At 44.3% G+C, this 141605-nt stretch overlaps 1 protein-coding gene across 1 annotated transcript; it reads left to right on the top strand.

The window, feature by feature from the left end:
- The first annotated feature begins 61965 nt into the window (after window positions 1-61965).
- Window positions 61966-139784, top strand: RTN4 (reticulon 4). Its single transcript, XM_084829255.1, has 9 exons — window positions 61966-63147; window positions 85276-85332; window positions 86378-88774; window positions 122038-122245; window positions 125494-125632; window positions 136905-136974; window positions 137565-137611; window positions 138318-138376; window positions 139514-139784. The coding sequence occupies exons 1-9, from the start codon at window positions 62604-62606 to the stop codon at window positions 139554-139556; spliced, it is 3564 nt and encodes a 1187-aa protein (XP_084685381.1). The 5' UTR covers window positions 61966-62603; the 3' UTR covers window positions 139557-139784.
- The last annotated feature ends 1821 nt before the right edge of the window (window positions 139785-141605 follow it).

Raw genomic sequence — 141605 nt, 5'->3', positions numbered from 1 at the left:
TGACATGTGGATTGGCCGTCATCACCTATAATCTGGCTCCAAGTGTGGAATTAATTTAATCACAACGTTCATTTCTGTTCTGCTTCACCCATGGAACCATTTCCATTCAAGTCTTTTGAGCAATTTGGGCCTGATCTTAGCATAACACTGTCCCTGGGCTGAGCTGAAATGTTTTAAATGTACGCAGTGCTGTTTTGTTGGAATAAGAAAAAGAGCTCACAAACAGGGTGCCTTCAGTACTTTCCAATTAAAACATTGTTGTTTTCCAATCCTCTCCTGTCACTCAGTTATTAAAAAGGTGGCAGTGGCGGGGAAGCTGTTTCTATCCGCCAAAAAAAGAGAGAAAAAAGCTGTTAATTAAGGAGTTATGAATGAACTGATTGTGTTACACTTTGCATAGGTCCCCCCCCCCCCCGTTTCATTTGCATCAGTACCAGGCACGGATCCCAAGAATAATTTTTCATTGTCCTTTATTCTGCCCCCTTAACTGAACTGTGCTGGCAGATTAATAGCTGGCTTCTAGTATAAAAAGGCCAACATTTTGTGTTCTCTCCTTGTCATGCAGAATAATACATTTGTGAAGATATCAGTCAATGTCCCTTGACAGCAATGGACAGTTCTGAACTTGAGAGACCTGGGTTCAAATCACTTTCAGCCATTAATACACTAGCTAGTCTTCAACAAATCAGTCTGTGAAATGGTGTTTTTTAATAGTTGAAAAATCCAATTCTACGGATTTGTGTGTGCATAAAATTAATTTTTGCATAATACGTTATGATTTATGATATTAGATAATCTGGAATTTCGTAGCAAGGAAAGGTATTGGACAGGATCATTGATGGTGGGAAGATGAAGGACATAGAGGTACTTTATGCAGCCACAAGGGCTAATAACTTCATTGACATTTTAAGTGAAATGGAGAATCTCCTACCAGATAGAATTGTAGCACTGAATTTAAGTTGGCCCATTCATGGTAGAAAATTTTGTATTTGTTGTGAGTTGCAGTGGGCTTGGGAACTGCTGGTTCTTCCTTTCCCCCCAGAATCCTTTGATTTTCTTTAAACCAGCTCCTAAATAAACATTTGTTATCATCAGTAACAACTTTAAAAGACTATGTCCTTTGTATCATTCTCTCCATTCAGGAAACAAACCTCTCTTCTTTGAAAGCCAGGCAGAGGCGAATGCACAAACCCATTACGCTTGCTTGCATCCTTTTCTAACTTAAGTCGTGGCTCACAGACAGCCATTGAAAACTGTCAACATTGGCCTCAGCTATGCCAGCCGGTGACTTCATCTGTGTGACTCTGCATGTGGACACCAAGTCTTTCTTCCTGTCTTATTAAGAGGAGGCTGTTTCAAGACTTTTCCAGTTCTGTAGTGAAGGGACAACAGCGGCAGGAATGTTTGAACTTTGCACAGAAATGTTGCAAGCTGTAACTCTTGCACTTATTTAATGGCCATTTGGTCTTACTGTTTACTGAATCCAACCCATTCTTTCTAAATTTGCATATACAAATTTTATGCAAACCTGTGTCCTCTTTAGTCCCATTTTTTGGTGATGCATTTTGTCTTTTTTGGCATTGTTTATGTGGCCACCCTAATCTATACCCAAGTATGTAAGTGTGTGTGTGTGTGTGTGTGTAAAGACTTAGAACTGCAAGTTGATGAAATAAATTGTAATCAATAAGCATAGTAAGTTTTAGTAAGTTAATTGATTATATTTCTATATGAGTAAAAGCATTTCTGAAGCAGGAAGCACATCATATATACCAATAGCAATTTCACTTCTCTGAGTGTAGCCAAAACAGCAGTACCCATACAGAAGAGGGAGGTATCAGCAGACTTGAGGCAACCCTAAGGTTTGCAGAAGTACAAAAACAAAACTTCAGAAAAACAAAAAACCCAAAGGGGAGGACCGCCCCCCACAAAAAACCTGTCTCAATGAGGACCACGATGCCATGGAATGTTGACTGACTGCTGGAAGAATGAACAGAAAACCCTTGTGGGAGGGGGAATGGAATTTAAGAGGAAGTTGGGGCTGGCGTCAAGGTTAGGCATGGTTGGGCACCTACCAAGGGCCCACACCTCAGTAGGGTCCCACTGACAAGATGGGGAATATTTGGCTCAACAATACTACAAACGAGAAGGATCTTGGAATTGTGGTAGATCACAAGCTGAATATGAGCCAACGATGTGGCTGCAAAAATGGCAAATGCTATTTGGGGCTGCATTAACAGAAGTATAACTTCCAAATCACATGAAGTACTAGTGCCCCTCCACTCAGCACCAGTTAGGCCTCATCTGGAGTACTGTGTCCAGTTCTGGGCACCACACTTTAAGAAGGACGTAGAGAAACTGGAGAGGGTTCAGAGGAGGGCAACGAAGATGATCAGGGGACTGGAAACAAAGCCCTATGAGGAGAGACTGAAAGAACTGGGCATGTTTAGGCTTGAGAAGAGGAGACTGAGGGGGATATAATAGTGCTTTTCAAGTACTTGAAAGGCTGTCACAGAGAGGAAGGCCAGGATCTCTTCTTGATCATCCCAGAATGCAGGACACAAAATAATGGGCTGAAGTTACAGGAAGCCAGATTCCGGCTGAACATCAGGAAAAAATTCCTGACTGTTAGAGCAGTATGACAATGGAACCAATTACTTAGGGAGGTGGTGGGCTCTCCCACACTGGAGGTATTCAAGATGAAGCTGGACAGCCACTTGTCAGGGATGCTTGACCTGGATTCCTGCACGGAGCAGGGGGTTGGACTCAATGGTCTGATAGGCCCCCTTCCAACCCTACTATTCTATGATACTATGATTCACCGTTGCAACATGCTTGTTCACCTGCCTCTCACTCTGGCCTAGCCAATGATGGTGGTGAGAAGGAGGAGCAGCAGATGCCATGCCCCATGTGCTTCCTGGCTCTCCGCCTGTCAAGCAAGCAAGTGGTACCAAAGAGAAAGAGGATGAGGAGCGATAGCAGCTGGTGGCAATGGTGGTGAGAAGGTAGACTCACTGAGGGAGGAGGCCCATGGAGGGTGTCTTGCCCAAGGGCCCTCCAAAACCAACAGTGAGCAGGAGTGGAAAGATGGAGGCATTGCTATCCCAAAACTGCCAGGGATGAGTCTGTATCTTGCCTTGTGACAGAGGCTTGCCTAACATACAGAGAGCTTCGGCCATTGGGCAGTATAGAAATGAAATGAATGAATGAATGAATGAATAAATAACATACTGAGAAACCTTGTGTAGTACTAAGCAAACTGCTATTGCGTTAAGCATTTCTTGCCTGTGCTCTCTGTGAGCATTAGAAAAGATTGCTCAGTGCTTCTTGCCCTCATGAGACAGACCTGCTAGGTTCTTTCACCTCCACAGCATGGGCTGTGCAGTCTCCGAGGCATCTTTTCAGTTAACCAAAAATATATATTGGTGAATGGAGGGTGGGACACAAGCAACTGCATGTAATGTAATGTACAGTTTGGAACATAGTTGGCAGCACTGAGTTCAAGCCACAATGCTACTGGTCAGATAGAACAGAGCTGACAGAAATGTTCAGAGATGCCGACAGACACCTGTTACCTCGCCATCTCCTCTTGCAGTGTCGAATCATCTGCATGGAGCCTGAACAAAACCTCTTGTGTTGCAAAATCAAAGTGATGGTAACTGCTACTCCCTGTGCTGGTATGTATGAGAAACTGCCTCCCATGCCAAGCACGTGCCTTGCCCTTCAGCTTCTTTGAGGAACTGTTGCTGTACCTTTTTCTGGAGAGGGAACGGGGTACATTTGTTTCTACAACCACAACCACCCCTTTGTGTTTCAGACTGCATGCATCTGTTTTCAGGAGCACATATATCTCTGGTTATCATTAGGCATATTAAAAAAGCAGGGGGGGGAGCACAATGAATGCTCTAAAAACACATGGCTTTCTTTGCAATTTAATCCAATGTATTTAAACTTTGCCCCATCCCCCATGAAACCTCTATGAGCATCTCTACACCAAACTAAAATCCCGCATGTAAAATGGGGCTTTCTGCTTTTGTTTTAAATGCAGGAACACGACGGACTCCATTTACATGCGCTTCCTTCCCCCACTTTTCCCTCTCCTTTCACCCTTCTCTGAGTCATATGTTTAATTATACAGCCACTAGATGGTGGTGTGGTCTAGCGCCTCTAGATGGTGGTGTGGTCTAGCGCCTCTTCTTTTCAGGAGGGAACTCAAGTGGAACTCAAGTGCTGTAATTTGATAGCTCATTATCTCCAATCTTTAAAAAAAACGGAATAAAGGTCATTTAGTGCGGGAGATGCCCTGGAGGTTCATGACATTATCTAAAGGACCCGCAAACGTCTGTGAGTAACCAATCTCAATAGCAGGATAAAAGCTCCATGTGCAGAAGCCCTGTATTTCCCACCAGCCTCAGTGGTGGGAGGTCTCTCTCGCCACCTGAGGTGGGAGAGAATATGTGCTACTGCTGTATCATGCCCCTTCCCCCTGCTGCAGCATTGTGCCCCCTGCTGCTGCCCCCATCACACCTGCCTTTCCCCTTCCCCTTCCAAATACAAATTTTATACAAATAAAACAGGAAACATTTTTTTAAAAAATCAATTAATACATTAAAATACATTAAGGGCACAATCCTATCGAGATAGGCAGCTGCCTCTGAACTCAGAGGCAACCACCTATCCAAAGCAGGGCAGGAGAAGCACAGATGGGATTGTTCCCTCCATGCTTCTCCTGCCCTGCTTTTTTGGCTAGACAGCTGATTGTGGCTGTCTAGCCACAGAAGCGGGGAAGGAAGCTGCATGTACGATGCATAGGGTGTGTCATACATGCAACTACGCCCTCCCTGCCCCAGAACACCCCCAGCCATGCCCTTTCCGGCCACTCCGCACTCTTCTTGTGAGCGCGGAGGACTGGGCTATTCTGCACTGCCTTGCAGCGCGGAATTGTGGGGAGGTCATTTATCCAGGAACCAACCTCAGAGCATGGGCTCCGAGGTCAGTTCCTGGAAATCAGTACATCCTATGGCCATCTAGCTGCTGTCTAGCGGCCATAGGATTGCTCCCTGATAGGGCAATCCTGTCTTTAGAACTGGAATGCTCCAAGTTGGTATGTCTGATATCTCTAAAGCCTGCAGGCTCTGGGTTTACTCCCACAGCTATTTCTCACGCACATCCATTTCTCTCCCAGTGGAAGCAATGGAAGATAAATTATTTATTTCCACTGAGCTGGAGTAAAATTTCCCCAGTGTTGGGGGTGTGTTCAGGGACTGGGAGGGCTTTAGATCCTGTGGATCCAAGGCCTCCCTTAATCCACTCACACCACCCCCAATCACCTCCCTTTTCAGAGCTCTGATGACGGGGAGATGAATGATACCGAACCTTACACAGGGGCTGGGAGGGGGGAACTAGAGGATAGATGTCTTCCAAGGTCAAAGATCTCTCTCTGACCTCGGAAGGGGAGACCTGATATTTTCTACAGACATTCCCAGTCAACAGCCTAGCAGCTGTATTTTTAACTAACTGAAGTCTCTGAACAGTCTTCAAAGGCATCCCCACATACAATGCAAAGTAGTCAGTCCTAGATGTTAACACATCATGGATAACTGTGGCCAGACTATGCAAGGCTGACGCCATTTTGTGGTCATCTGTGGCTGATAATGTGAGAAATCTTGGGCAGGATTGAGAGGAGCAGGGGGAAATACAAGAGCTAGTAAACATAATCCCATATATGTCCTTTTAACAAGTAGATCCCACTGGTTTGAATGGGCCTTATTCCCAACCAAGTAAACTTACATAGGATTGTAGCCTCAAAGTGGTAGGAAGAAGGATGCTGGCCATAGGCAATGGTCTATAAGCTGTCTCATCTGGATGTGGGTGGCACCAGTTGAGGGTGGAGATAGCAAGCACCCCCCAAGAGAAGCAGCTCGCCACTACCTGACCCCCATTGCTGGACTCCTGTGGTTATTTGGAGGAAAGACACTTTTTACATGCTAGGGGGATGGGGGGAGAAAAGCACTTTGTTCCTTCTGTTCACCACTGGTACTGGTCAGTGTGACCACCACCACCCTGGCATTCTTTTTCCTGGTACTGCTACAAGAATCCAGACATGGACACCCTGATAATTGGAAGAGGTAGAGATAGGGATGTACGAAAGTTCCGCCACGGATCTCGGGGAGGCCAAATGCCAGCGCATTCGGCCCCCCGAAATCGGTGGCGGAACGGCCTGCCACCCCCCTGTCACCCCCCCGGGATGGGACTTACCTGGGGCGGATCTTCCTGGCGGTGGCGGCGGCTCCGGCGGCAGTTCGGCTGCGGCGGCTGGTCTTCCGATCGGCTGCCGCCACCGCCATTTCCAGGTTTAAAAACAAAACAAAACAAAAAAATGTGATAGGCTACGTAAAGATTTACGTAGCCTATCACGGCTAGATTTTAAAAAAACACCGTGATAGGCTACGTAAATCTTTATGTAGCCTATCACGGCTGACTTAAAAAACAAACAAACACACGCATACGCAAATGGCGGCGGCCATGGCCGCCGCCATTTGCATTCCTTATTTTGGCGCGTCTTAGTCTATGTAAACATTTACGTAGATTAAGACGGCAAAAATAAGGGGAACGCAAATAGTGTAGCGTCTACGCTATTTGCGTTCCCCTTATTTTCGCCGTCTTAGTCTATGTAAATGTTTACGTAGACTAAGACGCGCCAAAATAAGGGACGCAAATGACGGCGGCCATGGCTGCCACTATTTGCATACGCGCGTTTGTTTTTAATCAGCCGAGATAGGCTACGTAAAGATTTATGTAGCCTATCATGGCTGACTGCAGAGACGCAAACGGCGGCGGCTATGGCCGCCGCCATTTGCGTCCCTGCTATCCAGCAGCCGGATGTCCGGCTGCTGGCGGAGCTGGCTGGCGGCTCCGTAGAATTGCTGCGGAGCACAGCCGGCCGGCCAGGATTCCGGGGGGGGGAGGAACGGAGTGCCTCCCCCCCCCCGGCAAGGATTCCAGAGGGAGGGACAGAATGCCTCCCCCCACACCATCAGCATAATCCCCGAAAGGTAAGTACCTTTTGTACATCCCTAGGTAGAGAAGAAGAAGAAGGTTTGATATGTTGGAGCTGAATGAGTGCGCAGTCCTGATGAACGAGACATTTGAAGCGATTTCATCTCCTAGTGGAATGAAGCTCTCTGTTTGCTGGAATTCAATCGCATTGATTGCTTGAGTGTTCTCTAAATATCAGTCCCAGGCCTCCTTGGAGAAGACTATGGGCTTCTTCACACGGAGCTTTTATCCTGCTATTGAGATTGCTCACTCACAGAAGTTTGCGGGCCCTTTTAGATGACGTTGTCAACCTCCAGGGCGTCTCCTGCACTAAATGACCTTTATTCCATTTTTAAATAGATCGGAGATAATGAGCTATCAAATTACTCCACTTGTGTTCCGCTTCAGTTCCCTCCGTGAAAAGAGGCAAACCCACAATAAGAGGAGCTAGACCAATGAAACGTATGGACGACTCAGATAAGGGGGAGAAAGAGGGGGAAAGGAAGCACATGTAAAGGGAGTCTGTTGTGATCTTGCATTTAAAATGGAAGCAGAAAGCCCCGTTTTAAATACGGGATTTTAGGCTGGTGTAGAGATGCTCTACATCAGGCTCTGAAACCTGAAGAATGTAGAATCTCTTTCCTTTCAGATGGATGCTGTGATTAAAAAAGGCATACTACCCTTTGCTGATGGTCCCAAAGCAAATCAGAGACATTGCACAAGCCCATGAATTTCTTTTAGGATTGTGATGTGTGAAAGTCACTAGGGCAGAGGTGGTGAACTCAGGCCTGCAGACCTAATTTAGCCCTCTGGGGTTCCCCAGATGGCCATGCCCCCTTCCCTGACCCCACCCCTTTCATCCAACTGACAATAGTGCAGTAGTTTCCTGGCTTTGTGCCATTTTCTCCCCATTCTAAAAGGTTTGAATGCCTCTCCTAAGGCCTAGTTGCTGGCAGTAAAAGCTTTACACTAAAATATGCTTGTATTTGGAATATTTTTGGTTTCTTGGTCCCACCCCCTTTTGCCTTCGGCTCCACCTCCCACTGGAATGTAGCCCCTGAGAGTTTCTTCTAAATTGAATTAGTCCCTGAGATTGAAAAAGGTTTGATCTCCCAGCACTAGGGGGTGAGGTGGGTGGGGGGAGAGTATTGGCTGTGTCTTGGATCCGAACTTGATATTTGCATGCGAGTTGGCAGGTAGAGGTAGCAGGTATTTGTACTATCAAATACCTGTTAGCCAGTATTTGCAGAAGAAAAATAGGGGTTAAAAAAAAGGGAGTCTAAAGGAGAGAGAACTTGAGAGTTAAAACCGCACAGCATGTTTTTCATGGTAATCATGCTGATTCATTCCAGCCCTTCCCAGTGGCATTTGGGGAGCTGTTGTCAAAACTTGGCATCATCCGTGTCCCATGGGTTCTTCAACGGGGCAGGAATGCCAGTGGCAACACTGGTCTATAAATAGCTCAAAGGGAGGGAGACATTCCAGTGAGTTTTTAATGCTGCTCAACTCACATACCGTGATATTGTTCACGTTCACAACCACGTAATGCTATGTGGTAATTAACAACAGGCCATACAGCACCTTGGGCACTCTGATCCTGGATCGGAAGAATGAAAGAACTTCATCTTAATAGTAGGTCTGTCACTTGAATGAAGAACTCTTATTGAGTCATCACTGTTGTTTCGTTTGTTTGTTTACTTAGGGTGGAAATCTTACAGCCAGCATTTGGCCAGCTCAGAGGACGGAAGTGGCATAAGTGCCACTCTGCTGGTGAAGAGGGAGACCCACTAGTGAGGCAGCACTTACGGCACCAGAGAGCCCCTCGGTATGACAATGGAAAACTCTGAGGGTGTAGATGTTCTGCCGGTCGTGGGGTCAGCCAAGGATCCGCAGGATCCAAGTCCCTTCATTCCCCTCGAGATGCCATCAATAACAGCTCCAAACTGTATCAGCCCTGAAGCTGGTGTAGTAATTTCCCTCTCTTTAGAGTCAAGAGGAGAGAAACAATTGCTCCTCCACTGAATCTCTCTCTCAGCATCTCCACACCAGCCTAAAATCCCACATTTAAAATGGGGCTTTCTGCTTCCGTTTTAAATGCAAGATCACAACGGACTCCCTTTATACACGCTTCCTTTCTCCCCTCCCCTTTCCCCCTCCCCCTCCCCCTTATCTGAGTCTTTCCATATGTTTCATTATACAGCCGCTAGATGGAGCTGTGGTCTAGCTCTTCTTATTGTGGCTTTTCCTTTCTCACGGAGGAAACTCAAGTGGAACTCAAGTGCAGTAATTTGATACCTCATTACCTCTGATCTATTTAAAAACAGAATAAAGGTCATTTAGTGCAGGAGACACCCTGGAGGCTGACAACGTCATCTAAAAGGCCTTCAAACTTCCTTGAGTGAGCAATCTCAATAGCAGGATAAAAGCTCCATGTGAAGAAGCCCCCCTGCCGCCCCGCATGGACACACAGATTGCGTTGCCTTTTTTTTTTACCTTTGTGGTAAAAAAAACCTACCTTACACTCAATTAAAATACAAAACTACAGTATAAAAACCATGCCAAACAACAACAAATTGGAGAGAAATAGTTTTAGTCGATTAGTCAACTCATCAATCAATGAAAAGTGCATGAATTTGGGTAGTAACAAAATTAACATCTATTAAATAATAATAAGGGCTGCCGCAGTGGCTTAGTTGTTAAGATGCTGAATTGCAGACCGGAAGGTCAGCAGGACAGCAGTTCGTGACCTGAGTGCCGCGTGACAGAGTGAGCTCCCGTCTTCAGTCCCAGCTCCTGCCAACCTAGTAGTTCGAAAGCAAGAAATTGCAAGTAGATAAATAGGTACCGCTTCGGTGGGAAAGGTAACAGCGTTCTGTGCACCTCGGTGTTCAGTCATGCCAGCCACATGACCACGGAAGTGTCTTCGGACAGCGCTGGCTCTTCGGCTTAGAAATGGAGATGAGCACCACCTAGAGTCAGAAACGACTGGTTGGGGACACCTTTACCTTTTTAAATAATAATAACAATATGATAATAAACAGTGTAGTGATAGTTGATATACATTTTAAATAAGTTTTGAATAAAGTTTAAAGCACTTCTCTCTGTTTCCAGAGGCCACCTGTTTTTTATTATGTGCCAACAAGATTCAGGCACTCCTGGGCACTGTTTGTGGACAACCCCATTGTCTCAGAATGACCTGATGTGACATTTCAAATGAAGATGCCGAGACAGGGAGTTGCTGGTGACAAGAGATAATCAGCACATGGTTAACAAAAATAAAGGGAGCCAGCATCATGCCAGATTAATTAAAGTTAATTGCAATGTGACAAATGCAGTTTCTACCCACAAAATATATGTGGATGCATTTAGGGCAGGGATGGACAGACTTCAGGCTTGCCCCACTGAAAATGGAGCTGCCAGCCTCCACTGAGTATGCCTATGTACATCAGTTGCTGGGGAACATCGGCGGGAGGGTGCTGTTGCACTTGTGTCCTGCTTGTGGGTTTCCCGTCAACAGCTGGTTGGCCACTGTGTGAACAGAATGCTGGGCTAGATGGACCCTTGGTCTCATCCAGCATGGCTCTGCTTATGTTCTTAGGGTAGGCCGATGCAAAGAAAGAAAAGGTTCCTGTATGTTTTAATAGCTGTGTAGAAGAGGGAATTTGGGCAGGTACAGCTTGTCATGCAGGGGTGAGAACTGCATCACAACATTTGAACAAATGTAAAATCCAACGAATAGCTACATTCCAATCCACACAGTAGTCCAGAGGTGCGGTTCAGTTTGTACTGGAATTTGCAATGATCAAATTCTCCAAGCATCCCTGTCCCAGGGTCAGAAAAGCAGCGGTAGGGAAAATACTGTATGTTTAAAATGGCTGCCACAGTTACTATGGCTTGAGTTGCAATAGTTCTCTAATCTTTATCAGGTCATGCCCAAAGCTGCTGCAGATTTCATGCATTAATATAAAAGAAACTGGATTTCTTCTGGTTCCATTTATCAGCTCAAGTGAAAGCAAAATAATATATGTTGAACGGAAATAGGGAAGACAGAAGATTAATGGGAACATAAGATTTTACAAATAAATGAAAGAATGTCAGGAGGAAGGAAGGAAAGCATTTGCTTTCTTTGGTTTCTGAAACGAGGATCAAGAGCCGTAGATCTGGGGTGGTTCTGGACAAGACTCTTATTGTGCAACTGCCCTACCACATTCATGGAAATTTACAGAGGATACTGATGGTGTCATCTTTTCATTTGTAACCATTCTGTAATTTTTCACCACTTCTCCCTCAGGTTTACTTGGTTTTTTAAAACGCATTTAGGGCACGATCCTATACATGTTTAGATGGAAAAAAGTTCCACCACTTGCAGCATTCCCCAGCCAGCCATGCTGCCTGGGGAATGCTGGGAATTGTAGGACTTTTTCTGTCTAAACATGCATAGGATTGCACCCTAATTCATTTAAATGTGTCCCTATGGTTGAAGCCTGCAGTACATCTTCAGCCACTAGGGGCAGACTTCCTTAACCAGCACATACCTTTGCAGTCCATACAGTTTGGAGCCTCAGGCTGCCTTTACACTAAAGAAAACCACTGCAGTCTTCCCGTTCTGGAGCCTTTCCACATTTATTGTGGGCTCCCAAAACAGCGACCATGTGACTGCTGAGAAGGGAAGCTTTTAATTTTCAAGGTTCTATAGAACTCAATGAAACAGTGCCATCTAGTGGCTGTTTTAATCACGTACCATTCCGAGTTAAAGAGATGGTTCATTAGTTCTGGATCTTTTTGAGACAAAATAATCAGGAAATACCTCTGGATGTGCCCTGGAGGTTAACAATGTCATAAAAAGGACCCACTAACTTCCATGAGTAAACAATCTCAATAGTAGGATAAAAGCTCCATGTGAAGGAGCCCAGGGAGATTAGTAGGGTGAGAGAAAAGTTATGGACCTGCTCCCTGCTGTGGGGGAGACCCCCTATTGGGAGAATGGAATGGACAGCCTTCCTAAGGGGTGCTATAGGGTGCATGATCACAAGGGCATGGCCTAGGGGTGCCAGCAGGCATTGCTTTACTCAGATGGGGTGGGCACAATGTGTCCAACCCTGATTTGCCTGAAGGCTTTGCTGTATCAAGATAAGAGCTATTCCAACTATGCGAAGCCAGGCTCATTCACTAGTAAAAAGGAAAGCAGTGTTTTGTATTTAAGAATGTCTGTTTTGTGTGTGTGCGTGTGCGCGCGCACGTTTATACCTTGTAATAACCAATAGACTGAAAGTCAGAGCAACCCGGCACCTTTTGCCTTCCGTAAATGGAATCTGTGTGACATTATTTACAAAAATGTCCAAAACAACAAAGAGCTTAGTGGGACCTTAAAGACTGACAAATATGACAGAGAGCTTATGCCATAATAAATGCGTCCTTCTTTAAGGTGCCACAAGACTCTTTGTTGTTTTTGCTGCAACAGACCCACATGTTTAGCCCTCCAGAAATAGTTACAAAATGTATCATGTTTATTTTCCACATCAATTGAGAAAACGGCCACTGGTGGGCCTAGCCAGCTCTGATAGTGGAACCCAGCTCCAGACAAAGCGTTACTATCTTATATTTAGAAACCTTCTCCTGGCCTGTAGACTAAATGTATTAGTATTGTTTTTCTGAAGCTGGTGCACTTTAAAATGATACACTATCTCGAAGCTGTTGCTAAATAGCTTGTAAGCAACGCGGCTTTTTTAAATGGAAGTTCTGGCTCTAGTGCACCGCAGTTGCGCACTGCAGGCATTTAATAGATTTGGCCAGTGAAGGGCGCCTGCTGCAGTTCTTTTTATCTGTGCTGAGACCGACTGACAATCTTTGAACACTTTTTGTATCTTACCAGCTTGAATGCATGACCTCGTTCCAGAAATACTAGTGCTTAAACAGGACCCAGTCCTAAAAATAAATATCCTGCAGAGTTCTTCTCTTGCAAAAATTACTCCAGAACCTCTGTGCAAGTGCAAAATCAATCGCATCCCACTGGGCATTTTCAGAACCCTGAAAGTGATTGCTGGCATTTTGCAGCTACACGGTGCTATGCAGCAGCAATTCCACAGAGGTCTCATCGCTTGTGTTCCTTCTGACATTCATTTCCTATTAATGTCACCGCGTTGTGCTGATGGAAAACTCTTCTGCAATGAAAAGGCAGTAGTAGAAACAGAGGCCCTGCCAGAAATGTTAAAGAACGGGAACAATTTCATTTTGTTATCAGGGGCTAATTGGAATATTTCAGTGAGCTGACTTGGTTGCTGATTAGGTACAGCTAAATATAAGGGGAGCTGAAACAGAGCCAAACATTTGAAAAAGATAGTGAGCACAGAGAGAATACCTGTCTCTCTCACCACATGCTAACTTTTTTTCAAGTACCAGCATCCATTTACTTAGAAAAAACAAACTTCCTTTAAAAAATGCAGGTGGATTTGGTCATTTGTCATGATGAGACAAGTTTTTGAAGTGTATATATCCAAGCCTTTCACCAATTTAGGGAAGGGAAGGACCTGTGTCCTTACTAATAACTGCATATTATGTAGAAATTAAACTATCAGTGTTTTCCCCATCATTGCAACACCATACTAGGAAAAGCTACACCTGTTGGATTTTTGGGTATCTGTATGTTTTTCCTCTGAAGGCCAAACAGCATCTCCTGGGGGGAGGATTCCATCAGGAAAATGGTACAGAGGAAAAGGGTTAATCTCTGAGCGCACCCCCAATCAGGTTCAAGGATGCTCCCATAACTGCTATTAAACTTTGAAAAGACAGCAGGAGAATTGATCATGGATCTCACGATATCATATCTAGTTGCACCGTGAGAGTTGGCAAGAACCACTTCAGGGCCTTAAGGAAGCCAAATGACTGCCATGGGTCAGTGTCATATGATTGTGGCAGGGGGTGGGGCTGCAATAATTGTTTCGTCTGTTGCACCTTGCCTACTGAATTCAGAATCCAACACTAGTGTGGATAACTTTAACTGATTTATTAACAGGGCATATACAGCTTCCTGGCAGGGATCTTCACACAGGCCCGCAGCAGGGCTTCTCCTAGGGAGATGGGGAGTCTGTAGACTGAGTTGTATTTAAGGGGACAGTGCACAATTCATTCACTGTGCCTGAATATAATCCAGAAATTACTCACCTTAAAACCCAAAATGCCTGTGTCTGAGCCTGTTTGGCTTTTTAAAGCTCTGAATACTAATTCAGCTGTAGATAGATGGTTCCATGTAACAAAAAACATGCAACAACTTCAAACCATTTGTCATCTGCCCTATTCAGGAGTTATTACCGGAATCCTTGGATTGAGGACCGGGCAGGACCGCTCATGCTAACCACGTCCCCAGCATACCTGCACATGCGGGCTCCACCCCCAATTTTCCCACATTGAGCAGGAAGGTCTGAAGGGGATTTCTTCATGTGTTTGGATGAATGCACTTAGAATCTCCCCAGTGTTTGGGAATGCAGAATCCCCTTCAGAACTTTCTACTCATCGCAAAAAAGTCAGAGGAAGAGCTGGCCAGGTGGGAATGTTGGGGGCGGAGCCAGAGTGTATGGCCTTGCTCCTCCCCTCCACAGGTGCAGGCAATGATCCCTGAACAGGACTCAGGCTTCAGTGTAAATGGGGTCCAACAAACAGCAGTGACTGTAAACACTTAGCATACAAGTGAAAGTAGAGTACATATCAAGGTCTGGATTGATGAGGCTTAATATTGCCTCTTGCATTTAGCCAAGTCCTTGTTTACAACTCAGTAATAACAAAGTGCAATTTTTAGATTGTTACTGTAATCAGCGTGTCTTGGGCCACATGGTGCCAAATTCTATCTTTCTAAGAGTACCTGAACCACTTAGGCACTTGTTACTTCTAACATGGAGTGAATTTGGATTCTGTTGAGGAATGGCAGAGTTAATAGAGGCATAATGCCATGGTTTAGTGACTGGTAGTTTCCACATGGGTTTATGAGTTTCTCCCTCCCTCTTCTGTGTAAGCTCTCTTTTCTACTTCTTGTTTTTTGCCATAGTTTGCTCTGACATCCAAAATGGAAAACTGTGCCTAGTGACTTGCCTCAAAACCATAATTTGTAACAATGGTTTCAAGTGTGTTTGTTTGCAAACCATGGTTTGGAGGTTAATGCTAACCATAGTTTGCCAATCCAAGCTGTGCAGCAAACTCTGCTTACTGAAAACCAAGAAGCGAAGCAGGAAATCCATTCACGAGGCAGGAGAGGGAAGAATCACACAAGCCCTCAGGAGAACGCCTCATCACCAAACCCTAGTTTTGGTGTTAAGTCTGAATTGAGCAAATGGAGGCAAGAGGGGCCATAGCTCAGTGGTAGAGCACCAGCTTTGCATGCAGAAAGTCCCAGGTTCAAGCCCAGGCTTCTCCAGGTAGGGCTAGAAAAGAATCCTGCCTGAAACCCTGGAGAGCTGCTGCCAGTCGGTGTCGACAATACTGGGCTAGATGGACTAATGGAATTACTCAGTATTCGGCAGCTTCCTACGTTTCTATATTTAACATTTATCTTTGGTTATGGAAAAATCTGAGAGTGACACTGTCTTCCTTGTCTACACTGAGGCACCTTGGAACACTTTACAACATGAATCAAAATGTAATCTGTAATGTCATGCTGGTAACCAGATAACAAAGGGCAAAGGACAAAAGGACAGCTTTCAGCTGCCTAGCAATAAAGGCTCTGTCTAGACATCAAGAGGTCATGCCAAGTTGTTTGATGATCCGGCCATCCAAGCTTTAGTCATTTAGTGTGGTGTGTTCATAGGATAGCACATCACAAGGAGGGAATGTGTGCAGTGCTTGGGACTGCAGTATTCTGACAGTAAGTCTCTTTCAAGATTCCACGTGGCTTAATGGGTCGTGAGGAAGCACCTTGAAGCTATATGGAAATGGCCTGGCAATTCAGGCTAACTGAGCCAGGAAGGGATTTATGTGCTCATTGCAAATGGTGCCAGCAGCAATCCTGGCAGCATCCCTTTTCTGTAGCAACAACAGATGAAGCTTCTCTTGCACACAGCAGGAGAGTTCTGGAGAGAGAGGGAGAGAGAGAGAGAGGGTGGAACAAAGCATGGGCATGAAGAAAAAGCATGATCAAGATGCAGTAAAGGGTGAACGGAGGAGCCTCTAATATTAAAAGGAGGAAGAATTCATTTTGGAGCAAATATGAGCAACTCACTAATTAAACCAAATATTAAACACTGGCAAAGGCTAATACATAGTACTAGTAAACACGGTATGCAATTCCTGCAGGTATGGATAGATTGTGCTTAGCTCCAAGACATGTGAAAAACAAAGGAAATGGTCTACGAGGGGAAAAAAATCCAAATTTCACAGTTAGTTAATACCTTTATTAGGGCCAAGTGTTGGCCTCTTGTTATTTTGTGAGGCAGACCACATTTTGAGTTCTAGACATTAGATTTAAGTTTTGACATTTTCAGGTTTTCATTTGGAATTCAGTGTGTCTTGGACTACGTATGTAGAAAATGTAAGCTTTCTAGCTAGCATGGAAGTAACTCAGGCATATTATATTTGTGTGTTTGTGCCTGTTGCGTGTGTCCAGATATCTAACTATTTGTGCTCATTTTCACACCTACACACCCCCAATCCCCATCAGAATAAATAATTCATATGTGGCCAGTCACACCAATACAGCATCATTTATCCTTACTGCAACTTGGGGAGAATTATTGAGCAAAACAGGACTGTTGTATAGGTACTAGGAATGACTGCAAGAATCAGCAGGCCTCAAACACAACTGTTCTTTATTCAGCACATGCAGAAGTGAGGGCTTAGCAGAAATGCCACCCACTGTTGCTACCCCCAATTCTACGGGAGCTGCCAAGTTCCAGAAACAATAACTAACCCACAGTATCCCCTAGAATACATAACATTCTTTCCCCCTTAGCTATTATAGTCTTTCAACCAACAAGGAGGAACCCTTTCACGGCACAGTCTCTACAGTTGACTAGTAGGTGTAGATCGCTCAGGTGCTTTTTTTTCAGTAACTGCTGTAGGTAAGGAAGGAGTATTGCTCCCACTGCTTAGTGGTTCTGGCACTTCAACAGGCAATGAAGCTCATTCATTCCAGATAGATCTTGAGCAGCTACCTCTGCTGATGGCAACCCACTATGGCCAGAACGCCTTCTCAGCCAGTCAACATGGCGATGCCACACTGACCCACCTGCACACTGGACCTTGTATGACACAGGTCCAGTGACCTCAGTGATCGAGGAAGGAACCCACCTCAGTCCAGCACCATAGTTCCTAGCAAACACCTGAACTTGTGGGGCAAATGAATGGAGAGTAGGAGCTGAGAAAGCAGCATCCAGAGCTTGCTCCCGTTTGCTTTGTAAGTCTTCAGCTAAGTCTGGGTGGAGACGGTCAAGACAAGGTTTTAGACGCCGCCCCATAAGTAACTCTGCAGAACTCCTGTTGTTGCACAAGGAGTAACATGCTGAGCAATGAGAAATCTGGCAAGGCGTGTTGGCCAGTCTCCTCTTGCAATGCACTTCAGAGCATCTTTTGTTGCCTGCACCATCCATTCAGCTTGGCCATTTGCTCGGGGATGGCAAGGTGCAATGGTGGCAGCCCGAATAAGGTTCTTGTCTGCAAACGTTTTAAATTCAGCAGGTGTAAATGCAGTCCCATTGTCTGAGACTATAGTATCAGGCAAACCATGGGTTGCAAATAAGTGGGGCAGTGCTGTGATTGCTGCAGCAGCTGTTTGTGATGGTACTAAGACTATTCAAGACACTTTGAGTAAGAATCTACCACAACCAAAAAGTTTTTTCCTTGAAATGGTCCTGCAAAATCCATATGAATTCCTGACCAAGGCTTCTTGGGCACTTTCCATGGAAAGAAAGGTGCCCTTAGTGGATTGTGCCTAGTGGCTTAACAAGTACTGCACTCATTTACAGTTTTTCCAGTATCTGAGTCAATACTGGGCCACCAGACATAGCTCTTGGCCAATGCTTTCATGCAAACGATCCCTGGATGAGCTGCATGTAGTGTGATCAAGATGGTTTGGTGACCCTTATCTGGAATGGTTTCCCCATAGCAGACATCCCTTATGGGCAGACATCTCATGCAGATGGCATTTGAATAGCTTAAATTCCTCTAGCAGTTCCTCATCTGACCATCCCCTCCACACCCAGTTTAAAACACGAGCCAGTACAGGATCTCGAGCAATCAGCCTAGCAATTTGATCAGCCTGAAGATGTGGGTCAGGAAGGGCTTATAGCATCAAGACTTCCAGTGGAGGAGGTACAACAAAATCTGAAATTTGAAGTGGTACTCGACTCAATCCGTCAGCATTAGCTATTGCCTTTCCTGGTTTGTGGGCAAGTGTATAATCATAAGCATGGAGCAGAATGCTCAAATGCTGCATGCAGGGTGGTAGTATGCAGGGAGTAGGCTTACCAGGGGAGAAGATTCCTAGAAGAGGCTTGTGGTCCATGTGTATTTCAAAAGCATGGCCATAGATATAGTTGTGGAACTTTTTGATTCCTACATTAACAGCCAAGGCTTCTCTGTCAATTTGTGCAAAGTTCCTTTCAGCGGATGACATAGTCCTTGAATAATAAGCAATTGTTGCCTCTGTACCATCTGGAAATTTGTGGCTTAGCACAGCACAGCGCTATAAGGAGCAATCCAAAATCTGTTCTAGATATGGAGCTGTATATAAATATTATAAATAAATTAAGAACTAGTATGTGGGGAGTTCATCATAATATACAAGCACAGAATTTGAACTCAACAAGTGTTTGACATTCTGGAAAGCATTCTCATGCTGGCTGGTCCATTTCCATGGAATTCCTTTTCCCAGCAAGCAATGCAGTGGCTCAGCAATCGTAGCCTTTTGTGGGAGAAACACATGGTACAAATTGAGAAATCCCAAGAAGGCTTGAAGTTCCTACTTTGTTTTGGAGCAGGTGCATCGTGAATTGCACATACTTTTTCATCAGTGGGATGAATGCCAGAAGCATCGATAACATAGCCCAAAAATGTTACACTGGAGGTTACAATTTCACATTTCTCCTTTTTTACATGAATGTCGGATGTGTCAAAACGATGTAGGACTTCTTGAACTCGTTCAGCAAGTTTTTCCTCTGTTGATCCCATGAGCAGGACATTGTCAAAATATGGTACAACACCTGGAATTCCAGAAAATAGGGTTTCCATGAATTGTTGGAACATTCCAGAGGCCACAGAAATTCCGAACTGCAGACGCTTTACTTGGAACGTCCCTCAATGAGTGATTATTGTTTGGGCATCTGCTGTAGAATAATTGACGACCAATTGTTGATATGCTTGGGCCAGATCAAGTTTTGCAAAGACCTTCCCTCCACCAAGAACAGCAAGGAGTTGACTGACAGCAGGCATTGGATATGGATGCTGCTTAAGTGCCTTATTCACAGTGCACTTGTAATCTCCACACAGTCTCACCTTCCCATTAGGTGTAGCCCACTGGGTCTGTGTAACTGGTTCTAGCACACCTTGCTTGATGAGATTCTCAAGCTCTTTTTGCAAAAGGCACATTCCTGGCTTTCATGCAAATGGGTGCAATAGATGGATCCAGATGGAGTGACACTGGCTTCCCTTTGTATTCTCCCAATTCTTCAGAAAATACCCTTGGAAATCTATTAACAATTGATGCAAGCTGACCTGTAGTAAGGGCGTGAATTCCTTGAATGCTAATCCCTATTGATGAGAACCAGTTTCTCCCCAAGAGGTTTTTCCTCTGCCCCTCCACAATTATAAGTGGAAGCTTCCCTTGCAAGAAGCCATACCATACATCTACAGTGCAGCATCCAATGATATTGGCCTTCTTTGCATTGTAATCACACAGAATGCATGATGGACTTGACAATTTTGGAGCAAGGGTCCCAGAAAATATGTGCTTAAAGGTGTCTCTGTTAATTATGGATACCCCAGACCCCAAATCCACTTCCATTTTGCACTTCCGGCCATTGATTAATAGTGTTGCATGCAACACAGAATCACGAGGTTCCTTGCCACAGACCTTCTGAATGTGATATAGCTGTTAAGTTTCATCACCCTGTGGATAATCAACCCCATGTGGTTCTAGGTGGAGCGACTCTTTGTTATAGTTCCTTGGCCTGAGATTTTGAACAGCAGACTTGCTCAAGGTGACCCTTCTTGCAAAACCTGCACTCAGCATCCTTAATCTGCACAGAGAGTGCTGATGTGGTCCTCCACAGCCTGAGCAGGAATAGGTAAGCCAGGGCCTATCTTCAGATTTGATGGAGGGTGCATTTCTTGTGTTCTGTTGACCTTGCTGCCCAGAACTCTCAGCCTGCTTGCTCCAGATGGCATTTACGTCATCTGCATCTCTCTTGAGTTCTGTGATATATAGTGATGCAGTCTCACTGGCTAATGCCTTTTCTTGAGCCATTGCAAATGTCAAATTCGGCTCGGACAGGAGGCATCAGTGTAGTGCTTCATCATAAACCTCACACACAAGGCAATCCCTCAACATACTCTCTAGAAAATCCCCAGAGTTGCAGTGTTAAGAAAGATGACGCAGTTGTTCAATATATTTTATTTGTATTTATTTTATTTATTAAATTTCTTAATCACCCATCTGGCCGGTCACCTGGCCACTCTGGGCGATGTACAATATTACAACAGTTTAAAACAATAAAATTCCACATTAAAACATCGTATTTCTAAAAATACCCTAACCCACCCCAAATGCCTGCCTGAACAACCACGTTTTCAATGTGCGGCGGAAGCTCATTAAAGAAGCTCATAAGTGGCAATGCCTGCTCCAGGTTGCTGCATTTGTTTGTAAAATTTAAATCTCTGCACAATAACTGAAAGATGTGGCGAGAAATGCATCTTCAGTAATCCTAAAAGTTCATCGAATGTGTTAGTTTTGGGTGAGGTGAGGAGCAGTGAGGGTTCTTATTATGGCAAATGTCTGTGGCCCACAAACTGTTAAGAGCACAGCTCACTTTTGCTCAGCATTAGTTATCTTACTTGCTTCAAGATAGAATGAAAGCTGTTTTGCATAAGAATCCTAGGAAGCAGGTTGACTAACATCAAACTCTTCAATATGTCCAAGAGCAGCCTTTTTGATTTTAATTCTCTTTTTTGCAAACACAGGAGTTGCTCACGTTCTTAAGTGGATCGAGCTGACTGCTTACCAGTTAGCTGTGTAAACTGATTCCCAGTCCTTGCTGCTTGGATAGCACTCCGAATCCCACCTTCGTTGCCATGAAATGTCATATAGGTACCAGGAATGACTGCAAGAATCAGCAGGCCTCCAACACAACTGTTCTTCATGCAGCACACAGCAGTGAGGGCTTAGCAGAAACTCCACCCACTGTTGCTGTTCCCAATTCTACAGCAGCTGCCAAGGTTCAAAAACAATAATTGACCCACAGTACCGCCTAGAATACATAATCAGGACAATCATAGAATGAAAAATCATCGTCAGCGGCCCTTCTCCGTGAGCCCCTGCCAAAGGAAGTGAGGCGGGTGGCTACTAGGAGGAGGGCTTTTTCTGCTGCGGCACCCTGGCTCTGGAATGAGCTCCCTAGTGAGGTTCGCCTGGCGCCTACATTGTATTCCTTTCGGCGCCAGGTGAAGACCTTTTTATTTTCCCAGGCATTTTAGCATTTTCGCTTTCTAAATTTTTATCTTTGCTGTTTTAAATCTGTATTTTAAACTCTTGCACTGCTGCTAGGTTTTATTGTGGTTGTATTGTTATATTGTGGTTTTAATGTTCTATATATTTTAAATTGTTTTATTGTGTGTTGTTTGGTTTTAATTTTTGTGAACCGCCCAGAGAGCTTCGGCTATTGGGCGGTATAGAAATAAATAAATAAAGAAAGAAACCTGAGAGCCATCAATTGCAGCTCCTCAATACCAATCACCCCTGCTTCCACTAATCAATTCTGCAAACTGTGCTATGTAAGGTAGGCAGTGCATCAACTATCTCTACTACCATCACATGCACTGCTCCACCTCTTCCTCTGCTCTAGGCCAATTGGAAGGAGAAGAAGAGATCAGAGCTGCATGGTGGCAGCAAACAGGGAAAAGAAGAGGTAAAGTGGCGCAGTGCCATTTTGCCTTCCTTCCTCTTCCTGGTATGGTGGGTGATTGGGTAGTGTGGCTAGAGGAGTAAAAATGAGGAACCAAAGCCCTGAAATGTGTTCAGCACCTGGAAATCTGGGACCTCTGTTGCAGGGTCTGGCAGCGCCATAAAGATGAACACACTATGGCATCAAGTAGTTAGATATATACAGTATATATATGCCATGAGTGCAGAGAGAAGAAAAGCAAGGCATTATTATGATTTGTTTACAAAGTGAGGCCCAAAGACCAAGCAATGTAAGAGTTACCAGAGGTATGTATGTTGCAGCTGTTTGCAGAGCAAAAATTAGAACAGATTCCAATCAAATGATTACAAGTGCCAATCAGTGTGGGTGTGACCCACTCCTGACTGGTAATGAATAGGCAGAGCAAGATTAGGAAGCAAACGCTTGTAGAGGGACAATTGCCTTCTGTAATGGGCTAGTCACTCCCAGTGTTTATTGAGACCAAACTTCACATTGTCACATTTCTTATAAAAATCCAACTCAGTGGCTTTCTCCTGGAGCCTCCCTCCCTCAGAACTTTGACTGCTGTTTGAAATACGATGGCTTTAAGGTCTGCTCAGATAGAGAAGCCACATATGAAAGAGGACAGGCCTTCTGCACCTTTATAGTTGTGTAGAAAAGGGAATTTCTGCAGGGGAGGCTCGTCCTGTAAGCTACCCCTACTGAAATTCCTTCTTCTGCACTAAAGATGCAGGAACCCTGTCCTCTTTTACGTGCATCCGCCCTCCCCACCCCCCTGCTTTTTGTACATCAGGGGTGGGGGAACCCGTGGCCCACCAGATATTTATTTGTTCATTCGTTCTTCTATACTTCTTAATATTTTAAAAAATGCTAAGCCGTTTACATTAAAATATATACATAATACAATATAAAACAATATAAAATCATAAATAATTTAAAACTTTACAGCAAGAATCACAATAAAACAATATAGTGACGTAATCCATGACAGGTCATGGAAAGCTTGTGTGAAAAAGTATGTTTTTAAGAGGCACTTGAAACGTAGCACAATTTCTGCTGCTTGAACTACACGTGGGAGAGTGTTCCAGAACATGGGTGCCACTACCTAAGAAGACCTGCTTAAGTGCTGTTACCTAGCAACATTCTGTTGGCCACAGAACAACCAGTAAGGTCTCCTTAGAAGATTTCAGGGGTCAGCTGGGTGTATATAGGGAAAGGCGGTCTGCTATTGCTGGACTACAAGTCCCAGCATGTCAGGGTTTTATGGGGGCATTGTCCAACAACATCTGTGTTAAAGTGGCTGTATGTTATTATTTTATTGAAATGTTGTTTGTAAGCTGCCCACATAACTATGGAGATAAGGCAATCTATAAACTGTATATCTGTATTAATAGTAGAGGAGGAACCATAGTTCAGTGGTAGACCGTGTACTTTGCATGCGGAAGGTCCCAGTTTCAATCCCCAGCATCTCTAGTTAAAAGAATCAGGTAGTAGGTGATGTGAAAGACCTCCGGATGAAACCTTGGAGAGCTGTTGCCAATCAGAGCAAACCAGGGGTGGACAACTCGTGGTCCTCCAGATGTTTTTGGATTGCAACTCCCATCATTCTTTACCGTTGCTATGCTGGCTAGGGCTGATGGGAGTCCAACGAGCACCTGAAGGGCCACAAGTTGCCCACCTCCATACATTAGACAGTACGAGATAGACAAATCGTCTGATCAATTCTAGTAATCAGTTTAAAACAACAACAACCCTTTCCCCTCTTTCTGTAGCCATCCAGCTGGGTGACTGCTTAATGCATCAGGCCCCCTGCTCCACCACAAAGCTTATGCCATAACATATTTGCTAGTCTAGTGTCACGTATTGTGATTGTTGCTACAGAGCAATAGTCCAGAGTTCACTGTGCCACTGCCCAGAGGATTAATAAGGTGAAGTTCTTCAAGAGCCTTGCAGACCCAAGCTGTCCAGATGACTCAGGCAAGTGAACCAAGCTGGACATTGAAATGGAAATAAAGAAAATGGGCTCGCGAGTTGGCAGTACTATTGTTTGCAAGCCTTGTCTTTGCTACTTTCAGGTCTACAGAGGCCACAACTCAGTCATTTAATCAGCCCAGGGAGCAAGGTCTTCTGTGGCTCATGGGCAATATATATTAAGGATGGGAAAATCTGTAAATTTTGATTTCTCTCAGTTTCTCATTTTTTTCAGCTTGTCCCATTTCCACTTCACTTTGATATTTATTTTTAAAGTTCACATGAAACTTTGTATGCATTTTTGTGCCCATTTATCCTAATACATACAGTTTTGCGAGTACTGGCAAGAGCCAGCGTGGTGTAGTGGTGAGAGCGTTGGACTGGGAGCCGGGAGATCCAGGTTCTAATCCCCACTTGGCCACGGAAGCTCACTGGGTGACTTTGGGCCAGTCACACACTCTCAGCCCAACCTACCTCACAGGGTTGATGTTGTGAGGCTAAAATGGAGAGGAGGAGGATAATGTTAGCCGCCTTGGGTTCCTTGCAAGAGCAAAAAAGGTGGGATATAAATACAATAAATAAATAAAGTAATTTTCTTTAATGCATTTCAGAACATTGTTTTCATTAATATACACATTTTTGTGCACTTTCCCCTGATATATGCATTTTTATCACATCTTTTGATTGGATATTGCAAAATTTGAAGAAGTGCAAATTTCACAGGATAACTGAATTTCAGTTCATATATAGGTTCAAAATTGCAAAATTAGGTGAATAATAAGCTGGGCAAATAAGTGAGTATTATTCTTATTTTATGGATAGCAAACTGAGGCAGAGAAAGAGTGATTTGCCATGCTGCTCGGAGATGATGGGATTTGTAGTCCAACACATCTAGAGGGCATCACGATGGGGAAGGCATACAATCATAGAATTGTAGGGTTGGAAGGGGCCTATAAGACCATCAAGTCCATCCCCCTGCTCAGTGCAGGAATCCAAGTCAGAGCATCCCTGACAGGTGGCTGTCCAGCCTCGTCTTGAATGCCTCCAGTGTGGGAGAGCCCACTACCTCCCTAGGTCATTGGTTCCATTGTCGTATTGCTCTAACAGTCATGAGGTTTTTCCTGATGTTCAGCCGGAATGTGGCTTCCTGTAACTTGAGCCCATTCTTCCGTGTCCTGCACTCTGGGATGATTGAGAAGAGATCCTGGCCTTCCTCTCTGTGACAACCTTTCAAATACTTGAAGAGCGCTATCATATCTCCCCTCAGTCTTCTCTTCTCAAGGCTAAACATGCCCAGTTCTTTCAGTCTCTCTTCATCTTGATAGGCTGGAGCACTGGGCAGAAAACAACAGAATGAAATTTAATAGGGATAAATGCCAAGTTCTGCACCTAGGAGAAGAAACCAAATGCACAGTTACAAGATGGGGAATACTTGGCTCAACAACAGTACGCGCGAGAAGAATCTTGGAATTGTTGTAGATCACAAGCTGAATATGAGCCAACAATGTGATGTGGCTGCAAAAAAGGCAAATGCTATTTTGGGCTGCATTAATAGAAATATAGCTTCCAAATCACGTGAAGTTCTAGTTCCCCTCTACTCAGCACTGGTTAGGCCTCATCTGGAGTACTGTGTCCAGTTCTGGGCACCACACTTTAAGACGGAGGCAGACAAACTGGAGAAGGTTCAGATGATCAGGTGTCAGGGTGGAAACTGAGCTGATAGAACCCCAGAGCAGTTCTGATTCTGAGGAGGATCAGCAATTCGTGGGAGAGGAGCCAGCTCATCCCTCACAGGCACAGCAGCTGGCAGAGATTCCTCCTGCCGGCATTCCTGAGATAGATAGTGACCCTGGCAGTGAGAAAGTGCAGGAGGGGGACTTGCTAGATGCTCAATGCAGACGCAGGGAGCGACGAGCGATGGAGGGCGCAGAAAGGAGGCGTAGCACCCATGTGGCGCGCAAGCAACGGCCGCGTCCCATGGACCCAAGGGAAAGAGGGAGGATCTCTCCCTAGCCCATACGTTCAGGGTCTTCAAGTGATTCTCCTTCAAACGGGGACCAACTGCCTAACCCGGATCATAGGCTACTTTGCTGTTCATTGCTTAGTTGCTGGTGATTAGCATCTGAAAGAGTCATTAAGCTGTAAAAGGATTAAAGCCTTGAAAAGAATCCTTTCGTCTGTGTCTTGAGTTGGCTATTGGAGTGTACTGAAAGAGGCCGCTAGGGCGCTCCTGACATCAGGGGGCTGGAAACAAAGCCCTATGAAGAGAGACTGAAAGAACTGGGCATGTTTAGCCTTGCGAAGAGAACACTGAGGGGAGATCTGATAGCGCTCTTCAAGTACTTGAAAGGTTGTCACAGAGAGGAAGGCCAGGATCTCTTCTCGATCATCCTGGAGTGCAGGACACGGAAGAATGGGCTCAAGTGACAGGAAGCCATATTCTGGCTGAACATCAAGAAAAACTTCCTGACTGTTAGAGCAATATGACAGTGGAACCAATTCCCTAGGGAGGTGGTGGGCTCTCCCATACTGGAGGCATTCAAGACAAGGCTGGACAGCCACCTGTCAGGGATGCTCTGACTTGGATTCTTGCATTGAGCAGGGGGTTGGACTTGATGGTCTTATAGGCTCCTTCCAACCCTACTTCTCTATGATTCTATGAGGAAGAGGAACAGCAGCAGCTGGTGACATAGGCAGTGAGGGAGTAGTCTGACTGAGGGGGACCTACTGAGGGTGACTTGCCCAAGGGCCCCCCCAATTCCTGGAGCCAGCACTGGTCCAGTGGTCTGAGTCTGACTCAATATGAGGCAATTGCCTTATAACAGCTTTACTGTATGATCTTTTGTTTGTGTATATACTAGGGATGTCATGGGCGCCTGATATGAGGGTGGAGTCTGATGGACTCCCGCCCGCTCAGCGTCCTGGCCCTGGTCTGCAGATCACATGACAGTCACCGGACCCATTCGTGAATGTCACGCGGTTTGCGAGTGTCTGGCAGCCCACCCACTCCTTCCTTCGAGTCAACATTGTGCACAATGGTGGTGGCTCGGGCATTTCTGGGAAGGAAATGTTGCATAGACAGTGGCCGTAAAGGGCGATCTACACAACAAGACAGGCGTGAATGGCCCATTCATGCTGGGAATGTTGCATAGATTGCCCTTTATGGCCGCAATCTGTGCAGCATTCCCTTTCTGAAAATGCCCAAGCCATGATTGTTATGCAAAATGGTGGCTCGGGCAAGGAGCATGTGGGCCCATGGCACTTGCCAGTTGCTTCCCGAGCTGTCGAGGGGCTTGCATGGTGTGGCATGTGGGTGAGGGCAGTGGCAGCTTGACAAGCAACCGACGGCCCCGGACAGAGGTGAATCCGTCCATCCCTAGTATATAATATATGCAAATAGTTTCTGTATTTTCACATTTATATGCTGCCTTTTCTCCTCTTGCAAGGACCCCAAGCCAGTTTACATAATCTGCCTACTCTGCATTTCATCCTCGCAACAACCTTGTGAGGTCGGTTAGGCTGAGAGTCAGTGAGTGGCCCAAAGTTACCCAGTGAACTTCATGGCCAAGTGGGGACTAGAAACTGGATCTCCGAAGTCCCAGTCCAACACTATTAACTACTACATCACACCGGCTCTGAATAATCTGTATAATATTTTGTATAATTTTCCACTGATTCAAGTTTGTATCCGTCTTTCTCAAAATGTGTTACTCAGATGTTGCATTCCATCTGACGTTTCAATTCTGCCCATAGCAATGTTCTTCTACAGTTTCTTGGATATAATACTTCTGCTGACGCATCCCAAAACTACCCTTTTGCCGTGTTTTGGTATGAGAGATACTGCTGACTCATGCCTACTTTGTGAACTACTGTAATATCCTCACCCCATTCTTCTTGGCTTTGCTACTGCTGAGCCAGAAATTACAGGCAGGATGCAGGCACGTAATCCCTCACTACCACCACCACTGCATTATATAACTAGCATGTATAGATTTCATCCTTCACACCAGCAAAACCCATCTGAGCTACTATCTAGTGCACCTACTACTGAGATGCTATTGCACACATCTGATAAAGTGGGCTCTAGTCCACGAAAGCTTTTATCACAATACATCTGCTAGTTTTGTAAGAGGCCATGAGCTTCGTTGTTACTTAAATCAATAATTCCCAAACTGTGTCGCATCAGAGAACAGCTAGAGAGCTGTGAGAAATGAGTAAACCAAATAAATACAGGTAGGGCTGGCCCTAGACCAGCAGTGGGCGACATCCCGTCTGCATGTAGTTCACCGTGGTGTTTAGTGCCCACTGAAATCTGGCAGTGCGGCAGCAGCAAAGCAACCTGCTGTGTGCTGTCAAATTGTGGCAGTATAACACAACGGAGGCTGAGAAAGGCCAAATGTAGCTTTAGAACAATCTGAATTTGGCCCTTGTCAGCCTCCGTCAATGCGCACCATTTAATTTGGATGGCAAACCAGAAACTGGTTTGTTGCTCCACACTGCCAAATTTCAGTGGCATTGCAACTGTAGGTGTGCAGCCCTCAGGCAGGTCCAAGGGTGGAAATTGGCTGAGATGAGTAGTTGAGTAAGATAGTCCATGACAGGCACCCTCTGAGCGCAGCCCCCTCCTGAAGCCCAGCACCCCAGGCAATTGCCTGGATTGCCTGCCCCTAAATCTGGTCCTGTCTGCCTGAGTCATTGCTCTGAGCATATCTCCTTCCAGTCAGTTGTTGGCTAATTCTGCTATGTCTTTGCAGTGGTAGTGACTGAGTGAGACAATCATACACAATGTAGATATGCAGTAGAATTAGCTGCCCTCTGCCTGTTGAATCTCTCCATGGTCATTGCTCTAGGCTTGCATTCCAGATCAGTGATTCATGCAGAAAACATAGAGATGGTGGTGGACTTCTTTAAGGTCAGGAGAATTTACTCTAAAATTATTTTAGTTGTGTCTCAAATTTTAATTGAGATAAAAAGAAGTGTGTATCAGCAACAAGAAATTAAGAAATACTGATTCTAAACACTGGATTTCAAAAATATAAAGCACACTTTATTTATTACTATTAAATAAGAACAGATTTATACTGATTCTTCTCTGCTACAGTATTGAGATCACAGCATGTCCCCAGTAAATCCATCCTTTGAATTCTCCTGGGTTGCTTTTGCAATTTGCATGCCATCTTCAATGAAAGTTGGATTAATATGGCTGTCCCACAGTGATGGCATTAAACGTGTTCTCGTCTTTCTCTTTCTCTCTCTTTTTGCACCTCAGCAGAGGAAACTATTGGAAAGTATGTGAGAACTCACAAAACACCAGTGGGTGGCAGTGGGGGGGAGAAATGTATTAGTTGGGTAGGAGAGGGTCCATTGTGTCCCATTGCTGCCTCTGCAGGTTCCTGTTACATCAGTCTCTCAGCCTTCCCCAACCTGGAGCCCTCCTGATGTTTTGGACTACATCTCCCAGCATTCCTGACCATTGGCCATGCTGGCCAGGGAGCTGAAGTCCAAAACATCTGTAGGGAACCAGGTCGACAGTACTAGATAAACTTGTACTTTGGAGGGAAGAGGAATTTAAAAATCTCAAACCTTTCAATAAACAATACATTTTTTAAAATGGAGGCTCGCTCCCAGACTCAGCCACCTGGCACTCATCAGAGCACCAGAAAAGAAGTTTGTTTAAAGGGGGATCAAGGGCAGCAGGTACTGATACAGGGCCTGAACTTTCTCCACTGATGAATATTGCATTGAATGATATTAACACTTTTATCTCCGCTGTTAAGAGCCAGGGTGTCAGGAGCGCCCTAGCTGCCTCTTGCAGTCCCCACCAATAGCCAACTCAGGACACAGACAATGAGGAATTATTTTTGAGACTTTATTCCTTTATTACTTTATGACTCTTTCAGAATACTAGTCACTAGCGCCAAAGCAAGGAACAGCACTGGGGAAAGATAGCAGAGTAGCCTAAGCTCCAGGTTAGGCAGTTGGTCCCTGTCTGAAGGAGAATCACAGGAAGACCCTGAACTTATGGGCTATGGAGAGGTCCTCCCTCTTTCCCTTGGGTCCTCAGGACGCGACCGTTGTTTGCGCGCCAAACGAGCGCTACGCCTCCTTTCCGCACCCTCCATCTGTCGTCGCTCCCTGCGTCTGCGCTGAGCATCCAGCAAGCCCCCCTCCAGTGCTCTCTCACTGCCAGGGTCACTATCTCTCCCTGTAATGCTGGCAGGAGGAATCTCTGCCAGCTGCTGTGCCTGTGAGGGATGAGCTCGCTCCTCTCCCACGGATTGCTGTTCCTCCTCAGAATCAGAACTGCTCTGGGGCTCTATTGGCTCAGTTTCCACCCTGACACAGGGTGGCTCATTCACTCACTGCAGCAGGACTGTTGCTACTGGCAATTAAAATATTTGGTGCCTGGGCCCACAGGACACAAATCTCTATAAAATTTGCATATGATAATTAATATCTATTTATGCAAATTACTGGATTTACATTTTACAGAAGGCAAAGCCAGTCAATTGATTTCTCATCCAAATTACCCTAAAACAAAATAAATTCTTCAATTGATTTACACCCTGCCTCAGATCATCCCAAATCAGTAGTTCCTCTTCAGTTACAATTAATTTGCAATCTCTCTTCCTGCCCCACACGTCTTTCTCTTTCCCTCTTGGAGGAAAATTGTGCTCACCTCATGCAATTAAGTTTAGAAAAAAAGCTTCCATTGGCATCAATGGAGCTTTCCCCGCTAAGTTTAATTGTCATGCAGGAAGAGGGCTTGTGTGTGTGGGTGTTCCACCCCAGCTGTAATCCACCTTGAAAATCACCTCCTGCATGGCAACTAAGGTAAGAAAGAAATCTTCCGTTGGCATCGGTGGACACTCAGGGCTCTGGGGAACAGATTCAGGACTAGGAGCCTAACAACACCCGTGCATTGCAGATCATCACTTGATGTGGTGGTCATCAGCTTTGTTGTTTATTCGGTCAGTCTCTTCCAACTCTTCGTGACTTCATGGACCAGCCCATGCCAGAGCTTCCTGTCGGCCGTCGCCACCCCCAGCTCCCCCAAGACTTCTGGAGTCCGTCACCTCCAGAATATCATCCATCCATCTTGCCCTTGGTCGGCCCCTCTTCCTTTTGCCTTCCACTTTCCCTAGCATCAGCATCTTCTTCAGGGTGTCCTGTCTTCTCATTATGTGGCTAAAGTACTTCAGTTTTGCCTAATTGGCTGAAAATCCTGGCCAAATCGTAAGCCCTCAACAGCTTAGTCCAGAATCTGTTATTGCTAAGCTGTTGTGTCAGCCTACTTGTGTGTGTATGTGACCACTGGTTTGGAAACTGACTGAGCCACAGGCACGAATAACTTGATCAGAGAGTGTCTGATGATGGGCCGTCCAAAATGCTACAGCTGTTGCACCCCCATCTTCTCTGTTTGTCACACGGGGAAGCCTGCAGTGCCAACCTTCATACTCAAAAGAATGCCCATGCAGTCCCATTGAGAATGACATCATAATGTGCATCGCTAATTATGTTTTCCACAGTCATAAATAATATACACCGGGATAGGAAAACAAAAACCTGTGTAACCCCACCACTTATAGCCGGTGTGAGCAAACTGGTTTTTTTAGTCTGCTGTTAAGAAGGACAATTTGTTGCCAGACAGCTATTAAACTGCAGCTCCATAGAGAGCGGTGAAGGAGACATAAACTCCAATTCTATGCACATTTACCTGGGAATGCAGAGGATTGGGCTGCATGGGTGGTAGTTTTCAGACACAATCCACCAGGAAGCTTTTTGTTTCCTAACTGAGATGAATGGGGTGGGGGAGGAAAAACTTCCTCTCCTGGTTGTAAGCATTCCCCAAATGCAAAACCCAATAGGCTGCTCCCACAGGCTAATCTTAGCCTGAACACTTTAGGCCAGGGGATTGGCAGTGTGGTGGCCAGGCACCCGCAGGCACGAGGGCACACTGGCACCCCCCGGCACCTCCCTTGCCCCCACCATGGTACCCTACCTCTTTGGGAAAAAATCACATTTTTTTTAGGCCATATTGACACCTTGTGTCATATCGTTACGATCCCATCACGGTAATGCTATATCCCTCTTGCGCATTTATACCTCATAGGACACACAGTGACATTTGTTGTGGTAGTTTGGATAATGTGGAATAAAAAGCAGGAAATAGCACTACAAAAGTGGAATATCAAATGCGTAATGTGCCCCAACAGTTAGCGGTGGATTTCAATACCGCCATAAAGCTGTAGCGTAGATCTAGCCTTACATTCTTCCTTTACGGCTGAGATGGCTTCAAAGCAAAGCAAGGGCCTCCAGCTGCCATCCTTAATTGTCATGAATGTCTCTGAGCCCCACATGGACCCAGAGACATTCTTAAGCAGTAAAGGGGGCAGAAATCTGGAAGTCAGCACCTCACCTTGAAGTGCTCCTGGCCTCCCAAAAAGGGCGAGGGGGAAGAAAAGAAAAAAGGACATCCACCGCTGCTTCCTGTTAAGCGGACGGGGGGGTGGGGCAGGGGGTGCTAGAGAGGCCAGTGGGAACCAGTGTGGTGGGTCTGCAGAGGGTGCTGAGGGAAGGTTGGGGGAGCAGCAGGAAGTGAGGGAGTGCTGTGTGTGTTTCCTGTGTGGGATGGAGTATTTCTGTGTATATTCAGGTCACTCGTCTTTTAGCCTCGCCTCACCCCACACCCTACCATTAGGCACTCTCTGATCAAGATTTTATTTCTGTGAATCATGTTTTGTTGGAGGAGAAAACTGTGAGTTCAAAGGAGTGGTTTGGTGTTCTGGGGCTCAGAGCCCTTGTACTCTGTTTCTTGGGCTGGTTGCTTGCTTTTTCACCTCACCAGTTTGGATTCTATGTAATTAGTGTAATTAGTAAATGAATAAGTATGTTCACCACGGCACCCATTTTGTCATGGTGCCCACAACACTTTCTCAATATTCCATATGGGCCCACTGGCCCAGAAAGGTTGGGGACCTCTGAACTAAGTTGTCCAGCTGCTAAGGGCCCCTCCCTTCAGCCCAACTCTAGAAATATGAAATGCTAAGAAGCTTAGGATTTACTTTCCCAAAGCCCAGAGGACACAGCACCTAACAAGCCTTATTAAATATCCTAAGTACACAAGGGATAGAGTAACACCTGTACAGTCTTAGCACATGGGGAATATTTTCTTGAGAAATTCCTTTTAAAAACAAGGACACCAATTGCTAAATGTCCAATTGCTATTGGGGGTGGGCAACTTCAGGTGGTCCTTGGGCCACTTTCCATCTCCCAGACCCAACTGCGGGCCACACTCCTGCTACTGCTCCGTGGAATTTGGTGGTGGTGGCTGCTGACACCTGGCTGATGGTTCCAAGAGACAACATAATGAGGTGATGCTTGACCTATTTATGGGAATTTAAGACCACTAAAACTGGCCTCCTAACAGAGATGGACAGTTGTTTTGTCCGATGGTGAAAGGGGCTACATTTCTGATGGAAGTGGGCCAGATAGACAATCAGACATTTATGTATAGGTTGCTTCCATCTCCCTAATGATTCCAGAGTTAGCTAGTTCTAACATGTTGAGGTACTAGGGGAAACCTGGATTAATATGAGAATGTGCAGTAGAAAAGAAAACACAAAATATCTCTCTATTCTAGACTCATCACAGGGGTGCAAAATTGGAGATCCTCAAGGCGGCATGGTTGGTCTGTTCAGAATACAAGAGCTTGTCATACAAAGCTTCCCACTACCATACTGTTGTATAGGAAAGGTTCCCCCTGTGCAAGCACTGGGTCATTGCTGACCCCTAGAGGGACGCCTGCTTACGCTGGCATTTTCATGGCAGACTATAGCGGGGTGGTTTGCCATTGCCTTCCCCAGTCATGACTACCTTTCCCCCAGCAAGCTGGGTACTCATTTTACTGACCTCGGAAGGATGGAGGGCTGAGTCGACCTGAGCCGGCTATCCGAGACCCAGCTTCTGCTGGGATTGAACTCAGGTCATGGGGAGAGTTTCGGTTGCAATACTGCCACCTACCACTCTGCGCCACACAAGGCTCCTATACTGCTTTCACTAATTTTAATCAGGACTAGGGTAGAATGGCAAATTTCAAGGTAAACAGAAGGACCCCAATCCTGTTGTTGTTGTTCAGTCGTTCAGTCGTGTCCGACTCTTCGTGACCCCATGGACCATAGCACGCCAGGCCTTCCTGTCCTGCGCTCTCTCCCGGAGCGTGCTCAAGTTCATATTCATTGCATCCGTGATGCTATCTAGCCATCTCATCCTCTGCCGTCCCCTTCTCCTTTTGCTTTCCGTCTTTCCCAGCATCAGGTCTTTTCCAGGGAGTTTTCTCTTCGCATTAGGCGGCCAAAATATTGGAGCTTCAGCTTCAGTATCTGTCCTTCCAATGAGCACTCAGGGTTCATTTCCTTTAGGATGGACTGATTTGACCTCCTTGCAGTCCAGGGGACTCGTAAGAGTCTTCTCCAGCACCACAGTTCGAAAGCATCAATTCTTCGGCGCTCAGCCTTCCTTATAGTCCAGCTCTCACAGCCATACATTACTACTGGGAAAACCATAGCTTTGATTAGACGGACCTTTGTTGGCAAGGTGATGTCTCTGCTTCTTACTATGCTGTCTAGGTTGGCCATAGCTTTCCTCCCCAGGAGCAAGCGTCTTTTAATTTCATGGCTACAGTCACCGTCTGCGGTGATCTTGGAGCCCAAGAAAGTAAAATCTGTCACTGCTTCCATTTCTTCCCCTTCTATATGCCAGGAAGTGATGGGGCCAGATGCCATGATCTTAGTTTTTTTAATGTTGAGTTTCAACCCAGCTTTTGCACTCTCCTCTTTCAACCTCAACAAGAGGCTCTTGAGATCCTCTTCGCTTTCTGCCATTAGGGTGGTATCGTCTGCATATCGGAGGTTGTTGATAATTCTCCCAGCAATCTTAATTCCGACCTCTGATTCATCCAACCCGGCATTTCTCATGATGTACTCTGCATATAAGTTAAATAAGCAGGGTGACAATATGCAGCCTTGTCGTACTCCTTTCCCAATTTTGAACCAATCGGTTGTTCCATGTCTGGTTCTTACTGTTGCTTCTTGACCCTCGTACAGGTTTCTCAGGAGACAGGTAAGGTGGTCTGGTACTCCCATCACTTTAAGAATTTGCCACAGTTTGTTGTGATCCACACAATCAAAGGCTTTAGCGTAGTCAATGAAGCAGAAATAGACGTTTTTCTGGAATTCTCTTGCTTTCTCCATGATGCAGCGAATGTTGGCGATTTGATCTCTAGTTCCTCTGCCTCTTCTAAACCCAGCTTGTACTTCCGGTAGTTCTCGGTTCGCATACTGCTGAAGCCTAGCTTGTAGGATTTTGAGCATCACCTTGCTGGCATGTGAAATGAGCGCAATGGTGCGGTAGTTTGAACACTCTTTGGCGTTGCCCTTCTTTGGAATTGGAATGTAAACTGACCTTTTCCAGTCTTGTGGCCACTGTTGAGTGTTCCAGATTTGTTGGCATATTGAATGCAGCACTTTAACAGCATCATCTTTTAGGATTTTAAATAGCTCGGCTGGAATACTGTCATCTCCGCTAGCTTTATTGTTACTAATGCTTCCTAAGGCCCACTTGACTTCACTCTCTAGGATGTCCGGCTCAAGTTCAGTGACCGCACTATCATGGCTATCAGGGACATTCAGATCTTTCCTGTATAGTTCTTCTGTGTATTCTTGCCACCTCTTCTTAATCTCATCTGCTTCTGTTAGGTCCCTGCCTTCTTTGTCCTTTATCATGCCCGTCTTTGCACAAAACGTTCCCTTGAGATCTCCAATTTTCTTGAAGAGATCTCTAGTCTTTCCCATTCTGTTGTTTTCCTCGATTTCTTTGCATTGTTCATTTAAGAAGGCCTTCTTGTCTCTCCTTGCTATTCTCTGGAACTCTGCATTCAGTTGGGTATATCTTCCCCTTTCTCCCTTGCTTTTCGCTTCCCTTCTTTCGTGAGCTACTTGTAAAGCCTCATCAGACAGCCACTTTGCTTTCTTGCATTTCTTTTTCTTTGGGATGGATTTCGTTGCTGCCTCCTGAACAATGTTACGGACCTCCGTCCATAGTTCCTCAGGCACTCTGTCTATCAGGTCTAATCCCTGAAATCTATTCCTCACCTCCACTGTATATTCATCAGGGATATGATTTAGGTCATACCTGAACGGTTTAGTGGTTTTCCCGACGTTCTTCAATTTAAGCCGAAATTTTGCAAGAAGCAGCTCATGATCTGAGCCACAGTCAGCTCCAGGTCTTGTTTTTACTGACTGTATGGAGCTTCTCCATCTTTGGCTGCAAAGGACATAATCAATCTGATTTCGATATTGACCATCTGGTGACGTCCATGTGTAGAGTCGCCTCTTGTGCTGTTGGAAAAGAGTGTTTGCTATGATCAGCATGTTCTCTTGGCAAAACTCTATTAGCTTTTGTCCTGCTTCATTTTGTACACCAAGGCCATGCCTGCCGGTGATTTCTTGACTTCCTACTTTAGCATTCCAATCCCCTATGATGAAGAGGACGTCTTTTTTTGGTGTTAGTTCTAGAAGGTGTTGTAGGTCTTCATAGAACCGATCAACCTCAGCTTCTTCGGCCTCAGTGGTTGGGGCATAGACTTGAATTACTGTGATGTTGAATGGTTTGCCTTGGATTCGTACTGAGATCATTCTGTCGCTTTTAAGATTGTACCCCAGTACTGCTTTTCCCACCCTTTTGTTGACTATGAGTGCTACTCCATTTCTTCTAAGGGATTCTTGCCCACAATAGTAGATATGATGGTCACCTGAATTAAATTCGCCCATGCCTGTCCATTTTAGTTCGCTGATTCCCAAGATGTCGATGTTCAATCTTGCCATCTCATGTTTGACCACCTCCAGCTTACCTTGATTCATTGATCTGACATTCCAGGTTCCTAAACAATATTGTTCTTTACAGCATCGGATTTTCTTTTCACCACCAGACACATCCACAGCTGAGTGTCCTTTCGGGTTTGGCCCAGCCGCTTCACTCTTTCTGGCGCTACTTGGAAATACCCTCTGCTCTTCCCCAGTAGCATATTGGACACCTTCCGACCTGAGGGGCTCATCTTCCGGTGTCATATCTTTTAGCCTTGTGATACGTTCCATGGGGTTTTCTTGGCAAGAATACTGGAGTGGGTTGCCATTTCCTTCTCCAGTGGACCACATTTTGTCAGAACTCTCTGCCATGACCTGTCCGTCTTGGGTGGCCCTGCACGGCATAGCTTATGGCTTCACTGAGTTACGCAAGCCCCTTCGCCACAACAAGGCAGTGATCCATGAAGGGGCCCCAATCCTGTATTTGCCTTCTAATTTTTATGTAGGAGCAATGATGTATTTCAGGGGTGAACTGGTGTGTGGGAAGGGTTCTTAACGTGTTCCCCTACCACCAATTGTGCCCTGTCTATTTTGGGGGCCAATTTTCCTTCTCCGGTTTGACTCCAAGAGTAAACCTAGAGAAAAGCAGGCTGATGGTAGGACCATTTTCAGGAAAACCTAGGAAGCTGCCTTATACTGAGTTAAACCATGAATCCATCTATTCCAGTGGACACTGACTGGCAGTGGCTCTCCAGGGTTTCAGGCAGGAGTTTTTCCAGCCCTACTTGGGGATATTGGGGATTGAACCTAGCACCTTCCGTATGCAAAGTAGGTGCTCTACGGCACAGTCTCACCAGCCCCACTGTGTGTGTGTGTGTGTGTGTGTGTATAAAGCTGTAACTTAGGATAAGACTTCATGCATCTGATGAAGTGGATTCTAGTTCATGTAACTTCATGCCATAATAAATCTGCAATAAGAAATTACATAATCATATTATTACATAATAATAAACAAGAATCTTGTTTTCACTGCAACAGATGAACACAATTGGAAACTGTTACAGTGTTTTGTAATGTCTGTTTATTTACAGGCATACCAGTTGAGCAAGTAGGCATTCAAACAGGAAATACAAATATTGAAACAGCGTCAGTCCCCCCTCCCCCAGGTTGGATCCAGATTTGAGGGGGCTCTCAGCAAATTGCCCTCCCTCACCCATGGGCTTTCCTAGCAGCAGCAGTGGACAGCTATATGCTGTGATTTTATATTTCCCACAATACCCTGAAGCACTCAATGTGGCATCACTCAGGGGCATTGTGGGAAATTAAAAATGGCAGCTTGTAGCAGCTCACCACCCAGCATAGAAGGGGCAGGGCAGGCACCAGCGTTGGTGGTTCTTGCCAGCGAGCTGCGATCCTGGAAGCTGCCTGATGGTGTCAGGTGCTAATGCTGAGTCTGGTCTCCCAACCCCTGCAAAAAACAGAACAAAACAGTAACAGCATATGCTTGCATCTTTAAAACTGCTTCTTGCTAGCCAGTTCCAGAAACTGTTTTTCTTTCTCTTGCCAAACTCAAACTGCTTCTTTGGGTTTTGTTTTTCTCCCTCTCGGCACACACCTCACAGGCGTAATGCTGGTCTCGGATCCACCCCGTCATAGCAAGTAGGTGTGTGTGACCTGCCATTTGCTCCCTGTCTTAGATTGCCCATTGATTAGCATTCATTATTAGAAGGCTAGCTTCTAAGGGGGGCAGAATACAGCTCATAAGAGCACTTTTCATTCTGTGTCTACTTGTACAACATGGAAAACAAGAATGATTCCAGCACGTTTTTCACACTTCTCTTCCACACAGAAGCGTGGAAGCTCTGGGAAGTGGGTGATGAGTGCTTCAGATGGCCTTGAGGCAGTTATCAGTGATGATCCAGAGCTGTTATATGAAGATCTGGTTTCAATAAAGAAATACTGCCAAGGCAAGATAAATGGCTATTGCATTGCAAACAGCACAAACCTGATCTGAAAAAGTGCCCTGCTGCAGAAGCTTGGATTACAGGCTGCATTCTCTTGACAAGAGATCTGCTTTTTCCCTTCTTTTTTTCAGGCAGGAGATATAAATCAGAAATAGCTCATCTCATCTTGGTGAAAGCATTTGCATTCTTTCCAGCAAATGCTTATTTATTTTCAGGGTGATGCTTTAAAGTTGCATTCTGTAAAAGGGCCAGTTGCATCTTACATCTACAGAGCCTAGACAGATTTGTCTAAAATTATTTTTAAAGAGAAAAGCAGCTTCAAGACAGGAAAACGCAGTTTGGAGCAGGAAAGGAATGAGTGGGTACATTCCACCATGAAACAACAAATGTCTAAGTGTTTAAATTCTTGTGAACCGCCCAGAGAGTTTTGGCAATTGGACAGTATAGAAATGAAAATAATAATAATAATAATAATAATAACAGTAATAAAATGTTACTATGTGCTTAGGTGCACCACAAAAATTACAACTAATAGAATGCCATAAAACAGGGGTCCCCAGCCTTTTTGGGTCAGTGGGCACATTTGGAATTTTGTGAGAGTGTTTTGGGTGCTCTCACAAAATGGCTTGCATGGGGGAGAGTGGCTTGCCAGTTCATAAAGGCTACCATGGTTGGCATGGCCAGTCACAAAACACTCTTGTCCCAGAAGGCAAACTGGTGAGGCTAAAAGAAAAGTAACCTGCCCAAGAACCTAAGTACAAGGAGCAGTAGGGCCTGAGCTCCAAAACACAAAACCACTCTTTTCAATCCAAATAAAGATGGTGCTGGAGAACAGCAGTTTGCTTTGTACCATGCCAACCTCCCAGTTAAAAAAAAATAAAGAAATAAAATCTTGAGAAATAAAATAAAAATTAGGAGGGGGCAGGTGCAAAGAGAAGAGTCCCATGGGCACAAGTTCAAGGCCCCAGTCATAAGGATCCCGTGTTAAACCAGACTAACATTCTATAACATCTAATGAGTATAAGAGCAGCATAATCGGAGGCTGGGGGCTCTGATGTCAGTGGGGCGGTGAATCCGCTCTGGGTTTCAGTCAGAATTTAAAGGAGCTATCCAGGATCTGAAAGGAAATACTTGCACAGTAACAGCAGGTCTTTTGTAACTCAATTTCAGTCTTGAAAATTGTAACATCCCATTGATTTTTGTTAGACTTTCTCAACCTGGTGCCCTTCAGATGTGTTGGAATACAACACCCATCACCCCCAGCCAGCATGGCCATGTTGGCTGGGGGTGATGAGAGTTATAGTCCAATGCGTCTGGAGAGCGCCAGGCTGGGGGAAATGGATGAATGCTAATTCATAATTCAGGGAACATCCCTGAATGTGCAGGGAACTTCGTTTTTATAGCTAGCTAGCAAGCACGTCTGTTTAGCTCAGGGGTGATTCTCCAGATATTTTGGCCTACAACTCCCATCATCCCTCACCATAGCTATGCTGGCTAGGGCTGATGGAAGTTGTAGGCCAAAACATCTAGAAGGCTACATGTTGCCCACACCTGATTTACATTCAAATCAAGTTAACTTGCGACATCACTATTTGAGGCAGTGCCTCTCCCTATATATGGCTGCCTGACGACTGAGATCTGTTGGAGGGGCCTCCTCTGCATCCCACCAGTGCGAGACATACACTGTGGTGGGAGGTGGGAGAGGGCCTTCCCTGCTGTGGCATGCCGGTTGTGGAATGCCCTCCCCTTGGAGGCCTGATTGGTGCAGACATTGGCTTTGTTTCAGCACCAAGTTAAAACATGGCTTTTCATCAAAGCCTTTGAGGGCTAATTGAATTCCCTAAAGTTGCACACTGCTTTAAATGTTTTAATGTTTTAGATTTTCTAACTGGTATTAGCTTGTTTAATGGTTTAATATACTTTTAGCTGTTTAAATTATTTATTGTTTTATACTGTTTACATTGATTTTATCTGTACGCCGCCCTGACATCTTAATGATATAGGGCGGGATACAAATGTTTTAAATAAATAAACTTTCCTCAGATGTAGACATCCAATCCAGCTATGAATTCCTATCATAGATGGAGGGAGCAATCCTATGGCCGCTAGACACTGGCTAGACGGCCATAGCATATCCTGTTTTCCGGGAACCGACCTTGGAGCCCGCACTCCGAGGTCGGTTCCTGGAGAACTGACCTCCCCCACTTCCACACTGCCTCAGAGGCAGTGCGGAACAGCCCCATCCTCCGCTCCTGGAAGAGGAGCGTGGAGTGGCTGGAAAGGGGCATGTCTGGGGGTGTTCCAGGGCGGGGAGGGCGGAAATGCCTGTATGACACATCCAATGTGTCATATGGCAGCCTCTTCCCTCACTGTCTAGCTGAAAACGCCAGGCAGGAGGAGCATGGAGGGAATGACCTCCTCCGTGCTTCTCCTGCCCTGCTTTGGATAGGCGGTTGCCTCCGAGTTCGGAGGTAGCCACCTATCTGGATAGGATTGCACCTTTAATGTTTTTGCAATTACTTTTTGAGTGACAGGCTGTGATGTTATTATACTGTTTTGCTATAAGATAAAACATATGCCGTGCATGTTTGCGTTTGAATGCATAGCCGTGTCGTGAGCTTGTAAAAATACAACCATCCTTGAACGAGGCCTTTAACTAGAAATTTTGCATGTGTGGGTGGTGCAGGGGAGTTGCAATATAAACAGTGGGAGGTAGGGATCAGAAATCAATGCAACACACAAACAACTGAATAGAGATTGGCTTATATGGTTAAATTAAAATTATCAAACATATTGTATAATTTAATTACAACTGCACTATTTTTTCCCCATAAAATTAAAAAGAAGTGTAATGTAGCTGTAGTTGTTAGTTACCTCAGGGCAGATTCCTATGGACTGTGCTTTTGCTGCGTGGAAGCCCCTGAACTTGTGGGCTTCCAAGATTCCTATGCCCTGCTGGGCTGAAGCTGGTAGGATGGGAGGAGCAGCAGAGGTGATCTTTGCCTCCCTGTCCTCCAGTCTCCTTCATTTTCGCTAGATGGGCTTTTCAGCCCATCTAGTGAGTGCACTTCAGAGGGTTAAGAAAGGAGGCTGGAGGAGGTTCAGGATAAATCGTACCCTGGCGTCTCCGGTCTCCTCCTCTCCCCGCCCACGAGAACATCCCCTTTTTTGGAGGGGGCTCCAAGGTCAATTTTCCAGCCACAGAGAGACAGCCAGCATGGTTCTCTCCACACTGGCTGCAAAGGGTCTGGGGTCAGATCACTGACTCCCCTTTCCAAGGCTGGAGCACTGTCTCCAACCTTGGAAGGGGGGTTACAAGCCATCCTGTTGTCCCTGGGATGTTTGCCCAGGGACCATAGGATTGCTCTTTCCATGCCTGATCACTCATTGGTCAGAGAACACTGGAAGGCAGGAGCAGTTTACTGAACAATCAAGCAGCATGTTTTTCCTTAAATTACCATAACTCAAGAAACTTGGGCCATTATTTTTAACAGGAAGCCCATGCTCAGCTAACATCACATCCTGTGCTTTTTCAGAAACCTGCCTGGATATGAAAGGCAAAGAACCATGAAACACAGGAAGTGTACTTGTCAGACTATTGCTGCATCTAGCCCAGTATTGTCTACGTTGATTCATTGGCAGCAGCTCTCCAGGCTTTCAGACAGCAGTCTCTCTGAGTCCTTCCCAGAGATACCAGAGATTGAACCTGAGACCTTCTGCATGTGCTTTACCTCTGGGCTATGGCCATTCCCCATGAGCACAAGCCATTCTACAGCTGTCAGTGAGAAAGTCTCAGTTGCTCTTGCGGTATTCTCTTGCTACAGCCTTTTTGAACCTATGGCCTCACACTATCTTGTCTTAACTGTTAAGAAAGATTTTTAAATCAATTTTAGTTGTGAGTTTCAACAAAACAAATGAAAACATAACAAAACCAAAAAACTAACTGACATGCATGAGAGGCACACACAGTGGGTTGTACCCATGATTTAATATACTATACAATAGCACACAAGCCAGAAATAAAGTGCTGCTCTCCACCTCCTCCTCCTCGCTTTCTAGTCTTTTGATGATTTAATGTCTTTTCTTAAGTAGTTTAACTGACTTAGGGCACAATCCTAACTAGATAGGCGGCCACCTCCGAACTCAGAGACGACCACCTATCCAAAGCAAGTCAGGAGAGGCACGGGGGAGATCGTTCCCTCTGCGCCTCTCCTGCCTTGCTATTTTTCGCTAGACAGCTGTTTTCGGCTGTCTAGTGGCGGGGGGGGGGCGACCGGGAGAGGAAGCTGCTGTACAACACATTGGATGTGTCGTATGCGCAGCTCCGCTCTCCCTGCCCTGGAAAGCCGCACCCTTGGAACACCCCTTTTCAGTCGCTCTGCACTCCTCTTCTGAGTGTGGAGGATGGGGCTTCTCCGCACTGCCTCTGAGGCAGTGCGGACAAGGGCGGAGGTCAGTTTTCCAGGAACTGACCTCGGAGCACAGGCTCTGAGGTTGGTTCCTGGAAATGAGCATATCCTTTGGCCATGTAGACAGTGTCTAGTGGCCATAGGATTGCTCCCTTAGAGCAGTTTCATACAGTAAACCACAGCAAAACCAGATTTGCCACCAACTGTATACTGAACAGGGAGCTACAGTCTATCCAAGCTTTCTGGCAGGTGCACCTGCACGCATTTTCAGGGTGCAATCCTATACTCAAGGTCCACGAGTACAGGATTGCTCTGCCCAACATCTATAATCACATTACACCTTATATTTTTAGATGTACACAGAAATAATCTTAGACCTAGTCCTAAAAATAACACATAATGTGGCACAAGACAAGTGTAAATCTCACTAAGTATGCTAATCTGGAGGAAGGAATATTATTCAAAATTACATAAATGTGGCTTGTTTTTTTTTGCCACATCCTTTTTCCACAGTGTACCACAACCTGTCAGAGACAGAGAGATAGAGAGAGAATCAATCTCCAGCTAAGGAGAAGCGGAAGAGTTTTTATTTAATATTTGAAGAAGGGAAATGACTCAGTGTATTGAAGAGACTGGGGGAGTGTTCCAAACAGATTGTGGAATACAAGCCAGGTAGCTGCTTATGTTCCTTATAAGTGCACATCCCTGACAAAATCTAACATAAGAAAGCAAATTCATGTCTGTTTCCAGAGAAGGCGAGACCCTGGTAGGGTTGCCAACTGATGAAGAGTCTGACCTGCTCTTGCACCATTAGGAGCAGCCTGATCTGCAGAAATCAACCAGTGAAGCTTTTTTCGCTATGAAGATGAACATTATCACCTGCATACTAAGCAGCTGTTGAAGGCACAGCTACATAGCAGCTGGCTCAAAGTTGGCAACCCTACAGTGAAAATGGTGGAGGGATAGCAGAGGAATGGGCAGAGTATCTGTTGTTTGTTTGTTCATTCATTTATCTAAAACATTTATGCCCTGCTTTTCTGTTTCTGCAACATCCATAGTAGGTAACAACAGAAATATCAACAGAAACAAAAAAACCAAAAATGAAACAAAGCAAGAGACATACACAGAGGCAAAATACAATAAAACAACCGTAAAAGAATGGCTAGGACATCATAGGAAGAGAGAGAGCAAGCATCTTTACACCAGCCTAAAATCTGGCATTTAAAAAGGGGCTTTCTGCTTCCATTTTAAATGCTGGATCACGACAGACTCCTTTTACACGCACTTCCTTCCCCCTCTTTCCCCCTTATCTGAGTCTTCCATATGTTTCATTATACAGCCGCTAGATAGCCCTGTGGTCTAGCTCCTCTTATTGCGGGCTTTCCTTTTTCACGAGGGAACTCAAGCAGAATGCAAACGCTGTAATTTGATAGCTCATTATCTCCAATCTTTAAAAAAATGGAATAAAGGTCATTTAGTGGGGAGATGCCCTGGAGGTTGACAATGCCATCTAAAGCAGCGGTTCCCAACCTTTTTGGCACCAGGGACCAGTTTCATGAAAGAAAATTTTTCCACGGACCGGGGGGAATGGTTTCGGGATGATTCAAGCACATTACATTTATTACTTTGCAGTAATAGGCTACGTAAAGATTTACGTAGCCTATTACTTGAAGAACAGGGACGCAAATGGCGTCCGCTATGCGGACGCCATTTGCATCCCAGCGGCCGGAAGTCCACCAGCGGCCGGAGCCGTCCCACAGCTCCGCGGACTCACTGCAGAGCGGAGCCGGCTCGGGCCAGCGAGGATTCCGGGGGGGAGGGACGGATCGCCTCCCCTCCCTCGCAGACCCCTGAGGACCCAAGGTAAGGGGGTTTTGCACACCCCTACGCTCACCTCGTGCTGTACGGCCAGGTTCCTAACAGGCCACGGACCGGTACCAGTCTGTGGCCCAGGGGTTGGGGACCCCTGATCTAAAGGACCCGCAAACATCCGTGAGTAACCAATCTCAATAGAAGCTCCGTGTGAAGAAGCCCAGAGAGAGAAACAGAACCAGCAGAACAGAATTATAGTAAAATTCCCACCATCTTTCCGGTAAGTCCTCATCCCCCAAAGTGATTGAGAATTCATTCATGGCTCCTCAGAAACCACCTAAACAGCACCACCAACACCCCTTCCCCCGTTTCACAGCTTGTGCATGGGACTGCAGAAGTGGAAGGACTTTCTTCACCCAGCTGTATTTGGGAGTAGGAGGGAGTTTCTGTAAGTTTGCAGCAGAAGTCAGTGATATGCAATGCTGATTGGCTGGCCCACTGTGATATCACCAAGAAATTCCTCTCCCCTCTCCAATCCCTTAGCACTTTAAGGATGCAATCCTAATGGGATAGGCGGTCGCCTATCCAATGCAGGGCAGGAGCAGCACGGAGGGGAAGATTTGTGGCTCTGCATTTGTGACTAGACAGCAGATTTTGGCTGTCTAGCTGCAGGAAGTCAGAGTGGGGGCGGGAGGGCAGACTCCGGATGATGCATAGGAAGCATTGGAAAGGCACGACCGCCCTCCCTGCCCCCAGGAACACCCCATGTTCACTGCTCCATGCTCCTCTTATGAGTGTGGAGTGCGGGGCTGATCCACGCTGCCTATGAGGCAGCACGGGAGGGAGTGGAGCTCAGTTCTCAGGGAACTGACGTATACTATGGCTGTCTAGCTGCTGACTAGCAGCCAAAGGATTGCGCCCTAAAAATGTTTTCTCCCCTAAAAAAAAATGAACAAGTTAATGAATGAACAGATAATCATATAAACATTCGTGCAGTGCTGTTACCTTAAAAAACAAAACACTTTTGAACAGCTTACCTGAAGAAGGGAAAGAAGGGCAGGACAGATGGCTGAGCCAGTGTTTGATTTCCTACTAGGCACATCTGTGTGTGGGGCTTACAATCTATAATTTAACTACTCTATCATAGGATTGTAGCCGTGCAGTCCCATCCTATGCATGTCTGCTTAGACATAAATCCCATTACTTTCCATAGGAGATTTTGCCAAGTCATGGCACTTAGGACTGCAGTTGCCTAACACGATCTTAAACTAAATCTTACACTAAATGGGACTTTCCCCTGAGTAAATGTTTTTAGGGCTACAGCCTAAATCAACCATTTAAATTAGTACTTACTTCTGGATGTATGTATGTATGTATGTAATTACATTTCTATATAGCCCAATAGCCGAAGCTCTCTGGACAGTTCACAACAATTAAAATGATGAAATACAACATAAAATGATATAAAAGTTTAAAACTACAGTATAAGGCCAAATGAAAAATAAAAAGCAAAATAAAACCTAGGAGCAGTGCAAAGATTTAAAATATAGTAATATATTTAAAAACAACAGAAACTGAAAGACTAAAATGTCTGGGAAAATAAATGTCCACCTGGCACTGAAAAGACCACAACATAGGTGCCAGGTCAGCGTCTCTGGGGAGCTTATTCCAAATCCATGGTTTGTGCATAAACTAGCAGGCTGTCTTTGCCTTGGATGCCCCATGAATTGGATTGGGAGCCCTTAAGTGCCTGGAATCTGTCCCTTGCAACCTGCCCTGAGTCCTTGAGATGGGGTGGGCTATCGATTTAAAGACGTACACTAATTATTATTAGAGAGCAAAGTTTTGTCTGTGTTTCAGCCCCAAAGAGTCTGTCAGCAGCAGGTATCCATGGAAACAGATCAGTCAAGCAGACAAAAGACAAGCCAGATGAAACACCCACATTTTATCCCTGGGAAAAATGGTTAGAAGTAAATGCCCATTTGCAGAATCTTTTGAACTTTATCAACAGCAACAGGCTGTTATGCTGAGGATGACTCAGGAGAGGAGATCACAGTTTACAAACTGTATTCATATGGAGCATGGTCTGGCCAAGATTAAACATATTTCAATCCCATAGCTTTTAAAGGGTGTTGTTATGATGATGTTTAAATATCTCTAAGTGGTTTACAGAGAAAGATAATGAAAATTCATTAAAATACATTTATATAAAACATTAAAACCAAATACAGCACAATAAATAACAAACAAACAGGGCAGCACAATCATTCAGAAAGGCCTGGGTAAAGAGATGGATCTTTAATTGGTACCTAAAGCACACCACAGCTGGTGACTCTGGGATACCAGGAGAATACATTTAAGTGCCTTTAGTTTCATGAGCAGAGGCATAAGAACACCAGTCGTGTGCTTACGCCGCAGCCAGTGAAACTAATGGCACTTAAATGTGCTTAGATCTGGCTGGACCCAAGTGCTGTTAAGATGATCTGGACAGTATAGCTTAGAGCCCACCAGGGCCCCTGTTCCCTGAAAGCAGGTGGGGGGAAACTAGCAAGCAACTTATAAAACAAGAAATAGGATTTGTTTAACGAGAAGAGAAAAGTGGAGGAAGATGCAAAACCAACATCCAAATGAATAAACGATAGTAAGTCTCTAAACAATACAATAAAATGGAGGGAAGGGAGTCCAAGAGCGATATGTCCCCTAAAGGTAGGTTATTTAAAAAAAAAAAAAAAAACCCATCTAGCAGGACAGGCCAGGTCTGGAGATGTAATTGTAGGCTTCAGGTACTAACAGTTGATTGTCAAGCATCTACTGACTGGTAATGGGGGGGCGGGGGGCGCAGGCAGAATGCTGCTGCTGCTGCTGCTACTACTACTACTCTCTTTCCTGATCTTTGTTGGGGCTCCTCAGGGCTTTCCTCCTATTTTCCAGTCCCCTCAGAATCTCCCTACAGCAGCTCAATAAGATCAAAAAGCGTTGAAATGCTGCAATTCCACGAGAGGGCTGCACTCAGGCTCTGTTCCCCATCCCATCCTCCAAATATGAGCTTATGGAATTGCATAGGCTAAAACGGGATGAAAAATCACACTTTTCACCAAACCTACAAATACCTTATATCAGGGGTCCCAAACAGGGTTCCTGAGGGCTCAGGTATACCCACAAGGCCTTTAATGGTGCCCTTGAGGTGATTTATATGTATAGAGGCATGTTCCTGGTTGCTCCATATTCTTAAGTCTATGGACTCGGTTGCTCTATGTTTTAAGTCTATGGAGATCCACTTGCAGTTTTGATTCATCCCCTTGCTCTCTGGCCAAAGTAATAGGTCTTGTCATCCTTGCTCCCATTCTGTGTCTGTCTGCTAGGAACAGGCGTGAGCGGTGGGTGGCTGTGTCAGAAGGGAAAGGTAAGGGTTCCCCTTGAATGCAAACCAGCAGTACAGGGATGGGACCGGGTGAGCTGGGGTCTTTTCCATCTGAGAGGGGAGCACAGGCAAAGAGAAGGCATTTCCTGCCTTCTTGCTTACCCTCCTATCTGCATTTTGGGGGGTGAGGGGGATGGTGCTTGGTCTCTAACACTTTATTTTTGTGTATTGGGAGGTGCAGTGCTTGTCCTCTGTGCCCTTCTATTTGTTTCCTGGGGGTGGGTGGGTAAAGCAATGGCATTTCTAGACTGCTCACGCATCTGCCCACGTTACTTTACCTCCAGGTTTTTGTATTTGGGGTGGTGGTGATACGGGGATATTTCCCATTCTCCCCCATGCCTGCCTGCCTGCCTGTGTTTGCTGTGGTGTTCTGGATGTTGTTTGGTGTATATGGGGAGCATGCGCAAAGTTAAGGATTTTGTCATGTGCTCGCTCACATGCCTATGCTGTTTTTGTTCATTGTGTGTGCTAGATTTCTGGGGTCACTGGCTGCCCCAGCCAGCCCCATTTGTTTGTTTTGCGGTGCGTGGTGACGGAAGCCTTTAATAGAGGAGGGGGGAAACCAGAGCCTTTCTCTCTGCCTTCTTACCCACCCGACTCCTTTCTGTTGGTGGTGGCTGCCAGAATTGGCACTTCATGCAGTGGGGAGGTGGTGTGAGTGAAGCTAGGTGTTTCTCCACTGTCTCCCCTCAATTTTGTTTCTATCCACCACACCAATTTTCCTGGCCCTCCTCTGCCCCTTCTTAAGTCTTTTTTTTTTTCCAGTGGCAGAGAGGCATCCCTACTTCAGCTGTATCCTTCCATCATCATGTTTTCGGAGACTCCTCAACAGCACATTTCTCTCTCAGTCACTCTGTGTGTGTGCTTACAGTCAGGGCCAGAAATATTGGAACAAGGATAACTGTTTTGGCAGTTGGCCTCTGTACACCACCACATTGAAGTTGAAAGGAAACACACCCAGATGGGAGCGAAGTCAGGACTTCCAGCTGTAATTCAAGGGGTTTGACAAAAATGGGGCACTAACCATTCAGGAAGTACAGCCAGTGGCATACACCCCTCCCCCATCATTGGGGCTCATAAGTAATGGAACAAACCAACATCATTCCAAACTTAAGGATCACCTTTAATACCTGGATGAAAATCCTTTGCAGTCAATGACTACCTGAAGTCTGGAACCTATGGACATGACCAGTTTCCTCCCTTGAGATGCTTTGCCAGGCCTTCACTGCAGCTGCCTTCAGCTGCTGCTTGTTTGTGGGTCTTTCTGCCTTCAGTCTTGTCTTCAGTAAGTGAAAAGCATGCTCTATTGGGTTGAGAGCAGGTGACTGACTTGGCCAGTGAAGAACATCCCACTTCTTTGCCTTCAGAAACTCTTGGGTAGCTTTTGCTGTACGTTTTGGGTCATTATCCATCTGCAATATGAAGCGGCGTCCTATCAGTTCGGCAGCATTCGGCTGAATCTGAGCAGAAGATATAGCCCTATACACTTCAGAATTCATCCTGCTGCTTTTATCAGCAGTCAGGTCATCAATAAACACCAGTGACCCGGTTCCATTGGCAGCCATACATGCCCATGCCATAACACTGCCTCCACCATGTTTGACAGATGATGTGGTATGCTTTGGATTATGAGCTGTTCCTTTCCTTCTCCAGACTTTTCTCTTCCCATCATTCTGATACAAGTTCATCTGATTTCATCAGTCCAAAGAATCTTATTCCAGAACTGGGCAGGCTTTTTTAGGTGTTTGCTGGCAAAGGCTAATCTGGCCTGTGTGTTCTTGAGCGTTACCAGTGGTTTGCACCTTGTTATGAAGCCTCTGTATTTACATTCATAAAGCTGTCTCTTGACTGTAGATGTTGACAATGACATGCCTACCTCCTCAAGAGCATTCTTGACCTGGCTAGATGTTGTGAAAGGGTTCCTCTTCACCATGAGCAGAATTCTGCGGTCATCCACATTAGTTGTCTTCCGTGGTCTTCCAGGCCTTTTGCTGTTGCTGAGCTTGCCAGTTAATTCCTTCTTTTTCAGGATGTTCCAAACTGTTGTATTGGCCACTCTCACTGTTTTTGCTGTCTCTCTGATGGGTTTATTTTGTTTCCTCAGCCTAATTATGGCCTCCTTCACTCACATGGACACCTCTTTGGACCTCATGTTGGGAGTTCCAGTGAACAGCTACCAAATGCAAATGTAACACTCAGAACCACCTCCAGGCCTTTTATCTGCTTGATTGGTCATGGGGTACCCAGGAAACAGGCCACACCTGGCCATGCAGCTGCTTGTCAGCCATTTGTTCCATTACTTATGAGCCACCAACGATGGGGGTGTGTGTATGCCACTGGCTGTACTTCCTGAATGGGTACTGCCCCACTTTTGTCAAACCCCTTGAATTACAGCTGAAAGTCCTGACTTCGCTCCCATCTGGGTGTGTTTCCTTTCACCTTCAATGTGGTGGTGTACAGAGGCCAACTGCCAAAACAGTTATCTTTGTTCCAATATTTCTGGCTCTGACTGTATGTGATATGGATTCTGTGTGTGTGCGACTGAAGTTAGTTATAGCCCATGAACGCTTATGCCACTTAGTACTAACATGATAGGGTTTTTTTTTTTAATGGTGCCACACAAGCCTCATTGTTTTTAAAGTTGAGTTTCCTAGTACAAGTAAAAATGGGCACTCCCTTGCTCATGATTTCTACATGCGATCTCCCCCAAACCACCTCAAAATCATACATCTGCAGTGTGATCTGCAATTTCAGGTTGGTTTGAGGGAGATCCCATAAAAAAAATCATGATGATCCATGCCTCTGATCCTTCTATGCATGCTATGGTCATGCTGACCAGTTTGGATGTTTGTATTTCTATGACAGCGATGTCTGGATGTTTGTTGTTTGTATTTCTCTGCCAGGAATATTTTGATGTTTGTATTTCTGTTACAACTATTTGTTGATAATGTTTGGATGTTTGTATTTTTGTTTTATTTATTTGTGACTACATTCCATTATGTCAAGACTATTTTCCAGTCTTGTCATCTTTCTGACCTGACTCCCTCGGTGGCCATCCTGTAAGTAGACACGCCCCCTCCATGGCATTCATTTTGTGAGTAGCCATGCCTGCATGGTGGCCATTTTGTCACTGGTGCCCATGGCACTTTTTCAGGATTCCAGATGTGCTCACAGGCCAAAAACGGTTGGGGACTTCTGCCTTATAGTTCTTCTGGGAGACAACACATACTACTTCCTCTCCCTTACCTAAGGTGACAAACTGTTTTTCAAAAGATGCTGTACAAATGGAGAAAAGTTACTACAAAGTGAACCCTGTGTAAGTCTATAGGGGAAAAAATCAGACAAAACCTGTCAAGCCACTGGTGGGCACTAATCAAATTTTAAACTTCTTGCCCTTCTGCCTCAAAGTAAGCATGGACCATCCTCAGACCCAGCTCTCCTACACTGCCAGGTTTTAGATCAGTCTGTTGAGCTGTTTTCTCAGTAGACACCATAGAACCTATGGCTCCCCAATTTCTGATTATAATGGCAGAATCTGACTCAGTCCTATAGTGAAATGCCCAGAGTGGTAATTCAGCAGTTTGGGGGCACTCATTGATGCAACATTATAACTAGAGCCATAGGTGGCTTTGGAGGTTTGGAGTACCTTGTATCAGCTTCAGCTGACAAACCAACAATGACCCTCTCCGGACAGAGATAACCTAGCTAAGGAATGCGCAACCTTTTCAGGCTGTAGGGTTCCACTGGGTGTTGGCTGTGGGCCAGGGGCCGCAATGCATGTGCACACATACCTCCAGCCTCCATGCAATGAAAGCCTCCTCTCTGCACAGCGATTCCAGCCTTACCACTGCCTTAGCTGCCACCATTAGTGCCGCAGCACCAGTTTTTCCAGCATCAGCTTTGGTTTTCACAGCAGCGGCTGGGGACCTTGCAGGGCTGCACAATAGGTCTTGGGAGGCGGGGGCACGTGTGGGTTGTGCACCCTGGCCTAGCTGCAGTTATTCATTCTCTGGTAACCTCCCACTTAGATGATTGCGTTATATGTTGGGCTGCCTTTGAAAACAGTCCAGAAACTTCAGTTAGTCCAAAATAGCACTGCACAGTTGTTAACTGGAACCAGACGATTCAAACAAATTACACTAGTATTTTGTCAGCTACACTGGCTTCCATTCTATTTCTGGGTCCAATTCAAAGTGTTGGTTTTAATCTTTAAAGCAGAGGTGGGGAATCATGGCCCTCCAGATGTTGTAGGATTACAGCTTCTATTATCCCTGACCATTGGCTATGCTGGCTGGGGGTGATGAGAGTTGGAGTTTAATAACATCTGGAGGACCACACATTCCCCACTCCTGTTTTAAAGCCATCAATAGCTTGGTGCCCGCTTACCTGAAGGATTGCCTCCTTCCATATATACCTAGCTGGACTTTTAGGTCCTCATTGAAGGCCCTCAAAGTGAGATCTGATGGGGGACGTTCTCAATGATAGCATCCCAATTGTGGAATGCCTTCCCCAGAGATGCTTGCCAGGTACTCTTTTTGGTGCCAAGTAAAGACATATATATTCCCAGGTTTTTAGGAGCCTTCTGCGGCTTTCTGGTGTTTGGGTTTTCTAAAGCTTCATGATCTGTTGTATTTGCTTTTATTATTTTAACTTTGCTGTTTGTGTTTTATAGTGTGATTGTATTTTTATTGTTTGTAATTTTAAATTTTTAAAAACAAATTTAAAAAATGATGGTGCGACATACATTACCTACACCCTTTTCCACTTAGAACACTCCTATTTTCACACCACGCATCACTGCCTGAGCAGCACTCCCTCCTATATACGTGCTGAAGGCTCTTCTCCATCTGTTGTATTCTGTATAAATTTAGACAACAAGGACAGCATTCGCTGCCAAAACCAGAAAACTTCAGAAGCCAGGGAAGAGAATGTAATACCATTGCCACTCCCCAGCATTTCACCTTTGCTGATGTCAGTGACTCCTTGAGGAGAGGAGAGGAGAGGAGAGGAGAGGAGAGGAGAGGAGAGGAGAGGGAACCATCTGCAAACCATCTAGTCCTGTAAGAAGACCCCAACCACCAACTTCCCAGACTTTCTAGAACTGAGTGAAAATGGCCTCCTAAAATTCTCCAGCCTACTTGTGAGCAATGGAATTGTGTGTGCGTGCGTGTGGCGGGGGTGGGTGTGTACAGGGCTATTTCACTGAAGATTTTCTAGGAGGAGGAATAATTCTCCAAGTTTTTTGTGGGAGGGGCTCGCCATCAGCAGCATTAGTGGCCAAAGTTCATTCTTTTAGCAGCATCAACAGCACAGTTTCGTTTCCCATTTTGCATCCTCCAGTGTCATTCTGGAGCACTGAAAAGCAGGTATGGGCAGAAGCTAAGACTCTACATGTTTTGGACTTTAACTCCCAGAAGCCCCTGCAATCAGCTGAAGTCCAAACATCTGGAGATCTACTTTCTGCCCACCCATCCATCTGTAAAGGATGCAGAATAGCAGCCACTAGAAAAAGTATTGAAGAATATTTGGCAAAATGGCCCTCTTTTTCAGGGGAGGGAGGAAATTCACAGAAATCTTCTCAGAGAAGTATCTTCTGAAAAATATCTTCTGCTTTAATTTAAACCAGGCTGTTATGACTCCCTGGGGTACCACAGCAATAGCTCTAGCACCGAGAGATGTGTTAGCTGCTCCTCCTTCTCACTAATACCGTTGTCTGGGCCAGAGCAAGAGCCAAGTGGATGAGAAGGTTGCAAGGGTGAAGAGGAGGAGCAAGTCCTGAGTGCTCTTGTTAGTGGGCTCCTGCTGGGGCATGGGCCATTGGCAAGTGCCCAGCCATGCCTATCGTTGATGCCAGCCTTTCCTGTTTTAACAGACTGTTTCAGCTCACAACTGATCTGTTTCTACCTCTAAAATAGCTACAGTTCTAGAGATGGATAGATCAGTCTGTTTCTGGTCCATGGTGCTTCCGCACACGTTCACCCATAAATTCATTCTGTCCCATTTCCACGTTAACCTGCTTTTTAAAAAAATCTGCAAGACCATTCACATTTAAAAGGTATTTAAATATGCATTTCAAAAGACATTTTCTCTCAATGTATACATTTCTAATCATATTCTGAGCCAAGAGCTGCACTGGAATATTTGGAAATGGTGACAGTGGGTGGATAGCTAAACTCATATCCACATGTTAGCCCTGAAGGTATGTATCAGGTCAGTTCATATTGGAATTTGTAAAGTTCCAATTCCTCAAGCATCCCTATGCAATTCAAACACATTCAAGTAATAGCCACCATCTGGATAGATAGTGATAGGGGATGCAAGGCATTTAGCATTTTTTGTCCATGTCCACGCATTTACATGCATATACCTTCATGGATCACTGCCTTGTTGTGATGAAGGGGCTTGCGTAACTCAGTGAAGCCATAAGCTATCCCGTGCAGGGCCACCCAAGATGGACAGGTCATGGCAGAGAGTTCTGACAAAATGTGGTCCACTGGAGAAGGAAATGGCAACCCACTCCAGTATTCTTGCCAAGAAAACCCCATAGAACGTATCACAAGGCTAAAAGATATGATGCCGGAAGATGAGCCCCTCAGGTCGGAAGGTGTCCAATATACTACTGGGGAAGAGCAGAGGGAATTTCCAAGTAGCGCCAGAAAGAGTGAAGTGGCTGGGCCAAAGCTGAAAGGACACTCAGCTGTGGATGTGTCTGGTGGTGAAAAGAATATCCGATGCTGTAAAGAACAATATTGTTTAGGAACCTGGAATGTAAGATCGATGAATCAAGGTAAGCTGGAGGTGGTCAAACATGAGATGGCAAGACTGAACATCGACATCTTGGGAATCAGCGGACTAAAATGGACAGGCATAGGTGAATTTAATTCAGGTGAAATCAACCCTGAGTGCTCATTAGAAGGACAGATACTGAAGCTGAAGCTCAAATATTTTGGCCACCTAATGCGAAGAGAAAACTCTCTGGAAAAGACCCTGATGCTGGGAAAGACTGAAGGCCAAAGGAGAAGGGGACGGCAGAGGATGAGATGGCTAGATAGCATCACTGATGCAATGAATATGGACTTGAGCATGCTGCGGGAGAGAGCGCAGGACAGGAAGGCCTGGCGTGCTATGGTCCATGGGGTCATGAAGAGTCGGACACGACTGAACGACTGAACAACAACACTAGTCAAGATCCATTTTACTTCTGCTCAGAGATTTCACTTTGGGACATGTGGGGGAAAGGGGCAGAAACCTACCCAATTGCAGTCCACATGTTTTGAAATGCTTACAGTTTTTAAAAGGCACCTCCAAAAGTGCCTGAAAAGGCAAAATAAGGAGAAATAGAGGCTGGGTGACTGAAAACAGGGACTGTCCCTATTCAAAAGGAACAGCTGGAGCACATGTTGTTTCAATAAACATTAAAAGTTTTGAAACAATGGGTAAGCTAACCCATTGTCTGGAAAAGCCCAACCTTTGGTCCTAACACAGGTTTTTACCGTTAAGCTAGTTCTAGCATATAGAGGCCATTCTTATCTCAGTCAAAGACATCCATACCTTCCACCTTTCTCTTTCTCTTTCTCACACCCACACCCCTCTTCCAACTCTGTTTAAGCAGCAGCTCCAGTTCTGATTTTTACGCATGCCAGTAGTTTGGAGGAAATGAACTTTTCTGCAGGGAAAGTGAAGAGATGAAGCAAACTGCAGCCAAGAGGAGCTTCAGGCCATGCCTTGTGCCAGACGCTGACAAGCTGGTGGAGCTTCTCCTACTGCTAGGGATGAAGTCATGGCAGAGTTTGCATCTCTCTATTTTCACAACGACAGAGGGGTGTTTTAGGTTTTTTTTATAAATAGTGGAATGAGTCAGGGCTACCAGGAATGACACAGCTAAAAATAAAATCATGTTTAACAGCTTTCAGATGTCTGAAATAACAAATAAAATAATTTTATTATTATTATCAATTAATTAATAATTATAGTAGCAGCATCACAATACCCCTGGCCACACAGAAGTTAAATACTTTAGAATAAATTAGAAATTTAGAACAGGTGCTCCGTGTTGAATTGCATATTCTGAGCCTCCATATCACTGGGCCATAAAGACATACAGATGGTCATATGGTGACCAGGCACTTTTCTTTCCAGCTAGTTCTACACCTAAAATCAGCCACAATATGGAGAGTACACTAGTTTTTTCTCCTTCAGCTTCCTTCAAAGTAGGAACTGAGCTGTTGTTTTCCTTTTATGAGGAAGAGAAAGCAGCCTGTCCCCTGCAAAAAAGTCCCCACCTCCAATGTATAATAATAAAGATACAGAAACTAATGTGAGTCACATTCATTTGGACAGCACTGGTGATAAGGGACAAAGGCTTGTTCTGGCATTTTATGTGAGACACAGCAGCCAAGAGCTCCTCCCTCTCTATTCGGGGATAGCAAAAATGCCTTCAGTATGGGGAAGGGCCTAGGGAGCGCCCGTGGTGTCGTGGTAAATTTTGAAGTGCAGGCACTCACCATGAAAATCCCCATAGCCACACCCCAAGGAAAGTCGAAAAATGCAGGCAGCTGTGTTGATCTGTATCTATCTGTGTGTGCATATTACACAGACACACACCAAACAGCAGCAGTACATAGCATAATACTATTTATATGGATCCGCTGACAGTCATAGAATAGTGAGCTAGCAGAGGCCAGTGTAGTGGTGTGCATGTTGGACTTTGGCTGGAGAGACCTGAGATTGCATGAGAAAGGGAAAGAGAGGGACACATCATGGCTGCAAATAGCATAAGACAACCAGCTCAAGTTTTTCCAGGAGGTTCTTTTCCCAGCACAAAGAGAAACAGCTTATCTCAAAGTACTAAACAAACACATTCCTGCAGTTTTCATCTCCAGCAGGTCTTTTGTAAAGCACATCGCAGCAATATATTGTTCCTGTGAAAATCCATTTCCCCCCCCCAATACTGTGAGGATTGCAGCTAAGCTCAGAGAGAGCAGGGAAGTCCGAGGGGGGTGGCAGATGATGTCACCGTCCCTGCTAATCAAAAAGTCCTGGTGCTTCGACCCTGCGAGCCCCGGCTCCACTACACTACTGGGGAGTGCACAACCTGTTAACTGGCTGTACAACTGACAACACAGGGCGGGAGGAAAGGGGATGGGCAGCCATGAACATACTTTCCTTATAATGAGAAACTGTTGGTGGATGGAGATGACTACCCTATAGAAATATTGTGTGTTGGTGGTAATGGGAGCAGCTACCACACTTTAAACAGAGCTGGAGGTACAGAGCTAAGTGTTTTCCCCTGTCAGGCTAGGGGTAGGCTGAATGGGATGCCTGAAGTAACACCTCGGGTTAGGGGACCAAAAGGCAGGTAAATGTAAAACAGTGGGGAGGGCCCTGAAACATGTGGGGCTGAAGCAGTGGGTTTGCGATGTCTCTGTTGTTGTTCAGTCGTTCAGTTGTGTCCGACTCTTCGTGACCCCATGGACCATAGCATGCCAGGCCTTCCTGTCCTGCGCTCTCTCCCGGAGTGTGCTCAAGTTCATATTCATTGCATCGGTGATGCTATCTAGCCATCTCATCCTCTGCCGTCCCCGTCTCCTTTTGCCTTCCGTCTTTCCCAGCATCAGGGTCTTTTCCAGGGAGTTTTCTCTTCGCGTTAGGTGGCCAAAATATTTGAGCTTCAGCTTCAGTATCTGTCCTTCCAATGAGCACTCAGGGTTGATTTCCTTTAGGATTGACTGATTTGACCTCCTTGGAGTCCAGGGGACTCGTAAGAGTCTTCTCCAGCACCACAGTTCAAAAGCATCAATTCTTTGGCGCTCAGCCTTCCTTATAGTCCAGCTCTCACAGCCATACGTTGCTACTGGGAAAACCATAGCTTTGATTAGACGGACCTTTGTCGGCAAGGTGATGTCTCTGCTTCTTACTATGCTGTCTAGGTTTGCCATAGCTTTCCTCCCAAGGAGCAAGCGTCTTTTAATTTCATGGCTACAGTCACCATCTGCGGTGATCTTGGAGCCCAAGAAAGTAAAATATGTCACTGCTTCCATTTCTTCCCCTTCTATATGCCAGGAAGTGATAGGGCCAGATGCCATGATCTTAGTTTTTTTAATGTTGAGTTTCAAACCAGCTTTTGCACTCTCCTCTTTCACCCTCAACAAGAGGCTCTTTAGATCCTCTTCGCTTTCTGCCATTAGGGTGGTATCATCTGCATATCGGAGGTTATTGATAATTCTCCCAGCAATCTTAATTCCGACCTCTGATTCATCCAACCCGGCATTTCTCATGATGTACTCTGCATATAAGTTAAATAAGCAGGGTGACAATATGCAGCCTTGTCATACTCCTTTCCCAATTTTGAACCACTCAGTTGTTCCATGTCTGGTTCTTACTGTTGCTTCTTGACCCTCGTACAGGTTTCTCAGGAGACAGGTAAGGTGGTCTGGTACTCCCATCACTTTAAGAATTTGCCAGTTTGTTGTGATTCACACAATCAAAGGCTTTAGCGTAGTCAATGAAGCAGAAATAGACGTTTTTCTGGAATTCTCTTGCTTTCTCCATGATGCAGCGAATGTTGGCGATTTGATCTCTAGTTCCTCTGCCTCTTCGAAACCCAGCTTGTACTTCCGGTAGTTCTCGGTTCGCATACTGCTGAAGCCTAGCTTGTAGGATTTTGAGCATCACCTTGCTGGCATGCGAAATGAGCGCAATTGTGCGGTAGTTTGAACACTCTTTGGCGTTGCCCTTCTTTGGAATTGGAATGTAAACTGACCTTTTCCAGTCTTGCGGCCATTGTTGAGTGTTCCAAATTTGTTGGCATATTGAATGCAGCACTTTAACATGTCTCTAGGGGTGCCCTATAAGGCCCAAGAAGTCACTGGATCCAGATTTTCCCTAAGATTCCCACAAAACACAAGCTGCCAGCACATACTGAGGTACATAGAGCAATAGCATTCTCCTCTTTAGATCCTTAAGGCATGTTTAGACAGAAAAAGTCCTACAACTCCCAGCATTCTCCAGCCATCCCAAATTGTTCAGGGGAGCCCTCTAACCCCTCAGAGAAGCTTTCCAGGGACTTAGGTGGATGCAGGGTAGGGAGGAAGCGAAGGGACATTTTTTCATTCTGTGAACTCCTAAAGTTAACTCATCTTAGGATCTAAGCCATGATATTCTGTAGCAAATACAAGTGGTAAATTTTTGCTCCCCTTTCAAATATTGAAATATTTCATTTTGTTTTAATAATTCACATCTATAAACAATAAGAAACAGCAGTCACACACAAACATCGGGTTGTAGTTTAAACAGTGCTATAAAATGATTTAATAAGTATTAACAGTAAGGCAAACATCAGGCAAACCTATTTCCATGCAAAATTCATTCTCATGATGAGCATTGTCTGGCCAACATTTTTAACAAGTGTGGCAGTAGATGCTCCCCATTCCAGGTACTGTGATCAAGGGCTGCATCCATTGTTCATGACTCATTCCAAAGATACGAGGCCTAAATACCATGGTGCCAACTCTGCCAACTGTCAAGATCAGGCAGGCAGGCAATTTTCTCTTCATCACTTTTGATAGGGAATCATGTATGAGTTTTGATCATATGAAGTTACAAATTAACACCTCTCATACGCCCCTGAATTTGAAACACTGGAGAGATTGGTGTTTGGGAGAAATATATCTTCTTTACTGTTACTTACAGGGGAATCCTATGCACTCAGAAGTCCCACGAATTTCTCACTAGGGCTTACTCTAAGTATTGCAGGATTGGAGCTTTACCTGTTCTAGGGCTGCTGAGCTCCAGCATTCAGTGCAGGTTCTAGGGCTCTTGTCAGAGCCACTTTGAGATGCCACATGTGGGATAGCGTGCCAAGCAACTCCCGATCCCATAATCTTGTGAACAAATTCCGCTGCTGTAGTTCCTGCTCCCACTAACCCCAGATTGGAAAAATGCAGATTTGACCCAGGGGATCCTACAGTTACTGATACCGGTTCTAAGACTACTCTACCAAGAGTGCTGCTTATTATAGGAATATAGGAACCTGCCTTATATGGAGTCATACCATTGGTCTGTCTAGCCAAGTATTGTTGACACTGGCTAGCAGTGGGTCTCCAGGGTTTCAGGAGTTTTTCCTGCCCTACGTGGAGATGCTGAGGATCGAACCTGGGACCTTCTGCATGCAAAGCAGGTGCTCAGCCACTGAGTTATGTCCCCTCCCTACGGCCAGCCCTGCCATTAGGCAGAGTAAAACAGTCATCTCAGGCGACAGATGCTGGGAGGTGGCGGCAAAGTGTTGCAGAAGAGAGCTGTGAGCCATGGAGCCTGTCTGCGCCGGCTAAGGTAGCCTGATGCCTTCAACTGCTGTGTTTCATTGTCAGTGTCATGCTGGCTGGGGAATGCTGGGAACTGTAGTTTTTTCTGCCTAAACATTCATAGGATTACACCCTTAGGTGACACATTTTCAAGATAGACTTGACAAGCTTTATTTTCAACAGTCCTGCAACATTCCAGACAGAGGGCTCCTAGCATTACAAATAAAAAGGCATTTGATGCTTCCAGATGAGACTTTTATCACGCCATTGCCATATTCATGGAATTGAATGGGGGGTCCAGATAATGTTGTCTACCACTTGTCACCCTCCCGTTTTCCCATCGCTTTGTCTTTTTTTCTTACTAGAAAAGGCATTAAGGAAGAAAAGGCAGAATAACTGCACAACACCTTTTGATTGTTAGCACCAATTGTACAGCTATTATGTCCTTTCCTCCTCAATGGATTTTTTTTCTGGTAAGAAAAAGGACAAAAGAAACGGTGGGAAAACACAAGGGAATTACAAATGTAAGATGACGTTATCTGGACTCTCCTGTTAAATTCCATGAATGAGGCAGGGCACTTGCACGATAAAAACCTCATTTGGAAACACCCTGCTTTACTGTTATTTCCATTTTATAGCAAAAAGAATCGCTGCAGCATGGATGTCCAGTGCTATGTAATGGCAGAAGAAGAAGTTGAACTCAAGATTTCTTACATCCCTATCTTTCTGTTGTATTAAATGAGAGAGAGAGAGAGAGAGAGAGAGAGATCCTTATGCCACCTAAAAGCCTAATTTCCAAAAATATACCGGGGCAGAAACTTTCGTGGACTACACACAGCCCACTTAATCAGGTTCACGAAGTAGCGTTATCCTCAGCCAGGAGCAGACGAAATATGTCGGGCTGCTGTGTATGTTGGTCTTTACTGGATGCCTATTGCGCCGCTTTAGCTACTGTACGCCGCGGAAAAGCGGCTTAGGCACCAGACCAAAACAAGGCGGCTGCCGCTCTTGTTCCATGTGCGCCTGGGGGCTCCCCGTGGCTCCCACCAAAAAGCGTGCGTGCGTGCGTGTGTGTGTGTGGGGGGGGAAGAGGGGTACTGCTTGGACCCTGCTCCCGACCCCTCCCTCACGCGAGGCCCAACTTTCCCCGCAGCAGCGGGCTCCTGCTGCCCTGCCGGCAACCACCACCTCAGCCAAGCCAACCCTCTTTCTTTGCTGAAGACTACGGAAGGAGACGGAAAGGGGCCTCGGCTTGATCACCATCAGCCGCCTGTCGTCGTGCCTCCCGCCCTCCTTGGGCTGTCGGCTTGTTCCTCTCCGTTCGGGGTAGGGCAGGAAGAAGACCGAGCGACAGGGGCTTGGCTCCCGTGCGCCCCTCCTCGCGTCGCGCTTGCAAGTTGCGCGCAGCAGCAGCAGCCCTTCTGTGACTCAATAGGGCGTGGAAGCGGCGGCGGCGGCGGCGGCGCCCCTTTTCTCCCGCGGCATCACACCGGCTCCTCCAGCGGCGGCGGCGGCAGCTGCGCAGCCAACCGCCCTGCCTCTTCCTCCGCCCTCCCTGCCTCCCTTTTCTCGCCTTTCTTCTCCGCCCGCGCTAGGCGCAAGCCGCGGCCTCCCCTCTCTCCGCCTGGCGTTTTTGCGCGCAGCGGCGGTCCCCGCGCTCTCATTGTTCCTGCAGAGGAGCCCGGCCGCAGAAGCAGACGCCGAGCGAGCATGGACGACCCAGACCAGTCCCCCTGGGTCTCTTCCTCCACCGCACCAGCCGCAGCTGGACAGCCCGAGAAGCCCCTTTTCCAGTACCAGTTTGTGAGGGACCCGGAGCACGACGACGCCGAGGACGACGACGACGACGAGGACGAAGTGGACGACGAGCAGCTGGAAGTGCGGGAGAGGAAGCCCGCCCCGGCTCCTTCCTCCGCAGCGCCGGCGCCCGCCGCCGCCCTGCCGCTGCTGGACCCGGGCGCCGCCGGGGAGCAGCCCCCCAGGCCCCCGCCGGCGCCCCAGCCGGCCTGGGTCAGCCACCCCGTCTCCTCCTCGTCCTCGCCTTTCGCTTTCGCCGACGCCTCCGAGTTCTCCCTTCCTGAGGGGGACAAGGAGAAGGAGCCCCCCCGCAGCGCCCCGCTGCCGCCCCCGCCGGCCCCCCCGCACCGCGAGGAGCCCCGGGCCCCCGCCGTCCCGCCCCGCAGCGCCCCCCTGCCGCCCAAGAGGGAGGAGCCCCCCGTGGTGGCTAAGAAGGGCGCCGTCTCGGGCTCTCCTGGTGAGTGGATGGATGGATGGGGGGGGGGAGTGGAAAAAACGAACGAGCTGGGAAGGGCTTGAGGGGACTCTAGGAAGACGCCCCGAGGGGTGAGGGGCGGGGCTGGCTGGCTTCGTAGCCAAGCGGGGGGGGGAGGTAAGGGGGGAGTGGTCGCCTGGGGATTATCCGAGCGGACGGTGGCAGGGGGAACCGTGGCAGGGGTGGCCTTACAGGGCCCTGGGAGGAGAGAGCATGAGGGGTGTGGGGACACTGGTGAGCCTTGAGAAAAATGGCGGGGGAGGTGGGGTATGAAGCTGTGTTGCACGGGATTTGTGGGAGGGGTGCCTGTGGTGATAGTGCTATTGGGAAGTGAGCAGGAGTGGGGTCTCTTTCTGTGTGTGTGGTGGTGGGGAGGCAGGACTTGTTGAAGATGGCAGTCAAAAGGTGGGAGAGGGGCTTGAGTGTTTGTGTGTGTGTGGGGCGGTGGACTAGGGAGGAGTGGCCTTGAACGGGGGTGGGGGTGAGAAGCAGTGGGAGATGTTGTACCAGAGAGTAAGAAAGGGTTAGGAAGTGGTGAAGTGTGAAGGATGCTGAGAACCGGTGGAAATACGTTTTGGGGCAGGGGATGGGGAGCTGTAAGGTTTGGGGGCTCAGTTGGGGAGAGGTCTGGTGGTGAGAGCTGGTCTTGGCAGGCTGCAGTGAGAGGGGGTTCCAGGGTGTCATGGCGAGAGAGAGGGTGACTAGTTCTTTTGAAGGGAGTGGCTGTTAGTGTGTGCCATGGACAGTTGTTTCTCCATTGGAAAGGACTGAGAACTGTTCTAGCTAAGGAGGGAGTGCAAAGACTGGTTCTGCGGGAGGTTGTATGCTGGTTTGCTGGAAGTATAGTGAGGGAGGGTGCGATGCGGGTCCCTGCAGTGGAGAAGATGGGAGTGGCAGAGGCTTTGTGGGTACACATGTGCTTGGATAGAGAGGTCTGGTGCGGGCAGGGCTTTTACTGATATGGACGTGTTATGTTCTCCATTCCCCCTTTTGCCTGAAGAATAGTTGTAGACCACGGTAGTTCTTGTTATCTGTCACATAAAGAGGGACATCTTCCTTTGTGTCTGGAGCATGTTGTTGCACAGCTCTTTCTGAAGGCGTTCGATAGGTCCAGTCTGCAGGGTTCCAAATGCCAGCACTGTGGGAAAAAAAAAATGCGGGTGTTACAAGAACAGTTCCTGTCTGCTGCTGTGGTGTGGTGCAGAGGGAGCACTGGGAAGAATTTATGTGCGCACAGAGAGTGGGTGGGGTAACTGCCATTTTTTCCCTTGATTTTTGGATACTTATCAATTTCAGTAGCCATGAATGCAAGAGGCTGGTGCTTTTTTCACCATGTCATCCACTTGTATGCTCCTCCTCCTTTTTCTTACTTCCCATTTTTTGTCCTCCTCCTTCATTTATTTCTCTTTCACCCTTTATTTCCCAGGAGATTGACATGCCCATCTAGAAAACTTTTTTCTCTTTGTTCAGTATTAAGAAGAAGGGAGTTAAGTGGGGGGAGGAATCCCTGATCTTTCTTGCTGTCTTCTGTAGGCCATGGAGCTCTGCATATCTTTTTGTCTACAGGCCATCTAAAGCTTCACGCCCCACTAGTCTATTGTCACTGAGAGCCCGCCTTCTCTTTGCACACACTGGATCCAGAATAGATGAGTGATGGCTCCCATCTTCCTACTGCAAGCAGTATTTGGAATGAGTACCTCCCCTGCTGTATATAGTGCTAGCAAACTGACCCAGCCTCCTGCCACCACCCACCTTTGGCACCGGACAGAGCATTATGCAGATCTTGCCCGCCCGCCCATTTCTTGCAAAGATCTCTGTGCTGCCAATCAGGAAGTCCAAGGCAGTTAGCAAAGTCCATAGAGTATCAGTACAAATTTAAAATATAAATAAATTATAACAGCAAAATCTGCATAGCATGCAGTTAATTTTCCAAGCATTATCTTAAGTGGAAAAAATCCTCCAGAAGAAAAGTAGAGGTTGCATTGAACAAGAAGCACTAGTTGCAAAATCATAACGGCACAAAATTTCCACCAAGTTCCTTGCTATTTTAAGGATTAGGAACAACCATGAAACAGCTGGAGGCTTCAAGTGATATTTTCCCATCCTTTTCCTCTTCATTTGTAGTGTCTTTAGTAATGCAGAGGTGAATATGTGGTGCTGTGAAAAAGATGTCAGTTTTAATGCATGGCTTTAAAGCAGCCTCCCCAACTCGGTGTCCTCTGGCTGCGAATTATAGGAGTTGCAGTCCAACATATCTGGAGTGTGCCAGATTGGGAAAGGCTGCTTTAAATGTACAGTGTGAATATATGGGAATTTTAAAGTACAGTGTGTGTGTGTGTGTGTGTGTGTGTGTATGTATGTATGTATATTCTATAGTTACTAAAGCCTTAATCTGGATATTCTGTAATTCAGAGGTGGGCAGAAGATAGATCTCCAGATGTTTGGGTCTTCGAGCTTTACTACATCAGGCATTTATTGTGTGCTCGTGATTCCTTACTCATGGTTGTTTATGGGCTCTTTCACTTCTGTTTTTTAACAGCACATTCCTAGGTTTTTTTAGTGTGGGGAAAATGGAGTATTTCTGAAAGTGAAAGGAAAGGTATTTTCCCATGTGGGTAATTGCAATGTTCCATTATAGCACAACGCCAGCTAGAGGTTATGTAGTAGAAAAGCAGCAAAGGAAGAGCTCTTTCTTTAGAGCTTGGGCCTCCATTCTGCGAAGAAGCAGAGTACAGCAATTAACAGCCTCATGTAAAAGAGGTCTTCAACTCTTCACTCTTCAAGCCCATGCCAGCATGGCCAGCGGTCAGGAATGCTAGGAAGTCCAAAATATCTGGAAATCTACTTTCTGGCTACCCCTGCTTGAACTGACAGTGCTGTGGTGGGTTGGGATAAAATTTTAGAGCTCATTATAGAGCTAGATAAAATTTTGTCTGAACTCATCCTTGTGGAGAAATGCAGTGGAATGTGTTGCAGTAGGTTTCTCTGTATTTGTGATTAATATATCAAAACACATAATCACTGTTTCAAAAAAGAATTAATGATGTATTTAAAATTCTGAAGCTTAATAAGGTACAATATGAGACTAAGGCAAATGGGAATGAAAGGGAAGAGAGCGATAGAAAAGGAATTGCATCATCACAAGACCAACTGCAATTGCAAACAGACTTGACTTCTCTTAATTACAAACTTGATGCTTTCAAATGAAATACAAAGAGAGGGTATGAAAGTGGATTAATAGTTAAGATAGTAAGAATGCTGACAACTCAAGGAAGTAAGCAGTACTTCGTGATGTAGACTCTTCTACAGTATATATGAAGCAAGGCGGTGGAATTGCCTGCTCAATCTGTGCTGGATGGGAATTACCGCAAGAGGTCTGTGGCTGCTTGAGCAAAATGTGATTCGTTTAAATTTGTTAGACTCCCATTGAATTAAATGGACCCAGAAACTTGCTCAAGTTCTGAACAGTAATAGCATTTGTAGAGTCACTATCAGAATGCCAGAAATTGTCTGGCTTTACTTGGGCATCCATCCACATGTTAACTAGGTTTCCTTCACCTGTGTATAGATTACAGTGTTACCATCACTTTCCTATTCTATTAATCAGATCTATGCTTGCTACTGTACAATCACTGGTTGGCTGTCATCTTTTGCTTAAATCCATCAAAAACTGAGTTTATAGTCTTTCTTGGTAACTATTCTTCTCTAACCCCTTTTTCTTAATTTTAGGTAATGTCATTATTTCCTCTTCATAGAATGAAAACATAGATGGTGTTCTCTTTCCTTTCCCCCTACAGATTTATTCTGTTTATAAGGTCTGTCATTTTAATCTATAACATTTCTAGGATCTGTCTTTTATTTCATTTGGAATTACTAAAATATTGGTCTCTTCTCATCTCGACCACTGCAATTCTCCATTTTCCACCTCGAGCTATGAGATTGTTGATGTGCCACAAATGAGAGGGTGTTTTTTTGTTTGTTTGTTTTTAACACATTGTGCCAGTTTAAATAATAGAGGTGATAGTATTCTGGGCTATGACACTTTGGACCACAAGTGGGTGTGCCATATTTATGTGCCCTGTTATGTGAAAAGCTCCCTGCATGCAGTAAGCTAGCGCATCAGGAAAAGGACTACCTTAAAGTCATATCCCTTATGTGCTGATTTACTACATACTGGGAGCTTTTTGTGCATGGAACATTAAAAACAAATATCACACACACGCACACACACACCCAACTTGCAATCTGAAGTAGTACAGTCCCAAATTATATTCCTCATTCTGAGTAACTTGTCACATTACACAGTAATTCTCTAGTAAACCTTTGCAGGCTTGTTTTCAAGGCTGTCTTCTAGGATAGCTTCACATTTGACAGGATTAGAGGCAGTATGTAAGAGAATATTGTGGTATGGGCATATCAGTAATAAATGAGAGAATTCAGATTCAGATGTTAATTATATATTACCTTAGTTCTACAGCCGCTTTGAATGACATGTTGGGAAAACCAGCTAATTTTAAAAACCATCGGTGTTGCACAGGTGCCGCAGACAAATAGTACGGTGAAGTTAGATATAGTTAAGCAATAAAGGTTTCATTTCCTGTTTCAGATGAAAAAAAGATTTTTTAAAAGGTTGCTCTTTTCCATTAGAATATCTCTTCATATTGCAAGAAAGGGGTCAGGGGAGGGAGAGATTTAGAACCATCCTCACCTGAATGTGGTTTCTCCTGAAAAGCCTTTGGTTGTGTTCATAATCCACATGTGCAGAATAATTTTTTGAATTCTTTTATGTGCTGGCTCAATCATGTGGAATGTTTGTGGGGTAGCTGATACTGGCATACTAATACTGCATATTTCTGGGCAGTTTAATGGAGGAGAGGAGTTCAAGGTTACTTCGTGTGCATGGATTGCTGGCGTGGTTCAGGGGTTTTCAGTGACAATCTAGCAGATGAGTACTGTTGAACTAGCCCATCGCTGTGGATCATTTTTGGCTGGAACTGCTACACTAAAGGCTGATGCTGGAATGTTTGTATCCCAACAACTCTCTGTCACTATTTATTTATTTGATCTTTACCCTGTCTTTCTACCAAAAAATGGCACTCATGTCACTAGGAAGGAACTGATAGGATCAAACTGACACAAACCTTTAGACATCGTTATAGAGCCTACTGTAGTTAATAGTAGGCTCTGATTCTGAGCATGCTGTAATAGTTTGTCCCCTTGGAAAGGATATTTAGGGTACAATCCTATGCATGTTTAGACAGAAAAGGTCCTACAACTCCCAGCATTCCCCAGCCAGCATGCTGGGAATTGGAGTTTTCTCTATGCAAACATGCATAGGATTGCATCCGTAGTTGCATTATAGTATAGATATGGCTTTCTAGCACAGGAGTAGTGACCTTCTGTGTTTGGTTTGTGTACTCCTTAAAGGCAAGAGATCTAAAGCTAGACTCTATTAATTGTGACAAGCTTGGTTAAAAGCTGATTTGCTGTGGATAGACACCGAAGTGTGCTTTTTTAAAGGTGCAGTCCTATGCAGTGCTGGCTGGGGAATGCTGGGAGTTATAGAATCTTTTTTCTGTCTAAATATGCATAGCATTGCACCCAGTTTCTAATTGCATGCTTGCGGCCCTGTATACTTGACCTTGGTGTATCGCTTCCTAATGTGTAACTGAAGCATCCAACCATTACCGTAACTATTTGTCAAACAAACTCATATCCTGCAGTTGCATAAATTGTGCAATTTCAGCAAATCTGCATTATTTGTTTGCATCCTGTCAGTCTTTCAACAAATTTGGGATATGGTAATGAACAGTGGAAATAACAGGAGAGGGGGGAGAGGTACACTACAGGGCAGGCTGGGATCAATGCTTCTGGATCTGAGACTCATAACTCCAGAAGCCCCCATCTTTGAACTACTGTGACACTTCGGCTGATGCTGATTGTTTACATGTTCTCAAGCCTGTCTCTAAAACCATGAGGGCTAGAAACTCAGAATGAAACCTAGGATTCCCATTATGCTGTCGTCTGTCAAATATCGGGTTTTGTAACTGCACAGAAGTCCAGTGGTTATACGGAACACACATGCACCTTCAGTTAAGGCTTAGTAGACTAACATGTACCTATCCTCCTGAATTGCATCATACTTTTCATTTCAGTAACAAACATTGCAGTCCTGATATTGTTGATGGCATGGTTGTACCATAACATCTATTTCTGTTTGCAGTAATACTGTGGTATAGCAATTTTAGCACCTTGACGGTGCCTGAGACAAAAATGCCACCACTTTTGTGCTTTTTCCTCAGATGTTTACTGGAGGGGCATGCCATTGGAAACTTATCTTGAAGACCTGTCATGCATTCTGCACTCTTTTAGTTTTTCTCAGCACAGATTGTTCATACGTTGTTGACCAGGACTTCAAAAATGATTGAAATTTCTAGGAACCTGCTCCAACTTCGAAGAGTTTAGGATTTTTGCCAATCATTCTACTGCCCTATGTGGTATTAGCTCATCCCTTGCTAATAAGAGCACCAAATTCTGACCAATTCAGAGGTGGTCCCCCCTCCTCCTGAAAAATAGATTAAAATACAATGTGAGAACCACTGCTCTCATGGAACGTGCAAGAATACACCGCTTATTTGCATTCAAAAAGTTTTATTTGTGCACATTCAGATTCACTCCCTGGAAAATACAATTCATTAAATAGAGGCTTGGATGACAAAGTGTACAGTCCTGCAGCTACTCCCGCTCCCTTAGCTAATCTTACATTCCGTATCGGAGGAAATTTTTGATTGTTGATGTTAGCCATTCCTAACCTGGTGCCCTCCAGATCGTTGGACTAAAACTCTCAGCATCCCCTATCCATCTATTCTGGAAGTTACAGTCCAACGCCAGGAGGGGACCAGGTAGAAGAAGACTAGTCTAGGTATTGGAATTTTTCTCTTTCCATTTACTGATTTCCTCCTAACTCCCACCCCAGCTAAATCTGTCCTCAAATGTTAATTCTACGTGCTATCTTATTTGAAAGACAGCTTTACAGGTTCCTTGGAGGAGTTGGAAGCTATAGAATCTTAGTTCTTAAAGCTCTACCTTCTTATGAAAAACAAGAGTGCCTCATCTTCATTTACTCCTTTGTACAATGTATGTATTTCTTACCTGCCTCTTAGAACTTAACACAGGGATAATGAATGATGTTCTAAACTTTAAACTCTGCAATGGAGAAAATGCGAGTTCTGTATTGTACAAGAGATAGCTATGATTGCTTGTATAGTAGGTGGAAAAAGATATGGAGAGATATAATTGTTGTTCTACTGGTAGACTTGCTGGCAACATCCTACCCCAAGACACTTTGTATGGCTCATGGGAGCTTAGTGCAAGTGAGAATTTCAGCTTTCATTAAAAGATGATAGTCATCCACGTTAAAGAGGCAAATTTGTTCAAGGATTAGAAACAAGAAAAAAGCCAAAGTCGGGGAGTTTTCAGACTCCTGATTTCAAAGCCTATATTTGGATTATTTTTTGTGCTGTCATCTGTTCTGAGCCTTTGGAAGTAAAAACATCATTAAAGGCACACTTACACTGGCTAGTAGTATTAAACTGTCTAGAATCTACAATTTCTTTGAATTCTAGTTCTCATTGTTGCATTGCTGAGAGGCCACCAGGTAAATGAGCTCTAGAAATATACAGGCTAATAAAAGACCGCATACTTAAACTTTTTTACTGCCTTGAAAAATCATCTCATAAAACATTGAGATGACCATACCTCAAGATATGAGATTAGCAATATCAGAGCTTGTTTATACAGCTGGGAAGCTTAACTGGTGAGAAGGTACTTGTCATACTTTCCAGAATGGCAGGAGTTTCCCCATGGAAACGAAAATGCCTCTTGGATGTCAAAGGTACTTGGGTCATGTGCCATCACAGAAGAAATAACCATGCTTCCTTCTCTATGGATCTCTCTCTCTCTCTCTCTCTCTCTCAACTCCTACTCTCTCCTTCTGCTTCCCTGCCTCAGAATTACAACCATGTCTTCCAGCAAGCCTCCTCAGCACGCCTATCTCTCAGGGCATATGTGACATATTTGGGGTCCTCAGAGGTCACTGCGTCCAGACTTTTCCTACGACTCCCCAAAACACCCGCTGCCACTACCTACTGATTTAGAGAGGGCAGAAGGACTCTGCGCTTTATATCCTTAGCATGTGGAGTGAGTGAGTTGTGCCAGTCTTCAAATCTGCCTAGACCAGAACATATGTATTTAAACAAATGAATAAATGTTTGTTATTTTAACATGTCAACATTCAGAACAAATAATATCTGATAAATAGTAATAATAATGTTCCTAAAAACCTAACACCATTATCTCTGCTTTCAGTAACTTTTCTCCCTCCTCATTCATACCTACCTCTGAGTCTACTCACTGACTAGATAACTAACTCTGGCTTCTAATTCCCCTGTCTCTGTCATAACTCAACTCTCTCTTTCCTGATCTCTCACTAATGGTCTCTTCTCCTTCCAGCTGACTTTCCCCGACTGCGACTTGCTCTACCCACCATTCCATTTTGGCTCGGCTGTCAATCATTCCTCCATTAACACTTCTGTTACAGCACATTTACCCAGCATGTTGGAAAGCACATGTTTTCCTGTTAACCTGAATGCACAGGTAGGGTTTTGTTCTGACTTCAACACATGTTCAGCTGTTTGTCTATTCAGGCACCTAAATTTATAGTAAATAAAATCATTATTTACTATAATGCAAAACATTTTTCAACTTTCTGGATAACACAACGTGAACAGCAAACTAAACTCAGGAGAACAAGTATTTAGCTGAGGAGTAAAAGACTGAAGCAGATTGGCTGAGTTAAAAGAAATAGAATGGTTGAGGTGAAGGCAGTGCAAGGCCAGGTCTTCCAGACTGTAAGTCAGGATAGCATAGACTAGGCCAAAGGAAGACTTTATTTCTACAGAGGAAAAACTGGCCTAAACAAGACTAGAAATTCTTTCTAGGCACAGCCAATTTATTTATTTCAGAAAATTTTAATACCGCTTTCCATTTTTAAAAAATCCCAAAATGGTTCACATGGTAAAATACAATAAAACACAAAATACAATAAAACCAATCAATAGAACAATAACATGGTAATAAAACAATAAAATATTAAAATAACCAAGGGTAGCTGACAATGCTAGCAGCTAGGAAATGGTCTTTAATTGTTGGTGGAAACACTCCACACTACAGCCTACCTGATCTTGATGGAAAGGTAATTTCATATGGTGGGCGCCACAACGGAGAAGACGCTGCACCACTTCACAACCAGGTAACCATCAGTGGTACAGTAAGAAAGGTGGTCCTCAGAACCAATTAATTCATGATGACAGACAGTAAGGTCTGATCAGTTGCTGACAGATCTGTAGAGGGAAAATTAAAGCAGTTCCAAATGAAGAGACTAGGGGGCAACATAGCAAGTAACATAATGCTGAGTTGGGGCGGAACAGTTAACCCTGACAAATGTCCTTCCAGTCTTGTACTTTAAAAAAAACGCACCCCCATGGATGGCATGTGTGGGAAAAATCAGGTGGGGAAGGGTCTCTCCATCATCTGCAATTCTTCCTTGCAAATCCCCCCCCCCACAACTAACAGAGGTTGGGAACCCTGCGTTTCCCTCACGTGTCCATCCTTAATGGCGCTCCTTTTTTTACTGTGCCCCCAAAGTCCACCGTTCTCTTTACATGAGTACGTTTCTCTCCTTTCTGCCCATCTTTTCTGTTTCCAAATCTCTTGTCCACTTTTTCCTCCTTCCCCTCCCACAAGTTTCTTTGTACCTGCATCTCTTAGTTATATTCCTCTTTCTCCAACCCACAGGTTTCTGTTCTCTCTCTCCCCACTTCTTCCTCCAGTCTCTGTTTTTGCTCTGCTTATGTCCTTCTACACCACCTTGCTGAGTTAAGTAGCAGATGCAGCAGCAGCAGCAGCAGCTGACAGACCTTTCACTATCCCAGCAATTCTCACACGCAGTAGCAGCCTCAGTTAGGTGGATCAGGCCAATTGGCTGCCTGCCTGTAACAGGCTGGAACACCTGGCACAAGTGCCAACATGCGTCTCTGAACCTAGGTACAGGAGAAGCAATGCAGATGGAGTGATACATTTTCCCATCTCTGCTTCCCCTTTTGATGAGCTTGGGCAGGCCTTACATTTTTCCACAAAGGAGTGAGAAAGGGCTGCAAACAATAGGTATTTAAAATTTCTGCAGGGTAGAGCAAATAGACAAGAAGGGGGCTGTAGCTTCTGTTTTGCACGCCTCGTTATATGGGAGCTTAATTATTGTCAAGGCCATGTATATTTAATGCATGATCAGCTATATTTTCAGCTTGATAGTACTGGTAGAGTGTGACAGTTCTGAGATAATTAGTTTGGAATGCTTCTGTAAAGTGACCTGCATTGCCTGTCAATGTACTAGGCATGTGCTTGTTTTGAAATATATGCAAATACGGTGAAGCAATTCAATATGTATTTGTTTTTGTAGGCTATGATTTCAGTTCAGAATGTTAGTTCAAGTGGCAGAATGTTGGGATCGCATATTAAATCATTCGCCTCTGTTCTGAGCCTTAAACAAGCATGATTTAATGAATGTTTAGTCATTATGGAGGAGGAAAAGTCTGTGCTGTAAATGCTAATTGTTTATGGCGGTCATGAATAAAATGTCTGGGAAGTCAGTGGATGTAACCATTTTACAGACTTGTATCGTGTTCCTCCTGTTCATTTAGCTGTTGGATTTGCATCTCATTTGGAAGTTTGTAATGGATTTGTAATTTTGTCCAAATAATAGCCAGTAGGTAAACTTTCCAGTGGTCTTGCTTGGTTTGTAACCTGGGTAACAAAACACTATTTTAACCTTCGGAGATGTAATGAAACTGGTTAAGCTGGTACCTTACAGAAGACAGAAACAAGATTCACGGTGATCTTGACACAGAACCGGCCTTACCATTAAGCAGAGTGAAGTGGCTGCCTCAGGTGGCAGATGCTGGGAGGTGGCAGCAAGGTGTTAGAGGACAGACTGTGGGCCATGCTGCCTGTGCTGTGCCCCCTAAGCTAGCCTGATGCCTTCAGGAACAGTGGAGGATGCTGTCCCGTTGTCAGTGCTGAAGAAACAGTCCAGTTGGCTTTTGTACATGGAATGGGAGAGAGCACCATCTTGTTGGTTGCCTCAGGCAGCAAAATGGTTTGAGCCAACCTTAGAATCATAGAATAATAGGGTTGGAAGGGGCCTACAAGACCATGGAGTCCAACCCCCTGCTCAGTGCAGGAATCCAAGTCAGAGCATCCCCGACAGATGGCTGTTCAGCCTTGTCTTGAGTGCCTCCAGTGTGGGAGAGCCCACCACCTCCCTAGGTCATTGGTTCCATTGTCGTATTGCTCCAACAGTCAGGAAGTTTTTCCTGATGTGCAGCTGGAATCTGGCTTCCTGTAACTTGAGCCCATTATTCCGTGTCCTGCATTCTGGGATGATTGAGAAGAGATCCTGGCCTTCCTCTCTGTGACAACCTTTCAAGTACTTGAAGAGCGCTATCCTATCTCCCCCTAGTCTTCTCTTCTCAAGGCTAAACATGCCAAGTTCTTTCAGTCTCTCCTCATAGGGCTTTGTTTCCAGTCCCCTGATCATCTTCTTTGCCCTCCTCTGAACCCTCTCCAGCTTGTCTGCATCCTTAAAGTGCAGTGCCCAGAACTGGACACAGTACTCCAAATGAAGCCTAACCAGTGCTGAGTAGAGTAGTACTGAGTAGTACTTCCCGGGATTTGGAAGCTATGCCCGGGATTTGGATAGCTATGGCTGTCCATCTGTCCAAGGCCTTGTCTTGACAGGATGGGGAATGGGGCCAAAAGTAATTTCAAATGAATTTCAACACAGATAAATGTAAAATTCTTCATTTAGGTAGGAAAAATCAGATGTACAATGTAGGATGGGTGGGTGACATTGGCTTGTCAGCAGTACATATGCTAAGCAGGGTCAGCCCTGGTTAGTACTTGGATGGGAGACCGCCTGGGAATCAGGCTTCCTGCACTGAGCAGGGGTTGGACTCAATGGTCTTTACACCCCTTCCAACCCTATGATTCTATGAGATCCTATATGCACAGGATCTAGAGCAGGGGTGGGCAGCATGGCCTTCCAGTTGTTGGGCTGCAACACCCATCAGCCCTCACCATTGGCTATGCTGGCTAGGGCTGATGAGGGTTGCAGTCCAACAATATATGGAGGGCCCCACATGTAGGGATTTTAGTAGACCACAGCTAAATATGAGTCAGTGGTGTGATGTGGTGACTAAAAAAGATACTGCAGTTTTAGGCTGCATCTGTAGAAATATAGTTTCTAGATCACAAGAAGTAACTGTACCACTGCTTTGGTCAGACCTCACCTGGAGTACTGTTTCCAGTTGTGGGCCCTTCAGTTTAAGAAGGATATTGACAAACTGGAACATATGTAGAGGAGGGAAACGAAAGGGCCTGGAGATAAAATCCTGTGAGGAAAGGTTGAAGGAATTGGGCATGTTTAGCCTGGAGAAGAGACAATTAAGGACAATATGGTAGCCATCTTCAAATATCTGAAGGGCAGATACATAGATTAAGGAGCAAATCTGTTTTCTGTTGCTCAAGAGATTAGGACTTAAACCATTACATTCAGATTATAAGAAAGGGGATTTCAGCTAAACATTTGGAAGACACTGTTGACCACATGAGCAGTTCAGCAGAAGAACAGACTGCCTTGCAAGGTGGTGGACTTTCCTTTGTTAGCGGTCTAAGCAGAGGCCATCTATCATGGATGCTGTAACAGCGGATTGCCTGCATTAGTAGGGGATTGGACTAGATGCGCTTTGAAGTCCCTTCCAACTCTTATGATTCTATTCTCACATTCTGTAACGTACAGTGCAACTGCTAACAGTGTAGTTGGAACAGGCAGTGCTATTAGTGATCCTTGATGATCCATCCTAAATAGCAGTCAAGTTAAATTCTAGTTCTTGTCTTATTGGATTCTCTAGATGGATAGCTACCCTTGACAAGACATAAAAGAACCAGAACCTTAAACCTTTCCTTAAAATGCTTGGTTTTTGCGTGTGTGGTGTTTTTTTTAGCCTTGGACACCAAAGTATCTTAGTTACAGGGGGAAAAGAACCTTGGGCCTGGGGCAAATCAGGCCTCTTCCTATTAATCCTCTTGACTACACTTCCATGTTCCCTGAATCTTTCCCTCTGATATACTTGCTTTGTGTATGTGTGAACATTTAACATTGCAACTTTGGAGAGCCACTGCTAGTAAGAATACGTCATACTGAGCTGGATGGACAATTCTTGCATCTTCCAGAAGTTTTCAGTTGCACAAGCTTTACAGTTCATCTTTGCTGAAAGCCAGGAAGTTTTCTATGGCTGTCCATCTGTCCAAGAGCTTGTACGGTAGGATAATAATCAGAACACAATACAAAATGCTCTAAATCACAAACAATACTGTAATGATGAAGAAACCTGTTACAGTTTGCAAATAATACATGATTTGGTGATTCACTTTACCTATAATGCTTACCAAGTGTTCCTAACAATGTCTGTAGTTATTTGCTTTAGTATATTAACACTACTCATTTTGTATTCTTTAAAAATCCCACCATCTCTTATTCATACTTTAAAAAAGCTACTAATGAGTATATAACTACAAGATTAGAGTGCATATGTGCAGATAACTTACATAAACATATATGTTATCTGTTTATCATTCTCAAGGCATAGGTTTTAATTCACAATATTGTATCAACAAGGATAATAAAAATATCAAAAGTCTTTCTAACAACAAGTGTTAGGAAGCTACTTTGTAATTTAATATCTTGGGTAAGGTACCATTATTGTGGTGTTGATAATATGTAAATTTTTAAAAGTCCATTAATTTTTTAAAGTCCATTACAAAGCCAATGATTAATCAGCTAAACATTTTAAACTGCCTGACAGCCATGCTCAATGCCATTAAATTGTTCTCATGCTAGTCAGTGGATTTTCCTGAAAGTCAAAATAATATGAAAATACATCCCATTCCTTAGAAAGATGTCCAGAGTGATTATTGACTGGCTGTGCAGAAGCAAGTAAAATGTTCCAAGCAGACATTATGGTGCATACTTTCTTCTCCCTTCTACAAGATAATAGGATGGTAGTGAATTAAGAACAACTTGTCCTTGCCAAACTATCTGCCTTCCACAACGTTTTCTTTTTCTGCAGTATGAGTAGCCGTTTATAAGATGGAGAAGGCTGGGCTTCAAATCTAATGTAACTATGAACTTTGCACTCTGCTACTTAACGCAATCATCTGTAACCATCTTCATGGTATCTTCCTTTATATTTTTAAATTTATTTTAGAACATTTATATATTGCTTCCCAACTTAAAATCCCAAAGTGGTTCACAACATATTACAAGACAATACCTCATTAAAAGCATAAGAGCATTTAGATAAGTTAAGGAAAACAGCATTTAGATAAGGTTGGGAAAAGCCAGGATGCTTCTCTGTTAATACTTCGATGGGGAAATCGGGCGTTACAAAAATTAAGACAACATAGCTGCCCATATCACTTTCTGCCTTTTGTGCAAATGTATCATGACTTCTTTGCAGTGGGCATGTCTGAGTCTCTCTTCCGGATCTTTGCTTTGTTGAGCAAGCACACACAGGCAAAGTAGCATTCTTTCATTCTCGGATGCTTGGCTTGCCAACCTGAGCAGCGTTGTGATCTGATCCCTTTGTGTAGCTTAATACTTTAAGATATTAAAGACCAAATAAAGATTGGATCCATTGTCTGTTGCTGCATTTATAAAATAGCAAGGTGCTACTGAAGCATGTATTACAACGCATCTCTCCTGTATGTGTTTTTTGGCAGGTCAAGGTCAGAACGTTTTGTGAATAGATACTTTTCTATTAAAAAAAATATCCAGAGGGGCTTACAAGGATAATCAATAATAGTATATAATTAAATAGCTGACAAGCAGCAGTAAAACAGAAGCTAAAATGAATAAAATTATGTTAAGATATTAAAGCCTGAGTAGATCAATACATTCAATGTAAGCAGCAATAAAAAAAAACAACCCAGCTACTTAAAACACCTTGCGGAATAAAAAAGTCAACTTGTCATTGGAATGATGAAAGCGTTTCCTCTGCTCTTTGGAGGGTATTCCAGGAGGGTATTCCTCCAGTGAGGCGCCACCACTGAAAAGGTCCTCTTTATTGCTCGCCATATAGCTGGCCTCTCCTGGTGTAGGTATCCAGAGAAGGGTTTCCTAAATTTTACATGGCAGACGGCAGTCTTTGAAGTGCTGCAATCCCATGCCATATAGGATGTTAAAAGTCAAAAACAGCAACTTGAATCTAGCCCAGAAATGGAGTGGAAGGCAGTGGAGAACTTGTAAAACGGCTGTATTATATTCAAAGTGCCATACTCTAGACAACAATCTAGCTGCTGTATTCTGAAAGAATTGAGGTTTCTGAGCAGTCTTTCAGGGGTAGCTCCACGTACAATGCATTGCAGTAATCCAACCTGGGTGTTAAAGAGTGTGTGTAAGTGAAGCAGTACTGTTCAAAGTAACAGCAATGTCAAACAAGCATTGTTTTTTCAACTTCATGCCTAGTAAAGAAGGTTTATTAGTAGTGTTCTTAGAGTGGATTTGGACATGACATGGACAAAACCATGATGAAATCCATAGTTTTTGTATACATAGTGGCTTCCATACAGATGCATATGCAAGAAATTATTTCTTGTGACTTTCAACATACGGATGGTATGCCACTAAAAAGCATTTTAGACATGCTCTGGTTTGCTCATACTCCTAACTGCTTTCCTGCCAAGTTCATATCTTGCCTCATTAAATTAGGCTGTCAGATCTCTTGCATAACACTTTCTCTTGAATCAGTCAGGAGGGATATCTAGTAATTATCTTATCAATATTATACTCTTTACCAATAGTACACTCTTGAAATAGCTGCTTGCAAGTTCTGGAAGCTGTATAAAACTTATTTGAGGGCTAATGGTCCATTCAGAGCTGTTCTATCATTTGCTTCAGTAGCTTAATCAATACTCAGTCTTGGTACTGCATTACTAGCCAACACAGAAGTAAAGAGAAGTTAGTCTGGATTGAGTGAAAGTGTGTGGGAGAGGGGGAAGGGGGGAAACACGCAACTGTGCATGCTTGAGATACTAAATCAGTACACTGAATTCTGCCCACTTTGCTATTTCATGATTTTCTGTTGATTTCCTTGAAACAGTTATAAATATATATTAAAATATCTCTTAGTAAGCTTTTCCAGAGAGATACAATCCCTTAACATATTTTATTTATTTATTTATTTGCAATATTTGTATACTGCTCCACATCCGAAGATTTCAGAATGGTGGACAGCAGATAGCATAAAAGAATAAAAGCCATGTGAAAATAATTACTATTTTTAAAAAGAAACAAAGTTGTGATAAACCAAGTTCTGATAAAACTGCGGCTAGTCACTCAAGGAAGGCTTCCTGAAATAACAGTGTTTTCAGGAGGCGCAAGAAGCAACACAACATTGGCGCCTGCCTGACCTCCAAAGGCAGGGAGTTCCATAAGAAGGGAGGGTCACCACACTGAAGGCTCTTCTCCTGGTGGACTCCAATTGGGCCATAGGTCCATGTGAAACGACCAGGAGCATGCGCTCTGATGACCTACCTCAGTGCCTGGTTGGTAAAGGTAAGGGAGGTTGGTAAAGGTAGGAGTTCTTGACTTTCGTCCCAGGAGTATGGTCCAAGCATCCTTTTTGGGCTTGAACAAATGTGGGCCCCCTCCCACTAACATGTTGTTGTTGTTGTTCAGTCGTTCAGTCGTGTCCGACTCTTCGTGACCACATGGACCATAGCATGCCAGGCCTTCCTGTCCTGTGCTCTCTCCCGGAACGTGCTCAAGTCCATATTCATTGCATCAGTGATGCTATCTAGCAATCTCATCCTCTGCCGTCCCCTTCTCTTTCTGCCTTCAGTCTTTCCCAGCATCAGGGTCTTTTCCAGACAATTTTCTCTTCGTATTAGGTGGCCAAAATATTTGAGCTTCAGCTTCAGCATCTGTCCTTCCAATGAGCAGTCAGGGTTGATTTCCTTTAGGATTGACCGATTTGACCTCCTTGCAGTCCAGGGGGCTCGCAAAAGTCTTCTCCAGCACCACAGTTTGAGAGCATCAATTCTTCAGTGCTCAGCCTTCCTTATAGTCCAGCTCTCACAGCCATACGTTACTACTGGGAAAACCATAGCTTTGATTATGCAGACCTTTGTCGGCAAGGTGATGTCTCTGCTTCTGACTATGCTGTCTAGGTTTGCCATAGCTTTCCTCCCAAGGAGCAAGCGTCTTTTAATTTCATGGCTACAGTCACCGACTGCGGTGATCTTGGAGCCCAAGAAAGTAAAATCTGTCACTGCTTCCATTTCTTCCCCTTCTATATGCCAGGAAGTGATGGGGCCAGATGCCATGATCTTCATTTTTTTTTAATGTTGAGTTTCAAACCAGCTTTTGCACTCTCCTCTTTCACCCTCAACAAGAGGCTCTTTAAATCCTCTTCGCTTTCTGCGATTAGGGTGGTATCATCTGCGTATCTGAGGTTGTTGATAATTCTCCCAGCAGTCTTAATTCCGACCTGTGATTCATCCAACCCGACGTTTCTCATGATGTACTCTGCATATAAGTTAAATAAGCAGGGCGACAATATGCAGCCTTGTCATACTCCTTTCCCAATTTTGAACCACTCGGTTGTTCCATGTCTGGTTCTTACTGTTGCTTCTTGACCCTCGTACAGGTTTCTCAGGAGACAGGGAAGGTGGTCTGGTACCCCCATCTCTTTCAGAATTTGCCACAGTTTGTTGTGATCCACACAATCAAAGGCTTTAGCGTAGTCAGTGAAGCAGAAATAAACATTTTTCTGGAATTCTCTTGCTTTCTCCATGATCCAGCGGAAATTGGTGATTTGATCTCTAGTTCCTCTGCCTCTTCTAAACCCAGCTTGTACTTCCGGTAGTTCTCGGTTCGCATACTGCTGAAGCCTAGCTTGTAGGATTTTGAGCATCACCTTGCTGGCATGTGAAATGAGCACAATTGTACGGTAGTTTGAACACTCTTTGGCGTTGCCCTTCTTTGGAATTGGAATGTAAACTGACCTTTTCCAGTCTTGTGGCCACTGTTGAGTGTTCCAAATGTGTTGGCATATTGAGTGCAGCACTTTAACAGCATCATCTTTTAGGATCTTAAATAGCTCAGCTGGAATACTGTCATCTCCGCTAGTTTTGTTGTTAGTAATGCTTCCTAAGGCCCACTTGACTTCACTCTTGAGGATGTCCGGCTCAAGTTCAGTGACCGCACTATCATGGCTATCAGGGACATTCAGATCTTTCCTGTGTAGTTCTTGTGCATTCTTTCTACCTCTTCTTAATCTCATTTGCTTCCGTTAGGTCCCTGCCTTCTTTGTCCTTTATCATGCCCATCTTTGCACAGAACGTTCCCTTGAGATCTCCGATTTTCTTGAAGAGATCTCTAGTCTTTCCCATTCTGTTGTTTTCCTCCATTTCTTTGCATTGTTCATTTAGGAAGGCCTTCTTGTCTCTCCTTGCTATTCTCAGGACATCTGCATTCAGTTGGATATCTTCCCCTTTCTCCCTTGCTTTTCGCTTCCCTTCTTTCGTGAGCTACTTGTAAAGCCTCCTCAGACAGCCACTTGGCTTTCTTGCATTTCTTTTTCTTTGGGATGGATTGAGTTGCTGCCTCCTGAACAATGTTACGGACCTCCGTCCATAGTTCCTCAGGCACTCTGTCTATCAGGTCTAATCCCTGAAATCTATTCCTCACCTCCACTGTATATTCATAAGGGATATGATTTAGGTCATACCTGAATGGTTTAGTGGTTTTCCCTACGTTCTTCAATTTAAGGCAAGATTTTGCAAGAAGCAGCTCATGATCTGAGCCACAGTCTGCTCCAGGTCATGTTTTTACTGACTGTATAGAGCTTCTCCATCTTTGGCTGGAAAGCACATAATCAATCTGATTTCGATATTGACCATCTGGTGATGTCCATGTGTAGAGTCGCCTCTTGTGCTGTTGGAAAAGAGTGTTTGCTATGATCAGCATGTTCTCTTGGCAAAACTCTATTAGCTTTTGTCCTGCTTCATTTTGTACAGCAAGGCCATGCTTGCCTGTTATCCCGGTGATGTCTTGACTTCCTACTTTAGCATTCCAATCCCCTATGATGAAGAGGCCATCTTTTTTTGGTGTTAGTTCTAGAAGGTGTTGTAGGTCTTCATAGAACTGATCAACCTCAGCTTCTTCGGCCTCAGTGGTTGGGGCATAGACTTGAATTACTGTGATGTTGAATGGTTTGCCTTGGATTCGTACTGAGATCATTCTGTCGCTTTTAAGATTGTACCCCAGTACTGCTTTTCCCACCCTTTTGTTGACTATGAGTGCTACTTCATTTCTTCGAAGGGATTCTTGCCCACAATAGTAGATATGATGGTCACCTGAATTAAATTTGCCCATGCTTGTCCATTTTAATTCGCTGATTCCCAAGATGTCGATGTTCAATCTTGCCATCTCATGTTTGACCACCTCCAGCTTACCTTGATTCATTGATCTTACATTCCAGGTTCCTAAACAATATTGTTTTTACAGCATCGGATTTTCTTTTCACCACCAGACACATCCACAGCTGAGTGTCCTTTTGGCTTTGGCCCAGCCGCTTCAGTCTTTCTGGCGCTACTTGGAAATTCCCTCTGCTCTTCCCCAGTAGTATATTGGACAGCCTTCCGACCTGAGGGGCTCATCTTCTGGCGTCATCTCTTTTAGCCTTGTGATACATTCCATGGGTTTTTCTTGGCAAGAATACTGGAGTGGGTTGCCATTTCCTTCTCCAGTGGACCACATTTTGTCCGAACTCTCTGCCATGACCTGTCTGTCTTGGGTGGCCCTGCATGGCATAGCTTATGGCTTCACTGAGTTACGCAAGCCCCTTCGCCACAACAAGGCAGTGATCCATGAAGGGGCCCACTAACATACCATAACCCTGTTCCCTACATATAATCCCGTAAGTCATGAAAGAAAATTTCTATTTAAATTATAAAATTGCATTTTCTACATTTCTGAAATTACATCATGTGCTCCGCTAGGGCTTTTCTACTATAACACATCCTCTTTTTGCTATTTTTGTTTTGTACCTAACATTCAGTCTGAAGGAAAGTCCTACAAAGTTTGCTGACTATTTGTAACTCTGTAGTTGACAGCAGTGCTGGCTCCCACTGTCCCTGGGATCAATGTACCTGGATATGATAGTGCATTGTCCCTCCGTCCTGACTTTGCATAAGGAACCCAGGGGTTGGTAGTTCCTCAGAAATCATAGGCATGCACGTGTACCTTTGTCTGACAAACAACATCTTGGCTTAACACACTCTGTTTTAGAGAAGGACCTGGGCCAGTAACTCACTGTTCAGAATATTGCTGCTTCTGCTCAAACTGCTTGTGATGTATAGATACAAGGAAATAAGGTTCTGTAAATATACTCAAGCATGATGTACAATTTAGCCTCATTTCGTCCGACATGGTAATGGGAATGCATTGGGACTCAGGGCCCTGGTAAAATGTAACCTCCTCGCACCAGTCTTGCTTGGGGCTTGCCAAGGAGTTTTATGATGTGAACCATAGGTATTGATCTAGAATGCAGTGTGGAATTTTAAGTGACCTGTGAATGACCTAGAATAGTAAAAAAGGCTATGGCGGATGACATGCCCTGGAATTTTTTGTCTCTTTAGATTGGTGGACCAATCCATTCCCGGGTGTTTCTGTCATATAAATAGTACCACTTAGAACTGTGTTTGAGGTGGAGAAAGGTTTTCTTGGTAGAAATCTTGTCACAAAGTAGAGAGTACTTATCAATGGGATCTTCTCAAACTGGGGAGAGGTAACGAGCGGGGTACCGCAGGGCTCCGTTCTGGGCCCAGTGCTCTTCAACATTTTTATGAATGACTTGGAGGAGGAGGTGCAGGGAATGCTGATCACATTTGCAGATGACACAAATTTGGGCGGGATAGCTAATACTTTAGAAGACAGAAACAAAATTCAAAGTGATCTTGATAGACTGGAGCATTGGGCAGAAAACAACAGAATGACATTGAATAGGGATAGATGCCAAGTTCTGCACCTAGGAAAAAGAAACCAATTGCACAGTTACAAGATGGGGGATACTTGGCTCAACAACACTACAAGTGAGAAGGATCTTGGAACTGTAGATCACAAGCTGAATATGAGCCAACAATGTGATGTGGCTGCAAAAAAGGCCAATGCTATTTTGGGCTGCATTAGCTTCCAAATCCCGTGAAGTACTAGTTCCCCTCTACTCAGCACTGGTTAGGCCTCATCTGGAGTACTGTGTCCAGTTCTGGGCACTGCACTTTAAGAAGGATGCAGACAAGCTGGAGAGGGTTCAGAGGAGGGCAACGAAGATGATCAGGGGACTGGAAGCAAAGCCCTATGAAGAGAGACTGAAAAAAATGGGCATATTTAGCCTTGAGAAGAGAAGACGGGGGGGGGGGGAGATATGATAGCACTCTTCAAGTACTTGAAAGGCTGTCACAGAGAGGAAGGCCAGGATCTCTTTTTGATCATCCCAGAGGGCAGAACACGGAAGAATGGGCTCAAGTTACAGGGAGCCAAATTCCAGCTGAATATCAGGAAAACCTTCCTGATCGTTAGAGCAATACAACAATGGAACCAATTCCCTAGGGAGGTAGTGGGCTCTCCCACACTGGAGGCATTCAAGATGAGGCTGGATAGCCATCTGTCAGGGATGCTTTGACTTAGATTCCTGCATTGAGCAGGGGGTTGGACTCGACAGTCTTATAGGCCCCTTCCAATCTTACTACTATTCTATGATTCTGTGAACTATTGCATGCAAATTCTCATTTTCTTCGTTTTAAAAATCTGGATGTAAAATGGCTGATAAAGATTGTATACTGAATACTGTTTCTTCCTCTCCCTCCCTTTAAAGAAAATCCTTTCTTTTCCATATTTATTTCTGCTGAGGTCATACTGTATTTGTTTTTCAGATGAGACCCTTTTTGCTCTTCATGTTGCATCTGAACCTCTGATGCACTCTTCTGCAGGCAAGTTATTTCAGCTAGCCTTTTGCATTAGAGTATGCCCCACATCCTTCACGTTATTCCCATCCCACTAATAGTTCTAGATGTATTTACTAAAAGTTGGCATGGATCCAAGAATACTAAGTCTTCTAAATTTAGAAAACATCATTTTAAAAAAGTCCACTCAAAATTCAGACTTGGGCAGTGTCCGTTTTAAACTTAAACTACAGCTGTCTGTGAATTCTTGGACCCTTCTTTCTAGGAAATCTTGTAGCTACTATTAACAGCTTAACTGTTTACAATGTAGTTGCTTTTGTTGACATAGTTGGCTTTAATTCATTATAATTAATGAATTATTAGTGTTGATGCATTTGACTGTAATTGCAATTACTTTGTCTTTCCTCCTGTTTAGGTATGTTAATGGTGTACCAGTACAGATATAATACTGCTCACCTCTTAACCATAGTTAAGAGACTGGGCTGCAGGTTTGCATGCTTCCTCCGTCTCCACGTGCTATGCATTTCCCTTTAACCAGGGTTTACTGTTACATGTGCACTGGCTCTAACTATGGTTAAAGCTAAACAGTCTTTCTGTTGTATGTATCAAGAATTTGAAGTTGGTTTGCAAACACTGGTTAAGAGGGAGCCTATTTAGTATTAAACATGGTTAGTGCATAATGGTAAAGGCTGGGGAGGGAGAGGAAGCATGCTTACCCCTGGCCTTCTCTTAACTGTGGTGAAGAGATCATCAGCATTATGTTTTCACTGGGCCCCCCCTTTTTTTTTTTTTAAGAGAGGGGGGGTAAGAAAATGAGAATCACCACTCAGGTTTGTTTTGTAAAACCTCTGCTCTTGGCACTGGTTTGAGATCTTCTGTAACCTTATTCGGTTACGCAACATTTGCTGCTTCATTAATATTTACTCTCTTTTGCTAACTTAATATTGCATGCTCTTCCATACTAACAGTAAGAGTTGAACTAGCTACTGTTTTGGAACCTGTCATTAAAACATGCCTTAACTTTCAGACTACTTGCACTCTCGCTAACTTTCCTTTCTGTCCACGGCCACAGACAAAGGTATGGACTTGCAAGAACAGCTGGGTCGTGCATGCTCAGACAGCCAAGAAGATTTTGCTGCTGTCCTGCTTGATGCTACTGCTTCTCTTCCCTCCCTCTCTCCTCTCTCAGCCAATCCTTTTAAAGAGTATGCAGCCCTTGATGCAGTTTCAGGAGAACTATCTGCAAAAGGCAGTTATGATCAAATTGAAAGTGAAGCTTTTAAAACAACTACCAAAAATGCACAAAATCCATTCCTAGCAGATGATGCTGGTGAGGTTCCAGAACTAAAGCACTCAGAAGTGGTGCCCCCATTCAATCGAGCAGAACCATTCTTTTTATCTCAGACCAAGGAGCCAATGGACACTAAAGGAAGTTCTGATATAGAAACGTTCTCCACGTACCAGCAGGACTCATCCCCAGAGTCACCTGTTGAATTATTTGCAAAGCATGATAAAGATGCATCTCTTGACAGGAAGCGTGTCGAAGATCATGTTGAAAAAGTAGCTTTCATAGATGACCATTCTGCAAAGGATGAATATGTGGATTTCAAGCCTTTTGAACCATCATGGGCTAGTAATGAAAGCAGCAGTTTGAAAGATGTTCCTAGAAATGAAGTGGCTGGCAAATTAGAAAGTGGCATAGATAAATATGATGTGGAGAAGGATAAGACTCTGGAGATACAAAAAGACTTTGAAAAAGAGAATGGAAGCAGCAATGAAGACATTTCTTTCCCCAGCACTCCAGATGCCTCAAAAGAATCTTCACAAGCTTATATTACTTGTGCCAAGTTTGAATCGGCTGTGACAGTTGAGGGCAGCACAGCCAAGTCTCTCCCTTTAGTAGAAGAACAGACTTCTGAAAATAAAACGGATGAGAAAAAGATAGCAGAAATGAAGGCCCATTTTGGCACAGAACCGAGCAGTGCCCACATTGAGTCGGCAAGTGGCCAGGGCCAGAAAGCGGATTCTGATAAAGCAGAGGATCTGCTGAAGAAGCCTGCTGATGCTGTGGCTAATATGCCTGAAGGCCTTACTCCAGATCTAGTGCAAGAAGCATACGAGAGTGAACTTCATGATGCAATTAGCCCCAAACTTGCTTACGAAACAAAGATTGACTTGGTTCAGACATCTGAGTCATCACAAGAGCCTTTGCATGCTGCAGTACAGCTCTGTCCCTCCTTTGAAGCAGGGTCAGAACCAGCTCCATCCCCGGTCTTGCCAGATATTGTCATGGAAGCACCACTGAATGCAAGCACTGTTGGAGTGGGTGGTCCTGCTGTTCAGCTTGAAACCTCCCCACTGGAAACTTTTACTGCTGCTGGTGACTATGAGAATGACTATGAGAATGTAGTGCAGAAGTCTGAGAAGCCTCCATCCTATCAGGAGGCAATGAATGTACCAGCAGCCCAGGCACAAGAAACCAAGTTGGAAGCTGCTGAAAAGGAATCTGACTATAAGAACGATTCACCTCTAGAAGACTTGGAGACTTCTTATATATCCATTGCATGTGACTTAGTTAAAGAAACAAAGGTCTCTAATGAATCTGCTTCAACAGGCTTCACAGATTACCCCAAGACAGAATGTGTTTCGCAACCTGTGCCTGAACGTACTGAGCATCTTGAGAAAACATCACTACCATCTGGAAAAAATGACTCATTTAGTAGTCATCCAGAACTTGATCTTGCTCAGAAAAAGAAAGAAGCTATGAAAGAGAAACCACTTGAAACTGCCGCCAAGATTGTACCAAAGGGAGGTCAAGAGGAGAAACGTGAGGAGGTGCCACCTTCCCTTAGCAAGCCCTACTTGGAATCTTTCCAGCCTCAACTGGAACCTTCCAAAAATGCACCCACTGCTTGGTGTCTGGAAGCAGAGGCCACAGACCTGGCTAAGAAGGAGAAGATTCCCCAGCTACACATGGAAGATCTTGACACTTATGCAGGTGATTTCCCAGTTTCTAAGGAACCCAAAGTGGGAGACAAAATTGTGCTATCAGAAGAATCCTCTCCAGAGACTGATGATTTCCCCACAGTTCCTTATCAAGCTGCTAAGTTGGTGATGGGAGCTACAGAAAAAGTCGCATTAAAGGAGAATGAAAGTAGAGAGCCTTGCGACATGGGCAAAAGTGAGGTGAGGCAGTCTCCTTACCAAGAGGTAGCCCAGGACCTGTCTTTGAAGAATGCACACGTCAAAACTGAAGAACGAGATCTTGCCTTGGAAAAGCCTTCTGAGAAACTGGACAGAGAAGTGCCTCGAGCAACTCAGGAGCCTCTGCCCCCAGCTGATGTTACTCCTTTGCCTGCAGAGAAAAAGGTAGTCAGTGTAGAAAAGGAAGCTGAGAGAGGAGTTGCTTCTGTTAAAGAAAAGGAGAAAACACCCCCTATGTTTTCATCAAAGCTGAGTAAACCTTCAGGTAATCTGCTTTCACTTTCTTTGCATTTCACTAATCAGTGTATTTCTTCAGCATGCCATGGCTTATGTGTCTCTAAAAATGTGTGTCTCATAGTCTAGTTGTACATCTCTGGTGGCTTCTGCGTAGAAAGTGGCTACTTAAATTCCTCTTTGCCTGCCATTCAAACCCTTTTTCTGATTTAAATAACTGCTTGAGATGAAATTTTACCCTGAGCATAGAAGGATACGATGCTGCTTGCTTCAAACCAGTTATCTCTGGGTCTTTGTATAGAAGATATGGAAACCAGCTAGGCTTGCTCATTGAGGCCAATGCAGTGCATAGAGATGCCAATGCCTTTTGTTATGCTTGCTGATGGAACTTTTAAACTGTGGCCACAATCCAGTACTGTGGCCACAATCCAATGCAGAGTTAAGCATGCTTAAGCCAATTGATTTCTGCAATTCTGGTGGATAGCTCACTGGCAATGCCTTCTTGGGATGTAAAATACAAGTTCCATAGTAGGAAAAAGACTGAAAATGGCCAGTATCATATGGTCCTTGTATAAATCCATCTTGTGGTTGTATTTGGAATACTGTGCACCATTCTGGTTACCCTGTTTCAAAAAAAGGGTGTCTCAAAGGGCAAACAAAATGATCAAAGAGGTTAAGCACCCTCCCTGTGAGGCTGAAGTGTTGTTTTTTTTGAAGTGTTTTTTTTTTTTTAGTTTAGGAAAAAAGATGGTTAAAACAATGGTAGAGGGTTATAAATGGTGTGGCGAGAGTGAACAGCTTTTTTCCTCTCCCTATCCATTAGATTCGAGAATTTAGAATGCGTAACTACAAATGTAAAGAATCTGACAATTCATGGAGCATAAGTCTTTTCCCTTGGCTGTTATGGTATGCTAAATGGATTCCTCCAGTTCAGAGGCAGTATACTTCTGACTGCAAGTTGCTGAGGAACAAACTATGGGGAAAAAAATTTGTTGCCTTCAGCATTGCTTGTGTCCTTCCCAGAAACGTCTCGTTGGCCACACCTGAAATGGAATTCTGCACTAGACGGACAATGTGGCCTGCTCCAGCAAGGTAGTTCTTAGTCTTAACTAACTCTGTTGCATTGTGGTCTAAACCTTCCCCGACCTGGTACCCTCCAGATGTGTTGGACCACAACTCCCATAATCCCCCTGCCAGCTAAGAGTTGGTGCTAAGGAAGATTGAAAAAGCAACTGTGACCAGAAAATTTTCCAGAAAGTGTGTTGAAAGGACTAAATGAACACTTGGGGAACTTCTGCACGGTCTATATCTTGCAGTAGAAATTTCTGGAAGAATCTTGTCTGGGCAGAATCCCTCCCTTGCTGGTCCTGTTGGGCAGGGTCTTCTACCTCTAATTCTTGCTGCATCGAATTGTTTGTCACATTCCAGCTGTGTGTGACTTTCCACTGCAGAACTCTGTGGCCCTTGTTGGAAGATTCCTGTGAATTATGCATAAGCCTCTGACTCAGCGGAAAACTGCTTTTGGCACAGAACAGTCATTCTTTAGCCTTGAAGTGGGATACCTCTGAATTGCCCACTGCAAGGTTATGCTTCGGTTTGTGTGAAGGTGATTCATGGGGCCTACGAACAGCATTAACTTGTATCCTGAGCAAATGTGTGGCCCTGAAGAGCTTTGCAATACATTAGACAAAATTCTTAGAATTTTCTTTCTAGAGGCATTTGCATTTTAGCCTCTCCCCATGGAGCTCCTGCCTGTCTTTGTTGTAGCAGTGCTAATAATTTTTGTATCTTGTGTGTGTAGATTTTTGATTTTGCCATAATTCTCCTAAATAGATTTATAACCAGTTAGACCAACCTTTTTTTAAAATTTAACAGCATCAGCCAAGGGCAAGCACAGAGAAGCATAAATGTTAAGTAAATGGAATGGTGTGTTAAAATTAACCCAGGGATTAGCCAAACACATCAGTTAAACTGCATCCACGGGCAGAAAGTACAACAGCTGTATTTGGCAGTCTAGGTCTCTGTTTTCTTGTGGTTAATGCTTGGATATTATATTGTAGAAAAGTGGTACATAAACCATTTTTTAAAAAGAAATGATGCAAAAAAGAAAAAAAAAAGCCACTGCACTAATGTTTTGGGTACTTGTCACAGAAGTAATATCCCATTTTCTTGAGGAAGATACAGACCAGTGGGTGAAAGGGTGAGCTGTATTAGAACCCAGATCCAAACCAAACATTCTGCCTCTTCCAAATATGTTTAAAGTGCATTCCTAATCTAGTTTTTAAAAATGGAAAACACTTCTTTCTCCACTCCTGGTAATTAAATGTAGTACAAACAATAGGATTAAAAATGGGAAGATGTGGCATTGATGCTGCCAGCAATACAATGGCAGGGATGAAAGTGGAGCTAAACAATGGTTTTGTTTTTCTTGGCTGTCTTGACTAATGTTGAAGGTTCTTTCTTGTGGTAGTACTTTAAACTGCAGGTCTTAGTTATGCTGATGATCCTGCAAAATAGAAAAATAACTTTCTCTTGGACATTGCAAGAGTGACATATGTGTCTTGGCATTGAGAGCGCTACCTGTCTTTATAATACATGGACAATTTGAGCAGGAAACATTGTAACCAAAGGGCATGATCCAGAGATAGCTAGGCAAGCACAAGTAACATTGAGATAAATGGAACTGGAGTGTATACTTGTTTCAATGGAGTTTAAGTCCACTCAACTTTCCCTGGATTGCATCAGCTAGGAGTAAAACAGCACTAATGAAGAAAATATTGTCCACTCAGGACATGAAAGAAATGTAAACAAATAGCAATGAAATGTAAGGATACAGGCCTGCCCAGGTGTTAAGATCTTTGGAGGAGGCTCTGTTCTTGGTACCACGTTTGATGGGGACGCAAGAGAGGGCCTTCTTGATGGCTGTGGAACTCCTTGCTGAGGTTGGCTCCCTCTCTGCTGTCCTTCCTCTGGCAGGCAAAGATGTTTTTATTCAGCCAGGCCTTTGGCAGATGAGCTGGTCTGTTGGATTGGGTGCTGTTTTTATTAATTTGTTGTGTATTTAATGGATTTCTTTTATGATCATTTTAACTAAGTTTTCATTTTCAATTTTGCTTCCTATGATTGCTAGCTGACTTGAGCACCATTTCCTTGGTGGAAAGGCGAGATATCAACCAACCAATCAATGAAACAACCATAGTTCAGTGGTAGAATGCATTCTTTGCTTGCAGAAAGTCCCAGGTTCAATCCCTGGCATCTCTGGCTTAAAAAACCTGCTGGCTGATGATGTGCCCGAGACCCTGGAGAGCCATTGCCAGTTAGAGCAGATAGTACTGGGCCAGATGGACAAATTGTTTGACCTGGTATAAGGCAGCTTCCTCTGTTCCTAACTGATCAAGTTGGCCGTACCATTCCAATGGGAAAAGTAGGAGTTTTTGAAACCATCACAGCCATGCAAGGTATTTGAAACACAAAAGCTGATCTCTCCTCCACCAGCTCTTACCCTTAAAGCAGGCAAAGCAACACAGAGGCAGGCAGGGTTATCCTTGCAAACACCCTGAAAAATGCTGCTAAGAGGAGCTAGCTGCACTTTTAAAATGCATTAAATGTTTAATTCTTGTTATGGAAGCAAGAACATAAGGGAATGTTTGTTTATTCGGTCAGTCGCTTCCGACTCTTCGTGACTTCATGGACCAGCCCACGCCAGAGCTTCCTGTCGGCTGTCGCCACCCCCAGCTCCCCCAAGGTCAAGTCCGTCACCTCCAGAATGTCATCCATCCATCTTGCCCTTGGTCAGCTGTATTTCCTGGAGTATGGACTGGTTTGATCTTCTTGCAGTCCAAGGCACTCTCAGAATTTTCCTCCAGCACCACAGTTCAAAAGCATCTATCTTCCTTCGCTCAGCCTTCCTTATGGTCCAGCTCTCGCAGCCATAGGTTACTATGGGGAATACCATTGCTTGAACTATGCGGACTTTTGTTGTCAGTGTGATGTCTCTGCTGTTAACTATTTTACCAAGATTTGTCATTGCTGTCCTCCCAAGAAGTAAACGTCTTCTGATTTCCTGGCTGCAGTCAGCGTCTGCAGTAATCTTTGCGCCTAGAAAGACTGTCACTGCCTCCACATTCTCTCCCTCTATTTGCCAGTTATCAATCAAGCTGGTTGCCATAATCTTGGTTTTTTTGAGGTTTAACTGCAACCCAGCTTTTGCACTTTCTTCTTTCACCTTCGTCATGAGGTTCCTCAGCTCCTCCTCACTTTCAGCCATCAAAGTGGTATCATCTGCATATCGGAGATCATTAATGTTTCTTCCAGCGATTTTAACTCCAGCCTTGGCTTCATCAAGCCCAGCACGTCGCATGATGTGTTCTGCGTACAGGTTGAATAGGTAGGGTGAGAGTATACAACCCTGCTGTACTCCTTTCCCAATCTTAAACCAGCCCGTTATTCCGTGGTCTGTTCTTACCATTGCTACGTGGTCGTTATACAGATTCCTCAGGAGGTAGACAAGATGACTTGGTATCCCCATACCACCAAGAACATGCCACAGTTTGTTATGATCCACACAGTCAAAGGGTTTAGAATAGTCAATAAAACAGAAATAGATGTTTTTCTGAAACTACCTGGTTTTCTCCATTATCCAGCGGATATTGGCAATTTGGTCTCTAGTTCCTCTGCCTTTTCTAAACCCAGCTTGTACATCTGGCAGTTCTCGTTCCATGAATTGCTGGAGTCTACCTTGCAAGATCTTGAGCATGACCTTACTGGCATGTGAAATAAGTGCCACTGTTCGATAGTTTGAACATTCTTTGGTGCTTCCCTTTTTTGGTATGGGGATATAAGTTGATCTTTTCCAATCTGTTGGCCATTCTTGTGTTTTCCAAATTTGCTGGCATATGGTATGCATCACCTTGACAGCATCATCTTGCAAGATCTTAAACAGTTCAGCTGGGATACTGTCATCTCCTGCTGCCTTGTTATTAGAAATGCTTCTTAAGGCCCATTCAACCTCACTCTTCAGGATGTCTGGCTCTAGCTCACTGACCACCTGTCAAATCTATCCCCGTTATTATTATCCTTCCTATACAGATCTTCCGTATAGTCTTGCCAGCTTTTCTTGATCTCTTCTGCTTCTGTTAGGTCCTTGCCATCTTTGTTTTTGATCATACCCATTTTTGCCTGGAATTTACCTCCAATGTTTCTAATTTTCTGGAAGAGGTCTCTTGTCCTTCCTATTCTATTATCTTCTTCCGCTTCCTTGCATTGCTTGTTTAAAAATAATTCCTGATCTCTTCTGGCTAACCTCTGAAATTTTGCATTTAATTGGACATATCTCCCTCTATCACTGTTGCCTTTTGCTTTCCTTCTTTCTTGGGCTGCTTCCAGTGTCTCAGGAGACAGCCATCTTGCCTTCTTGGTTTTCTTTTCTTTTTCTTTTTTTTAATATTACCATAAGGGAATATGGTATTGGAATTGCCTTGCATTGGCAACATTCAGACATAATGCTAAACCATCTTTTTTATGTAACCTTGGTTTACATGCCTGTGGCATAGCTGCAAGGAGGAGTTGGAAGCTTCCGTTTTAGATTAACCACAGCTTGCCATGTTGTCCAAACACTGGCAAACTGTGGTTAATGTTGGTAAGTGAAAACAAGCCAGCTTCATATACTATGGTTTGAACTTGGTTTGTTTCCACTAACCATGGTTAATATTAACCATAGTTTACCCATGTTTGGAAAACATGGCAAGCTGTGGTTAATCTAAAATGGAAGCAAAAACTTCTGATCTCCTTGCAGCTGCGCTGGAAATGGGAGTGCGTCAGTATGAAGCTTAGCTCACAGGGTAAAACAAACATTTTATATGTGTCAGAAAAATATTAATATTTTTTATATATTTAATAACTGAATAGTGTGTGTTTTAAACTATTATAGTAGATATATTTGCCAATTGCCATTTGTTATGAGAGTTGTTAAACAGATTAATGAGGTTTAACCGTTATCTGCTTGTTTGTACTGTATCACTTGGAGACACCACTGAAGTGGATCTAAATCCCTGCCTTGCTATTGGTGAACCCAGTTATTGAATCAAGCCTGCTCCTATCTGCATAGCCCTATCCTGGTTCTGTTGGTAATATTAGAGGGACAGAATGTGGTAACAGGCTACTTCACCATTCTCTTTCTCTCTTGATTTTACAATACATTTTATTGAACATACACTATACAGTACAAACAAGCAGATAACGGTTAAACCTCATTAAACTATTTAACAGCTCTCATAACAAATGGCAACGGGCAAATATATCTACTATAATAATCTAAGAACACACACTACTCAGTTATTAAACATATAGAAAATATTAATATTTTTCTGACACATATAAAATGTTTGTTTTACCCTGTGAGGTAAGTTCTGATTTTATTGATTGTTTTTTAAAGTCACTTTTTGACTAATGTCTCCAAAGCCCCACATGTTAAAAACATAAGTAATAACTATAACGAAATAAACACCAGGCAGTTGATGAAAACTGCAGCCAATAATAGGATAGATCAAGCTGTTCAATTAGCCTTGGTAAAAAGAAGAATCTTAACAGCTCCTAAAAACTAATAGTATATGCACCATATGGATCTAGATGTAGACCCTTGGGTACCAAAGCTGAGGCTGATTTACTTGGCTAACTCCATCCGATGAATGGGGTCTAATCAAGGTCCCTTTGGACCATAGTGACTTTGCACAGCACTGGAACAAAGTTGGGATCTTGTATTTGCAAATTATGACCCACAATACTGTATAGAAGGCCTGTGTTTCATAAAGTCATAGCTAGGACAGTTAGCTGACTTGAATATCTTTCCAACCATTAACAGTCTGGCTTTTTACCACTGAACCAACTCATCTAATAAATTGACATATTGCAACACTGGCTCAAATGTAGGGATGTGTGGAACCACCCTGAGAGATTTTGCTAATCCGATTTGAAAATCTTTTGGTTTCTCTTCAAAATTTGTAGATTTCAGTGCTTCCCAAATTTGGTTTGAATTTTGCTTTAGGAAAAATCTGATGATCATGGTGCCCTTTTGGAAATCATGAATGAAGGTGATATTTTCCCTAATATTTACACTAATAGCTATTTAATCTGTGTATTTCTCAGTATTGTGAAGTGCTCTAACTTGCTTGGTTTTTAGTTTTAACTGGAGGTTTTGGAGAACAAAAGTCAATAGTACAAACCTCTCTCCTCCAGTCTTTTGGTGTTTAACCATGATCTTAACAACAGACTCAATTTATGCGTTTTTGTTTATTTTCGCATTTATATTCCACCTTTTTTCCTCTTGCAAGGAACGCATGGTGGCTCACATCAGCCCCCTCTTCTCCATTTTATTTTCACAACAACCCTGTGAGGTAGTTTAGGCTGAGAGTCAGTAACTGGTCCAGGGTCACCCAGTGAGCTTCGTGGCTGAATGGGGACTAGAACCTTGATCTTCTGGGTCCCAGCCCAACACTCTAACCACTACACCATGGTGCTGAAACCATTTTAGCAAGGCTCCTGAAGGGCTGGGATCCAGATTGGTAACTAAAGCTTTAAGACTATAAGAGCCAGTAGTGTATAGTTATTAGAGTATTGGACAAGAGAGATGTGGCTTCAAACACCACACACAGCTATGAAGCTCACTGTGTGATTTTGGATGTTTCACGCTCTTGGACTATCTACCTGACAGGGTTATTATGATGATAAAAAAGGAGGAGAACCATCTACATCACCCATAGCTCTTTGGAAGAAGTATGGGATAAAAAACATTAGCCAGATGTCCCAAGAAGCCCAGAAACACAGCATGCATACCCCTTTCCAGTTTATCCCTAGCAACTGGTCCTCAGGGAAATACTGCCTTCTGGATGGACAGCACTTTGGGGAACCTGTGGCCCTCCAGATGTTGTAAGACTTCAACTTCCATCAGCCCCAGCCAGCATGGGTAGTGGTTGGGGATGATGGGAGTTGTAGTACAACACTTCTGGAGGGCGCTAGTTGGGGAAGGGTGATGTAGCTGATAGACCTATTATGGTTTATCTTGTGTAAATATGTCTTAATTTCTCTCCCTTCTGCCCAGCCCCCACTGCGAGCTAACCATCCTAGAGGCCATCAACCTAGCTTGAGGTAGTGCATTTTCATAAGTTAATTAATAATCCAGCTGATTAATTGATTAAAACTTGCAGCCAAATGCTTTATCCAGCCTTGGTATTTAGCTTTCCTACAGTGCATAATTGGCTTTCTGACCTTTTCAAAAAGAAAAAGAAAAGAGATTGCTTGTCTTTAGAGTAATTTCTGGTTGAAAGCAGCAGTCAGCTGTGTTTTTCCTCCCTGCAACAAAAATGTCAGCCAGTCACATTCATTTCAGTCCCAATGTATAATTTAGACCCTGCTTAATTAATATTTAAAGAAGTGTCAAGTAGGTTCTTGGAAGAAAAGCATTAATAAATGCATTAGGAGCGTTGCTTTCATAAAGGTGGCTCATATTTGTCCAATAGAAACTCCAATTGTGTGATCAAAATAAATTATGCTTATTTTTGCCTGAGTTCCATTACTTTGCGTGGTTATTAGGAGTTGGATATTTGAGTTTTGCAGAAATGTGTTTCTGGAGCGTGGAAAATCAGCAGGGGATCACTCTCCTAGTTGGAGAAGAGTTATAAGCAAAAGGTAATGGGGAACATGACTGGAGAGTACGAGGAGAGAGGGAGCTCTGTAAGGGTATAGAACAGGGCTCCCCAACCTTTTTGGGTTGGTGGGCACATTTGGAGTTTTGAGAGATAATGATGGGTGTGCTTACAAAATGGCTGACATGGGGATGGGTTGGCCAGTTACAAAACACCCATTTCCTAGAAGGCAAACTGATGAGGTTAAAAGTAAACTAACTCACCCAAGAACTATTACCAGTGGAGGCTGGTGGCTCTGATGTCAGTGGGGCAGTGAATCCGCTCCAGGTTTCAGTCAGAACTCTAAAGGAGTTATCCAAGGTGCACTTTGGATAGCTCCTTTAGAGTTCTGACTGAAACCCGGAGCGGATTCACCATCCCATTGACATCGGAGCCATCAGCCGCCACTGGCAAGTACAAAGCAGAGGTGGGGGCTGAACTTCAAAACACAGTATCACTCTTTTGAAGCCACAGTTTTCTGTGCAAACTGATGAGGCTCTGAGACAAGTATCATGGCCAGGATGGCTACTTGCGCATCGCCAAAAAGAGAACACCGATTTGCGTTAAATTTGCATATTCTAATTTATATTTATAAATACAAATTTATAAATAATTGCTATCTCATAATAGTGGAGAAGACTGTGACCAGGTAACCTCTGTGGCTGTTCAGTCCTGCTGTTCGGGTGCTAGCTGTTGATGAGCAACTTTTAAGGCCTTGTTCCCTTTCCTTTTTTTAATCTTTAAACTGGACTTGAATTGGGCAGCCTTTCAAACAAAGGATGCCTTCAAATAGAGGACTGTCAGGCTGGTGCTTCACTTGGCAGCATGTCAGCCTCCCAGTGTATATATAATTTAAAAAAATATTTGATATTAGGAGGGGCATAGAGCCTGCCAGCCACCAACAGAGATATCTGTGAGCACAATGTTGGAGGCCCCAGGGATAGAAGCTCAGCCTCTAAAACACTGAAGGCTTTTGCAGAGGCTGCTTACATACTTTTACTTGTATTTCCACAACTGCAGGGACTTGCAAGACTTTGGAATCCCAGCATGGCATCTGATTCTGTGGCAGAAATATCCCATATGGAATTCCATGCATGTGGATCTGCAGAAAACAAGCAGCTATCTTTTTAATATCACTTAAAGCGGTGGGATTATGCCTCAGACTGTTGTAGTGCTTTGCAAACTAGGCAGCAATAGCCACGAACTCTGGTCTGCAAGCACTTGAGAATTTGGGTGCCAGGAATTAAAAAGGGTCTCAGTTTTAGCTAATGTTGTTTGCCCCTGAAATATTCCTTAGTGGCTATAGGGCCTGAAGAATTAAAAGACTAACTTAGTTGTGATGTCTTCAGTGGACTGCATTACCCTAGTCAGTTTACAGCTTTGCAACGTTCTTTATGTATTAATTAAACCCTTCAACAAAGCAAATTTAACAACCTATAACCCTCTTTTATTTGAAATGATTCTGACATTGCCCCCCTAGTAGAATTGTGGCCATATAACTATCATTTTAATACCTTATGATGTATGTCTTTAGTGCTAATCTTGTACCAAAATTCAGGCATAGGCATAACAAAAATATTTTCATATTTAGGTGGAATGAATGCTCAGTCACTGTTGCTTCCTTGATTTACCTATAGTGGTCGTCTGCAACCATTTGTCCTTCATCTTTCTATGCTTAAATTGAAAAGGCCCAGTCTTTTTTCTTGCATGCAGCTCTAAGTTCAGTGTAGGTGACTATGGTAATTGCAGGATGTTCCTAGAAAGCAACTGGGACTGGGTGGGAAGATTTTAGTGGGTAAATTTGGGAATGAGAGAACTGTGTCCATCTTTTGGCCTTCTGAAACCCGTATAGGATGATGGGAAGCAGCCCATGCCAGAGATATCTGAGTCAGGCATAGTCATTCTTCCAGTGCAATTCACCAGGCAAATGACCATGCTTACTCAGATGCATACTCAGCAAGAGGATTTGCCACCCACATCCTCTCCTATGGGTAACTGTTGCTATTTCCCCCTCCACACATTGACCTAATAAATCTGTAGTTTTTAACAAGGAAGAGGTAGTTTTGTCCTGTCCCTAGTTTGTCTGTAACAATTCTGTTACAATAACTGTGGCCTGTGCATTGTATTTTCCTCTGGTAGTACTCAAGAGTTCAAGATACTGAGTTGCTATCCTGTCTAGCTTTTACTGTAAATAAGCAGTCCCAAGGCAATACCTGTGGCTAGTGTGGCCTTTTTGTTGGTGGCCCCACAACTGTGGAAATTCCCTCCCACCAGAAATCTGCCTGTTAACCTCACATTCCCTTTTTTGAGGGCAGTGAAAGCATTCTTTTTATTTTTATATCTCTTCTTTCATAGAACTGAAAAATGGACTACACTGGGCCAGTTCGCACATAATGGCAAATTGTGGGTTAATTAACCCATGAATTGCCATGCATGAGCGGGAGTGTACAAGTCTTCTACCTCCTATGAACCTGGCATGCTGGGTTGTTTAGGGGCTAAACGCAGAGGTTAACCTGTGATTTGTTGTTGTTGGGCTAATTGCTGGGTTATGCTTTGGGTTCACCTGTTGCGCTCACAACCTGTGATCAGCCAGTCATAGGTTGTTGATTAAAAGCAGAAGTCTTTTAATTTTAATTTGCGGTTACATGCGCACTGGGTGATTGAGTCCCCAGGCTCGTCAAGGAGCTGATCCAGACTTGTTTAGCTTCAGTAAGACCGCACTGGGACTGTGGGTGGTTTTTGTTGTTGTTGTTTAACATATGACCTCCTGTTCTAGGCTGACTTTTAATTGAATGGCTTGATCTGGAAATATTTTTATTATGCTGTACTCCACTGTGAAGATTTTTTCAAAAAAGTGGGCATCAAATTCTTAAATACTTCCCCCAAGAATCTGGAATTCTCACCCCAAACTTGGAGAACTGCCTCTTTCCTATGGAACTCTGGGAGAAGTATTCAAAAGCTTGAATTTGATAGTGGCTCCAGGTTCAGTTGCAACTGTGTCTTTAGATCAACCTTAGAGATACCTCCATAAATGTCCTAGCTCACCAGCCCGTACATACCCATATTGGTTATTTTAGGCCTAAAATCGAAAATGAGTCAGCTTCTGTTACAGCTTCTCTGATTGGTATCCTATAGATTGGTATCTTAATTACCCTAGGTGATTTACAAGCTTGATTTACTTCTGTAGTACCTTCCATAGAAAGATGTCGCCTAGCTGCCTTCACGCCACCAAAACTCTAATTTTGCCAAGAGTTTGCTTTTGTATGAAAAGTTAAATGTATCCACAATTACTGCCTTATTGCAGCCCAGTCTCTTGTGGTCTATTACTAGGGATGTCAGAGAATTCCGCCACGGATCTCGGTGAGGCTGAATGCCAGTGCATTCGGCCCCCCGAACTCCATGGCGGAACGGCCTGCCACCCCCCCGCGGATCCCCCCCGGGACGAGACTTACCTGGGGCGGATCTTCCAGGCAGCTGCGGCGGCTGGTCTTCCGACTGGCTGCCGCCACCGCTGCCATTTCCAGTCTTGTTTAAAAAAAAAAAAAAAAAAGACGTGATAGGCTACGTAAATCTTTACGTAGCCTATCATGGCTCGGTGGGTTTAAAAAAAACAAACCCGCGTATGCAAATGGCGGCGGCTATGGCCGCCACCATTTGCGTTCCTTATTTTTGGCCGTCTTAGTCTACGTAAATAGTTATGTAGACTATGACGGTGAAAATAAAGGGGAACGCAAATAACATAGCGGGCGCTATTTGCGTCTCTTTTTGATTCGCCGTTTTAGCCTATGTAAAGATTTACGTATAGCCGCGGCCATTTGCGTACGCAGTTTTTTTTGTTTTTTGTTTTCCCCAGAGCCCTCTGCGGCCGGAAATCCGGCTGCAGACGGCGCTGGACTGGGCTGGGCCCGGCCGGCTGCTCCGCGGAGCTGCCGTGGAGCACAGCCGGCCATCGAGGATTCCGAGGGGGAGGAACGGATCGCCTCCCCCCCGTCGAGGATTCCAGGGGGGGGACGAAACGCCCCCCCCCCACCATCAGCATAATCAGCAAAAGGTAAGTCACTTTCGTACATCCCTATCTGTTACTAGGGATAGCAGAGAATTCCGCCACGGATCTCGGTGAGGCCGAATGCCAGTGCATTCGGCCCCCTGAAATCTGTGGCGGAACGGCCTGCCCCCCCGCCCCCCCCTCGGATCCCCCCCGGGATGAGACTTACCTGGGGCGGATCTTCCGGGTGGCGGCGGCTTCGGCGGTGGCGGCTGGTCTTCCGACAGGCCGCCACCGCTGCCATTTGCAGTTGTTTTTTTGTTTTTTTTACAGAGACGTGATAGGCTACGTAAAAACTTACGTAAAAACTTACGTAGCCTAAAACGACTGGGTAAAAAAAAAAAGGCATACGCAAATAGCGGGTACGGCTACAGCCACTGCCATTTGTGTTCCTTATTTTGGGCCGTCTTAGTCTACGTAAATATTTATGTAGACTAAGATGGCAAAAATAAGGGGAATGTAAATAGTGTCCGCTACGCTATTTGCGTTCCCCTTATTTTCGCCGTCTTAGTCTACATAAATATTTACATAGATTAAGACGGCAAAACTAAGGGACGCAAATGGCGGCAGCCGTAGCCACCGCCATTTGCGTACGCGTCCCCCCCCCCCAGCCCTCTGCGGTCGGAAATCCGGCTGCGGACGGCTCTGGCCTGGCTGGCTGCTCTGCGGAGCACAGCCGGCTGCGGAGGATTCTGGGGGGGAGGAACGGAGCGCCTCCCCCCCCATTGAGGATTCCGGGGGGAGGGACGGAACGCCTCCCCCCCCACCATCAACATAATCTACAAAAGGTAAGTGACTTTCCTACATCCCTATCTATAGACTATTACCAAGAACTAAGGTAGGTGACTGCTGCCACCTAGTGTATACAAACTGAAAGGATATCTACCTAATTCTGTTTTACACTTTCAAAGTACAAAGTTGTGAAATGTTGTCACTTCTCTAGCATCTCCCTAAAGGCTTCTGCCTTGGGAGTAATTTTTTAAAAATCTTGGAGCTAAGCTTCTTATTAAATACGCGTCACTATATTTGGACAATATGTAAACAACATAACCTTTAATATTAAAACAATTTACAGAGGGGTAGCCTGTTGCAGCAAAAACAACAAATAGTCTTGTGGCATGTTAAAGACAAAGAAATGTATTGTGGCATAAGCTTTCACGGGTATTGTCCACTGACTTTAAGGTGCCACAAGACTCTTTGTTGTCTTTAACATTAAGGGATCATTGACACCTTATTCGTTTCATGTTATGACACCTGTAGCATTAATTAATTAATGGTGTTTGTTCTGTCCTGGATAATGTTCTTATTTAGAGCACTTGGTTCTGAGGCTTCATAGTATTAACAACATAAGACTTACTAAAATAGGAACATAGTAGCACAATTTGAAATGCTGTTCCTTGATTACATGCAGCTGAATCAAGTTACTGTTTCCAGAGTACACATGCAAGAAACATTACATGTGAATCAACTTGAACTTAGAAGAATGTACAGATGTTTGCGTCTGTAAATTCAGCAGTTACAGTAAAATAGCAGTTTTAATACCTGAGAAATGCCATCAAAGAAAGGATAACCTACCCAAAGGCTTAGCAGCTGTTTTTGAACACTGCCTGTAATATAAAATCTGTACAGGTACTTATCATTCTGTCCTTTCTATTCTGGATCTTGTTAGTGGCTGAAGAACTGAATAGATGGTTCATTTCCTAATCATAAAGTTGCATTTTTCAAACTTGAATTTATGCAGTGTATATCTGGACCCTAGACTTGATGTCCCCTTGTTTTGGGAAATAGGGCCCATTGCAGATGCTATAGGAACAAGGTTTCCATACCAGTGTAAAGCATGTTTGTGTGCATACACTTTCAACCTCCATGTTAATACTCCTCAGTCACTGTTGAGGCCTTTGTTTTTGCTGCCTAGGTTTGCTTTCTCTCTTCTCCAAGCTGGTAATGTAGGAGCACGTAACTAGAGATTGTGTGTGCATGTGCGTGGTGTGTGAGGGGTACAGCACAGGCAACTGATCACAAAGGTTCTATAACTGGCTTTGTTGCAGTAAGTCACATGGAAGGCTGTCTATGTTTAATAGCATTGCAAGCTTTTGACTCCACAAGTCTTCACTGGGCATAGGAATTTATATGGAAAATCTTAAAGTAGGTCCTGTCAGGTGCTTACTCATAGGCCAGTATCCAAACAACCATGCAGCTAGTTCCATGAGCTAGGAATCTGTGCCAGGAGCCCAAGAGTGGACTACTTGGTTGTGCACAGTTCCTTAGCTTTTTCCATTGTCAAACCCTACCTTCTGTATTTTTGCCTGTTATCTCTTTGCTCTCGATCATTCTCGCTCCAGTCAAATTGTGCCCAAACCCCCAAATGCTGTGAAGGGTTTGAGTTTCTAAGATATAGCAGGGATGGGGAACCTGTGGGCTGTGGGCCGTGTGTGGCCCTCCTCAGGCCCAAATCTGGCCCTCCGGGGTTCCCCAGTTGGCCCTGTCCCTGACTGCCAAAGGTGGCTTCCTGGCGTTTGTGCAGCTTTTTTCCAATTCCAAAAGGTTGAAATGTCTCACCTAAGGCTTAGTTACCCGCAGTGAGAGCTTTAAACTCACATATGCTGCTATTGTCTTCTGGTTTTTGTCTCTGACTCTTTTGTCTTTGTCTCTGCCCAGCATTGGAATGTGACCCCGCCCACCAAAGAGCTTTCTTTAAATTGAACCCTCAGACTGGAAGAGGTTCCTTACCCCTACTATATAGTATACATACCAGTCACACATCAGCTTGTCTTTGGTGCAGGAAAGCTTGCTTTGTGATACCAAATATTTACTTACTGGCACTTGCCCGGTATTCTTAACCTTCAGACTCCCACTGCAGGAATCTGCGCAAATGCTAATATACATTAAAATGAAAATCTAATTGTTAATGTCTGAGGGATCAGTTCCATGGTTTTCTGTTCCCCCTTCTGAGCTGACCAGAAGTGGGGTGGGGTAGCCATTAGTGATATATATCTGTAGATGAATGAAGTTGTCAGCCCTTTTTAATAAGAAACTAAGGGTGCAATCCTATGTACCTTTAAACAGAAAAAGGTACATAGGATTTTTGTATTTTTTGTATTGTAGGATTTTTTTCTGTCTTAATTCACATAGGGTTGTGCCCTAAGAGTCCCAAATTAAGGCAATGTAAACATTCTGTAGCTGTCTTTCTTCATATCCTGGCTGCTCATAAATGTACGAGTATTGCATGATTCTGCATAAGCACTACACGAATATTTTAAGTTTGTTCTGGAAGCAGAATTTACCATCCTGGCAAACTCTAGCTTGAGGATAGAGTTGAAAGTGTATAGTCAATGCCTGGAAAAAAATCCTGGGAGGGTCTGGGGGACTGCCATGTCCAGGGAGTGGGGCGTTAGTAACCTGTTTAGCTCCTTGCCCAACCTCCCAGCTAGCAGAAAACAATGTGAATGTGCCCAGTTTTTCTTGACATATGTAAGTGCTCAGTCTTTTCAGTAGTCCACAGTACCAGGTTTTTCTCTGCAACCAGAAGGACTAGACACTCGCACTCCAGTTCTAAATCATTGCACTGCCCTTGGACACCTGCCTGCAATGCTGGTGCAGTGTCATGCACTGTGATGTAGCATTGGTGTAGCTGTGCTGGCATTCGCTATTGGTGTACCCCAGTCTGTGTGCCCTTCATTCAGATAAACTCTGGCATCTGGCTGGCCTAATAATGTAATATAATATATAATACAAAAATAAATATAAATGCATCCATAGAGATGTGTGGTATCATTGGAACTATTCATTGCAAGCACAGATTCGAGCTTGGCATGCCACTGCAAATCCCCTAAAGTGGTTGACTGAAAGCAGGCCAAATTGTGGTTGCTGGAAGCAGAGCTCTACCCTGTGTGTTCTTTTTTATTTCTTTTTCTTTTTTTAAAGGTTGGCCAGGTACATAGCAGCCAAATTCAGCCGAAATGGCTTTTAGCATCAGGCTATTCAGTACTTTTTTTTTTAAAAAAAAAGGATATATATCATTCCAGTTTGGGTGGGTCCTTGACATCTGTAAGACCGCTTTGCCCTGGTACAATACGTTGGTGTTTTTGAACGAGCCTCCATAACATTCTAGCAGCCCAGGCATTTGACTGCACACAGTATGAAAAAGCTGACACTCTGTGTGTGTGTGTGTGTGTGCGCGCATGTGTGCGCGCGTGCACTGTACCACTGCGTCAGTCTCTCCCTCTCCCTCCCCATTGGTTTTGGTACCAGAAACAAGCAAAGGAAAGCAGATTGAATGGAGGAATTGGTAGCCTAGTTACAGATTGCACTGCGTCAGTCTGCTCCACACCCAGAAGACAGTCAGGTGACTTTAGTCCTGCAGCAGTTGTGCAGCAGGCGAGAGACTGCAGACCTCTGCTGGAGGAAGCCTGATGTTTCATCTCCCTGGCACTTTATTTCTCCAACTGCAGCCTTTCCATTGGTATGCATAATTGATCATCCCAGCTGGAGGGGCAGATCCATTGTGAAGAGAAATGGACAGTCAGCCGAGCAATTGGAAGGATAAGGGTATTTGCAGTTTTATTGTTCCATTAAGCTTTTAAGGGTGCTGCCGATTGTCCTCTGTACCAAAGAGGCTTCTAGCATGCATGTTGTAGAGGAGTAAATTTTTTTAAAAGGCATGAGGACTAATGGGAAAAGTATGGAAGAAAGGAAAATCCTTTAGAAGGATCAGTGCTGAGGAGTATCTAAATATGGGGGACCATGGGGTGGGTAGGCATAGTTTGCTGGATGCTGCAAATGTTTTAGTGGATTAAGCCCTGCCATCTGATGGCACAGAACAGCTTGCCTTTGCTATGCTCTGGCTGTACAAATGTCAGGGCCAGCCTCAATTTAGCGGATGTGCTGGCTCTGAAAGAGGGTGGTGAGTGTTGTGTGTGTGTTTTAAAAAGCTGCTAGTGGTTAATGTAATGTAGTTTTGTCATACGAATGGACTTTGAATGCAGTGCAGTCCTCAAGTCCCTTTTATAAAGCAAAGGTAAAGTCCAGGAATATAGTTCACTCTCCCTTGTTGCACCACCCTCTCTTCTTCCTTGGTTTGCTAGGCTATTTTTAGATGGTCATCTTAATGTTTGTTTCCAGGGTCTCTTTGATTTACAAAATGGTCTGCCTGACCTTAACAGTAATCAGCATTGCCAGTCTAAAGCAGGCCCGGACAAATAAGCAGCTCCAATTAAATCACCAACCTTTGTCCCTTCAGCTCCTGCTCTTCTAAATCTCTGTTGTGAAAGTGTAAGAAGAATTTTAAGTCCGTGCTGCACATTTAAGCTTTGGATTGTAGCAGCAGAACAAAACAGGCTTTCTTTCCAGGTTTTAAACTCTCCATCCAAAGTAATACTTTCTTAAAGGGGCTGGGCATGAGATGCTGGGGACCTAGCCGTGGTGGTAGAGTGCAAAGTTCAAAACTACGCGTTTCAAAACATGCAAAGCTTACATGGGCATATTGTTTGGGACTTTGCTTCAGTCATGCTTTTCCCTCCACCTCTTGATGTTTCCCATTTACAAATGTGGCCATGAATGTAGCTGAATGAAACCATTGGTCCATGCTTGGTAGTGGCTGTTCAGGTGCCCAACTTGTAATAACCAGCAGAATGTGTGTGTGCCTCATTTTGTGAACTATCCAATCCCAGTCTGGGTAAGTGAGGGTTACCTTGAGTGGTGAATTAAATTGCACACAACTAATGTGGTTAAAGTTTTTGTTTGCATTGTGGGGGGGGGGGGGAATGAGGTACTATTTCAAAGCTTCTCCAGATAGGGAATTTCTTTGGTGTACAGATCTGGTGCATATGACACCCACATGCCAAGCGGGAATTGTGTTGATCTTCAGTGTTCCAAATGGTGGAAACAGGATTAGTAGGGTCAGTGAGGTGGCGTAGCCCAGTTAAGGGGTTGCCATGGGATTGTAGCACAAAATCCGTGTGTGTGTGTAAGACCAGTCCGAAGCATCTTATCACTTCCTCTGCTTTATAAATGGATTTTGCTGCCATTTTGTGTAAATATCAAAAGAGGCCTTAGATTCCACTGGTGGTTTGAACAAGGAAGTCTATGAAGATCTTGGTTATTTCTTTGCCAGATAGATTGCTTCAAGAACATGCCTTCCTCAGCTGTGTTAGGAAAGGAAGGGGCAAAGTCTGCAAATGGATTAGTGCAGGCCCTAATGCAAATACAGAAACAAAGGCTGTGATCCTTCTCCACACACTTCCTCACAAGAAAGCCTTGTGGAGATTAATGTGATTTACTCACTAGCTGTAAACACAAGAGAGCAATCTGAATTGGTCCTTTAATAGCTCTGGATTTCTTCCCTCTCCGACGCACCTCTGAAGAAAAAGAGATAATGCTAGAGAACTCTAAAAGGAGTCTGCATAAGTTGTACTTACTAGTCTTAAGCGCGTAGGTCTAAAATCTATTGCGATACAGCCTGGTGAAACTAAAAATGCTACAGGGCAGGGGGAGTATTTCTCGGTTGTACGAGCACTCCCTGTGGTACCAGTGAATCTTGAGGGATACTTGAATACGAATGGGTGTTGCTCAGGTGCTCCCATGCGGGCCAAAGATGCCACATTTCCAAGCCAATGTACATTTCTGTGAGCAGCTGGCACTGTGCGTGATCCTCCAGCTGTGTTTTGTTTGGCTTATGTTTAGGTTTTGATGATAGGCAGAGGGGGCACCTGCAGGACATGGTCCAGAGGGCTGTGCTAAGAGAGGCTTCCTATTCCTGTCTGGCAGAAAACGTTATCTGTATACATGGGCATTTCCTGTTGTGTGTGCAGAGGATTTCTCCCTCATAAGAGAATGGGAAGATTCGGACCCAGCATGCACATAGGCAATAGGGCCAAACGATGGCCATTGCATGAATGCGGTTCACGTGCATGTTCCAAAAATATAAATAGCTGCTGAGTAGCAGCACAACTGCACACTGTGTGTGGGAGGCAGAGTTTAATCTGCTCCCCCACCATTGTCCTGATCAGCAGTCCCCAACCTCTTTGGGACCAGGGACCAGTCCGTGGAAGACAATTTTTCCATGGACCGGGGGGGGGGATGTGACCGGGCTGCAGTAGGGGTGTGGGAACCCCCCTTACCTTGGGTGGGGGGGGGATCCATCCCCCCCCCCGGAATCCTCACCGGCTCTGGACTCGCTGCAGAGCTGCCAGCCAGCTCTGACTGGGGGAGGACTTCCGGCCACTGGGACGCAAATGGCATCTGTGTAGCGGACGCCATTTACGTCCCTGTTCTTTGCAGTAATAGGCTATTACTGCAAAGAACAGGCTCCGGCCAGGGGCGGACTTCCAGCTGCTGGGACGCAAATTTTCGTCCCTGTTCTTTGCAGTAATAGGCTATTACTGCCCAGAACAGGGCCGGAGCCGGCGAGGATTCCGGGGCAGGGGGGGAGGGATGATCGCCTCCCCCCCCAGCAGACCCAAGGTAACTGGGGGTTCCCACACCCCTACTGTGGCCCGGTCCCTAACAGGCCATGGACCGGGACCGGTCCGCGGCCTGGGGGTTGGGGACCCCTGCTCCTGATGAAACCCCCAAGCTGCTCTTTGCATTGGGAAGGAAGACCCTAGCCTTCCCCAACCAGATGTCTTCCAGATATTTTGGACTGGAACTCCCAGCATTCTTGACCATTGGCCATGCTGGCTGGGCTTCTGGGAGTTGGAAGTCCAAAACATCTGGAGAGCCCCAGGTTGGGGAAGGCAGCTGTGTCTCTGCCAAACCCCTTTAGGATTGGCCCATAGTTCACTGATAGAGTACATGTTTTGCATTTCCAGTTTTGTGTTGAATCTCATGTAATGTCATGGGAGATGCCTTTCTCTGACACTTTGGAGAGCCAGTCAGAGGGTGATGTGGACTAATACTTTGAGTCAATATAATAAGCAGCTTCATGTGTATGTATGTTGAACCGATAAAAGGACAACAAATGGATTCAAATCTTTCTAGCCCTGGACCCCACTCCCTGATATAGGAAGACAGCTGATGAATGTCAGTTTTGCACACACCCCTTGAATTTCCAGAGATCTGTCAGGAGCGCCCTAGCGGCCTCTTTCAGTACACTCCAATAGCCAACTCAAGACACAGACGAAAGGATTTTTTTCAAGGCTTTAAGCTTTTTACAACTTAATGACTCTTTCAGATGCTAATCACCAGCGACTAAGCAATGAACAGCAGAGTAGCCTATGCTCCAGGTAGGCAGTTGGTCCCCATTTGAAGGAGAATCACTTGAAGACCCTGAACTTATGGGCTAGGGAGAGATCCTCCCTCTTTCCCTTGGGTCCACGGGATGCGGCCGTTGCTTGCGCGCCAAACGGGTGCTACGCCTCCTTTCCGCGCCCTCCATTGCTCGTCGCTCTCTGCGTCGAGCGTCTAGCAAGCCCCCTTCCTGCACTCTCTCACTGCCTGGGTCACTATCTATCTCAGGAATGCCGGCAGGAGGAATCTCTGTCAGCTGCTGTGCCTGTGAGGAATGAGCTCGCTCCACTTCCATGGATTGCTGATCCTCCTCAGAATCAGAACTGCTCTGGGGTTCTGTCGGCTCAGTTTCCACCCTGACAAGATAACTGTAACAGCGATAACATTCGAGGACAGTGTGTGGCTCAGTGGTAAGAGCACCTGCTTTGCATGCAGAAAGTCCCAGGTTCAATCTGCAGCTTCTCCATGTAGGGCTAGGGGAAAAACTCCCGCCTGAAACCCTGGAGAGCTGCTGCCTGTCAGTGTCGACAATACTGGGCTAGATGAACCAATGGTCTGACTTGGTATAAGGCAGCTTCCTATATACCAAACATTTGGGAGGACACATTCCTTTGTCTTTCACCCTTATGCTAAACACAAAGCACTTCAAAAACTGCTTGAGATGTTTCCATCTTTAATTTAGAGTGTTTATCGGAAGTCATTTTATTACCATGCTATTTTTGTTGTTTGGGACCTGGAGTTTGTTATTCCCTACTATACCCAGTGCGTACCTGCAGAATAGATCTGTCACTAATGGACTTATTTGGAAGATGGGGCAAAAGCAAATTGAGATGAAAGATTTATATAATTTTACATTTAAAAAGGCTACTGGTGCTTTAGTACAGACTATTCTTGTTTAATTATGAAGATGCTGATGCAGATACTGGGCTAAAAAGCAATATCAAGTGGGGTGAGGCTCTTGCTTCTGCAGGAAGTCTTTGTCATTCAAAGACAGGTGAACGTTGCTGGGTGTCTAGTTGCATTGAACACTGGGAAAAATGCCCCCCCCCCTTTAAAAAGAGAACTCAATAACTCTCCATGAAGGTGCTTTGGGATCATGGCTTCTCTCAAACCAGTTAGAGTGGTGCTTGTGCACAGTCCAGAATTGATTTGCATGATAGATATATGACTTAATTCATTGACTTTTTTCCTAGAACCATGCTAAGCCATTAAGTTTACAGTTTTCTCTGTGGCTGTGCAAGAACCTTGGCTAAAAAGGTCTTTCTGCCACCAGCTCCTGGAATGGAAATTGCCATGCTGGGTCAAAACAGTGGTTCTTTTAGCCAGGGAGGCAGATCATTTAGTCTGCCAACAGCCAGATGTTTTGGGAGGTTTACAGTCATTTCCATCCCCTGGTTTACTTCTGGCATCTCCTAGTTAGGGATATGCTGTCTTGGAACTAAGGAGGATGCAGTGGTGGAGATGAGTGTCTATTTCTATAATGCTGCTTCATCAACTCCTGGACAAGAAGATTTAAAGACAGGCTGGCTATGAAGAACACAGTGGGGGACTTACACCTAGTCCTAAGAACGTGGTAGCAATACCTGAGGTCGTGGCCTAGTAAAAGGTTAGATTATACCACAATTGATTTTCTGTGGCCTCCATGTTAACCCATGCTAGGATATGGTTTGCATGCAGAAGGTCTTAGGTTCGGTCCCTGAAATCTATAGGTATGGTTGGGGGAAATTCCTGTCTGAAATGTTGGAGAGCCATTTCCAGTCTGAAGAGACAATTGTTGAACTACATGGACCAATGCTTGACCCTGTGTAAGGCAGCTTCTTATGCTGCTTGTTTCTTGTATGTGAGTCTCAGCTAGGATGTGGTAAAGCGAGACCAACTTGCAGTGTAGCATTGTAATACATTGAGCTGTAGTTGTCCCTATCATGAAACCATTCTGAGAGCTCTTGCAATATGCTCTGGCCAAATGAACTTCCTTTGATGCAGCTATAATTGTGCAAGGGCAGCTGGGCCATCACACAGAGAAGCCAGTGACTGCTACAGATCTAAAAAAATCTAGTTGGTCACTACTACTCTAATGTTACCGGCTTAAGTGGCCTCTTAATATTTTTTGTAGTGCGTTGTAGAAAACAGTTTGTAGTTCAACCCCACGATGTATTGCTGCTGACACAGAAATGCTTAAGAGGAGGAGCATCGCTACCTAGGCCAGCTTACTATCATATCTCAATGTTGCTTTGTTGCAGGAGATAACCTTGAGCCCAAACATTTGTTCTGGCATGTTAGTCAGTCTGTGCAGGCTGTGCAGTAGCCGAACTGTATGAAAAGTGATTACCTTCATGTGGTTAAACATGATGCCAGAAATCTTGCCGTACAAAACCATGATCTGACCACTTTATTTCTCAATTCAGTTCACTTTTGGCTTGATTTTAAGCCATAGATCTTAATGTGAATTAGTATCCAAAGCATTGGCTTTTACATATTATCTTGTATGTGGTGTGGAATCTGGTGTTCTGCAACTCTCAACTTATGCCCTCAACGTTTCTAGCCTCTATGGATGGAGAGAAATACTGTTAAATATGTGGACGCTGGTGAAACCTCAAAAGCTAGATGGAAACCAACCCAGGGCATCTGTGGAAGGGGCATAATCTCTGCTTCCAAAATTTCTTCTTGCTCCCATTTGAGAGCCCATCTACGTATTCCCAATTTCTGTACAGAAGGCTGCATGGATTTTGTGAGCTCATGGTGGAATTAGATGCAGAATTTGGGATCAAAAGTGTGTATAGCAGCCATCTTCAACCTAGTGCCCTCCAGATGTGTGGGACTACAACAACCAGCATGCCCCAGCCAAACATGTAGTAGAGCTGTACTCCACCACATCGGGAGGGCACCAGATTGAGGAAGGATGGTGTATAGCTTTGTAACACGAAGCTTCTAAGTCTTAATTGATTTAAGGATGGGCTTGGAGAGCTGAAATCCCAGCACCAAACTAGCTGTGATGGCCTTAATGCATGGGACTGTCCAACACATAGAAAGTTGGGGTGAGTCCAATTTTAAAAACGAAAGAGACATGGAAGTGTGGAAAGTTGAACACACCTTCCTCCTCCTCCTTGGAGGGTGCTTGGAGAGAGAGGGGCTCCAGGAAGGTACGTTGCTGCTGGGGGAGAGTTCTGCACTTCTCGCCTACATGTCTCTTTTGCCTTTTAAAATTTGTCTCCCGTCTATATGAATAGGACAGTTCTATGTTCATAGAGGTCTGCTGCTGTCGCATCTGGGCTGTCCTCAGAAGGCTAGAAGGAGATGTGTGGATTGAACAGGACTTCCAGTGGGGTTTTATTGCACTGCCTCTCACTTGGTCTGTGACTAAACATTTGCGTGATCCATGTAAAACAAGCAAATCTATGCAAATTTCCCATATTTTATACAGGTTGCAGGTCTGGAGTTTTATTATGGTGTGGGATTGATTTTCTTTCAGCACAGAACAAACTGTCATAGTTTTTCTCCTTCATTCTCCTAGTCTAAAGGTGGGCAGCTTATGGCTCTCCAGATGTTTTGGCCTACCACTCGCATCAACCCTGGCCAGCATAACCAACGGTGAGGGATGTAGGGAATTGTAGGTCCAAACATCTGGAGGTCCATGAGTTGCCCTCACCCATGCCTTGTATATCACAAAACGTTGATGGCTACTGTTGGAAATAGGATGTTAGAGTAGTTGATGGCCCCTGCTTGACCCAACAGGGTGGGTCTTAACTTTTCAGGTTCTCTCAAAACCTGGCTCTTTGAATAAACACTACAAGATGAGGAAATGCTTGCAAATCCTGATTACAGAATTTTGTGACACCTTGGTATAACGTGTTACTTAAAGTGCAACCCTATGCATGTTTAGACAGAAAAAAGTCCTACAATTCCTGGCTGGGGCATCCTGGGAGTTGTAGGGTTTTTTCTATCTCACCATGCATAGGATTGCGCCCTTGCTTGTCAAATTTAGGGGTTTGGGGAGACAAAAGAAATTACGATGTTTTGCATTACTTAATGTGGACTACACACAGCTAAACTAATTTAGTGAGTGGAACTCTGTGTGAACAAGTGTTTTCGGAAGAAATCAATCCAATTTTCACTCTTTTAGGAAAAGAGTGTATTTGTGAATGAAGCAGGGATGTACTTGTATGTGTTCCTCCAAGGAGTTCAGGACCCTTCCCACAGCCCAATTTTAAACTCTCACTAACACTGTGACATAAGATAGATCAAGACATAATGAGTGGCCCATGTTGTCCAGTGAGTGTCATGGCAGAGCAGGGATTTGAACCTCTCCCCAGTCTGAAATCCAGCATTTTATCCACCATTTTGAGCTGATTCTTTCGGGATATCCCAGGTTAGTTGATCACTTTGACCTACTCCTCACTGAAGTAGTAAATATATATCTGAGCTGTACCACTTCACATCATAGGTGAGCGCTCATGTGATTTGAAAGAAAACCCTCTGCATTGAAACCTAGCATATTAAGGAGAAAAGTTCTCCTTGTGATGCTAGTTTTCTTTCTCCATGACTTGCTAGCTTTCTACAGTCAGGGCCAGAAATATTGGGACAAGGATAACTGTTTTGGCAGTTGGCCTCTGTACACCACCACATTGAAGTTGAAAGGAAACACACCCAGATGGGAGCGAAGTCAGGACTGTCAGCTGTAATTCAAGGGGTTTGACAAAAGTGGGGCACTAACCATTCAGGAAGTACAGCCAGTGGCATACACACACCCCCATCGTTGGTGGCTCATAAGTAATGGAACAAATGGCTGACAAGCAGCTGCATGGCCAGGTGTGGCCTGTTTCCTGTGTACCCCATGACCGATCAAGCAGATAAAAGGCCTGGAGGTGGTTCTGAGTGTTACATTTGCATTTGGTAGCTGTTCACTGGAACTCCCAACATGAGGTCCAAAGAGGTGTCCATGTGAGTGAAGGAGGCCATCATTAGGCTGAGGAAACAAAATGAACCCATCAGAGAGATAGCAAAAACAGTGGGAATGGCCAATACAACAGTTTGGAACATCCTGAAAAAGAAGGAATTAACTGACAAGTTCAGCTACAGCAAAAGGCATGGAAGACCACGGAAGACAACTAAAGTGGATGACCAGAGAATTCTGCTCATGGTGAAGAGGAACCCTTTCACAACATCTAGCCAGGTCAAGAATGCTTTTGAGGAGGTAGGCATGTCATTGTCAACATCTACAGTCAAGAGACAGCTTTATGAATGTAAATACAGAGGCTTCACAACAAGGTGCAAACCACTGGTAATGCTCAAGAGCAAAAAGACCGGCTTAGCCTTTGCCAGCAAACACCTAAAAAAGCCTGCCCAGTTCTGGAAGAAGATTCTTTGGACTGATGAAACCAAGATTAACTTGCACCAGAATGATGGGAAGAGAAAAGTATGGAGAGGGAAAGGAACAGCTCATGATCCAAAGCACACCACATCATCTGTCAAACATGGTGGAGGCAGTGTTATGGCATGGGCATGTATGGCTGCCAATGGAACCGGGTCACTGGTGTTTATTGATGACCTGACTGCTGATAAAAGCAGCAGGATGAATTCTGAAGTGTATAGGGCTATACCTTCTGCTCAGATTCAGCCGAATGCTGCCGAACTGATAGGACGCCGCTTCATATTGCAGAAGGATACCCAAAACGTACAGCAAAAGCTACCCAAGAGTTTCTGAAGGCAAAGAAGTGGGATGTTCTTCACTGGCCAAGTCAGTCACCTGATCTCAACCCAATAGAGCATGCTTTTCACTTACTGAAGACAAGACTGAAGGCAGAAAGACCCACAAACAAGCATCAGCTGAAGGCAGCTGCAGTGAAGGCCTGGCAAAGCATCTCGAGGGAGGAAACTCAGCTTTGAGTCGTGTACATGGGTTCCAGACTTCAGGCAGTCATTGACTGCAAAGGATTTTCATCCAGGTATTAAAGGAGATTCATAAGGTTGAAATGATGTTGGTTTGTTCCATTACTTATGAGCCACCAACGATGGGTGTGTGTGTATGCCACTGGCTGTACTTCCTGAATGGTTGTTGTTGTTGTTCAGTCGTTAAGTTGTGTCCGACTCTTCGTGACCCCATGGACCATAGCACACCAGGCCTTCCTGTCCTGCGCTCTCTCCTGGAGCGTGCTCAAGTTCATATTCATTGCATCAGTGATGCTATCTAGCCATCTCATCCTCTGCCATCCCCGTCTTCTTTTGCCTTCAATCTTTCCCAGCATCAGGGTCTTTTCCAGGGCATTTTCTCTTTGCATTAGGTGGCCAAAATATTTGAGCTTCAGCTTCAGACTCTGTCCTTCCAATGAGCACTCAGGGTTGATTTCCTTTAGGATGGACTGATTTGACTTCCTTGCAGTCCAGGGGACTCGTAAGAGTCTTCTCCTGCACCACAGTTCGAAGGCATCAATTCTTCGGCGCTCAGCCTTCCTTATGGTCCAGCTCTCACAGCCATACGTTGCTACTGGGAAAACCATAGCTTTGATTATATGGACCTTTGTCGGCAAGGTGATGTCTCTGCTTCTTACTATGCTGTCTAGGTTTGCCATAGCTTCCTCCCAAGGAGCAAGCGTCTTTTACTTTCATGGCTACAGGAACCGTCTGCGGTGATCTTGGAGCCCAAGAAAATAAAATCTGTCACTGCTTCCATTTCTTCCCCTTCTATATGCCAGGAAGTGATGGGGCCAGATGTCACGATCTTAGTTTTTTTAATGTTGAGTTTCAAACCAGCTTTTGCACTCTCCTCTTTCACCCTCAACAAGAGGCTCTGTAGATCCTCTTTGCTTTCTGCCATTAGGGTGGCATTGTCTGTGTATCTGAGGTTGTTGATAATTCTCCCGGCAATCTTAATTCCGACCTGTGATTCATCCAACCCGACATTTCTCATGATGTACTCTGCATATAAATTAAATAAGCAGGGTGACAATATGCAGCCTTGTTGTACTCCTTTCCCAATTTTGAACCAATCGGTTGTTTCATGTCTGGTTCTTACTGTTGCTTCTTGTCCCTCGTGCAGGTTTCTCAGGAGACAGGTAAGGTGGTCTGGTACTCCCATCTCTTTCAGAATTTGCCACAGTTTGTTGTGATTCACACAATCAAAGGCTTTAGCATAGTCAATGAAGCAGAAATAGACGTTTTTCTGGAATTCTCTTGCTTTCTCCATGATCCAGCGAATGTTAGCGATTTGATCTCTAGTTCGTCTGCCTCTTCGAGACCCAGCTTGTACTTCCAATAGTTCTCGGTTCACATACTGCTGAAGCCTAGCTTGTAGGATTTTGAGCATCACCTTGCTGGCATGTGAAATAAGCGCAATTGTACAGTAGTTTGAACACTCTTTGGCATTGCCCTTCTTTGGAATTGGAATGTAAACTGACCTTTCCCAGTCTTGTGGCCACTGTTGAGTGTTCCAAATGTGTTGGCATATTGAGTGCAGCACTTTAACAGCATCATCTTCTAGGATTTTAAATAGCTCGGCTGGAATACTGTCGTCTCCGCTAGCTTTGTTGTTAGTAATGCTTCCTAAGGCCCACTTGACTTCACTCTCGAGGATGTCTGGCTCAAGTTCAGTGACCGCACTATCATGGCTATCAGGGACATTCAGATCTTTCCTGTATAGTTCTTCTGTGTATTCTTGCCACCTCTTCTTACTCTCATCTGCTTCTGTTAGGTTCCTGTCTTCTTTGTCCTTTATCATGCCCGTCTTTGCACAAAACATTCCCTTGAGATCTCCAGTTTTCTTGAAAAGATCTCTAGTCTTTCCCATTCCATTATTTTCTTCGATTGCTTTGCACTGTTCATTTAGGAAGGCCTTCTTGTCTCTCCTTGCTATTCTCTGGAACTCTGCATTCAGTTGGCTATATCTTCCCCTTTCTCCCTTACTTTTCACTTCCCTTCTTTCGTCAGGTACTTGTAAAGCCTCCTCAGACAGCCACCTTGCTTTCTTGCATTTCTTTTTCTTTGGGATGGATTGAGTTGCTGCCTCCTGAACAATGTTATGGATCTCTGTCCATAGTTCCTCAGGCACTCTGTCTATCAGGTCTAATCCCTGAAATCTATTCCTCACCTCCACTGTATATTCATCAGGGATATGATTTAGGTCATACCTGAATGGTTTAGTGGTTTTCCCTACGCTCTTCAATTTAAGCCAAAATTTTGTAAGAAGCAGCTCATGATCTGAGCCACAGTCAGCTCCAGGTCTTGTTTTTACTGACGGTATGGAGCTTCTCCATCTTTGGCTGGAAAGCACATAATCAATCTGATTTCGATATTGACCATCTGGTGATGTCCATGTATAGAGTCGCCTCTTGTGCTGTTGGAAAAGAGTGTTTGCTATGATCAGCGTGTTCTTTTGGCAAAACTCTATTAGCCTTTGTCCTGCTTCATTTTGTACACCAAGGCCATGCCTGCCCGTTATCCTGGTGATTTCCTGACTTCCTACTTTAGCATTCCAATCCCCTATGATGAAGAGGACATCTTTTTTTGGTGTTAGTTCTAAAAGGTGTTGTAGGTCTTCATGGAACTGATCAACCTCAGCTTCTTTGGCCTCAGTGGTTGGTTAGTTACCTGAATGGTTAGTGCCTCACTTTTGTCAAGCCCCTTGAATTACAGCTGAAAGTCCTGACTTCGCTCCCATCTAGGTGTGTTTCCTTTCAACTTCAATGTGGTGGTGTACGGAGGCCAACTGCCAAAACAGTTATCCTTGTTCCAATATTTCTAGCCCTGACTGTATATGGAGGTTTGTTGTTGTTTTAAAGGGGGGGGGGGGCGCTTCAAAACACGTGAGGCCCCACCTGTAGTTTGAAGTGGTAGAGTCTCGCACATGATAGCCACCTCAACAAGAAGCAAGATTTTGTGTGGCACTTTAGAATCCATAAAATGGCAAACAAATCTTCTCTGTTTGTTGATACAGGAAGTGAGGGCGGATGCAATCAGGGTTCCTCATATTCTTTTCCAACTTGATTTGTGGTGATTTGCTGTTTAAAAAAAATCCTAGATTGAGCAAGAAAGTAAATGTGTGCCTACATCCACCTCCTCGAGTTCTTCAGATGCCTAGAAATATAGTCAGAGATCTTCCATATTCTCCAGATCTTCAAATTTTCTAAAAGGGAGAAAAATGTTGGTTAGCACCACAACTTTCACTGGTATTTGTAAATAAATGAAAGAAAAAACCCCCACTACATTTTCCCCTCACATGTTCCAAAGTCAATTATGCTTGTTTAAAGCTGCAGAATATTCAGTGTTTCCTGAGAGATTCTCATCCTAATGAAATTATGGAACTAGTCAATGCTGTTATTCCAACTCTAAACAAGATATTTGCTTTGCGTAAATACCTTTTAGATAATTAAACAGGGAGAGTATAGGGACAGTGTTATGTCATTTTCTCCTCAAATGCAGCTTTTATGTGGTCCTTTTGTCTAAATGCAATGTTTTTTTCCTTTCCCACCCTAAAATCTAAATGTAGAACATGGTATATAGCTCCAAACATACGTTCTACCTTCCAAGGAATTAACAGGGGAAACAGCTATTGGATGATGGCATAAAATATTCCGTGGTAGTCTGGAGGTTTCTTAACTGTGTATTGGTGAGGCAGCAGGCAGTTGCGTATATCAGATGACCTTTGAGTGCCCTAGCAGGAAGTGGAAAGGTTTGCTAGTCAGCTGTGCAAGTTCCAAGTGCATGCAGGCACCACATGCAAGATGGATGCCAGAAGTGGTAAGTGTGTGTGGTGTTCAGACTTGTGTGCTGTGAATTCTTGAGTGAGGCATCTGTTGTTTTTCTTTGCAATCATGACATTGTGGTTTCGTGTATTACTATTATTTTTTGTTGGGGGGTGAAAATGTTCAGGATATATGTAAAAACCTGCAGTTGCAGTTGAAACTGTAGTCTTTAAAAAGAGATTTTAATAGAAAGATTTCAAAGCTCTGTCTTATCCAAACGCTTGCTTTAAAAGCAAAGAGAAACTGTAATTGGATGAGCTGCCTATGGAAGGCATGATGCGGGCTGCTCTATTTTTAGATATGCCAAGTGCGGTCGGTCCTTGCTTACCAAATGTAGTCAGCAGCATTTGCTTCAGAGTAGGCCTGGGTTATTTTGTTCTTTTGAAGGACAGAAATGGTTGTTCCTTCGCATTTTAGACTTTAAATACATTTGCCTCTGGGTTGATGTTGTTTAGACTTTGCCTCTGTCTGTCTGTCTGTCTGTGTCTTTTTTCTCTGTCAGTGGAGTCATTTAGCTTGCATTTTAAAATGAAGTACAAGGTTTTTTTTCTGCAAGCTATCGAAATGTATATTCTAGTAATCAATGATTATATCACCTGTGAAGCGGAAAATAACTTTCTTGTAATTGTTGGCCTTGAGTAAAACAAACAAATAAATAAAACAAACCCCAAGTTTAACTTTTTACACGCGCGCGCGCGCACACACACACACACACTTGAGTTATGGCTTGTATTTGGGAGGCTGTGAATTAAACTTTAGGGATGGGGAAAAGAGGTAATGGCAGAATAACCACAAGATTCACTTACAATTTTCAGCCAACACGAAGCTAGCTATATGTAATTGATGAACTCTGAAGGCAGTCAGTGTTCCTTCCATATGTTTCTTTAATAACTTGCAAACCAGGTGTGTTTAGAATTGGTCCTCTAAGGCTGCATCTTTTGGTCCAGTTTCTTACACACACAAGTATGCTATGTGCCTCTGTAATGGAAGGGAGCCCTCTTCATGTGGCTTCCAATTATAGGTGCGCTTTGCCAAAATGCCCGTGATAATGGAGCCATCTGTCAAGAGAAGGTTGCGTTTGAAAGGCTTTTGATACACATGCAAGCTGATCAATGTTTATGCTGCTCCTATGTTGCGTGTGTTGTTATGGTTTCTTTTTGGGGGGCTATGTTGGTGGGGCGGGGTGGGGGTAGTTCTTGTTTTTAATTGTTAACTGCCTAAGAAAGTAAGACAATGGTGGGATGCAAATATTTCAAATAAAATGTAGCTAAGCACACTCCGTGCGACAAAATCCCATGGAGAGAATTAGACCTGTTTCTTGAATATTGAGGTATTTTTAACATCATGAAATGGTTTGAATATGTGGCCCTGTTCTTTCACAATACTCAGAAATAATTGGGATATCATTAGTATTTTATGTTTTATCAAGAAATGAGATCAAAGCATAATTGCTAGTGCTGCTACACTACTGTTGAATTCCTGTTGAATGTAATATCAAGTGCATATTCCAAATTTTGTGTTTATGTTCTCAGTTTGTGGAACACTGGCTGTCATGACCTGTTGCACTGGAAGACCATAAAGAAGTAGAAATGTAGCATTAAATGGACCTACTCTAGTTTACAGAATATTTTTTGTTAAAGAAAAAAGTGTTCCACCTTTCATCTCAGGAACGCAGAATTGTTTGTTAGTCACACAGCACTTTAATTATTAAGTATGTTAGGTAGAGAAGGCTGTGTGTTGAGTGTCATGACTGGGTCGGGATTTGAACTCCAATCTTCTCCAGTCCAAAGCTCTATGGACACCTCACAGTGAGCTTCATTGCTTGATGTGTGTGGATTTGGACCTGCCCATGTACAAATCCTGCATTCCAATCCTACGCAGTGTTTTGTAGGAGGGTGTGGTTACTAATGTACTCATATCTGCTGCCATTAAAGAAGACCTGCTGGAAATGGGGTTCATTGTACTTTGGCCTTGGCAGAACCTCCAGTGTGAGTAGGGAAAAGGCAGCCTTGAGTCTTTCGAAAACCCTGTCCATACATGGGTAGTGCCAGAGTGCTTGTCCTGCTTGTTCAGGATCCTCAGGACCAAAGGAGCATGATTGTTACTACTGTGCCCCACCGCCTTCCCCAAACCATAAGGGGAGGCAACTTACATTGCTCTGCTGACACCGTAGTGCACTCTTCTGCTACTCTCCTGGGGGCAAGTCTTCCCCTTCCTAGAGGTGTAGGTGAGTAAGCAGTTATGCTCCTGGTGTGTGGCAAAGCCCCATCAGGGTTGAAGTCTTTCTGTTTGGCTCGTCTCTTATCACAGCAATATATGAGGCCAAACAAGCCAGGCACAATTACAATAATTTCCACTTAAACAGGTTACTGTAGTCATCAGGGTATCATGGACTGCATGTACCCTACATTTTTCTTTAAATGCCTTTCGACTTTCAATGCATGAGTAACGCCCAAGCATGCGCTTGTATTTATCCACGCATGTGTATTATTAGTATTGTTGTTGCCATTATCATCATACGCGCATGTGTGTTTTAAAAGTTGGGTTTTATTGCTCTGTGACAATACTGGAGATCAAGCCTTCTAATCTCCTTTCCTTTAAATCTCTCTAGTGGTTGACCTTCTTTACTGGCGAGACGTTAAGAAGACGGGTGTGGTGTTTGGAGCCAGCTTGTTCCTGCTACTTTCTTTAACGGTGTTCAGTATCGTGAGCGTGGTTGCTTACATTGCCTTGGCCCTCCTGTCAGTGACCATCAGTTTTAGGATATACAAGGGAGTTATCCAGGCAATCCAAAAATCTGATGAAGGCCACCCATTTAGGTGAGTGTGTGTGTTTTTCCTCCTACTCACAAATACTGTCTGTTGCTGGGGGGGAGGGAGTGTGAGGCTGTGGTTTTTTGTTTTGCTAATACTTGAGTGTTTTAAAAGGCAGAGTATACCCATTTTGAACTATAGCCTTTGCTTTGTAGTCAGTCTTCATTTGGTCTCGTCTGTAATCAGATTTAAGAGGACATAAGGGGCATGGTAGGAGATGAAACTGTATGCTAGAGTTTGGGTCAGTAAGATCACATGGAGGGGGCAGTGGTGTAGTTGAGTAGTGCTTGCAGCAATGAACCATGTGCAAAGTCTGACACCTCCCAAGTGGATTTACGCATGTGGCCACAGTGAGTTAGTGCCTATGACAGAGATGAAAAGAGCGCTGCGATTGTGCAGGTTTAGTAGCGGTGCATATATGGTCCTCATGAGGCAGTGTCAGTTTCTGCAAAGAGTACTTCCAGGTGACTGTTGCCTTGGCAGTACCCGCCACATACTCCTGTGTGGGCTTGCTGCCGGTGCAGGCAAACTGGGTCTCTGTTTCACTGCTTCACACATCTAGGTTTGCCGAGCATCCACTTGGCAAAGGATGATTAGTTTTTGTATGTTCATCAAGTAAGTGACTTTCCCTCCCAGGTATGTGATTATGTTGAGTCTATCCCAAGTTCCAGTTACCTGGTCTGATACCCTCAGCTCCTTCTACCTTTTGGCTCCTTTTGGCTTCAATGGGTGTGGATCCAGACACAAAGAAATCTCTTCTCATGCCTGAATGATATGAGGGAAATGAAATGTGTTGATACTTACAGTTATTCCATTCTTTCCCTCGGTCATTATGAGCAAGCAAAACTTGGACACTATTGAATTGTAAGCAGTAACTTGCTTCTGACATAGAGCCAAAACTCCTAAATGTGATTGCTCAAAAGTAGGGCTGAATTCAGTGGGGCTTGTTTCTGCACCACAAACCTTAATTTGCAGCTACAGGCTAGCTTCCGGTAATAATACTTAGTGCTTTTCTTAAAATGTTCGTGCAGTTTCTGTAACTGACATCAGCCATGTAAGGCAGGCTGTGGCAAAGAAATAGTGGTTTATCCAAGTCCACCAAAGACTTTGTAGTTCAGCTGACACTTAAGTGGAGACTTGTAGCTTAAACCATTTCTTGCATAACCCAGCTTTTTCTTTTCTGTTCAGGGCAAGTCTCAGTATGGTCATATCTATCCATCCTCCACATATCTCTGATCTTTCCTCTGCTTCGTTTTGGTCAACTCAGTGGACTAACCATATCCTCCTCCTCTTCTTTTCTTTTTTCTTACATCTTGAGTATGTTCCACCCATTCCTTTCTTTTCAGTCTTGTTAAGTGCTGGGTTATGGCACTGAGTAGTTTTGTAGACACTGGGCCCTACTGTTCAGATGGTCTTATTCACTTATGGCTCATTTGGAATGCTACTTGTTTTGATAGGTTTTATTGGAGTGTAGTGATTTTAGTGCTTGAGTTCTATTACTAGTTTTAAAATGTGATGTTGCATGTTGTCTTGGGTTGCTGTGGAACATGAGCAGGAATGTGCTATTGTGGTTGTTTGCGGCTTATGGACTTCCTATAGGCATCTGGTTTGACCACTGTGGATTAGAGTGTTGTACAAGATAACCCTTTGGTCTGATCCAGCACAGCTCTTCTTATGGGTGGCTTGAGGCAGGCAGGCGAGTTATAAATATATATTTTAAAATGTATTGCCAAAGCTTCAATGCAATGGCTGAAAGGGTCCTATCCCGTCTCCTACCCACCTAACCGCCGAAGCTGTGGAGATGCAGAACAGGGCCTCAGCTAACGACCTAAAAGAGCAGACAGGCTCATACTGGAGAAGAACTACCAGTGCTTGGAATTGCATCTGGAGGCAACTGGGAAGGTAATGCAGTTGGCACCATATTGATATTATATGCTGCAGTGATGGGCTTACTTGTTACAGATGAGGAAGCTGAGAAATGGGCTATCAGTTCCATATCCCCTAATACGTGCAGTGTACTGCCCGAGAAATGCCTGCCTCTGCCCCACCCTGTCCACACCCTCCTCTGCTCTGTTGTAGCACAGTAGCTCTTGATGATCACCATGCAAAGTTGCTTGTTCTCTTTCCCTGACCTCTTGTCTCTAGACTATGAACTTTTTAGAGCGTGGCTTGTACTTAAGAATCTGTAAAGCACCCAGCCCCATTTTCTTTTAAGTGATAAAAGATGACAGCACAATGGATTGAGTCAGTGACAAGCTGTTAGTCTAATCCGTTAGGGGTGAAGAAGGTCGCTTTCCAGACACCTCTTTTTGTACAATGAGTGTTGCGTGCCATGCAACATGTACCATTTTGGACCTCCACGTTCAAAATCACATACATTAACAAAAAAAGGACCCTGATGTTTTCGTTCTTCCTATTTCATGTTTACCCAGGAATATCTAAAAGTATTCAAGATTTTCATAATGCTACAAATTGGATAACATAGCCACCTTCAATAACTCCTAGACTAATGTTGGGAAGGAGCATTAATTAATTTTCTGTTCCTTATATTTAGGCTGGAAAATCTGAAAAAATAAGCACTTTCTATTTTATCTGTAGAAATGAGAAAGGACTGGATTTTCATAAGACTTGGGGGCATAAGTTGCATATTTGGCATTGATCCCCAGTTCCCTTCATGCATACCACCTCCTACCATGGGCTGTATTTGGGTGGGATTAATAAGTGGTTAGAGGAATCAGAGTTTTGAAGACCGCTAATGTTGTGGGAAGTGGATTTGCTCAATTAGTTAAAGTTGGTACAGAATAAAAGATAACAGATTATGACAACCAGGCATTCCATTACCGAAGAACCTTCTTTTGGCTGGGTGGGGCCTCTTCTCTAGTTGTATCTAGAGAAAAAGGCACTTGATTTCAGTTGACAAGTCTTTCTTTTAATGTGTGAAGGGCACAGACTTGTGTTTGCCCTTTGCTAGTCAGTTTTAAACTGCTTTGTTTCTACCATTTAAGTGCAGTTTAATTAATTGATCATGCCCAATTCTTTGAAAGAGAAGACACTGAGCTTTTAAGTTCTGCGACTTTGCTGCTTTGAATAATTTAGTGAAGGCCCCATGGTTAGGGCTCGTCCATTTGTACAACGATTCTTGGGTACTGTGACCTTTCCTGTTGTTTCCATTGTGCTCTGACTGAGAGTTTGGAGAGCTTGAAAAGCTCTGGCTGCCATGCAATGTCTCACGAATGGCACTCTTACCTTTCCAGGGCTTACTTGGATAAAGATGTCGCTGTGTCTGAGGAACTTGTCCAAAAATATAGCCATGTTGTGCTTGGCCACCTCAACAACACAGTGAAGGAGCTCAGGCGCCTCTTCCTAGTGGACGACTTGGTGGATTCCCTAAAGGTAAGAGGCTTCCATTCAGCCTTTCTAGAATATATAAATGTTGGCATAAACATATGTGTGTGGCTAGTGGTAGGTAAGGGAATTGCATCCACATTAGCCAGAGGAACTAGCTGAAGATTGCAAAATGGAAGAAAAGCATGTGAACTGGGCAGGGATGTATCTATACTGGTTTTAGAAGTCTGACTGACCACTGGAGGCATTTGGGCCTATTTTGACTTCAGTTGCTTTGTAGCAAAGCTGTTGGCCAGTCATTCCCAATGATGATTCCCATTCGTTATTGTTCAGGTATATTTGAAATGTGCTGCTTTAGAGGTAGGTTGCTGCTAAGAGTTGATAAATTTATACACAGACGATACCATCAGTACCTATACTATAAGGAGGGGAGTACATGCCACAAAAGAGAGTGGCATGTGAAAGTGTAAATATGGTTGGTTTGTTTTCAGTGAGTAGATGGTATATGGTGTGTGCATGTGAGAAAGAGAGACTGTGCTTTCCTTTCAAGCCTCTTGTCCCGCTGGACTCTTGCATATGGGTGCAGTGTTTTCGTATCTCACTTACAACCTGGTAATCAATCGTGTGACCTGGGTCTGCATGCATTGCGTTTTATATGTGTAACCTCAATGCAGATATTATGTCCATGCATGGATATCTGGGGTCTCTCTCTCTCAGTCTCTCTCCCCCCCGCCCCCCGCTTCTCCCATACATAGTCTCTATGTGCTGTGAAGTTTGTCTCATCTGGTAGGCCATCATCATGGTGAAATGGAGTGTTTGGAAAAGATACCTCAGATCCTTTTGATGGTAAATGCATAAACCAGTGACTTTCATTAATCTATTCCTGATGCAAATACTTTTCATGTGTCTTTTTGTTGTTGGTGGTGTTGGTATTTAGTGATTTTGTTTAAGTAAAGATTCATTTTACTCAGCCTCTTCTTAGTTGGGGAAAAGGCTTGGATTCAACTGAAGTGTGCACAAAAAAAAAAAAAAAGTGTTGCTGTGAAAAATTACATTTGACTGTCTGCAAGTTCTTCATTATTGTCCTAGACTGATGTGTAGTCTCCAGTGCCTTTCTAGCTCTTTGAATTCTTTCTCTGCTGATCTTGAAAGCTTCCAAAGACTTACATAACCATGTTGGCTTACATGATGTGGAGTACATAGGAAGTGCCTCCGAAATAGAAAAAGAAGTCTGTCATGCTGCCCGGTGGTTAAAGCGGGCTCTGGGTGGTGTACAGGCTGTGACCATAGAGATGGCAGGCTAGAGCATCTATACTTCCAACAATGCTCTAGCCGGCATGGGCTTTATCTGTGGTTGCCGGCTCATCATGATGGATGGAGCGGCTGGTGCGCGTGTTTTCGTGGTGCAAGGGCCGCTGGGATCACTGGCGGTGGTAGGAGGGTGGTTACGGTAACTACGGAGGAGAGTGGTTATGGGAACCACGCGGTGCCATGTAGTTCCCAGTCATGTGACAGGCAAGCATGTTGTGGTTACACTACCCCCCCTGCCCTCCATAGTTACCCTAACCACCCTTCCCCCATACACTTCTGAACAGACCCATTGTGTGGTACTTTGGGCTGCTATGGTTGGGCACCACCCCAAGAGGGAGGTTAAAGGGAATTGTTTAGTTACAGCTACAGGGATAGTGTGTGGTTGGCTTTGGATTTCCCATCTGCAAAAATACTGTTTTGAATACAACTTTGCAACTTTCTGCCACTGGAGCATTCCAGTTGAGAAGTAGGTGGTTGACAGTGATCTGAGCAAAGTTTTCCAGTTTCCATAGAAGCACCTCTATGACCGGCTTCAACAGCCCTGGAGTTGGCAGAGTTGAAGAATCCAATGTCTCCTTATCAGAGAGCGTTAGTCACTGCCTGACACTCGTGCTTAATGATTATGGCTATCTCTTTTGCTTTATTGACTGTGTGGCTGAAGTTACTAGCTGGTGACTTTCGGGAGCTGGAATTTCAACTCCCTGACTTGTACTTTTGTTGATGTTTCTTACTTGGGAACAAGGCAGTGGGCCAGTTCACTCGATCAAAACAAGCCACCGTGGCTTGAACAAGCCACCATGGCTTGTTGTGAGCCGCAGTGCCTGCCGCTGTGTGCTGGATGTGATTTGCATAATGGGCATTGCCTCCCCCACCTCCATCTCACTGCAAGTGTTGTGTATTGTACTTTCCTGGCTGGAGAGGCTGGTGGTAGAGGGGTGCTAAATGGCACTGGATGGAAATACGTGGAGTGTGTCCATTCAGCATTGCACAACTGCTGGGAGAGAGAGAGGAGGGGCAAGGCCAAGGAGGATAGGATCTAAAGGCACCATGGGCCAGTGGTGCCCCGTTTCTGCCTGCATCAAATGGACATGTCCTCCATTAATTTATCTAATCCCCTTTTAAAGCCATTGGCCATCACTCTGTCTTATAGCACCGAATTCCATAATTATGTGTAGTGAGATGTAATTCTCTGTTCTTTCTACCGTGAACTTTTACTGCCCATCAGTTTCCTTTGGTGACTCTGAGTTCTGGTATTGTCAGAAGGGGCAAACCATTCTGTACCCAGTTTTCTCCACGCCATTTGTAATTGCATAAACCTCTTATGTCTGTGGGCCAGATTAGGCCAGGGCTTCCAGCTGCCCATACCTACTATAAACACAATATACACAGCTTTAGGGTGCAGTCCCATCGGGATAGGCGGCCACCTCCGAAATTGGAGGTGACTGCCTATCTGGTAAAGGGCAGGAGCAGCGTGGAGGGGATCTTCCCCTCTGCGCTTCAGCCGCCCTGCATTTGCGGCCAGACAGCTGATTTCGGCTATCTAGCCACGGGAAGTCAGAGTGGGGGCGGAGGGGGGATGCTGGATGATGCAAAGAAAGCGTTGGAAAGGCACTTCCGCCCTTCCCCAGGAATGCCCCATTTTCGCTGCTCCGCGCACTTCTTACAAGCATGGAGCGCAGGGCCAATCTGCACTATGAGGCAGCACGGGAGGGGGTGGAGGTCATTCTCGGGAACCGACCTATCTTATGGCCATCTAGCCACTAACTAGGATTACACCCTTAGAGTCTTTTTGAGGCCAAATCTGTGTAAAGGTCTTTTTACTTTGGAAGGGGACAAGAGATTCCCCTGAAGAAGGGTCTCATACATAGCCTGAAATGTGTTGAGATGTTTTGATGGTTTGGGATTGATGTTCTCTGCGGTTTATAATCCCTCTGGCATCACCTTCCACTGTAGTTTAACCTGGGAAATGTCTGCAGTCAGTGCATATGCCGCATTCCAGCCTCTGTATCATTAGTGGAGAATGAGTGTCTGCATTCCCTAGATTGGGAAACCAGACGACCTCATGCCAGCCTCATGCATTGGAGGAACAATTCAGCAGCTGCCCGAGCAGTTTGCTAGGTGGAGAGATGGCAGGGGTTCCCAGCTGTGCCATGATGGGTTTCCTTTGTTTGCATAACTAGCCCCGGAATCCTGCAGTTTGAAACCAGGGGGCTTGCTGAATCTGCAAACAGCTGCAGAGGGGTTAGTCATATTATGGTTTTAGCATGATCTGGTATGGCTCACGCTAAACAAGTTGGATGTCTCTTACTCCCACAAATACACAAATATATACAGAATGGAACAGGCCTATGCCACTTGGACATACAAGAATTTCACATATGAGGTGAATCCTTGGGTAGTTCTTCCTAATAAGCTGTAAATAAATCATGCCAGGCAGAGCCCTGTTCTGTTTCAGAGGAGTAGTCCTGTTAGTCTATCACAGCAAAAACAATAGAACCCTACAGCACCTTAAAGGCTAACAGATTTATTGTGGATGTAAGACAGTCTTCCCTAATCTGGTGCCCTCCAGAAACCTTGGACTGCAGCTGCTAGCATAACTAGCCAGCATGTCCACTGGCCATGCTGGGTGGGAATTACGGAATTTGCACATCTGGAGGGGGGATGCTGGATGATGCAACCACATCTGGAGGGCACCAGGTTGGGGAAGGGTGACATAAACTGTTTTGAATTACTGTTGCATGTGATGATGTGGGCTTTAGTCCACGAAAGCATATGACCCAATCAGTCTTAGTAATTTAGGTGCCACGACACTCGTGTGTGTGTGTGTGTTCTATAGGGTCTTTAAACTGTGTTAAGAGTTAACATTGTGCTTTTCAGTGTTGGGTTTTGAATTGATAGTTACTATTGCTAAATATAGCAGGAGTCACTTCGGGTGTGATCTACAGATTAGATATTGGTTTAATGCCATTGAGCCCAGTGTGACTAAAGCTTGATTGACACATTACTACAGTGGTGTGGGGTCTGCTTCCCATGGCTGCTTCCTATGTGCTCAGTTAACTATATGGGAGAATCACACGTGCAGGGTGAACTAGACACTCTTTTTTTACATGAATGCATGTCTCTCTCTGGAGTGGCATTGGAAGCCACAGGGAAGCAGTTCCCGAACCATTGCAGTAATGTGCAAACTGGGTCACCAAGTGGAAGTATGTAGTCAGCAAGCATTTTGGGGATTACTTCATTACTTTATTGCAGATCCCAAATAACTGTTGGGTTGTCATAGGTTCACGTACTTGAGCCTCTCTGATCTTCCTATAGGGTGCACACTGTCATATCTATGAATAATTCTTCTTAGGCTTACAACTTCTAAAAAGATAGAGGTGGGCTTTTGCCTGGAAAGAGAGATGGTTATAATATCTGAGACAATGCAATACAGGAAGCTGGTTCTGAGACAGGCCCAAGAACTGCTGAGACAGACCTCCTGTTTGTAGCTTTGTCTTGGCTTGCTGTATATGCAAGACTTGAATTCAGTTTCCAAAAGACGGGCTGGTTTTAAAATCAAAGACTTCAGTGGCTTTTAAAAGCCAATGTGACAAGCTGCCACAAATCAGAGGAAAAAGGAAGTTTCCATCTCCTTTGAGGAAAAGGCAAGCTTATGCATCAAGAAATGTTTTAAATATGGACACTTTGCATTTCCTGGTCATATCTAGAGATGTGAAGGCCTAGAAAAAAAACTGGAAAAAATTCAGGGGAAAAAGGTATATATTGTTACCCTGCCTTTACTCCCCCAAAATGATTTCTAAAGACTATGTAATAAGAACAGTTGTATAGAAAGACTAGAGATGTTAAATGTCCAGAAATAATGAAGCCATGGGGAAAAACGTTTTTTTTAATCCTTTCGGTAAGATTCCCAGCATAGTTATTCTTTCATTCCTTATGAAAATTATTGATCTAAAAAGTATATTGTACTGATAAACATCTATCAGTTTCCCAATATGTGAGTAGAGTCACCATTGTGCATTCTTGACAATAAATGTGCATTCTTAACAGTTTGGGTTTTGTTCTATAGAGTCCTGTGTTTCTTGATGCTGTAGGAGTCATTTAATTTTCTAATCTGTTTAGACAATAATTACACATTTACTGAGTTTACTTTTAAAAGTTTTAAAATATAATGATAATTTTATGAGCAAACTAGTTGTACGTAAAATATCTTTAGGAACAGAAAGGCTGCTTTATGTTCCTAAAGCAGCCCTCCCCAACTTGGTACCCTCTGGATGTTTTGAACTACATCTCCCAGCATTCCTGACCTTGGCCATGCTGCCTGAGACTGATCGGAGCTGAAGTCCAAAATATCTGGAGGGCACCAGGTTGGGGAAGGCTGTCTTAAAGCAACAAAATGACTTTAGATTTGTGAAGAATGCTAAAAACAATAAGTATTGCTAATTTTCCACTTCCCCCCAAATTTCCATTTTTCCCCATGGCCTCAAAATTTCTGGAAATTTTACATCTCTAGTCATGTTGAAGACTATATAACAACTTTCATCTGGCAAAGTGGGCTGGGTCCACAAAAACCTATGTCATAATAAATGTGTTCATCTGTAAGCTGCCATTAGACTGTGTTTTTTTTTTTCTGCCAAGACTAAAATAGTTACCCCTCTGGAGCATATAGAACAACTGTGGGGTTCATAATGTAGTACATATGCCAGGAAGAGTGTTTTTTTCTTGAGTCTTCCGATGGTGCTGTGAACTCTGTGTTACAAAATAAGTCAGAGCTCTGCACCAAAGCAAGATTTCATAATCTTAATTTCTATAACTTTTTTTAACTACTTCCATCATTCTCTCCTAAGCACAGTGTCACATAGTGAATTGAGCCCAAGAATGCTTAGCTATGGACTCCTGTGATGTCTGAATTTTAAAAAAAAAAATGTTTTCCAATCAGATGGAAAAGCCAGAATTTAAAACCATGCTTTGAGGTGGGTTTACAAACCATATCTTTCACTAATTGTGGTTTGATGTGATGTCCAAATTGGCAAACTATAGTTCTGGCCATCACTCCTGCTCCGGAAGTTGCTGCTCCATGGAGACAAGAATGAACTCATGAAGCCAAGTGCTGAGAGGATGGAGAACAAAATCAGTTAAGCATCTCTGAACCATGGCTTTCCTATTGTGTGTTTGGAAGCTCAAACCAAAATATGCAACATGTCCCTGAGATCAGCCTCTATACCAGAGAACTGGAAGATGGCCAATGTAACACCAATTTTCAAAAAGGGATCAAGGGGGAAATTACAGGCCCGTTAGCTTAATGTCTGTTCTGGGTAAATTGGTTGAAGGCATTATTAAAGATAAAATTAGTAAGCATATAGAAGGACAAGCCCTGCTGAAAAAGAATCAACATGGCTTCCACAAAGGTGAGCCCTGTCTCACTAACCTTGTAGAGTTCTTTGGGAGTGTCAATAAACATGTAGACAGGGGTTATCCAGTAGACATTGTTTACTTGGACTTCCAAAAGGCTTTTGACAAAGTCCCTCACCAAAGATTCCTGAGCAAACTTAGCAGTCATGGAATAAGAAGACAGGTCCTCTTATGGATCAATAACTGATTAAGGAACAGAAAGCAGAGAGTAGAAATACATGGTAATTCTCCCACTCGAGGGAAGTAAATAGTGGGGTCCCACAGGGATCTGTATTGGGACCAGTACTTTTCAACCTGTTCATAAATGAAGTGGCCATGTTTGCAGATGACACCAAATTATTTAGAGAGGTTAAAACAAAAAGGGATTGTGAAGAGCTCCAAAAGGATCTCTCCAAACTGGGAGAATGGGCATCTAAGTGGCAAATGCAGTTCAGTGTAAGCAAGTGTAAAGTGATGCATGTTGGGGCAAAAAATCCCAACTTCAAGTATAGCCTGATGGAATCTGAGCTAGTGGTGACCGCCCAGGAAAGAGATCTTGGGGTTGTGATGGACAGCTCAGTGAAGATGTCAACCCAGTGTGCGGCCGCTGTAAAAATAGGCCAACTCCATGTTAGGCATAATTAGGAAAGGAATTGAGAATAAAACTGCCAATATGATACTGGCCCTATACAAATTGATGGTGCGACCACTCTTGGAATACTATGTCCAGTTCTGGTCACCACACCTAAACAAATATATTGTACAGCTGGAAAAAGTGCAGAAAAGGGCAACTAAAATGATCAAAGGGCTGGAGCAGCTCCCCTATATGAGAAGGTTACAACAGCTGGGATTATTTAGCTTGGAAAAAAGGAGGGTAAGGGGAGACATGATAGAGGTCTACAAGACTATGCATGGTGTGGAGAATGTGGATAGGGAGACATTTTTTCCCCTCTCTCAAAATACTAGAACCCAGGGTCATCCTATGAAGCTGATTGGTGGGAGATTCAGGATAGATAAAAGGAAGTCCTTCTTCACATAGTGCATAGTTAAACTATGGAATTTGCAACCACAGGATGTAGTGATGGCTACCAATTTGGATGGCTTTAAAAGGGGGTTGGACAAATTCCTGCAGGAAAAGGCTATCAATGGCTACTAGTCCTGATGGCTATGTGCGACCTCCAGTACCAGAGGCATTGAGCCTATGTACACCAGTTGCCGGGGAACATGGGTGGGAGGGTGCTGTTGCGCTCATGCCCTGCTTGAGCATTCCTGGTCAACAGCTGGTTGGCCACTGTGTGAACAGAATGCCTGAGTAGATGGACCCTTGGTCTGATCCAGCATGGCTCTTCTTATGTTCTTAACCATAGTTTGGGTTCTTACCTCTGGTTAGTATCTATCATGGCTTGGGATGCTATCTGCATTGGTCATCAGAGCTGCAAGGAGTTATGCAGGATGCTCAGCCCCTACCCTCTAGCCATCACAAACGATCTTCGGCAATCCGTCCTGCATCTTAAGACTTCAGGTATTGCCTACAGACTTTCAAGCATATTTTCACAGCCATAAGGTCCAGAAACTCATTCTTTTAAAAAGGGAAGGGGGAGTTGAGAGAGCAGGATTCTCAGTAACCCGAATCCTGCGTCTAGTACCACATTCTGTACTTTTTCTACACTTGCACCATATTGGAGGGATATATGCAGTTGTGATTAGAGCTTACAGTGTGCAATCGAGCTTACAGTGTGCAATCGTTGCTTATGTTGGCTGAGGTCCAAAGGACCAACTGACACATAGAAAAGAACTGTGTACAGTGGGTGGTGAGGTGGTCAGTGGAGTCTTTTTTCTTTGTCACTGATAAGCCAAAGCTGCTATTCATTTTTTAAAAGCCGCCTTCTTCAACTGTTGAAATCGTAATGGTGGAAAATGAGGACCCCAGCTACTTACAGGGTTCTTTTTGCATGTGCTTAAATAGCTTCTTTGGATTGCATGAGAGCATGTTGTCCATGTGACAAGTTATCTGATCAACTGGGCGTGTGGACAGTAGTCCACAAATTTTGACTGGCTTTATAGAAGCTAACAGAATGGGCCGTGTGTGTGTCTTGTGTGATGTTGTGCTGAGTCTTCGTCCTCCCCAGGGCTGCTGATGCCCTGCACACTTGCAGCAGTGAGTCTGCCTTTCTGCTGTGCTGCACTTGCCAGATCAAAGTGCATCTGCAGACCTTGTGCACCTTGTGAAACTTGCCTGTCTTGAAATGATAGGGTGAATAAACTCTTCTTAGATCACCGACAGGCTGGGGTACAATAGCATATTCATTCACTGAGTACATTTATATCCCACTTTCTTCCATCGTGGCCCTCAAGGCAGCAAAGATGGGGCGGCGGGGAGGGGCAGTTTCCCGGTGGTCTCCCATCCAGGCACTGACCAGATCCAGCCCTGCTTAGCTTCAGCAAGGTGACTGTGTCCTGTGCCTTCTGACTATGCTCTAGGTTAATATTACTTCAACTGAATATGTAAACTTCTCCTTTAGCTCATAACCTAGCTGGCAAGGACACCCGGTTGGCACAAAATTTTCAAAATGGATTGAAAACTAAATTTTGTCAGAATACAATAAGTTCCTTGTCATTCCCCTTGGCAAATATTTTTTGTGATTGTGCAAATCTCCATCTCCCCCAGAGGGTTTCCAGATCCCTGGAACAAATTTTGAGGGTGTGCAGGGGGCTGCGGGACTGGAGAGTTGAAATTGCCCTGCCTTCCAGGTTCCACTAATGGAAGCATTTCCGTCTGTGGAATTCAACCCTAAAGTTTGTTCTTTGTTACAGTTTCAAGGCTTGCAATCTCCTTTGAACACTACTGGTTAAAAAAACAGGGCATAAATAAGGATTGTGCAAATGTGTTCTTACTCATTTTGATCAGATAACCCTATCCCTATTGAATGTTTAGGAGTGGAAAGCAGCTGTGCTTTCACACTGGTGATTCAGCACTCCCATTGGGTTTCTGTTCCCCCACCCCTGTCCACTGTTACTTGGCAAGTAGATTGTCTTATCTCTTCTGAGATTATCTGTGGGCCAGGATGGTTCTGCCTTTACAGATCTTGGAACATGTTGGTCTGCTTCTCCTTTTTTTCATGTTACATTTAGCATAGTAAAGCCATCACAAAGTGCTTCACTTCTCCTTCCTCCCCCCACTTGTCAATTTCATATGGTTAGGGTTTCACGTTTGCAATTAAGGACTTGCCTAGTTGCTTAGGGATGGTAAAATATTTGCCTCTAGATGAGCAGGAGAGTCTTCATTCTCCTTTCTAGTCAAAAAGAGCTGCTGGCTCATGAAGGCTGGATGATAGAGGCCATAGAGCATGCACAACCCCTGGGGGTCTCGGGTTAAAATGATTTTGATTAGCAGGACTGAGAGAGGCTCTAGCCCTCAGATCTTGTGGAGCTTCTGAGCTAGATGGACTAGGGGTCTGGCTTGATATATGGGAGCAGCATATATTGACAGCCCTGAGCTCAGCCTCCATAAAAATTGTGTAGAGCTGCTTTATTCCCTTCGAGGTGCAAGGCATTCTCAGCCCTGCTCCTGCCATTAGCACCAAGTCACAGAGAACCAAAACAGAACTGAGGGCTGTCTGGCCATTGGAGGGGGCTGACTTGTCTGAGAAGGCACCGCAGTGGAGCATGCCTGGAGGAGTTGAGGAGTCGCTCAGCCTAGTGAGGGTGCAGTGTTCGAGGAGCTGCCTTGAGAGGGTTGTACCCTTAAAGGTGGCCTAAACATACTTTTAAATAAATTAAATAAATACTTTAAAATACATTTTTAAATTAAAAAACCCTTTAATTTACAAGGCCATAATAATCAGAGCTGGTATTTGTCACAGCACCGAAATTCATGTCTAGGGTGCTTTTCTTCTTTGTACCAGTTCTTGCTGCTTGGAGGATATCTTCTAATGAAACATTCCCCATGTGATACTGACATAAGAACACCTCAGGGTGACTTTAACCATATCAAAATAGCATGGATATTGGGCTCAAATCTGACTGCAGAGCAGAAGAGGTTGAGCCTGCCTCACTGGTTCTCTTTCACTGCTGTAGAACTTGAACCTGTTTTGGGTGGAAATGACCACCTGAACCATGGAGAGACGGAGAAGATATTAAATGCTCTAAGCCTCTCGTCATTCCTGACTTGGCCTGAATACTGACTGGGGACCTCAAAGCTAAAGGCTGCAGATCCCATTACAAGTCCTTTTGGCTATAATTATCTCTGACATACAGAGATTGAAGTGTTACCTTTTTGCTACTTGATCTTTCCATGTTGCCTTCAGAGAAGTCATTTCAATGAAGTCCATCTAAGAGTTGGAACAATCTACAGTTGCCAAGGGGATGATGCCGAAAATGATATCTCTGTGGTGGGCTTCCCACTTCATATCCACAGCACTTTAGAATGGTTTGCTGTGCTGGTGGATCCCACATGGGGAATCTCCAAGCCCTGTCTGGTAGCAGGCAGGCATGTGGATTAAGAGTGTGGAGATTCTCTGTATGTCAGCCGCCAGCGCTGATTGTAATGCGTGCTCTGCTCCAGTTCTAATTTGAAGTTGTACATCCTGCATTCTCATTCAGCTTCCTCTTTTTCTTTCAGTTTGCAGTGTTGATGTGGGTGTTCACCTATGTTGGTGCCTTGTTCAATGGTCTGACATTACTGATACTGGGTAAGTTGGTCCTTTTTATGTTGCACTAAACAATATCCAAAACATTCTTGAGAAATGATAAGAAAGCATTGATGACTGTTTTAATGTTGGCATAACATAGCAGCATTGGAATAGAGCATCCGTCTCCAGCTTGTGCCCTGCAGATGTTCTGGCCAATGATCAGGAATGCTAGGAGTTGTAGTCCAAAACATTTGCGGAGCACCTGATTGGGGAAGGCTGGAAAAGAGAAATAAAAGTGGCGAAGGAGTCCTGGATCTAATAGGGAGAGTTCTAGGGATTGAACAAGTTAATCTTAGGGCAGGGGTGCAGAACCTTAGGTCTGGGGTCCTAATCCAGCCCTCTGGGTGTCCTAGTCTGGACCTCCTGGGTTTCCCACATAGCAATGCCCCTTTCTCACTGTTTCTCTGCAGACATTGTGTATTGGATCTGGACGGTGTGGATTCTTCTCCCTGTTTTAAGATTTATTTTGTTTGCAATGGTCACATACTATTTTGAAAGATGGATTAACTCATCTTCCTTGCCACTCAGCTAATGAAAACTTTCAGCAACTCTGCATGTTTCTAGACTTAAATCTGTTGTTGCTTTTCCAGCTCTGATTTCACTCTTCAGTATTCCTGTTATTTATGAAAAGCACCAGGTGAGTGTACAGTGTGGCATTTTCTGAAAGTTTGGCAAAGATGAAATGTTTAATTGAGATATTAAAAATAATAAGATTGAGAAAGCTCTGCAAAACACAATCCCCCCTTCCCATTGATCTACTTAGCTCTTGCTGCTCTTCTGGTAGGTTTAAGTAAGTCTAGAGGGTGTCCCTCTTAAGCTGACTTGGCAGGATTTCTTGGTTGGGAAACTACGTTGGAGCTGATCAACTCCAAATGACCTGCTTCAGGGACTTTGCAAGGCAGAGAGTTAGATTGGAGTGGGGAAGACTGAAGCTTTCAGAGAATGGGCTAGCAAAACCACACCATTCTAAGTAAACAGAAAATGGCTTTTGTCCCACATATAATGAATACTCCCCCTAGATGGTCTTTAGCACTGACTTCAAATTTATATTTTATTTATATCCTGTCTTTCTACCTAGCAGGTACACAATGTGGATTAATCATAAAACTAAAACCATCTCATACAAAACAATATACTTTAAGAACAAAACCCTTGCACACTTTTGAAATAGATAAAGCACCATAGGAGGAATATGAATAATCTCTTTTGTTTACTATCCCCCCACCCCCCACCATGCTCAGCATTCCTCAATTATTAAAATATCATAGCCAGGGACATGTGCTAATACATTGCAGTTCAAATCTCATTGAAGTGGTAAATCTTTCTTTGCTTTTACAATTCAGGCTCAAATTGACCATTACGTGGGACTTGTGAACAAGAATGTCAAAGATGCAGCGGCAAAGTGAGTGTACTGAAATGGGAAGATAATTTAAAAATGGCTATCTTTAAATAGTATTGTGAAAGAACACTGTGTAAAAACCAAGCATGTTTTTTTCTAGTGTGGTTAAAGTATCTGATGAACTAGTTAATTCTGGTATAAATAATTTGATTAATTATAGATTTGCTTTGGAATTTGCTAAATATTAGGGTGGATGGGCTTGTTTCTACGAAACAATTTAAAGATGGGGTATGTGACTGTATGCGACCTTGGCGTCAGTCCCGGTGATCATGGTCCTGACACCTGTTTATCAAAGTCTGTTATGACAGCCTTTTCCAACCTGGTGTCCTTGAGATGTTTTGGGCTATAGCACGCAGCATTCCTGACCATTGGCCATGTTGGCTGGGGCTGATGGGAGTTGAAGTCCAAAACATCTGGCGGGCACCAGGTTGGGGAAGGCTGCCTTATGTTCACAGGATGTTGGGGAGGTGGGCATCCAGCTGGGATGGTTTTATGACATGTGAAAATCCCCTCAGGGGTTGAAGGACTTGCACATTATCATGGGACTGACCCCTTGAGATGCCATTTGCCTTAGATCTTACAGAATTGGCTCCACCCATATGTGATTTTAGCAGACTCAGCGTCTATCTCCAGACATCGTAGGAATAACTAGGAGGATTCAAGTAGCACTTGTGTATCCTCCTTTTATGCTTCCAGTGTCATAGCTGAAAGCAGAGACTTGTACGTCTCCTCTCCAGAGGGATGGATATGAATTAGATGTTCATATTAAACTTGCACACTTCTGCTGAGAAGTGCAAAAAGGTGGTATGCAAACACTCACCATTCCTGTTCAGCGCTTCTTGTAACTTTCAAAACTACCCTCCCTGAGGCTTCTCACTATATCTGAGGTTAGGAAGAAACACATATCAGCTCCCAATTGAGCAGAGCCCCTCGTTCTGTCTCTCTCTCTCTCTCTCTCTCTCTCTCTATCTTTGCTCTGCAGGGACTTCCCTGCATCTTGTCTACCTGCAGTTGTGGATTGGGCTACTTAGTTTGATCTGTGGAGGGTTGGAAGGCATTGGATAAAATAGGCGATATCAAATTTATTCTGTGCATATTCCTCATATATTAAACTGGCTTGTTTTTCTGTTTCTTTTACAGGATCCAAGCTAAAATCCCTGGACTGAAGCGCAAAGCTGAATGAAAAACCTGAAGCAACTTTTATTAAAATAGGAGTTTGTCTTTTAAGTGGGGAGGGGAGGCATATTCATTTGGATTATGTGGGGCGGGTCAGGGAATAGCAAAACCTTGACATTGCAGTGCAATTTCACAGATCTTTATTTTTTAGCAACGCAGTGTTTTGAGGGTGGGGGGAAATAACCTGTTCTTGACTGCCATGTGTGTTCATCATAAGTATTGTAAGCTGCTATGTATGGATTCAAACCTAATCCTCTTTGCTTCTCCCGTGTGCAGCACTGGTTAACATAAACCGATTGGAGGGCTGTACATTTTATGCTTTGGCCAAGGTAGTCTTGCTGCGTTTCAAGAGAGCCTAGTGCAGGTGGAGTGCAGGGAGAACACTTCAGCTTAGCACTGTCTCTGGTCTGTGTAGATTGATTGCAGATTTTCTAAAATGAGATGTTTAGAAGAATATGCCATTAAAGCAAGCTTGAAAAGCCTTGCCCTTTTGGTATTGAGTGTAGCTGTATTGTGCTTTTTAATTTTACTGTTTTATCAATTGCCAATATAGAAATTATATATATATACATATATATATATATATATATAGCGTTTCACAGCAGTTTAGGATGTCCAGCTCCTCCACAGTGCTTGAAGTATCAGAGAACTGAACTGTTTTTTTAGCTCCATGATATGTAAGCTTAAATCTTTGGAAAACACTAGCATCTGTTAAATAAACAAACCAACTCTCTGCACATTACACAATTTCCGCCAATAACCTTTGCTGCACAAACCTCCTCTAGTCTATTTTGAGTAAACAAGTTTACAGTCTCTCGAACTCTGAATCTGTGGAAGGCATTTCTGAAGGTGTGATCCTGAGATCTTTGCAGATAGAGCAAGGAATACCCAGCATGCTTGTTCTCCATTGTGCTCGGAATCCTCCACATTTCTGCATGGATCAGTGGGTTACGCCCCGATGCTGCAAATGTCGTTTGGAAATTTCGAACATCATTAATGCAAGAAATTACAAATGAAAACGTATACACTTGCGGTTTAAGCTGTATTGAACTAAATCTGTGGAATGCATTGTGAAATGTAAAAACAGAACAACTCGAGTATCAATAAAGCGTATAGACTTAAAGGATCTTGTGTGTCCAGGATATTTGTAAAAAGCAGGTTACTTAAGAGCTGATTACGCTTGCATATTTTAGCATTTTGACTCCTGCTGAATGTATGAACCTTCTCCACTGAAAAGTATTGTGTGTGAATCAACACTTGGTGAATAAGAGTTCTATCTGGAATGACTGATTCACGCATGTAGGTTAAGAACATAAGAGCCATGCTGGATCAGAGCAAGGGTCCATCTAGTCCAGCATTCTGTTCACACAGTGACCAACCAGTTGTCGACCAGATACCCACGAACAGGACACGAGCGCAACAGCACCTTCCCACCCATGTTCCCCAGCAACTGGTTGCTATTTGATGTGTCACATAACAACTGTTGAACAAGTATTAGGTCCAGTTCAACCTTAATTGAGATGAATCATGCTTCACTGAAGGATAATCTCAGGTATAATTCCATATCATACTCCAGTTGTTACCTGCCAAAGGTTTGTAAAGATAAGGAGCGAACCCCAGGAAGTCCATAGCCATATTTTGAAAATTGCCTTAATGCTGGTTATTAAGAGTTTGCTGTGACCCTCTGGAATATTTGTCAAATTGAAGTTATTAATTATTGTAGAATGTGGTGTGTTAGGCCAACGTGACCAGCATTAAGCAATTATCTAGGGTCCCTTTCCCCTTATGTTTGATTTCAGCCTCAGACTGGAAGCTGCATGGTAAGCAGAATGCTACAGAAAGTGTGACATGACATCAAACGTAAGTTGCCCCACCCCTGCAATCAGCAGCCAATGAAGTGGAGCACAAGATGGTTTCACATCACAAATCATGCACCACTGGTAGAGGGGAAGGAGGGGATACAGTGCTGCTGCTTTTGGCTGCCTATGTGGTTTCCAGCCTTGCTTACCCCATTGATCGTAATACAGCAAGGAGCTTTTAGACAAAAGTAGGCACC

The sequence above is a fragment of the Heloderma suspectum genome, chromosome 1 (genome assembly GCF_057233095.1).
Source record: "Heloderma suspectum isolate Gila_16-S chromosome 1, 16-S_ref, whole genome shotgun sequence".
NCBI classification, from domain to species: domain Eukaryota; kingdom Metazoa; phylum Chordata; class Lepidosauria; order Squamata; family Helodermatidae; genus Heloderma; species Heloderma suspectum.
Note: the sequence above shows the minus strand (reverse complement) of the source record. Positions and strands in the feature narration are given on the sequence as shown.

What these genes read in the sequence shown, in the direction of transcription:
- RTN4 (XM_084829255.1), top strand. Translation starts at nt 62,604, where the DNA reads ATGGACGACCCAGACCAGTCCCCCTGGGTCTCTTCCTCCACCGCACCA. An exon ending in GATGAAGGCCACCCATTTAG is followed by an intron (nt 122,246 to 125,493) that starts GTGAGTGTGTGT and finishes TTACCTTTCCAG; the next exon opens with GGCTTACTTGGATAAAGATG. An exon ending in TTATTTATGAAAAGCACCAG is followed by an intron (nt 137,612 to 138,317) that starts GTGAGTGTACAG and finishes TTTACAATTCAG; the next exon opens with GCTCAAATTGACCATTACGT.